General features: G+C 45.0%; 6 protein-coding genes across 13 annotated transcripts; 1 reads left to right on the plus strand and 5 right to left on the minus strand.

Moving 5' to 3' along the window:
• Window positions 1-1659: 1659 nt before the first annotated feature.
• Window positions 1660-13493, plus strand: TACR2 (tachykinin receptor 2). Of its 2 annotated transcripts, XM_056353101.1 has the most exons (6): window positions 1675-2078; window positions 5413-5607; window positions 8734-8890; window positions 9524-9720; window positions 10976-11043; window positions 11368-13493. In XM_056353101.1, the coding sequence occupies exons 1-6, from the start codon at window positions 1675-1677 to the stop codon at window positions 11490-11492; spliced, it is 1146 nt and encodes a 381-aa protein (XP_056209076.1). In that variant the 3' UTR covers window positions 11493-13493. The 2 variants fall into 2 exon arrangements, with proteins under 2 accessions (XP_056209078.1, XP_056209076.1); XM_056353103.1 differs by having other exon boundaries at window positions 1660-2078; window positions 10976-11472.
• Window positions 13494-13606: 113 nt separating this feature from the next.
• LOC130154886 (hexokinase-1) lies at window positions 13607-60513 on the minus strand. 2 transcript variants are annotated; one of them, XM_056351551.1, is made up of 18 exons: window positions 60405-60513; window positions 45698-45860; window positions 40758-40906; window positions 35883-36002; window positions 32519-32614; window positions 31148-31247; window positions 30873-31056; window positions 30552-30707; window positions 28281-28514; window positions 26714-27018; window positions 26047-26195; window positions 25827-25946; window positions 24446-24541; window positions 23347-23446; window positions 20769-20952; window positions 18473-18628; window positions 17529-17762; window positions 13607-16801 (listed from the first exon to the last, which is right to left on the minus strand). In XM_056351551.1, the coding sequence occupies exons 1-18, from the start codon at window positions 60468-60470 to the stop codon at window positions 16657-16659; spliced, it is 2757 nt and encodes a 918-aa protein (XP_056207526.1). In that variant the 5' UTR covers window positions 60471-60513; the 3' UTR covers window positions 13607-16656. The 2 variants fall into 2 exon arrangements, with proteins under 2 accessions (XP_056207526.1, XP_056207527.1); XM_056351552.1 differs by lacking the exon at window positions 60405-60513 and adding an exon at window positions 52611-52753.
• An 8773-nt stretch (window positions 60514-69286) lies between these two features.
• Window positions 69287-89768, minus strand: LOC130154887 (hexokinase HKDC1-like). Of its 3 annotated transcripts, none has more exons than XM_056351553.1 (18): window positions 88536-89768; window positions 84369-84531; window positions 81868-82016; window positions 81659-81778; window positions 80772-80867; window positions 79337-79436; window positions 78512-78695; window positions 77781-77936; window positions 76850-77083; window positions 75832-76136; window positions 75391-75539; window positions 75188-75307; window positions 73481-73576; window positions 73284-73383; window positions 72108-72291; window positions 71298-71453; window positions 70585-70818; window positions 69287-69938 (listed from the first exon to the last, which is right to left on the minus strand). In XM_056351553.1, exons 1-18 carry the CDS (start codon window positions 88596-88598, stop codon window positions 69794-69796), a joined length of 2754 nt encoding a protein of 917 aa, XP_056207528.1. In that variant the 5' UTR covers window positions 88599-89768; the 3' UTR covers window positions 69287-69793. The 3 variants fall into 3 exon arrangements, with proteins under 3 accessions (XP_056207528.1, XP_056207530.1, XP_056207529.1); XM_056351555.1 differs by lacking the exon at window positions 88536-89768 and adding an exon at window positions 86848-86999; XM_056351554.1 differs by lacking the exon at window positions 88536-89768 and adding an exon at window positions 86669-86759.
• Window positions 89769-94392: 4624 nt separating this feature from the next.
• On the minus strand, window positions 94393-113442 carry SUPV3L1 (Suv3 like RNA helicase). Of its 3 annotated transcripts, XM_056352244.1 has the most exons (15): window positions 113164-113442; window positions 107859-107936; window positions 107467-107574; window positions 105747-105861; window positions 105000-105168; window positions 103419-103530; window positions 103057-103134; window positions 101853-101944; window positions 100757-100937; window positions 100280-100373; window positions 99404-99623; window positions 98954-99034; window positions 97266-97442; window positions 95592-95740; window positions 94393-95204 (listed from the first exon to the last, which is right to left on the minus strand). In XM_056352244.1, the coding sequence occupies exons 1-15, from the start codon at window positions 113408-113410 to the stop codon at window positions 94709-94711; spliced, it is 2397 nt and encodes a 798-aa protein (XP_056208219.1). In that variant the 5' UTR covers window positions 113411-113442; the 3' UTR covers window positions 94393-94708. The 3 variants fall into 3 exon arrangements, with proteins under 3 accessions (XP_056208219.1, XP_056208220.1, XP_056208221.1); XM_056352245.1 differs by lacking the exons at window positions 107859-107936; window positions 113164-113442 and having other exon boundaries at window positions 107516-107574; XM_056352246.1 differs by lacking the exons at window positions 105747-105861; window positions 107467-107574; window positions 107859-107936; window positions 113164-113442 and having other exon boundaries at window positions 104996-105132.
• Window positions 113443-113750: 308 nt separating this feature from the next.
• On the minus strand, window positions 113751-126865 carry VPS26A (VPS26 retromer complex component A). 2 transcript variants are annotated; one of them, XM_056352297.1, is made up of 9 exons: window positions 126746-126865; window positions 123419-123568; window positions 121651-121723; window positions 119281-119437; window positions 118641-118805; window positions 118066-118172; window positions 116944-117012; window positions 116238-116380; window positions 113751-115356 (listed from the first exon to the last, which is right to left on the minus strand). In XM_056352297.1, exons 1-9 carry the CDS (start codon window positions 126746-126748, stop codon window positions 115243-115245), a joined length of 981 nt encoding a protein of 326 aa, XP_056208272.1. In that variant the 5' UTR covers window positions 126749-126865; the 3' UTR covers window positions 113751-115242. The 2 variants fall into 2 exon arrangements, with proteins under 2 accessions (XP_056208272.1, XP_056208273.1); XM_056352298.1 differs by lacking the exon at window positions 126746-126865 and adding an exon at window positions 124307-124328.
• A 417-nt stretch (window positions 126866-127282) lies between these two features.
• SRGN (serglycin) lies at window positions 127283-129931 on the minus strand. The gene is made up of 3 exons (XM_056352884.1): window positions 129774-129931; window positions 127796-127943; window positions 127283-127616 (listed from the first exon to the last, which is right to left on the minus strand). The coding sequence occupies exons 1-3, from the start codon at window positions 129862-129864 to the stop codon at window positions 127403-127405; spliced, it is 453 nt and encodes a 150-aa protein (XP_056208859.1). The 5' UTR covers window positions 129865-129931; the 3' UTR covers window positions 127283-127402.
• Window positions 129932-137732: the final 7801 nt, after the last annotated feature.

The following is a 137732-nucleotide window of genomic DNA, read 5'->3' on the forward strand; positions in this document are numbered from 1 at the left end:
TTACAGGGGAGACTGGCACAGCTGCAGCTCCAGCAACTTTGGGAGCTGGAAAATTACTGCTATCCCAGTGCTGTGTGCACAGGGAGAGTTTTTTCCTTTATGTTACTTTCTGAATCCTGAAAAGAGGTTTTCGTGTCCAAAACCAGGTTTTAATACCTGAAACACTTTCGGCTTCTAGCACAGCAGGCATAGCCAGTGCCAAGTACCCTTTGAAATCTCAGCCTTGACATGTTGCTTATGTTTGTGTCCTTTGCTGCAAACCTGACAGCGAGCAAGAGCGCTGTGCTCTCAGCAGAGATGGGAGTCAGGGTTCCCCTTTCCTGCGAGGACCAGGTACTCCTTCTAGCACGCGTGAGGTCAGCAAGTTTCCACAGCACATGCTGGGAAAGTGGATGCAGTGGTGCAAAGGGGGAATGCCCCTTGTTCAGCCCCTTAGCATCACAGAGTACAGAGCATCATGAAGCAGAGGCTCCTCTGGATGTTTTCATGCTAGACAGCAGCCAGAGAAGGATTTCTGGACTTCCAGATGAGATCCTGGGTGCCAGCTTTCCACTGAAGCCTTATTTAAAGTCTCAGCTCAGGTCTGGCCTTCACAAATGCCTCTCTCCTGGCGTTATTCAGTCGACCCTTCAAGCATCAACAGGACATGTTGCTGGAATTTAAGTAAGTTAAATCATACCAAATCTACTAAATATAGCTGCTCGAGTCATGTTATATAGAGCAGTTACCATTAAGTAATATGTATTAAAAATGCAGATAAGCCTCCAAATAGCTGCAGAGAGCAAGACCACCTTGCTAAAATTGTGCTGAATATATTTTGTTTCTCTCTTGCTATGAAAGCTTGGAGGAAGCCAGGGAGGGTCCTGGAAATGCAAGCACTGCAGTGCTGGTAAACCTGGCAAAGTGGCTACCCTTGCATTTAAGCCTGTAAAACCTGGATATAGCAGCAGGTCCATTTCAGAGGTTATTTCAAAACAAATGGAGGGGAGGCGAAATTTCAAGTACCACTCTGCCATGTTTCATTTGATGTCAAATTGGTTGTTTAGTTTTTGCCTGCAAGAGACTCCACCTCCTTTCAACATCCCCTTAAACCCTGTAGAGAATTTATCCCAGCACAGCTCCTGCCTTGCACTTAACAGTTACGCAGGCAAAGAAAACCAAATTACCTCAGTCCCGCTGCAGAAGACTGAGATACCTGATGCCTTGGAAAACCGCTCCCCTGAAAAAGAAGGATTTCCACTTGGATTAAGGTGTTTGCTGGCTTGATGTTCCATTTGTATTTTCTTGTCCTTAAAAATAATCTAAAGGAAGACATTGCCTGTCACTGACCTGGAAAACACCTCTTCCTCCCCTCCTTTTTTTTTTTTCCTTTCTCTTTTTCTTTCTTTTTTAGAGGAAAAAGAAACTCAAGGGAGAGAGTTGTTCTTTAGTTTTTGCTCTTCAAGTGTAGGTTAAAATGCCAGGCAAGGAGGCGGCCCTCAGTATCGCTCATCTCCTCCTGGAACTGCATTGCATCACTTGGAAAACAGGATGAGAGGACATGAAGCATCTCATCCCGATGTCTTTTTAACGGCACTTAGTCATATGCAGGGGGATTCATAACACCAGCATCTACTGCAGGAAAATGAGCAGATGCCAGAAGATTTTATTTTACACTTAGCCAAAGAAAAAACCATGGGCATATTTTCCATTTCAAATGCTAGCAACATTTCACAGGCTGAATCTCTTAAGGACAGTAGCAATTGGACGGCGGTAACCCAGTTTACCCAGCCGGGATGGCGAATTGCTTTGTGGGCTATCACCTATTCCTTCATTGTTATCACATCCATCATTGGCAACATCACCATCATCTGGATTATTCTTGCACACAGGAGAATGAGGACTGCTACCAATTACTTTATCGTTAATTTGGCTCTTTCGGATTTGCTGATGTCTGCTTTCAATACCATCTTCAATTTTATTTACGCTAGTCACAACGTCTGGTATTTTGGTGAAGAATTCTGCAGGTTTCAGAACTGGTTCCCCATCACTGCAGTGTTTGTGAGCATTTACTCCATGACAGCTGTGGCTGCAGAAAGGTAAGAGGTGAATGGAGAAGATAAGGTCTAAAAAATCCACTGTAAGTTAAAAAAGATTGTTGCAATACTTTGTGCAATTGGCCTCCACCTACTGTGTCGGGTGCCTTATCAGCAAAGTGGGAAGAGTGCCAGGCAAATAGACTGCAGGGTTAGATGCTAGTTATGGCATGAAAGGAAGGTTCTTTTGTTCTATCCCTGGTCTGAATCACATTCAAATCTGTAACGAGTGGAAGTGGCTGGTATTTTATTGTTCCCACATTACTGATCATAAAGTTTCCCAGTCATCCTGCAAACTCATTTGTTTTTTTAAACCATGAGAAGGACCCACCATTTGGATAGAGCAGGAGTGGTACGAATATGCTGTGGGATGCAGAAAGTATCAGCATCCACAACCCTGCTTGTGAGTCCAGCAAACCACCAGAAATAATGGGAAATGGATCAGAAAGGGCAGAGTCTGCTCCAATAGTTCACAAGAATTACTTATTCCAAGAGACAGGAAAGTAATTACAGTGATTTTGTTTGACTTCTGAGCTAATTTGGTATTTTCATAATACTCTCTTCCATCTTTTACTTGATTTTAAATTTGTGGAGTCTGAATGTGTTTACAGCTCATTGTTGAGTAGCATGACACTGTTTTTCTTTTTACTAGAAAGTGGACAAAAGTCCATGGGAATTTCCTCTCTTAAAGACAGTGGTATGTAAAAAAAGTAGAGGAGGTTAAGCTCCCTTCTAGGCTTTCTGTGCTCCTTCCCTCCATTCTTCCCGTCTTCCCTCTGTTACTTCCACTCTCTGCCTGGTCCTGGGAACATCTGTATCTTTTCCATCCTATGTCCCTGCCACATCCCCATGGTGAACGTCTTTCCTGGGGCAGCCAGACCTACCATCCAGAAATACCTGGCAGTCCCTCTGGAGCCATCTGAAAAGCATTACCCTGTGAGTCATTGGGGTCGCTTCCGTAACTCCTACCCTTGCTTGCAGCACGGTTCACACTGGCACACCCAGCTCCAGGAAGCAATCGATAGACAAACCAAACCAGATAAACCAGCAGGAGAAAGAAGGCTTCGCCCCTTGCATGTGTAACGCCTGCTGAAACCTGCGTGGAGCCGGGACATGGCTCCGTAGCGGGCAGTGGCCCCTGTGGTCTCTGGAAGGATGGCTCATGGACACCGGGATGAGTGATGTGCTTATCAGCCCACAGTTGTCCAGATGAAAGCATGAAGCCATGGCAGCTGTTTTAGACTTGAATACCCTTCTGCTGTTCCTGGCTTTAAATCAAGGGTGGTTGGTAACCGCTATTTTACATGTGGTCTGCAAAAGTATATTATCTGGGGAAAAACAAACAAACAAACAAAAAAATATCCATTTCAGCCTGTTCTCATATCTCCCTACTCTCCTCAGGGACTTTTGGTGAAAGTACCTATACACCCACATCTCTTTAGTTACATGGCATGGATCAGAAAGAAGACTTGGCATCTCGCTGCAAACCATATTTAGCTATTCTTTGCTTCGCCTTAAAATAGATCCTGACACTGTCTCCTGGAAACTCACAGCTTCCATTTATTGTTATGAGAACTTGTGTCCACTTGGGCTCCATTGTTTAACTTTGATAAAACAATGTCTTTTGAAGTGGTTTATTATAAGGAAGGAGGCTAAGAAGTGGCAGCTATGTAAGTCATCTTTGTCTGCCATAGAAAAGGCTCTGGCAAAGTTGCTCGCCATTAGGTTTCGGACCACTCTGTTCCCTGATTTCCCCAGGCACAGCTGTTCCCACTACACACTTTCCACAGCACTATGGGCAGAAATGTGCTCTATCAGCTCAAGTTTCCGAGTCCAGTTAGCAAAGTCACCCAGGCCCTCTTCAAAAAGTGTACAAGAGTGTCCGAAATGCGGCTTGTTTTGTCTGCATGGGATGAGGACCAGAGGAAGAGTGCTGGGAGCACCTGTTCCAGCACCCTGGGCTGTCCCTGGGAGCGGAGCATGGACGGAGGGCACAGGCAGCATGAGCAGCAGGGGGACAAAGCCAGCCCTGCCACACAGCAAGAGCAGCCAGAAGATCTCAGCAGATTTGGTAAATCTCCCAGCTTGCAGGAGCTTGCCTAAAAGCGCGGCTTGCCGTGGGGGTGCACGGCTGGCTGAGTGTGAAAGCCCCCCCCCAGCAGCCTTGTCACACCTTCGCTTTCCGCAACAGGGGCTGCGGCGGCAGCACACGGGGGGCATCGCTTACAGCCAGAACTCGCCCTTCACCCAGGGCCACAGACGGCCAGTGTGGGCGCATCTGCAGGCAAACACTCTGGAGAATATCCACCCACCGCTTGATTCCTCCCTGACCAGATTCAAGCATTGTATAACACTGCCTACGAGCAGCTAAAGAAAAGCAAGGTGACATGAAAATTTTATAGCTAAATAAGGCTGTGCTGCCGCACGGCTCTTGCCCTGCCTGGCTGGCCAGCCCCCTCTGTCCTGCAGCGGCAGCCGGGCAGAACCCCTTCCCAACGGCCTGGCCAAAGACAGCACGGAGTCTGTCACATGTTTGCCATGAAAACTAAGAGGCAATTGGCATTTTCCGCTCTATTTTGCCTTTTGAACAACCATAGCAAAGAGTACGGAAAGCATGACAAGAAATGCATAATTGATTACGTACTCATTATGATACCATGGGTTTCTACACAGGGAACTTAAAACCAAAGAGTGCTCTGGGCTTGCACGTAATCTAATAGTCAGATGTGCCGTGAGGGCTCTGAGCAGGTGTGGGACAAAAGGGTCAGCCTCTCCCTTCCACTGCAAGCACAAGTGCTCCAGCGTTTACAGGCAGAGGTGGACAGCACAAGAGTTTTCCACAGCTAAAAAATCAGAGGGGAAAAATTCAGGGCAAAGGATACTCAAGACACCACTCTGCTGTTGTCAGAGGAGATTGGCGTGATTAGGGGGAAATAGAGTGTTCAGAGGTTTTTTGGTAGAGGCATAATTCCAAACTAATGCAAACAGTTCACCACCTGAAATTTCAGACCAAGTGTATAATGCATTTGAAAAAAGTAATTAAAGAGGAAAAAAAGAAAAATTCAAAGGGGAATACTTGCAAAGACCATATGCAGAAGGCCTAGATGTCTGCTTCCTCCTCACACCAGAAGCATCCATCCACATATTCTGCCCTAAAACTTGCAATTGCTCTCTTCAGAAAGGATTTAGCACCTTCTAATTATTTACAGCCTGGAACCTATCAAAATGTCGCTATAAATAAAGGCCGCTATACCATCCTGGTGAGTTTTTACACTCGCTGTATTTGTTGTATAGTTTACCATTGCAACTGTAAAAGCATTACCTATTTTTCTCGCAGGTATGTGGCAATAATTCATCCCTTCAAGCCCAGGCTCTCTGCTGGGAGCACCAGAGTCATCATAGGGATGATCTGGCTGGTGGCATTTGGGCTCGCCTTCCCGCAGTGCTTCTATGCTGAGATCATGACAGACAACGGAACAACGAAATGCATCGTCGTCTGGCCCGATGACGTCGGATCCAAACACCAGCTCACGTAAGAGAAACAAGAAAAACTCCTAATTTGTGCAGTAGGAAATTCATTTCACCTCCCCACTGTTGGCTACAGGAAGCACGGGCAGAGGGCAGGGGGAAGCACGGGTCGGGGGGGCCCACCTGAGCTCGGTTTAACCAGCTGTGGGGAAAGCTGGCAGGTGATCACGGCTCCAGGTGAGGAAGGGTGAGGTGCCATCTTCCCCTGCTTTGAAAACTGGTTCTAAGATCTAAAAACCTTAGATACAGGGCTCAGTGAATTGAAGAGAAACCAGCACAAAGTCTCTAAACAAGCAATAAATCCTGGTTCCAAAGATTCTGGATCTTCTCCATCTGTCAGGCAGGAAGAAACTGGGTATCTGTAATGCTGAGAAGCCACATAATTAGCTAAAAATTATGGTGCTCTCTGGGGGGAAAGAATTAAAAAAAAAAAAAAAAAGAAAAAAAAAGGGAAAAAAAAAAAAAGAGGAGCATGTTTCAGACATCTTATGGTTTTATAGACTGACTTATCTGGGCACACATCTGCGCTCCTAAAAGCTTCTAACCCTCACAGCAATTTCCTCCTGCTTTAAAGCAAGATTGTTCAGACAGATGAAACAAGCCATACCCCACATTTACGGGATCTGCTGCGATTAATTATTATTCAAAGCACACGATACACAGAGCAGTTTGAAAAGTTTATCAAGCAAAACATATTTATATGAAGTAGTAACAGAAGAACTGTGGAAAAGGAACAAATCAATTAACAACACGGAAATAATTTTTCAAACTAAAACCAAGTGCTAAACTCCCTGTGTCTGTTCTTCACTGTGAACGCTTCTGCCCAGCTCCGTGCACCAGGAACATTTTTCCCTTCTCAGTCTTCATCTCTGGCAGACAGCTGGATGACTCCTACAGTTAGTTATTACCAAAGTAACTGGGTTTCACACTAATCCGTGCCAAGTTCCAGGAGCCTCATGTAAGTTTGGCCAAGCTGCCAAGCATACTCAGCCACTGGTGGTCAGTTGTCCCCAGAGTCACAGAAGAGCAAAGAGTAAAATTAGGCTTACATCGTGTTGGGTGATGTTCCTCCCAGGGCTCCTTGGTTGGTACCCCATGGCTCATGCTGGGAACACAGCGTGCCAGGCAGGCTCCCGGCAATGGAGAGGAAGGGATAGTAGATAAGCACTTACGTATAAGTCTGATGACTATTTCATTCAGATAAAAAGCGTGAGGTTTATTTCTCCCGCATCCACAGTTTAGGAAGGATTGAAACAGGTTTCTCATCATGCTGACAAAACCTCTGTGGGCTGGAAAGGCTGGTCCTGAACTCAGCAAATAACGGGGCAGGTTCTTTCTGGGATACCCAGCTGAAAAGCAGCCGCAGCTCCCAAACACAACACATCATTCACCAGCTCACTCTCCCTGAACAGCCTGATTTGCAAGGTTCAGTAGTGCTCCTAGCAAGGAAGTTGGAAGCAGCGCTCCCCAGAAATCATCTGGAGTAATGGATCACCTGGGACAGATGGTGAATATGGAGAAAATGCATGGAGAAAAAGCCACATGCAGCCATTCATGTGCTAGTCCAAATACCAAGGAAAAGAAATACTAAGACACCCAAAGAAAAATAAAGAAAGGGAGAACCAGGTTCCCCTGTTGACTGTGGGTTCTCCAAATCCTTTATAGCTGAGTAAAACCAGCCTTCAAGATTTCTAGACTTCAGAACAAAGGAAAATCCTTTTCTGCAGGAAAATTGTGTATAATTACGATACAAACAAGTGGGGAAAACCTCCAAACCAACAATACACTACCATGACTACTAGAGCCTGAGAAATACTGGATATGAAGGGACTGAATTTGTAGTTCAACCAAAATAAAGAACCTTAACCACAGAGGATTTTTTTTCCTGGTGACAGGTTAACTTTGCAGCAAAGTAGGAAAACTATAAGACTAGAAGTTTCTTTTTGCCATGTGCTCAGGCTTAGGCTCCTGTCCTCCCCTCCTCTTCCCAGGATGGGAACTGTAAAGGGGCTTTGCTGTGCTCCACACACAGTGTTAGACCTTCAAAAGAGGTACCGCTCTGAGGACAATTGGGGAAGCTGGAAAACAGGCAGGGACAAGCTTGCCACATTTCACAAATACAGTATTTTTCTATTTGCAGCCACCCCAAGGAGCCAACACCACTGAGCGCCCCGACACCCATTTAGACGGCGCCCTGCAGAGCAGTCGGTCACTGCAGAGCATTGTCATACTGAGAAAGACCATTTGCACCCAGCCTTTCATGGCTGCCAGCAGCGTGTGCCAGAGCCCTCCTGCCTTAATCCTCAGTTTTACACTGTTTATGTTAATTTGACAGCTGCTGTAACCGAGTGAGCAGGTTGTTCCCTCCCCATAAATGGTGGTTGCTTAAAATAATCATACTCCAGCACGAGGGAACCAGCAGAAGCTTGTGGGGTAACACGGAAAGTTAGGAAGGGGCAAGCTAAAATACAGCTTTCGGCTGGAGCAGTAACTGAGTAGCCTCTTGGCGATACGTAACTGTGTGTGCACAAATAAAACCAGCCAGCAACGCAAATGTAGCAATGACTGCCGTTCGCTTTCTCTGTGCTATAAACAGGCAGTATTCCTTCCTTGCGATCTGCGGAGTCTTCCCTGCCAACTTTGTGCACCCTATTAGCAGCCAGCTACATTTTGCAGTCCCTGATCCAGGTTTCTTCACCGTAGCCCGATCAGGCTGTTGACACTATTGCATTTGTCAAGTTACTCTGTCGTTTTTGGAATATTCGTTTTCCATATCTGTGATTTAAAGGTTTATATTTTTACAGCCACAAGTCTCAGATGCTTCTCTCTCCTGACTGCAGTGGGATAGCGCAGGTAGCTGCTGACTGTAACCCTCTGGTAAAAGACAAGTGGTATTTGTCTTGAAAAAGCAGTGAAACCAATCCAAGGACTAATCATCACAACACAAGAGAGAGGAGCTTTTGTTGTTTACAGAAGTCCCTGTAACAATGTTGTAGGCAAAATTTCTGCTTCTTTATGCTCTGAGGTTGAAGTTAATGGGAGCCAGACACACATATCCGAAAGACAGTTTCTGAAAGAGCCCTTCAAGAGACATACTGACTACAAAAACACGCTTCTTGTTCTTTTTCAGGTATCACATTGCAGTGATCGTGTTGATTTACTTACTGCCTTTGATGGTGATGTTTGTTGCATACAGCATTATAGGAATTACTCTGTGGAGCAGTGCGGTTCCAGGCAACCACCTTAATAGCGTCCGCTACGAACACCAACTTAATGCCAAAAAAAAGGTCAGAAGTGAAACTTAAAAATAATTACCCTCAGCATACCAGCCAGGCTGGCTCCAATTCCAAAACGGAGCTTGCACTTAATACAAAATCTTGTGGGATTGGCCATGAAAAGTTGACAAAATACATCGGGCCAGGGGTAAAGGGCATCACTTAGCAAGTATGAAAAAAAACATGGTGATCTACATGCACCAGCCAGCCTCCAGGGAAGAAAGGCTCACATTGGCAGGCAGCAGACCAGTTCCCAGTAGTCCTTAAGAGAATAAAGCTCAGCTTCCAGTGAACCTGCGCATCGCAGGATAAACCAGGGAAAACCTCTGGACAGGGGGGAGAGGTTTCGGTGAAACAGCAGCTCTTGCATTTCCCTACCACATCTCTCCAATGTAGCTGCCAGCAGTTCCCCTGCAGAAAGTGCGCTTTGTGCACCAGGAAACACTCGCTTTAACTCTCTCTCTGCTCCCAGTTTCCATCATCAGGACTGGTTTCTTTGCCATAGCAGCCCAGGTCTACATATCATACAAGGTGCCTCTGGAGGGCAAACCAGACCCAAAATAAAAGCAGCACCTCCCATTCCCCCAGCAAGCTCAGGTGATCACCCAGAGACACAGGAATAACACACTGGTTTTGTTTTCCTAGTTCGTGAAGACCATGGTGGTAGTTGTGATTATTTTTGCTGTCTGCTGGCTGCCCTACCACATATACTTCATCCTCGGGAGCTTCAAGGAAGACATCTACCAGCAGAAGTACATTCAGCAGGTTTATCTCGCAGTCTTTCTTCTTGCCATGAGTTCAACAATGTACAACCCCATCATATACTGCTGCCTTAACCAAAGGTGAGTAGCGTGCACATGTGTGCACAGAGGAAACGCGAATCTCAGTCTGGGAAAGCATAAATCTCTGGAGGTGAGAACAACTGTGATTTTCAACCACAGTCCACAGGCTGTAGTAGACAATTTATACTCTGCTAATAATGTAAGACAAGCCACACTCTGCGAGTGAGATTTTAACTCAACCCTTTCAACCCTTTAGATTTTCTGCCTCGGAATAAAGTGCAGGCAGCAGGTTTATGACAAGCACAGCCACATGTGCGCCCGTTTCCACACGCAAACTACCTTATTTCCAAGGAAGGAGGGAGGAAACTGTAATCCCTGCAACACATCTGCTGACCTAATGCTGGTCTGGCTTGGCCACCCGCTCCTCCCGGGCCACCACCCCCCAGCACAGCCCTGAGCCCCCCACGCAGGCACTGGGCTCACCTCCCTGGGGAGCAGAAGCAACCACGGGCGGCCTGCCCAAAGTCCCGTCAGGGCGCGCAGCTGGGAGAGCACAGCCCTGCCATGCCAAGAGATGTCCCTCTTGCTCCGCACTGCGAACGGGCTCTGGGGAGCTGCTCTAGCTGCCCTGCGGATCTCCGTGCCAAATCCTGCCTGCGCATCCCACTGGCAGACCTCTCCCTGACCCGCACCTCTCTTCAGCCTGCCTGGGTGCGCAGTGAGCTTTAAGGGTAATAAAAGGTTACGGGCACACCGCCGGTGCGGCTTCACTGGGCTCCACCAGCCAAACCTAACTCCGGGCACGGCCATCTAGGAGGCTCGCAACTCCAGAACGTTTCAAACAGCATCCTGCTTGTAAGCTCGCAAAAAGAGGCAGTTTTGCAGCCTATTCTGCCAGTCTGCATTTAATGTGAAACACCCAAACACGTCAGCCTCCTCTCTCAGAAAGCAGGCGTCTTCCTCATTTAATTTTTCGTGTTTTCTAAAAAAGCTTCCAGTGGGTAAACACACGTATTTCCCTCAGATGCTCTGCTTCTCACAAATGCTGTTACCAGCACAGTCAGCACCATCTACTGAGCACGTCAAACATCCTGCCATTTCACTGATCTTATACATTTATTTAAAATACAAGGAAGTCTGATCATAAACTCCTATTGCACCGCCCTCCATGGTTTTATACATTTAGCTCGTCACCTCACTCACTCCTTGGATTTCAACATAAACGTTTTATTTCCATGATCGTTCAGAGGTATAACCAAGTCGCACACTTGTTCTTTCTCTGTGCAATTAATTTTAATCATTTCTTTTCTTACAGGTTTCGTTCTGGCTTCAAATTGGCCTTCCGGTGGTGTCCGTGCATAAAAGCAACCGAAAAAGACAAACGTAAATTTATGTCCCCATCTCCTTACCAGACAACCCGCAGGAAGTCAAGAGCAACAAGCTTCAACACAGAAACTCAATTGAATGAGAAAGAGAAGACATCATTTACTCTCACCCAGCTAACGCTCTGATTTTCTCCTCCCGGTTCTGGCTCTACCCTAATACACCATTTCAAGGCAGCAGATTTGTAGAAGCCTGAGGCATGTCTTGTTTTCTAGAGCAACTTTTTCCCACGGGACTTTTTCAGATGCCATCAGCATTGAAAGCAGTCTGCTGATAATACTTACATTCATTTAGGTCCAAATATCACCCAGCTATGGATGCAAGTTCAGCCCTCCCTTACACCAACAACTGCAACACAGAACAGAGGGGTTTTGCCCATGAGGTCAAAAAACCAGTGCAGCAGACCTGAGGCAGTGCTGGTCAGTAGAATACCAGTTACTCTTTTCTAGGTGGCGATCTGCTCTCTGTTCCACCAAGACACTTAAATCTGGAAAGGAGATTATGGAGCAGAAAGGCTGGGGTGCACACCTGGCCCAGTTTGGATGGACCCTTGGGGCTGCGTGGGCAGCTAAGTCCCATGGCTCAGCAGCCCCAAGGTGAACAAGACTGTGGAGCCAAGTTTGTTTACAACAAAGGCAAATAGTAACACATCCAGACTGAAAAGCCTGCCCTGAAAATTTTCTGAATTCCAGGATTCTCATGCCTGCAATTTCACCAGCACCAGCTCTCATCAGTTACAAGTGAGAAACAGTTCCTCAAGATGTTGTCATTTCATGGATTTCTATAACCTTGTACCAAAATATGATGTCATTTTCCTATTAAACTGTGCTCAAGCGATTCCTTCAACTTCACATGGTTAATTGTGGTGCCAGATTTGGAGAGTGAGGCTCTCTGAAGTGTCAGTAGCCAGGTGTGGGATGGTCACTGGCTTGACTAGCGCTCATGGATCCAATCTGAATCCACCTCCTCTAACTCCTCTTAGTACTAACTGCAGTCTGACCCATTGCTGTCTTTTCCCAGATAGTCCCTTCATCTTCCCTTTCCAGCTTACCCCGTATTTACCATCACTGTTCTTCTCAGAGATGAAAATAAAGGCTGAAATATGTCATCTTCAAAGCCCAAGGCATTATGTGCAGGCATGCAAAACAGGAAAAGCTAAAATATAAACATTCTGTGAAAGTAATATAGTATTTAACACTGCTGTGCTAAGTAGCACCTCACCATCACCTTCATCTTTCATGACAGCTTTGTATATATCAAAGAGCCATACCTTAGCATAAAGCTTCTACAATGTCAACAAGATCGAATTATTACAAATATTCCCCTTCCCTCTGTGAAAGCAAAACTACAAAGTGTTGCCAGGCTTAAATTCTGCAGTAAATTCAGAGGAGAGATTTGTGGCTTGAACCGAAAGAGTGCTCAGGGATATGATTTTCCCCAGTCTGTTTTAATACAGGAACCAGCAGCTATTTCTTCTTTCTCCACTTAAACTTTGTCACCTCCCTGGCTGCTGTGGAGAATGGTTACTTTACACAGAGGCCCAACAACTTTGTCTTGTTAATGGGACAACAGAGCGCAGGGCTGTATGCCCTTCTTTAAAAGTTTATTATTTTAAATCATTCTGGCAGGTAGTTTCTACTCTAGATGTTACCTGTCCAGCCTGCTCTTCCTGGGGCTGCGCGGCTGGGGTGCCTGCAGGGCAGAGGGAGAGCCGTAAGGGGCATTTACAGACAGCCACCACCAAGGCTTTTTTCTGAAGGGTTCCAAAACAATTTGGGAGGGATGCCCTGCAAGGCACACACCTCTGGGATCAGACTAGAAGGTGCAAAGACTTGCTCCAAGGAACTGAAGGACACCTATGCACAGAGTTCACTATTTCATATATATAAAAGCTGTACCTCTCCCGTGCCCAGCCAATGTGATTGTAAGGCCTTTAGACCCTTTAAATCCCGCAGCTTTCCAATGCAGATCTTTTTAGACCGAAGAGCCTGTCTTGAGCATCCCATCTTCCCATCACACTGTAACAGCCAGGCAGAGCCTATTTCAAATACCCTGAGTGTCACACGTGTGCTGGCAGCGTCTCCCCTGGGCGGTCCCTGACAGGCACCAACATTTTCTGACAGCTCAAGGCATCTCTCTCTTGCTCGGGTACAGAAAGCAGCGGATGATTTCTTCAGTTTGCAAGTGAAACTCCCCATGCCCTGAAGGACTCACACTGCAGATCTTGAGAAGTTTGTCCGCTAGAAACAGCGACAGTTCAGAAAGCAGAGATGCTCTAAGCCCTTGTGAGATACTGGAAGAAAGGGCACGCCAAGGCAGGCTGCATTATGTCCTGTGATACACAAGGTAAAAGGAACACCGTGCTCCATAGTAAATACATGCAATTCTTCATATAAATATACACATGATTAAATACCACACAGCAGTAAAACACCTCTAGGTCAGCAATAAATCCCTCCTCTGCAGTTACTTGTGCTCTAAGCAGCAACAGAATCAGTAAAGAAAAACATTTGAAGAATCTCATTTTTATGGCAAAGGAACGAACAAAAAGCACAGAACGGGGTTCAGAAGTTCAGAAACACTTTATTTTGCCTTCTGCTATTTTCTTAAGAAAACAAAACAAAACAAAGTCTGCTTGTTTTAAAACCCATTCAAAAGGCTTCTGAGAGAACCCCCAGAGGAGCAAGGAGCAGATGACATTACAACAGTGGTATGCAAATGGTCTTTTCCCCAGGAAATATAAGATTTTTGTGTTCATATTGCAGTAATTACAGCTTAACAATTAAGAGGACTATGATTTTATTCACCAAGCCTAAAAGCTTTAAGTAAGACATTCAGTCATTGCTTGGATAACATTGGAGACATTTCTTCGGACAGTTATAGCTTGTGATTCACTTGGAACAGTTTCCTAGGGGTAAGAAGTAATCTGAAAATGGAAATCCCACCAGGTCTCCCGTCAGAAAAGAACTGCTGTGTCTTATCGAGTACATCACCTATGGTCCACAGTAGGAAAAGTTGCACTGTTAGAAACACAAACTCACTCCCTATTTGTTAAGAGCTGGATCCAATAAACAAAACGACCTATGCCAGCACCTCCAAAATTCACAGTCACCCTGAGACCAAGTTTAACTTCCACTTCTCATTCATCCTCTATCCTGCACTGAGCCTAGCCCTCAGATGCTGAAGAGCTCCAAACCCAGGTCCCCAGGCACAGCTCACACCACCCCTACAGCACTGCCGATGGGCAGGCATAAGAATTGCAAATCTTCAAGCAATTAAAATGCAATGTGTCCCCTGTGCCCAAAAAGTTTCTCACCTTCTTCTACTTGGGGTCATAGCTGCACATCAAGGATGTCAGAGACTATTCAAGCTGTAACGTAACATGGGTTATTGGAGAACTACAACTTTAATGCAAGCAAAAGGGGCTTTCGTATACAACTCCAACACAGGACTTGCAAACCAGTGGGGTGTGAGCACCTGATACTGTGATTCTGCAAACGTTAACCCTGTGCACACAGGGAGCTTACAGGCTCTGACATGCATCAGACTTCTGTGGGGAGACAGCGACTGTAACGTATCCATCACTGTGTATCTGGCAAAGCCTAATAGAATCACATCGGCTGTGGTGCAGTGGGCTGAGGTACTCCTGCACTGCAGATACCCCTGCATTAGGCAGGGCATGAGATGCACCCAAACAAGCTACAGGCCCCCTAAGATTTGGGCGTTGTCAGCTCTGTGCCTCTGCTGAACTACGAGGCATGGGGACCTGGGTGAAATCCACCCTGTTTGAATCTGACCCCGAATGCCCGGGAATAAAAACACACACACAAAACGCAGGCACCACTGGGATTAGGTTGCAGCTCTCCCTACACAATAGCTCTTCCCAAAGCACTAAGCCACCAGTCAACAGAACCTCTTCCAGAAAGAACCACTAAACACCAGTTAACGCACATCAAAAAAGTTTAATATTTTCACAAGTATCACGTAACACTAGTATCGGAGCTACTAGTGTGCAAAGTAAAAAGACTCTCTACCTTTGCAAAACCAGTCAGGCATGCAATTTTTCAGGTAGACACACACTTAAAGCTGTAATGACTGTTTGTGACTCACGTTACTTTACAACATTCACTCACAGTGCACCATAATGCATATTGAAATGTTATTGATAGGTAGGGCAATCCAAATCTTAGGGAGTGGAACGAAGACAAAGAGGAATAGCCTGCAAATTTCCATCTACTTTCTGCAGGAAAAGGCAGCAGGGAAAATCATGCAGACATCTCAAACTCATTTTTGGTAGAAGAGCGGGAATTAAGGACTATTGTGTGGTCTCCCTCTTTGCAGAAAGTAGCACGACTTGCAAATGTCATTCAACATTTGCTTTCCTAACTGCTTCTCAATTTAAGTAATGCAACTGGTATGCAAATATAATAATGGCATCGACTCGACAGAGGACAGGATACACCAAGTGTATATGATCTTCATTGTTGCTTTAGTCCTTGGAATAAGCTGAGTCCGATTTTGGCTTTGTGGTTTGTTTAGTTTATGCACCCGGGTCCTCAAAGGCAAGATGAAAACCAAACCCTCCTATACCTTTCTGTTCACTAACTGTAGCTGAGTGTTTGTGTTTTGAGTGGCTGCTTAACAGTATTAAAGGTTAAAGCTTTGTGTGGAAGCAAATACCCATTTAAGGCAAGAGACAGAAGTATACACACCCGAGTGACGCTGCCTAGCTGCGGATTCAGTAGAAGGGCAGCTGCAGCGCCCTGATCTACACTAACAAGATAGAAAATACTTTTTATAAGAACTCTTAAACAGAAGAATACAGCACAGCCCGTGTAGGGACCATAGATCTACTGATTTCCCAGGACTGGAGATTTGGATTACCCCAATCACCAATGACTTTGTTTTATTTTTTAGGGATTTCTTGCCAAAACGTGACAGATTTCGCCCAGTAACACAACACTATTCACAGAAGCGATGGGAAATACCAGTGGAACCAGATCTGTGGGACAAGGGCGTTTTACTATGACAAAACAAGCGTCAAAGAAGCAAGTCAGTCGCATTGTCAAGTCCCACTATAGAGTTACGTGCGTGCACAGTGCTGACACACCATAATGTTTTCACAACCTCTTTAGACGGAACAACAGCAGGTAGATATGCAGGAGGGAACTGTTGCTTCCCCTTCACTAAAAGCATCAACACCCAGGTCTGGTGGTCAGTGTGCTGGCGGTGTGCTTAACAGGGATGCTGCAAAGAACATATTTGGTACGATGCAACGGTAGCTCTCAACGCACATCACTTGGGGGCAATTTCATGTCAGACAACAACCAATTTTTGACAGCTGCAGAAATTATAGACTGATTTTTCCATGACCTACAGATGGGGAAGGTACCAACATGGTGAATAAGAAACATGCAGATTGGGGTCCAGAAAACAGGAGATATTATTAACAGCACACATTCTATCTTGTATCCTATTTTTTATGTCATTAGTTGTATTTTTTTTTTTCCCCGATAAAGCAGTGAGTTCTGGGTTTTTACCAGTTCTGACTATGCAGTCGCTGCTTTATGAGAAAGTGCTCACAAGACAGAATCGGGGCCAGGACTGTGGAGTTCAGTTCTGCTCGGCATCGCGAAGCCTGCATCCCACAGCTGTGATGAGCGCTGCCCCTTTCCCGCTGCCGTCCTCTGACAGCAGGAAGGTCACGTCGCAGTTGGGTGCCAGATCTTTGACTGTTTGGTGCATGATCCTTGAAAAGCTGCAAAAGGGAACAATGGCAGTGGGTGAGGGAGGTCCCGCAGCACCTGCAGAGTGCAGCACTGCCATGGGCCTTTGCGGTGCTCCCTGTTTCACCGGGGTAATAACTAAAATGCTGGAAACCTGGATGGATTTGAAGGCCGGGAGCAGTGGGAGTTAAAGGCAAAAAGCACTTGCAGCCCACCTCTGCCTCTCTGCTGCCGAGGAGGTAACCCAGATTGCTGGTACCACAGCAAAGGGGAAAGAAGAGGCCACGTACAGATGTCTCCTTCCCACCCATCTCCCCCCATGCACACCAGAAATGGGCACTAGTCATCTCCTCCTGCTGCTGCCAGTTCTTTTAGACTCCTGCCCTTGCCTGCCATGGCTTCGCAGCAGCTGATCTTCTCTGCACACAGAACAGAAACATCCTCTAAAGAGGCACCAGGCACTTCAGCACTGCCCTGTCATTGCATAGTCGAGAGATCCTTCCCTTGCTGTGCAGTCTCCAACTTGTTTGGCAAGCTGCTTTCCCTTCAGTCTGTCACTGCCCCAAGAATCCTTCACAAGTCCTTCTTGATCCTCTCGTTGCCCTTTAGAAAGCCCTGACCACCCCTGATTAAGACTTCTTTTCCCTGGCTCTTATCCTAGCAAGTAAGAGACACCAGTTTGGTGTGTCAAGAGAAAGGATGTACAAGGAAGGCGTTACAGATCGCAGGCAAACAAATGCTGAGAAGGTGAATACTCACTGTGGATGTAGTTTGTACAGAGTCCCATCCACACCAACCGTTATCTCCAGGTGCTCTAATCCTCTGTTCTCCCTAATTTTATCTACAACTGCAGCCATTCCGGCACCGCACAACTGAGCTGCTCGCCTTGACACCGCTCCGCACACAGTCTTGACAATGATACTGTCATCACAGGTGCTGTTGAGCCCCAGCTGCTGGAGGATGGCTCGCACCTGCAGCAAGGCTAACCTGTCACTGCAGAAGCAGAAGAGCATGGCATTCAATTAAAGGTTTCTCTCAGTCACGCCACTGCCACAAACCCCACTGCGCTGACGGCTGCCCTATGCACCCCACACCAGGCAGCAGCCTTTCCTGCCAGCACAAGAGACCTTGGGGAATGCAAATTCGTTCACTCCAGCACCATGCCACAGTGCAGGAGAGGGGGCACAGGCAGCAAGGGAGGCTCTGAGCCCAGCTTTGCATTGCCTCCCCTTTTCTTACCAAAGGGCATGTGAGGAAAGTATTTTTAATCACCAGCTTGAGGGTTTCACCCCCATAAAGACTCAACAGGCATTGAGATTGCTTTGAAATACAGAGTCTGAGCAATAAAGACAGAAAAACATCCACTAAATAATGCTCATTCAGCTAGTGTTCATTCAGTTCAACAATTACAGCTAGACACACAAGGGGGACAGGAAAATGGCTTGATTTCCAAGCAGGCAAATACAATGATACAGCAGGGGAATCCTTGCTGGCCTTTTCCATGACTTAGCAGTGAGCATTGCTAGAAATTTAGATGATGCTGCAAAGAGTCCTTCTGCACATGCACAGGCTCTTACTGAAACCCAAATTATCTCTGAAGAACCAAGGGATGTTCTCCAGCTGTCCCTCCCCTCTGGCAGTGTCACCCGATGAGTGTTACCACATGATTTCACCCTAAACAGCCTCTCATGTGGTGCTCTTACCTCTCAATCTGAGAAAGGAACTTGGTTTCAAAGATATGTCTGGTCTTCAGTGTCTCTGAAATCTGGCCTCTGAACAGGAACCCCCGCTTGGTGAAGTCGATCAAAATATTGCGGACTATTTCCCCCAGGTACATCCCGCTGATCATTTTCTCATACCTGCAGCGGAAGACAGCAGCACAGCTCAGAGGGACACTGCTCATGTTTGCAAAGGCAGCATCACAGGTACATTATCAGCCAGGTGTCCAGCCTGTGCACACCGGGGACCTGAAATATGGAACCCCATTTTCACAGAATGGCCATTTACTAGAAAAACCGGGCAAGAAAAAGCATAAAAAACTCAGTGGGAAGGCTTGTGAGCCCATCTACAAACACTTCCATCTATTCCTCACTACCATGTTCCCGCAGACAGGCTGTTATTAATGACAGCTGGTATTTCTCCCAGATGGAAGAAATGAAAACCTGTCTCCCCAGAGCAGAACAGTGCCCAGATGAAAGCCAAATTTGCTGTGCATCCCGCAGTGACAGCCCTGAGTGGACCCCAGAGAAAACTTGTCTTCACTGCACAACATCTGGGAGCCCTCCTGAAGCATGGCTGAGACCTTCAACAGAAAAGCTCAGTGGCTCCATGCAGCAAAATTACAGGAAACCCACAAAGTACGGCCACTGTGAGCACAGCATTTTTAAGGGAGTCCTGTGCTGCAAAAAACCCTGTGAAAGATAAAATACGTGAAAAGGTATGTCCAGCCCATTTGCAGGATCTGTAAAATTACTGACCTAAAACCTAAAAAAAAACTAGCAAGCTGGGGGTCCAAGGCTGGTTTATGCTTTTCAGTTAATTCCAGCAGCTGGTTTCCAGCAGGGAACCAGTCATCCAAAAAACACATGGACAAACCAAGCTGTCTTGAACCCTTCTTGACCCCGCTCTGCTGCACACAGGACCCAGGTTTCCCACTTGCAGGCCTGCCCCCAGGCTAGAGAGAGGGAATCTCTTCCACCTGCAGACCTCCTCCTGGCACATGACAAGGAGTGGTCCACAAGTGATGCTTGGCACAGAGCAACCATGTGCTGAGGAGGGCAGGAGTCTGCTTTGCACTCCTTCACTTCCAGCATCATTCTGGTCTGAAGGGATCATTTTGGCGTCTGCGAGCTGTGCCCTTACCAATGAGAACTGAACACTTTTCCATTCCATGAAAAGTGCATTCAGCGATGCATCCTTTATTTCACCTCCTGAAGCTCTAAAACAGAGTTTCCGCCCTGGATTGAGCAGAGCGCAGCATGCCATCCTGCTGGAAGCAGGCCACACAGTCCATTTAATACTATGAGCTCTCTCAGGCTTGTACCCAGCAAGTGTTCCCCCTCTTGAGTGCCTAACTCTCTCTCTGGAGTAAATCATTCCCACTGGCAGTCTCCGCTACTGCCTCTGGCTGCGTACTCCATGCCAACTCTGCTGCTGCGTCAGGCTCGCTCAGCATCTGCCTCTCCGTATCCATTTGAGCTGTAACTTCTAAAGAGCTTCCCAGGGGACCTGCCAACTTGTCTGCATCCCCCAGGTTTTCAGGCAGATTTACTGTAGTCACAAAATCTTTTTAAAAGCTCCTGGCATCAAAGCATAGCTGCAGAGAAATTATGAAAAATTGTAGCCTGGGCACGCAAGCAGTTTCAGCCCAGTTTTATCGGTACTGGGTACACCTCCTTGTCCGCCCTTTCTTGAAGGGGTCGGGGAAGCCCTTGCCCAGACAAGTGCTGGACCCTCAAAAGGGGACCAACCTCCAAGGCCAAGAAAGGGAGGTCCTCTAACATGACATATTTCATCCAGAAAATTGCCTGAAGTAAGAACTGGCTGCAACTGCTAGAAAGCTCCTGACCACTCTCCAGTGAGCAGCTCCAAGCTCCAGCCATGCCATGCCAGCTGGTCTAGGCTGATGATTTCTAGAGACAGAGCCCTCTACACAGACAGTACAGCTAAAAGAAATTAAATTGAGACCAAGGGCAAAAGAATGACAATCCATCTTAATCCCCTTCAGTACAACACAGGATGAGAAAAAGGATGTCTCGGTAATTTTCAAGACTCTCAAGTTCTCACCAAAAAGCCTGCTGCAGTCCCACGGCAGCAAATAAGCTGCAAAATAGCAGCAATCAGGAAAAGCACAGGAGAGGGAGATCCCACAGGATAGCAGGTCTGCAGTCAGTTTCCACTCTCAACCTCTCCCTTCTCCAACTGGGAGAATCCAATTCTCTCTCAAAAACATTTAAGGCAGCCTGGCTTATACTTAGCACACCATTTATCGCACAGTACCTTTGCTTTCCAGCATTTAGTGAATAGTCATCAACTGCTTTGTCATATATTGTCCTGATATCATCCAGGCATCCATTATCCCCGAACGCTCCCCACTCTGTGTTCACGCACATCCGTCCTTGCTCACCGTCCACCATCTCTATGTTTCTCATCTCCTCCATGTAACAGGCATTGCTGCCAGTTCCTGAAAGAAGAAAATACTGAAATTACTCTTTGTCTGGAACAAAACAACCTAGAACAAGCATGACAGCCCTGACAAACCTTCTGGGGGATCTTGAATGTGCTTTTTCTGAATCATGAAGTCAACCCATCATTTGAAACATCACAAAAACCCCCACTATTCAATAATATTACTGCTGCGGTGGCTCAGAGAAGAGGCTCAGCCAGGTCAGCTGGGCTGGGAGTCCCATGCTACAGGGAGGAGCAGCAGCGTGGCACTTGTGGCACACCAACACTCATGTGTTCTGAACACAAAACCCCAGCAAGCAACTAGCTAGATTTTGAAGTTAGGAACCACCTTCCACAAAGCCCACAGACCCACAAAATTTAGGAGAAAAATTGCCCTAACTGAAAACCTCAGCAAGTTCTGAGGCATCAGGCAAATAAAACCCCAGGGGTTTTAACAGCTAATTGCAGGGTAATTTTTAGCTCTTGCTAGGTTTTTTTCTGATTCAAATTGCTTGAATAGTTTCTCTGGCAGGAAGGTTACTTCCATGTTGAAATGATGCCATATCTGATTCTGCTTAAAGGGGATCCAAAGTAGCATGGAAATTACAGAGTGCTCTATGTATCCAGAGGCATTAGGGAGCAAAGCTTCATTAGCTTTGTTTCAGAGGCAGCTTTTGCTGCTACCCAGGGCAAAAGTTTTCTTGAAGTTGCCTACCAAACTTTTATGTAACCCTGCACCACAGGTTCTGCATCAATTACATCAGCAAGTCTGTTTTCCTTTGCAATTTTTTTAGGGTACTATAACAATAAAGTCTGAGCAAAAATAGATCCTCCCACAGTATTCCCCTGCTGCACGAAAGCGGAGCCACAGCACAGGGTCTGGGGGGAAAGTCTGGGCTGGCAGACCAAGACCCGGTCTGCAGGACCAAACCTAACCCAACCCAGTTGTGGACCATCAGTGCTGGCCCACATCCCGACACGAAGCCTCATCATCCAGAACAAGCTAAGTAAGGGCTGCCTGAATATGTGGATACCTGTTAAATACAGGCTGTTGGACTGACAGGCTTTTAGATGATCTCCTGTTGCCAGCAGATGAAAAGCAGAGACCTGGTTTCATCGGTGGCAGTTTCCAAAGTATTCAGCAACGGAGACAAAGCCTCTGCTCTTCTGGGCAGGAGAGGTGGCACTGGGCAGAGACAGGGCGCCAGCATGACATGAACTTGCCCTTGCAAGAATATTTTTCCCTGCCAAGCAACAGCGGGAAAGTTCATCCAGCTCCCTGCACTGGCAAGAGCAGGATGACTGCTGGCTGTGCAGGCTCCTTGGCAAGCACCGTCAACCCAGCCAAGGCAACTCAGGCAGGGCAGAGGGAGCTGTTGGAGCCCCGGGGCTTTTGCTTTCATTATCCCAGACCTTTCACTCTCATTATCCCAGACGTACCCAGGCCACCGCCGACCCCCTGCTCTGCACACAGACAGGCTGGCAGGGAGCATATCTGGCAGGGATGCAGCAGACGGTCCTCAGAGGGTGCTCTTGGCACCCCAAGGACATGCTGTCCTTCCCGCAGGGAACTCTGTCCCTGAAAACACGCCACTGACACTGATGGAGCTGCGCAGACAAGCTTCCTACCCACACCGCACTGTGCTGACTCATCCTGGACATCTTCCAACTGTCTGGAGGAGAAATTGGTGGCATTTTATTTTCCTACAAGCCACCTCGCAACTGAATGCGTTCTTACAGCTTGCAGGTGCCTCATCCCCTTTTCTCCCAAGGAAAACTCATTTCTCTGGAGAGCTTTGGGAACTCACACTGCCTGGTGCCTCAGGCACCCCAAGCGTGACATTTGCAAAGGCATCGGCAGTCGCCTGTGGAATTATTTCAGCTGTCTCGCTGCTGGGAAGGGAGCTGTCAGTCACAGCACTTTGTCTATCAGAGCTTTCCATCACGTGCCATTTGGGAATTGTGGCTGTGCTTCACAAGTTTATTCTGAGAGACCACATGCTCCAGGGAAGCTGTGGGCTACCTGAACCAGGGTGTTCAGGGAAACTCTTACAGGCTAAACTACAGACACTCCAGGAGTTGGTGAGGCTACCTGAGCCCATGTTTGCTCACTTCACAAGCAGCACAGTGCCCTTCTCTAGATAAAACAGGCGGGATTTGTTCAGCGTTACAGCCTGTGCTTATCTCAGCTGATCATAAACAGAACTAAGCTGACTGCTGAATTTTGCTCTGAACTCCTTCACGCAGCTTACTTGTGAAGAGACAGCTGTGAATCTCAAAACCTTTCATGCCTGGACACCCTAGCTGTATTTTCAGTTCACCACAGGGATGTCTCCACCAAAATACAGACAGATGTCTCGACGTGCTGTTTAATAAAAACATCCCCCCAAAAAGCAGCTCTAACACATACCCACAATGAGTCCGATTTCACAGTTTGGGTCTTCGTAAGCACAAGTCATCATTGTGCCCACCGTATCATTCACCACAGCCACCACATCCAAGTCAAACTCCTTTGGAAGAGAGCAATACAACCGTGAGAACTCTGGGTTTGGGGCAACCCCTCATACCAAAGGGAACACAACAGAAGCACACCAAAAGGGGTGCTGTCAGAACACACTGGAAACAAACAACTGAAAGTGCCAGCCCGATTTTACACATACAAAAATAGGAACTTAATCTACCAGCAGGTAACTAAGCTAAGACTCCTCGCACTGTCTACCTACAATAAACTGTCTTCAGAAAAAAGTATATTTCTGGCTGTTCTCTTTGATTTAGGCATGTTTAGGTACAGATCTTGTATATAGGCACATGGTAGAAGGCTATCGCCATTCTGTGTTACAGCAGCACAGTAACAAATCCAGTAGCAAAAGTTTTTATAGCCTTTTTTTCACTTACTGATAAAAAACTTCAAAATTAATGCTCTCCTCGGGCTATTTTTTCCCCTTCCTAGAAAGTTTTGGTGAAGTTGCTTGAGGCTTTTTCAAGATCAAGGGTTGGGAGGGGGAAGAACTGTCATTTAGGGTGCACTGAGGTGCATTCCTACAATCATTGTATTGAGAACTCTGGTTTTCTCCATGCTCTGATGCAGTGAGAATTGCCACAGGGTTTGAAAGGAGCCTTGAAAAGTTCTGCCAAATTTAGCAAGTTAGAAGCCTCCAGGTAAAACGAAAACAAACAAAAACCAAGCAATGAAACAAAATCCCTATGTAGCTCATTTTGAGTAGCAGTCTTGGTTTGGTGGCTGAACTCTCCCATTTCCACTGTGCACCCTCTAGAGCATTCTACATGGTGGTCAGGCTACATGTCACAGCCACACGGCAGCAGGGGTTGCTATACCTGGACCTGCTGCAAGGCACATACTTTCTGTGCACGACAGGAGGCACAGCCCGTGCCCTCAATGCACACACATGCTGTGAGAGGGAACCAGCCTGACCTATGAGGTCTGTCAAGCCTGGAGGGGATGGAGAAGCAGGAGGAGAAAAAGAAAACAAAACCAGAGGAAACATCACCTCTCTTCTTTTAATTCCTTCTCTAAGCAAATACACCACATCTTCTCCCTCGCAGTCTGTAGCTTTGAAGCCTTTTGTCCAATTGAGAAGGATACCCTAAAAAGAAAGAAAACACGTTTTCAAGTTTCCTGGTACACTACAGATTGCCCCCAAAATCCAAAATACTCTAAGGGATGAGGACGGAGCATTTCTGTCTGATAACTTCCCTGCATTTTCCCACCCCCACAGCGTGTAAAAGTGTAATATCACAACGCTTCACAGAGGTGACTACAGGTTACTGTACACCACAGCTCTGACCCAACAGTCCCAGCAAACAGCCACGAATAATTATGGCCAGTTGTGCACAGACTCAAAGGGGCCCTGAGCTCAAAGAGGAGGCTCTCCAGGATTCACCTACATGGTGCTATGTTTTGCTGAGCAATCTGTCCTCTCTCTCAGTCACACTCCAAAGCCTCCCTGGCTTGGCCAAGCCTCCTATCACCAGCAAGATGACAGCACTTTAGAGCTGGACATTTGAACGCTGCTCCTAACATCACTGCCTAATTCCTTCTTCCTTATATATGAATATTAAACTTATTTTCGCTAAAACTCAAATGTTACTCTGTACACTTGGCATTTCAAATGTTTTAGTGTGAGGTTATACAAAAGTCTCTATGAAAAGGAGTATCTCCTTATATATATGTGGAATATGCACCTAAAACTACTAATCATGCTTGGTCTCCAAATTTCCAGAGCAATGCAACAAATAAACAAAAAGAAAAAAAGAAAAGTGTAACAGAAACAACAAACTTAAAAAAAAAATAGTGTGACAAAAAGTAAGTCTTTCTTCAAAAAAAGTGCTACATAGACAGGAAACTTAACAGCTGCACAGGTGGAGTTGGTGGAAGTATGTGGTAGTGAAGGAAAACACAAAAGTGAAAAGAAAAAGGGTACACTTGACAGGGACATGCTCAGGCTACACTGTCACCCTTAGGGTAACACAGCCGAGCAGGCCCTGGTCTACCCACTCCATCCAGTGAGATGAGATCAGCTGGGGAAGGGGCACTGGCAGCAGCGATGGACTCGTGCTTTACTGCTCACAAAACCAGGGAAGTATCACACTCCAGCAGGTTTATATGATTGGTAAAAACATTATAAAAAAGGGAAATCACATCCATGGAAAATTTAAATGCTATTACCTGTCACAGCCATGTGCTGAGCATCATTTGCATTACTACCTTTAAAGGAACTATTTATAGGAGCAGCTGTACTGGTCAGGGTCAGAGCATGAACCCTCCCCTTGTACAACCTCCTTGTAAGTGTCACGTCGATGATAAGGAGACAGAGAAATCTGGTCTAGCATAAGTACAAAAGCCGATTCAAAAGATACTAATGAACTTACAGCATCCAGACTGGTCTGCTTGCAAGGGAAGGAAAATGTGAAGCCAAGAGGGAGACGTGCGCCTTTTATCCCCATATAATCCAGGAAGTCAGAAATGCAGGTAACAATATGATCAAACAGCTTTAAAAGAGAAAAGTCACGCATTTGAAGTTGTACATGTCACATGCTCTTATGAAGGTATTTAAAAAGCAGCAGTGCTGCAAAAGAGAAACACACTCACCTCTTCTCCTGTTCCCTGCATCACCTCTATAGGAATGGCATAGATCTTGTTGTGCATCTCAACTGTTCTCCTTTTACCGCTGCGGATTTTCACCAGCAAAACTCTAAAGTTCGTTCCTCCAAGGTCAAGTGCCAGAAAATCTCCGTTCTCTGTAAAAGAATATGTGTGTATATTTAAAGAACCGTAAGCAAAATCTAAAGAAGACATAAAATCTCTTAGAAACTCAGCTGGGAAGATCATCATTTCAGATGCTGCTCAGATTATTCCAGCCCTTTTTTGTGTGGTTTTTGGTTTTGTTTTGTTTTATTTTAAACCAAGAAGGGAAAGAGGACCCACGCAACTGTTCCCTAAGAGAAAGCAGTGCAGACAGGGTTCAGGGGGGTTTGGGTTATGAGCTCAGCTGTGGTTTTCTCCCCTGTGGCTTGCTGCTTGCACCCTGGGACAAGGACACAGGGCCACGCTGCCAACACCCAGCACAAGGGCAGTGCAGGCTGCCCTTCCCGGAACTGAGATTTCCTCCCTTGCACGGCTTGGGAGGCTCCTCTTTCTTCGCACCAGATCTGCTCCCCCTCCACCAGACCCAAACCCAAACTACACCACTAGGAGCCCATTTAGGGCATCCTGCAGCTCAGCCGGTGCCCTCACTCTCACAAGGGCAAGCCTTTACCTGTCCCATCCGGTGTGCTGCGGACGAAGGTGGGCAGCATTTTGACTTTGGCAGTCTCATGAGTCTTCTTCTTCAGTCCCGCTTCCATCTCCGCCCTCATCCTCCTCTTCACCTGCAGCAGCTGCTCATGGGTGAGCTTGAACTCAGCCAGCGTCTCATCGATGAGCCGGTGCTGTTCTGACAGCCGGTACGCCACCGCTGTCACCATCGCTGCTCCCTTCCCACTGCCGCTCTCTGACAGCAGGAACCGCACTTCCGAGTCCGGCACCAAGCGCCGGGTGGTTTTATGCAAGCGCCGGGCATACCTGCAGGGAGGGGACCCGGCTGCCAACCCGCCATCTGCGCTGCCTCCCCCGCAGCCCCCAAAATCTACGCTGCCACACGGACCAACTGCAAGGGGAGCAGGGAGCCTCGTCACATCTAAACTAGCTACGGCCCCCCAAGTAGGAAAACTGACAAGAGCAGCTCTCCTCCATGGCCTCTTTCCTCCTGAATTTCTAAGAAAAGCCAGCAAAAAGCAGAGGAAAGCATCAAGTCCCATCCCCTGAACCTAAGCCCAGACAGAAGAAACCCTCTGACTCCAATGCTGCTCCAGTCCCCTCTCCTGGGGTCATCATCAAGCTGTCCTGAACTCACCCATTTAGATACTGTGGGGAAACAGTTCAGAAACAAAAATTGCCCACATATCTTATCTTAACACATCCTAGACCTGCCCATCGGGAAAAGCTACTCAAAATAGTGTTCTTGGAAATTCTTTTGTTTGTGAAAATGTTATGGTTTTCTTTAAATAAGGAAAATATCTTTTTTTCAATAAAAGAATGAGAAACTGAAAATGAAACATTAAATATATTTCTCCTTTCAAAAGTTTCCTCATAAATGACACTCAGCCCTTCCAGCCAGCTCTAATGCCCAAGGTATGTCCCGTAGGCTGCACTTCTGCTCCCCTTTGGTACCCGCAGCTAAATCCTACAGCTGAAACTAGAAACTGACTTGTTACCACCAGTTATAATTTACTAAATAAAAGCCTTTCAGCACTTGTGCATAAGCAACACCTGCACACTGCATATTTCTTCCATTTCTTTATTCTAAACTTGAAAACTGCAAAAAATCAGGTTCAGCACAGTCATTTTCAAAACAATGGAGTTTAAATGAAAAATGGAGATCAAGGTGCATTAATGCAGGTCTCCTCACAGCCCAATCCAGGGACACAAAGTAATATTTTGTACAAAGAAACTCTCCTTCCAAGAGGTCTACGGAGATCCCCTAAGGTATGTATTCAAACCACCAATTTTCACTGATATTGCAGTATCCCATTACTCAGGGGGTTGGCTCTTCTCTTTATGGTGTCACTGCTTTTTTAAAATCTCATCTTACTTCACTTAAAGACATCTCTCCCTTCCACTAAGCTCCCCACCTCAGACCAAACCCCCACACCCACGTTTCGGGCTCCTCATCTCACACCCAAACCGCATGCCTGGGTGATGTCTTGGGGTTACATGCTCGACCCTTTGCAAACCAGAGGCTGTGGCAGGTGAAGAGTGTTAGCGGCAAGAGCAGACAGACTCACTGTGGATGCATCTTGTAGAGGGAGCCGTCGACCCCCACGGTGGTCCGGAGGCGGCCGACCCCTTTGTTGTCCCGCAGCTGGTTGAGGATGGCACCCAGCGTAGAGGCAACCAGATTGGCCGAGCGGAAGGACACGATGGTGCAGACGTGCTGGACGGCAATGCAGTCCTCGTGGGACGGCTCCACCCCCAGGCGGGTTAAAATTTCTTTGGCTTTGTTCAAACCTTCTTTGCTCCTACAAAAAGAGAGCAGTAAAGCACACTCCTTAGTGGGGGAGCTATCAAATGCAGGACTGAGGGGCAGCCAGCCGTGGGTATCCCTACCGGGGATTTCCAAAGGGGGTTAGAAAGAAAATTTCTTAAGAGTTCTGGACTAGGATGTTCCATGGTGCTTGAAATAAAAATGTTCTAAATATGCATCCATCCACAGACAGAAACAGCTTTCCATTAAAGCATGGTGCAAACACGCAACCTACAAACCATTCAACTTCAGGTACTATAGCAGCCACCCTATGGGCAGGATGACTCCCATATGTACCCAAGCACCTGCCCTCCTTCAAGTTCACTTCCCACAAGGCAAGAGGTACATCATGTCACTGGAAACCCATCCAATGACAGTTATGTGCAAGTTTCTCTCTAACACACGCCACATTTTCATTGTGCCACATGATCAGACCAAACCTTGTACTGAGCGAGTTTCCTGTACTCCAAAAGCGAACGCACGAAGCATGGGACTAGGACCAGCCCTGTCCTGCAGAGCCAGAGCACCCGCCAGGACCACAGCACGTGCAATAGCTTGGGCTGCAGGTGGTCCAACAATGCCAGACCCAAAGCAGAGCAGCACCCTCATATGGCAGCTCCTTCAGCACACCCACAGGAAAATTAGCAACTTCCACGCGCTTTTACAGACCTGGAGGAACTACATGCTTTTTCATCACACCGATGCTTTAAACTTCAAACAGCTTCTCCCTGGAGTGGGGAGCACCAGCCCCACAGTTCTGCACAGGCCTGAGCATACACCTAATCCCATGCTTGCTCATATGTCTCAATAAATTAAGCCCAGTGTGAAAAACAAAACCCTGAGCAAAGGTTGCCTAAGTTATTTCATCCTAATGGGTCTCTCTTCAGGCTTTTATAACCTCCCTGAATTTCTGCCTCTTGCACTGCATTTTCCCTTATTAGCAACCAGTCTGAAAGCAAAGTTTCTGGCAAAACTTAGCCACTTTCATCTCTGTCATTTCCCAGACAAAAGCATCAGGAGTATATCTTGTCATTACTAACTGCATGCCATACATCTTTTTAAGGACTCCTGTACCTTGCTAGGATCAGCTAGAAATCTGAAGCTGCACAGGGATGTGCCCCTTACTTATAGCCAAAGTGCTCTTCAGGAAGTGAGGTGGGATTTCAGGGCAAATTTTGTTCTTCATAACTGAATTTCCCAGTAACTGCACTTTTCTCATTGTTGCTCAACATTACATTGGTCCATTACACAGACCTCTGCGGTTAAGACAAATGAACGCAGACATTTTATGGAAAGCTGTTCAGATAAGACAGTCTGTGGGGACAGGAATAAAATGGGGCAGGGGGCAACAGGTATTGTGGCAGTTCCTGGGTGTTCTTTTGGTGTTGCGCTCGCAATCAACAGTACCTCTATACATATGCACCCTAGTCAGCAGCGTTTCGAAAAGTAAAGCCAGCCCATGGACTATAGTACAAACCATCCCAGTGACGTGAATTTTAAAATCACATGGGAAAGAGTCAGTAAGCACTGACCAAAGTGGCGATGACACCATATGAAACCAACTGGCGCATTGCTCAGAGGTCACCATGTAGCACCCGGCACTCCCTACAAGACTGAATGCTCTGCCTTGTCACGCTTGTTTTCTTTCTGCCCAGCGATCCCGTGGATACAGCAAGGAGCAACACAAGTATTTGCTAGGAGGCACTAAGCCAATTCACTCCCATGTTTAGCTTCAGGGTAGCAACTTCTGAGTTCTTGCGGGCAGAGTGAGAGGCAGCACAGCGCATACCCTGTAGCTGCATGGAGCGGCAGGCTTTCATAGTTCCTCCCAACACAGAAAAAGGGAGAAATCTCAGGGAGGAGGGCACAGACCGTCTGCTGAGCGTCCCCACTTGCCAGCTCTGTACCTATGCTGGAGGATGGCAGCCACCCCCAAAGTAGCACATCTCCCCACAAAGCAAAAAGGGATGCTGGAAAATTAACATTCAGAGTTGCTGTGAAACCCAGGGGGCGAAAAGGGATAGATACTCACTTTTCTATGGCAGAAACGTGCTTTGTCTCAAACTTCCCTTTGGTGAGAAGCTCAGGGGTGATTCTCCCCTCAAAGAGCAGCCCCTCCTTGGCCATCTTCACCAGGATAAGCCTTACCAGCTCCCCCATGTACAGCCCACTGACCATCTTCTCAAACCTGCAGGAGAGGACAGCAGCAGTCACCCACCTGCCCATGGGCAGCACTGGGAGGCAGAGCCCAGCTGTGGCATGCCACCACACCGCCCAGCCCAGCCTGTGGTGTGCCTCACCAGGGGCAAAGTCAAGCTTTCTTGCAAAGCTCACAAATAACTGCCTCACTCACAGCTGCTTCCCAGGGTTAAGGGATCCACGGTCGATCTCTCGATCAAACTCGGTCCTGATGTCTTCTAGCGAGCCATCATCTCCAAAAGCTCCCCACTCCGTGTTAATGCACATCCTGCCCTCGTCCCCTTCCACCAGGTCAATGTGCCGCATCTCCTCCATGTAACAGGCGTTGGTGCCAGTGCCTTTAGGGAAAGGACATCAGAAGGTGCTAACCAAACAGGCCAGGCAAAGGGAGAAAAGCCACATGCATGCTGCAGCAGCAATGTGCGTTACCAATGATCAAGCCAACTTCACAACGCTGGTCATCAAAACCACAGGTCATCATCGTCCCGACGGTGTCATTCACAACAGCCATGATATCTGCGTCATAGTCCTGATGGAGGAACAAAACGTTACTCGGACCATATGGCTTCTCTGGAAAACGGTTTTGTGTTTATCACCAGTTTGCTTATATCAACTAATTTCACGAGGAATAGGAGACAAATAATTTGTCTGAATACCACAGCTTATCTTTTTAAATATCACCTGTTCTGTCTGCCAGTTCCCTATCCCACGTACCCAAGAAGACAATGACAGCAGACTAATGCACCAGGCAGACAATAAAAGAGCAGCGGTGTAGTTCTAGAGAGCAAAGACCTGCTCTCACATAAGCACCCTTAGGCAGGAAAGAAAAGGGACGGAGGGAGGGAGGAACTCTGGAGTTAAACATCATGGAGTAATTTGATGTAGTTGTTTGAGAAGTCAATCTGGAAAATATCCCCAAGTTACTTATTTCTGATAGAATTCACTTAAAACATCTAGTTTTATTTCAAGTGAAGGTTTCAATACAAAAATATAAGCAAATAATGCAATTAAATAGGCTGTTCAAATGACATGTACTCATTCCTTTCCAGCTTCTTCAGCGTGTTATTCTACCTGATACCAATTCTCATGACAGTAACTGACTACAGTAACATTGTTCAGCGACAGTAAAACTCAGGTTTGCTTAAGAGTCCACAACTGCCCAAATACTGCCCTGTTTCCGATGAATTTGGATGCCGAGTAATCAGCATATCTCCTGGCTGCAAGCATTACAGAAACGCAAATTAATTCTATTTCACACTCCGTGCCTTTTTATTTGTTTAAATCAGCAACCTGGTCACCTTCACCCTCTATAAAAATCAGCAGTGAGAAACTGCAGGGAGCAACACAGCTCACCAAGCCTGAAATCCCCCTCTCTCCTACTCTGCTTCTCTCCTGCTCCCAAGCAAGGCGGCTGCAAAACCCAGCTGAGCCCAGACCACGAGAGGCAGTTTCTCAGGAACAGGATGCGTCAGTATCCCTGAAAAACTGTGGCACTGACACACAGCGCCTTCTCAGTTTTTGGAGAGCAATAAAATTGCTGAAGGACACCGGCAACAAACCACAACATAGTAACTCAGTTCTGTGCTATGAGGAAAATCACAGCTTCCACACAGCGGCTCGGACATCACTCCATTTTCCCAGCCAGCGGCCAAACTGCACATCTTCACGCAAGAAAGCAGAACCGCACCATCACTCAGATCGCGTGCTCTGCTCAAGTCAGTGACGCGAAGGGTGGTCCCTGGCAAAGAAATGCCAGTTTGCTGCGATACAGAGTTGAAAAAAGGATGAAGTACAATTTACCCCACGTTTCTTGATGGCCCTGTTAAGCAGCTTCACGACATCTGCTCCCTCCACTCCGCTTGCTTTGAAACGCTTCGTCCAGGTTATCAGAATACCCTGACAAAACAAGAGAGCAACATTCAACACGATGCCACCATAAAACACAAATGGATGAGGTTTTTTTCCTTAAAACCAAGATTTTCTACTTCAAAAGATCTTCAGGTCTCTTTTCTTACATGACCTAACAACCCAGCCTGAGACAACTGGCGGTCTTTGATTCTCGTGACAGTAAGCTGAGAGATGGGAAATTGTTTTCCCTTCCCTTGCTAGAAAATGGTTTGTTTGCGGTTTGTATTTTCAGCCCACTCTTCTCCCTGTTACTCCTCGACAGTTTTTCTTGGAAAACCATTTAATCCTTTTGGGCCATGGAAATCGACTGCTTTCAGAAAAAGCTGACTGTGCAGGACTGACTATAGAGAAGGGAGGTGATGTTTTTATGTCCAGGACTCAGCTGCAGCAGGGATCAGACTGCTGCACATTTGCTGTCTAGAGTCCCAGTTATCTGGGCTTGTTTCACTGTGGGATCACATCTATGGGTTGAGGCAAACAGAAATACTGGAATGTAGCAATGTATGTCCCTAACTTACAGCATGGATCACAAAGGGAAACCTGGGATCAAATTCCTTTTCTGCAAACTGTCATAAAAAGCCTGCAAATCTCCTAAGGTAATGACTACATCTGATTTTTTTCTATTTAGATAACACCTAGCTGATTCAGAGCAATCAGTATACAAGTAAATAATAATAAAAGAAAAAAAAAGAGACCATTGACAGTAGTCAACAGGAAAGATGACTCAAATCAGCTCAGCTTTTCATACCCACCACAATATTCACATCTGTCCTGGTTTCAGCTGGGATAGAGCTAATTTTCTTCTTGGTAGCTGGTGCAGTGTTGTTTTTTGGACTTGGTTCAGCGGACTTGGAAAACAATGTTGATGGCATGCTGATGGTTTCGCTGTTGCTAAGTAATGTTTATACTAAGTCAAGGACAAGCTTCTCAGGCCCTGCCAGCGAGAGGGCTGGAGGGGCACAGGAAACTGGGAGGGGACACAGCCAGGACAGCTCACCCGAACTGGCCAAAGGGATATTCCATACCACGGAATGTCATGCTGAGTGTATAAGCTGGGGGAAGAAGGAAGGGGGGGACGTTCAGAGTTACGGCATTTGTCTTCCCAAGGCACTGTTACACGTGATGGAGCCCGGCTTCCCTGGGGATGGCTGAGCACCTCCCTGCCCATGGGCAGTGGTGAATGAATTCCTTGCTCTGCTTTGCTTGCGTGTGCAGCTTTTGCTTTACCTGTTAAACTGTCTTTATCTCAACCCACCAGTTTTCTCACTTTTACTCTTCCCATCCCACTGTGGGGGAGTGAGCGAGCTGCTGCGTGGTGCATGGTTGACAGCCAGGGTTAAACCATGACAACATCTATCACAACTAAGGTCCAAAGAAGCTAAAACACAGAAAAGCTGAAGCCTATAGGCACAAGCAGACATTGCCCAGGTGTACATTTGCCCATACCTCAGCTTAAAAGAAGTCAACCACATTTTGTGTACATTCACACTCCCAGCTGGGATAGCTACAGGGGACAGAGGGGTCAGGGCTGCTCTTTCCAGACCAGGAGCTATCTTCCACCACTAAACCACAAACTCAGTTTGCCTATGTTTTCCCACTGTGCTGCCCTCAGCATCACTTAGAAACCCAGCAAAGCTGTGGGCAAAGCCCACCTTGCGGGCACAGCTTTAATGGGCAAAGGGGCCCCTTGTTCCTTTTATCATTCAGGAATCTGGTCAAACCACACCGGCAAGGAGCAGCTCCTCTCAGTGCGACTGACTGCTGTGCTTCCCTAGCAAGGCCCTGGCAGCAGGGAGGAGCCCTTGGAGTACAGCAGGGTTGAGTGGGACCCAACCGTGTGGTGCTACCTTGTCACCCTCGGAGAAACCAGGGACCACACTGCTTCCTTCTGCTCACCAAGCACAAGAAAACAGCACTCAGGCAAGCACAGCCTCACAGAAGCAGCAATGCAGGAACAAATCTGGCCCCCAGAATCAAGAAAAACGTATTTTTCAAACACCCCAAATATCACAAAACCTCTCAGTTTGGTTTTTGGTTTTGGTCGTTGGTTATTTTTTATTAAAAGACACACTCCCTTGTCTCTTACTGTCCTCCTCCACCCTGCCACTGCTCATCTCCAAGTCTCTACAGGTGTCTCCAAGCCATCCCACATGCTAGCTGCCTGCCCCTGCCCCACACAAGCATGACTTCACCCCAGATGGCTTGAGCAAACCAGCCCACAAACAAATGCTTTTCATCATGCAGCTAAACAAATTTTCTCAAGGGCAACCAACTTCACAGCCACATCCCCAGCACGACTCTGCTGCGGTCAGGAGCCTGAACCTTACCATGCACCACGGCCAGACTGGAGAGCTGCACCAAAATCAGCTCCTCTCTTCCGAACTGAGGCAGGAGCAGGCAGCTCGCTGTTTTAACTACATGCAGGCCCTGAGCTAGTAAGCACCCTTGGTTTGAACTCGCAGCATCGCTCAAGGAGTATGAAATGTAATAAAAATCGTGCCTCACCCGGTCCTCCTCAGCACCAACATCTGGGGAGCTGTTGCACCAGGCTAACCTAGAGACCTGCAAGCTAGAAAAGCAGGTCATGCTTTAACAGTGCAACCTCTTAGCGTTTTGTGCGGATTTCATTTTCCTGCATTAATTTGCTACACTGTTGCCATAGCAATGCTGTACCAGGAGGCTGCTGAGTCATTTGTGACATAACGTGCAAAAGGAGGAAAATACGTAGCATCCTTGTCATGGGAATCTCATCAGTCACTTCCTACAATGCTGGTTATTCCCATCCCTTTTCCAAGCACGTTGCTGCCAGGTGGCCTGCCCGACTGCCCTTCAGTGCTGAGCACCCAGTCGGTGGCAAGGCTCAGCACTGCAGCTCAAGAGGGAGACCCTGATCTGGATTGGTGTGTGCACTTGCCAAGTTCAGCAAAATCTGAGCAAACACTGCTGGGCTGGGTCCTTCCCAGTTACACCCCATGGAGAGGCGAAAACGGCTGCACAGGAGACAGGAAAAGCTGCTGCTGTGTTTACACAGTGAACCAGGAATACTAAGGAGCTCATGCAGAGGCAGTACATCTCTTCATCATCTGTTAACCAGCTCTTCCAGACAGAAACAAAAACACAAACATGAAGCCTGACAGTGAAATGTAACACTCCCTTATCCCGAAAATGAGACCTGTCTGGGATACTGCTTTCATAGCAGTGTTTTAATAACATGGTAGCTCTTCTGCGTATTAAGAAAATTGGGAAATCTTCTTACCTCATCTAGCTTAGATTGTCGACAAGGGAAAGAAAATGTAAACCCAACTGGTAATTTCTTGTCCTTGATTTGTTGTTTCTCCATGAAGTCTCCCAAGCATTCAGCAACATGATCAAAAAGCTATAAGAAAAGTATAAAACCACCGTGACTAGAGATACAGTTTCAGGGAGAAAATATTTCAGACTGCATATGAAAACCGTACTGGGTGAGGGGAAAGGGGAAAACATCTACTCCAATTTTTTAAAGATGTATAAATGACATAGCTATGAAAATAACTGTCAGGCAGTGTATATTAACACCTTAATAATTAATAAATTATGAAATACATTGTCCTTTTATGCACCTAATTCTGCATGGCATCTCTTACCCCCATACAAAAATGCGTTTCCTGAAACAAGGGGCACGTGGCTTTTGAGCCTGCTGTTACCCTTTCAATAACAGGAAAAAGCATCTCAAAAGAACATTTGGGATCCAGTCCCACAGGAGGTTGAGCAATTTTACATCTGCTTCACTCCAGTATTGCTGAGACCAGAGAACCCAGCACTTTGCAGGAGCCACCCAAAAGGCCACCATCTCTCAAATCCATTCCTAAAGCACACAGCAAACAAACAAAAAGGAAACACTGGGGATTTGTCTGAATTTTTTACGTGCTCTGAGAAACAACCTGAAATGGGAACATTTTCTGCATTTTTTTAAATGCTGAACTATGTAAGCAGCCTGCACTGGGCTTGCAGGTACCAATTCCCACCCAGATGCCTCGATGGCACCCTGTGACAATAGCACTATGGGTCCCTATCAGCCAGACGTGCCAGGGAGCATGTAGGCGTAAAGGTGAGGGATGTCTCTCACACCAAGCTATTTGGAAAGCCCCTCAGGTGGATTGCAACACTCAAAGCTGAAATCAAGCCCTAGCAACTGAAGCAACTACAATGCACATCTGTATCTACCAGTACCAAAAAGCCAGACATGCCTTGAACTGACCCTTACCACAAATGGATGTCAAACTGCTAACAAGTCACCGTCTGCCCCAGAAGATAACTGTGCTTCACGTTTAAATTCCCTGGAAAAAAAACCCTAAACCCAACCCTATCTGCAGCACTGGTGGGACAAGGCCAGGTAAACTGTCCAGAGGATCGGGGATAATTGGAACGGAGTACAAAAAGATAGCTGCTGGTTGCAATTAGCCTGTGCAGCTTTATTCAGTACAATTTACAGAATCTCAGAGAGATGGGAAAGCACTACAACAGGCTGCAGCAAATACAAAAACCGAAGAGGAATATTTTGCCATTTGAAGCGGGTCAAGAAGCGGTCTGTGTAATGTTACAATTTAACAGAGCACCTTAAACACATTCCTAAAATGAGGTCAGATTTGATTAAGCAGAAGCACAGTAGTTTTCCAGGGAAAAAATTGTCCTGAGAAAATCAAGGACATTTCACCCAGTAGATGCAGTGAAATGGTACGGGAAAAGCAATGTATGGTGTTGCACTTCTGTAAGACTATTTTCAGCTGTCCATACGAGTGAGAGAAAGAGGAGTTATGAAAAGAACTATAGTTAAATAATAAAATATGACAACTTCTCCAGGAGAAACACAGACATAGCAGGAGTGTATGTTTTTATTATGCTTTGCATCTAAAAGTATCTTGCTAAATACTCAATCCTACTAAACTTTCAGATGCTCCCAGGATTACAAATGATAACCAGGGGCCAACCGCAAACCCACCAGGAATTCAGAGAGCAGGAAGCAAAAATATCGACTGTGGATTTTGCTACAAAAATTCCTCTCATGCAATGAGCCACGACTGCACAGAGAAGAGACAGGACCTGCTTTGTAAGTCCAACTGCAAAAGATCCCTGGGCATTCCCAATGCACTCAGGGAAGTCCATGCACCTGCCAGTGTCCGGTGCACAACCCGCTGAAGCTCGCCTCCATGGGTTAGCGCGCACGCTTGTGGCAAGCGATGCACCGCGAGTCATCAGGGCTCGGGGCTGGCGGCAGGGCACGCGAGCATAACCCATGCTGCAGCCTGCACGGGCAGATGTGGTTAACTATTAGCCACATTCCCGACACTACAGAGCACTGTCTAGTCAGTAATGCACGGTCTGGCTGTGCTACTGTTTTCAATAAAGCACAGAGGGAAGGCGCTGCTCAAAAGGAGAAAGAAAGAGGCAGGCATTTGTTAATTTTGATACCATTGACTGTCATAAGATTTTTTCCTAAGGTGACTTGAGTAAGCATCTGTATGAGTCCGTGCTCATATCAACATCCAAACCTTACGAATGCCAAATAACTCTGACAGGACAGTAGAGGCAACATTACAAAGTTCCTGTTGGTTTATTTAAAGTAAGGCAGACTGAGGAAAAATCCAAATTCCCATCCATCCACAGGTATGCAGTAGGGAACAGCGTAAGCCCAGTATTTTATCAAATGTCAAAGAGATTGACAGAGCGAATGCCACAGCCAAGAGGAAAGGACCAGTCAGATTTTACACCTGTATTGACCCGAAGCAACAAAACCACGAGATGCTGAGCAATGTGGTATCAGGCTTCATTACTTCCTTTGGCCATGAAGTTGCCTGCTCAGGTTGGGCTCCAAGAAGTCTCCACAAGGATGCATTTGGCTGGCAGCCAGTAAACTTTGGCAAACGGCTGAAGATCCGAGCTCAAGCTCAAGCCCCTGAATGGGGAAGACTTAAGGAGCAAGGAAACCACAGTTTCAAATCAGGAGAACAGTCATAAATCCACAACCTACCTCCAGCAGCGACGGAACACAAAAAGCAACACCAAAGTCAAGCCTCAGGCACGCTCCCGTTTGCTGAGTTCACACAGGAGACAGGTTTCTTACAAATTTTAGACCTGCTATTACACTGCTGAAGTCAATGAGAGTTTTGTCCTTGACTTTGACAGGGAACTGTCTCTGACTGGCAAAGCTGTCAGCCCATGCCTGACAGATGGGCAAAAAATAGAAGTTTGAATGCAATGAAGTAGAAAATATCACAACGAACTGTGCTAGTGAGGCATGAAGCCATAAATTGCAATCCTTTCAATAAGCTGATTATATATTAGGCCTTAAGACTATAACTCACTGATGTTAATGACACAGCTTGCTGAAAAACACGTTAGTAGCCTACCCCTCACGGGCAGTTCCGTCCAAGTATTCCACTAATCTGGCTCAGAGATTTCAGAGAACCTCTGCCTTACAGGTCACTCGTAAGCACCAAATCATCACCTGCCTGTGTGCCTCCTGGGCATCTGCCACGCTGCTCTGCGAAGCTCACAGCAAGCGTTTTAGTCATGGCTGGTTATAGTCACGGGACAACTTCAAGCCTGGATGCAATTCTAATGATGCTTCCAGTTCCCCTTTTCCTGGTACTGGAAGCAACTGTCCTCCCAGGGTCAGCGGAAGCCTTGCTCGCCTCTCTTTCAGCTTAAAAGCCATGACAAAACCTATCTGTCTGAGCTCCACGTTGCTGGTTCCCAACAGCCAAATGACCTCAGGATTTGTAAAAATTAAAATGTAAGCATGACAAAGCCATGGAAAGAATGCAGACCTGGCACCTCCTTTTCTGGCTTCTCCTTACCACCCTTACTGCATCTCTACCAAGTCTCACTGTAGTCGGCCCGCCTTGCCCCCCTGGGACAGACACTTGCCCCCAGGTGTGCAGGCAGCCCTGCTGCTTGTCCATCTCCAGCTCCCAACACCTCTTGATGGACAAGCAACCCCGCACGCCAAACCTGCCTCCAGGCAGCCCACCTGAATTCCCTGCCTCCACCAGCGACAGGCATCTCAGCCCAGCCCCTCCCCCCCCCCCCAAACTGGTCTGTGGGAAAGCCACTGCATGACCTTTTAGTCACGTAACAAAGTAATAACATTAGGAAAAGTCTTTAGAATAAAAAAAGTTATTGCTGTGGTTCAGACAGCACAGCAATGCCTATATCAGTGTCACTTACAAGCCATAATTGCTGTCTTGCAATCACTATTGCATAAGACTGCAGGAGCAGTTATTAGACACATACATCAAGGTGACTTCAGAAAATATATTAAGGATAGAAATGCTGTTTGCATGATTTTTCTTCTTTTCCCTCTGCTGTTTGTTCTTCTGAAACAAGCTATAAGTTTTCTGCAGGTCTCATGCTCCTGAATAGCACCTCATTCTAGTAAGACTTGTTTCCAACAATGAAAATTACCTGTTCCGTCTTACACTGACAGGGAGACAAATCTGTCAGTAAAACATTCATTGTAATCCACTTCCTGATCATAAAAAGAAAATAAATTCTTCCAAAGAACCCCATCTGAAATCCAAGTAAATGAATCCAAACATTTTCTACTCTTGCAACATGGGGGACTAAAAAAAATCCCAACATTTATTCAGCAAAAATTAAGTTGAAGTTGTGCCAAAACATTCTATCAGCTTCCTCTAATTTTTCTAATGTACTTTTCACCAATGGCGAGTTGCTCAGACTGCCAGGACAGATACGTGGCTGTCATGGGTATTTCTATCCTTCATCTAACATTACAGCTGCAGGGTTGGTCACGCTCATTGCTTATAAAGATGAAGTTGTTTTCCTGCTCTCCATTCCTACCTGTGTAAAGTAACTTTATTATAAAATCAGAATTTTTATTTCTAAACTATTTTTTACCTAACTCAGCCAAAGGTCTCCCACACAATGACAGCAGATTTGCAGCACCCATGCACGCCCCATTAAACTAACTACTGCTTATTTATTTTCATGTATCAACAAAGAGCTGTAGTCAAGTCTGTACACTGTAGGTGCAACTGTTAAGATGCTAAGGTCATTCTTGTGGCGTTTTTCTAAAATGGCAGTGTGAAAGCAGCTAATATTTAAGGAGACGTCCTAAGGAAGAGGTTCTTACCCGTGTTCCGCTGCCATGCATGATATCTTCAGGTGTATTATAAATTTCACTTTCCATTTGTACCGTCTGCTTTTTTTCATGCGATACCTTCACCCGCAGAATTCGGAAATAAGAACCACCGAGATCCAGTGCAATGAAATCTCCTTTCTCTATGTGGAAAATAAGACATAAGTGATTAAAAATTGTATGCAACACAAATCTGGGAAACATCAAGTCTGGCTAAGTATAACACACAGGCAAATAAATGTCCAGTGCCTACAGCAAGGAAGTTTTAGCTGCAGGGTGTCCACTTGAAGCATCAACCCAGTTCCCTACAATTTAACATGAAGTTGGTACAATGGCAATGCCAATCACCATTGATACACAGGCAACTGCAATGAGGGTTTCCCCAAAAGGAATGGACTAACACTGGAGAGTCTGCATCCAGATCTCATGATGAATCTGGCAAGAGCAAAGATCTCAGCAGAAAGCCAAAAAGATGTTGAAAACAGAGACAGTAAAATGAAGGGATGCCAGGGGATGCCAGATCACTGATGAGAGTCTTTTGCTGTAAACGTATGTGTGACATTTTGGAAAGTAACAGTAAATGGTGGCTGGATTCTGCACTACTCTAAAATCAATCAACAGACTACACAGAGAAGTGGTTAAAGCAGGAACCCCTTATTTCATGCTTGGAAGCTGAGATTCACTGCAAACTGCAGTCAGATAACAGAAGTCAGAAAAATGTCAGTTTGAAAAATGATGGGGCAGCCCTGCACTGCTGCAAGAGTTATTCAGAAGTTGTGATTGCGTGCACAGAGCTCCCAAATACCTCCCCAGGAGCCAGGGAAAGAGTTAGGATACCTCCATCTCCCTCTGTGGTGGAGAGGGATTTGGATTTCAAAGGTGTGAAGCCAAATTCATCATCCCCCCCACCTCCACAGACCTCAGGGTGTAATTCAGGCAACAGAGATGCATGGTCTGGCTGTCTGAAGAATGACACTTTCAGCACCCCTTGGAGAGCAAGGCAAACACATCTGACTGAACCGCTTGTGCTATCTTGGCTTATCAAAGAGGGAGCAAACAAAGACAGCAATTGTTAAAGCCTGCAAAAAAGATAGTATTTAGGTAAGTAGTGTGCACAACTTATCACACAGGAGTGTGTGTCCAGGCTGCAGTTAATCACTGAGGCTCTTTGCAAGCATTTGAATCTGTGCATAGCATCCCTGGGCTCACCGAGGCTGCTCAGAGGGTGAGGAAACTGAGCACAGTGCTCTTTCATCCTGGTTTCCTCATCAGTTTGTACTTTTCTGCAGCGTCAGAAGTGCCCCATGCTGTGGCAGGATGAGTTGCCTCCCCCACATCCTGCACCACTGATGCGTATTGCCAGTCCCGCCCTGCAGCACTCTTTGGCCTCATTCTGCCTTCCAACTTTAACCTATGACTTTGGGAAATGCCATTCCCAACCATCACTGTTTTTCCATTTCTACCTAAATTCAACGTGGAAAGACTTCCTAGCAGGTGGGAAGACCAGTACATTTTGATGCACTACCTCAGACTTTGACTCAGCTCTCAGAGCCTTCTGACCCCACACGGTCACCAAAATATCAGATATGCAACTTATCCATGAGGATTTCCAGACCAGACTGCCTCTGAGATTACTCTGCCCTATCTCAGATCAAAACCTCTGAAGCCTGGCTTAGTGAGCTGCTCCTCACCATCACCTCATGCACCTCCAGGAGCCCCATTCCACTGAGCAAAGCCAATGAGCTGGAAGAGGCATCCCTGAGGGCAAGACCTCTACCAAGAACAGCCAAAGAGAGGCAAAGACACTGCAAAACCCCTTACCATTTTCCAAGGTTGCAGTGTAATACAGAAACAAAACACTGTCATGCAAGAAACCACAAAGAACAGTAAGCTCAGTACACAAAAACATAGCAAATCGAGAGCAGGAGCCCACAGCCCCTAGTAATCCTCCTAATTTTGCCACATCGCAATGTAACTTTTCCTTCTTGCTGCTTTAGACAATGGGCAAACTCAAGAGTTTGCCAAAATACAGGTCTTGCAGGACTTCCCTATCTGTTCCTGAACAGCGTGGCTTTAAACATCACTTTGCTCCAATATGAATGTCATTTAAAATGTAAACACATCCAAACTGTAGATGCAGTTCCCTTTAACGGGTTCAGCGAAACAAATTCAGTAACTCAGAACCACCACCACCCAGCAAGACCAGAACTCAAACATTTACCACAAGTGTCTCATTAGGTCAAATACCCAAATAAGCTTTATCATATGAGTATCATTTGTTGAATGCAAGCCATTACCTCCAATAAATAACGGAAAAATCAACACTGGACCAGATGGCCCTTTTTCAAGCCTAAATGCACCTTAGTATGTACCTCAAACAAATACTGCACTTCAGAAATATCTTCCCTGGCAGTAAATGAACAGATCAGCCTTGGAACACCAAGGTGCAATCAAACCTGTTGTAAATTTCTTTAGGAAGATTCTTTGGAAGTATTTTGAATTAGCTTGAGATACTGTTCTGGGCACTCAGGGCAAAAAACCCCTTCTGGGTTTTGTAGATTAAGCAACTCAGAATGAAGCAAAAAACACTGTTAACACCAACATCTCCAGAGTCTCCAAAATTACTATTCAAAAGCTCCTTGTTAATGAAGTACACAAGCATAGATCTGAAACTAAACAGCAGTATTTTTCTGAATAGTCAGCTCTCATAATAATAATCAGACTCAGAGGAAAGAGCTTACAAGGCAGTAATTAGAGACGGGCCAGAGAAAAGGGCAGGCTTTCAGCCTCTGGCTTTTACGGAGGGACAGCTGAAGGTAGAAATTGCCATCGGCTGGGAGCCGAACCCATGCTTTGGGCACAGCGACACGGATACATCCGCGAGGGCCCCGCAGAGCCTGCTGGAGGAGGAGGGCTCCGTGCCTGCCCTGCCTGCCCATGTGCGATGGCTGAGCCAGGCGTGACAGGCACATGCAGGTGAGTCAGGGAAAGAGATGCCATGACACCCACCCACCGCAAATACTGCTCATAGCTGGGGTCAGAGCATGTCTGTTCTGGGAAATAATGGAACCGTTTCGCCTGCATTTCTAACAGCTATCCGAAGACACGCTTGCAACCTGCATATACAGGTTTCTATCATGTTATACAGAAATTGTCTGGAGCAAAGCACTGCCTTGCTCTAATCCATGCTGCAAAGACACTGCCCACAGCACGCCTGTCCCGGAGAGGCTGGCAGGAGCCAAACGGACATAGGATCAAGAACTGAGCACCCTGTACACAACACATGAGGTTGCTTTTTTAAGTAGGTGTGTAATACATGATCTGCAATGAATGAATGCCTCGACATACAGATACACTTAGGCTCAGTCAGGGCTACCCACTGCTCTGGCTCATGCTTGGTCTCAGCAGCACTCAGCTATCTCCTGCACCTCTCCCGGCCAGGCACAGATCCCCTTTTCCCTGTCCCATATGGCATCTCAAGATCTCCCTGGTTTGTGCCATGGAACAATTTGCAAAACTATCTGACTCACCACAAGCAGCTTAGATTCACTAACGCGCAGTGCCTGACGGAGCAGGGCACTGGGGACATGCCTGTATCCAACTGAACTCAAGTGCACACGAAGGAAAAAACAGGGATTTCAGAGTTGGTAAACATGCTGGGATTCCACGCAAAAGCCTTCAAGTCACCTCAGCTGCAAATCTTTAGAGCAACCCCTGTCTGTCACCCAGCTCTGTGTGGCAGCTTCTGGCTTTCTCAACAGGCTGCGAATTTCAACGCAGCATTTCAGCCTAACAGCCAGCAGCGCTAAATTAAAGGAAATGCAGGGTTCGAGTTTGTTGAACCCTTTGGGATTTTTTTAGAGAGAGAATCACGTTTCAACTAAAAAGCTTAAGGTGGCAGAAAGCAACAGCGAAGCAGAACTATCAAAGATTTCCACCTGTCAGACAGTGTCAAGTAACACAAAGCACCAGGCTTCGTGTTCTTTCATCCAATAAATTCTTGATTTAAACTTCTAAAAAAGCCTCAAAACAGGTAACCGTGTTATACAGTTCTTGCAGCTGTGCAATTTCTGCACACAGGGACATAATTTGTGGTAGGCACCAAACTACAGTTAACCAACTCACGCTACATGAGAAGGAAATCCAGTGTTACCGCTAAATAATAAACACTACTATATACTGTTTACAAATAGATTTATAGACTCTATGTATAGTGTTCTTTTTTTTTGTAAACACTGAAATAAGGAATAGGGGCAACCTTGGTCTCAAATACCAACACAACATTTTTGGTTTCTGATCGTAATTTGTGCCACTTTCATTAGGTACAGTGAGCACAGAAAACCCAGGTCCTGTATCTGGATGGAAGAAGCTCAGTACACCAGAGCAGCAGCTTTGGAGCCGCACACTGCAGCCTCCTTGAGTTCTGCAAGTTTTCCCCTAAGACAGTCTCCAAGAGGTAGCTACAGAAAGTAAAATGAATGCCAGGAAACTCTAATTCAGCATATAAGGGTTCACACTTCCACTGGGGAAAAAACAAGATGAGACGTTGAGTCAAATAGCAAATGACTAAAAGCCACTGTCTTTGTTAAGACCCTAGATCACATGAGTGCGAACTGCATAAATCAAAAATCTTCCTATGTGAAGTATTGATTGTTGGCAGACAAAAATCAGTGTAAATGTACTGGCTATTAGTGGATTGATTGCTAAGAAGGGCTCTTCTATTGGCATAAAAATGGGTTTGATGCAGGAATCACAAAAACCTCCAGCATCTGTGGGAACAGACCTGCACAGAGGGGAAGCTGTCTTCAAAACGTTGTCTGAACTTGCCAGACAGCAAATTGCTTTTGTTCTTGGTAGCATATTGGTGTATTTCTAGCACGTTTCCCATGAAGCACACTGTGTTTAATATGGAAAACAAATGCTCAACTCCTTACCTGAACCATCAGGAATGGACCTCACAAACGTAGGAAGCATCTTCACTGCAGCCGTTGGATTAAAATCTCTGGAGAGGCCATTTTTCATCTCTCTCCTGAAGCGAGCCATAACGTCTATCAGCGTTTCGTCAGAGAGCCGCATGGCGTAAAGGTATTTATCAATCTGGGGAAAAAAGACAAACACCACCACAGAGTGAAAGACCCACCCTGAGGTGCCCAGGTGGGGCTATACCTCTCTTTGATTGCAAGAACAGCGTATAGCCCCAGCTTGGCCCTGGGATTCTGGCCAAGCTGACAACACAGCCACGCACCGCGCTTTGTCTTTTGACTCAAAATCAAGGAAATGTGCAAGCGCTAGGGAACAACATGAGCTGAAGCCCACCCCATCCTACTGCTTTTCAAAGGCAAGACCCAGTCCCACATCACTCCATCTCCTCTTTTCCACCGTTCACCCACAGCCTCAACCCCACTATCTCCAGCCCTCACCCCACTACTCAGCTCTCCTGACTGTCCATGAGCTGAACAGCTGAAGCTAAAAATCCCGCTTTTAGCGCCTTGTCCCAGCTGGGGTGATGTGGGTGTCACGGCAGTCCACAGACGCACCTTGTATTTAAAGCTTTTCATTGCAAAGGACTTGCCACAGCAGTTTCAGGGCTACGTCCCAGGCTGAGAAATTACTTCTGTGTAGTAGACCATTTTCCCTATCCCACTCCAAAGATATCACAGCCAGAGGTAGGAGAGGCAGGACTCGGCTGTGGGCAGGTAGTGTCTTCCTCCTCAAGACAAAACATCAAATTAAAAGTTGTTGACTTCTCCTGTGTGGCTACCCAAGACAGGAACTTTCCTTACCTCCCTGGAAAAAGGAGGTGGTTCCAGTTTTCCAATAATACTGCTTTCCATAATAGTATACCTGTCTTCAGCATGAGGAAGATTAAGAGATGCTTTGATGTCTCAAGAATACAGCTTGGCCTTGGGGGGTTCTTGCTAAGCGCTAAACCCACCCCTTTTACCTCAGCCGCCAGTCTGTTCTTGCCTTGTTTCATTATGTGCCTTGGAAATTCGGTTCTGCAAACAGCTCAGACTGAAGCCACACCTTGGGGATCACTTTTGCTTGCAGGTTAGCAGGACCATCAAAACAAAACCCTGCCCATGTTTTCCGTCTTCAGCAAAACTGGAAAAGCCACTTCATTTTAAACCCCAGGCCATCTCTGTGTCAAGACTCTCTACGTCTCCTTCACTGCTCTGGAAGCCTTGAGAGCAACTCGTCCTCTCAGCTGGCATCAGGTCTTACAGTACCAACGCCACAATAAAACACCCCACCTGAAACGTATATATGCAAGTGCTCCATGTTTTGGGGACTTTGAGACAGTAAGCGATGAATAATGCCATTTGCAAAGGAAAAGCAGATAATCAAAATGTAATTAAACCCTGAACTGACTGTAAACGCAGCGCCCATTTAATTGCTCCTGCAGAAAGTACTTCTGCTCCACGTAGTCAAGGTCTGCACCAAAGATAGCGTAATTCCCCAAGCCAGACACCCTCCCACCGTGACCAAGCATTTACACAGATGAGGGAGGAAGGCACAGACAGTGCTGCTAGGCGCAGCGAGCTGGCCTGATCCTGAACCACAGGGCTGGGGGCCAGGCAAGCCTGAATCACAGGGGGTCACAGCCAAAGGCTGCACGAACTGTTAAGTGTTCAGTGCCACTGCTTGCAGAGGAAGAGCAAACCAGTCATCAAATAGATGCTAAGGGGAAGTTCCAGTGCAACATGAAATAATACCATGCATTTGCTCCACAAACTGGTGAAGTGATAGTGCAGGCATATTTCTCTACAACAGAGGCCAAACACAAGACCCCAGGCAACACCCCCACACCCCAGCTGTGTCCTGTCCTGTGCCGCTCTGATGGGCTGACAGCCTCCTCACAGCGACAACCACAGCCAGCCACTGGTGTTTTCACTCCAGGAACAAACACCTGGACAAGATTCACCCTGTCTGCAGCCCCAAATGCTGGGGGGATGGATGCAGAAACTGGCATCAGGTTCAGCAGGAAGGTCTCTCCTCCACAGCAAACCCTGCCGCAGTTGTGGGGTTTCTTTGAGCAGAGTGTCAAATCATGATGCCAGAGCATGAGGTTATTCCCTTTTAAAGGTCGGGGTCGGAGGCAGGGGCAGGGGGAAACACCCTTTTATTAAAGCTGAGCTTTCAGCAGCCCGCGCTGCCACGCAGAGGCCCGGTTCCCCCTATCTCACAGTGAAAGCTACACTAACACACCATTCACAGTCAGACTTCACTATGCAATTAAAATACCCCTCTAGAAAGCCCCACCGCTGCTCTCTTCTCCCAGAAACAGGGCTGAAGGATCCCTCCCCCCCTCCAAATGCCCCGTTGTGAACGCAGGGTTGGCGTTTGCACAGTCAGGACCAACCAGACAAGCCCTTTCTCCCCCCCGCTGCCCCTATGCTGCCCTCAGCAGCTAGGGAAAACGGGAGGGAGGGCTTTTTTTCCTCCTGTGAAAAAAACAATGAGCGCTGTCAGCGCCCTTACATAATTGGGCTGGACCCTCCTGCGTGCAGGGCGCATCGCATCCCATCGCATCCCATCGCGTTGCGTCGCATCGCATCGAGGCCATCTTCAGCGCTGAGACTCACGGGGCAGGGAGGCGGGGGAGATGGGGACTAAACCTCGGTCTGAAACAAAATCACTCCCGTGCGTTACAGTTTCCAAAACTGGGGGGGGGGGGGGGTGGTGGGGAAAGTGGTCTTTTTTTCCTCCCAAGCAGGAAAAGGGTTAGTCATTCCGGCAGCAAAGGCAGCCGTACAAGGGATGAGGGGACGAGGGATGGCAGCCCTCTAAGCGAAAACCCTCAGCAAATAGCCATAAATAACTGGGGGGATGGGGGGGGTAGCTGGAGGCTGGATTATGGGATAGAGGTTTAATAACTCCCTGCTCTGTCTGCAATAAAAGCCGATCAGAAAGCAAATCTCAGACTTATCCGAAAGCAAGCTGTGGAGGGGCTGCTAGGGACAGAGGCAGGAGCTGCCGGCAGCAGCCAGCTGGACCCACAACGCCACTGAGGCTCCTGCGGCTGCGGCCCCCGTGGGACATGGATGCCAGCCCTTCCTGGGGACGGCGGAGAGCAGGAGCAATTTCAGGCAGGCAGTTGTGTGGGCAAGGAGCAGAAAACACTCCTTTATTTAGCTGCCATCTCAGAGCCACCACCCCAGGAAGGGCACCTTCCCACAGTGCCACTATGGGAGCCCTCCGAGAGCTCAATCACTTTTTTTTTTTTCTTAATAAAAATAAAAAGCCAGACAGAATCTGTGAGCAATTTTTTTAAAAATAGGACTTCATAATTTTGAACATATGCACACAGTTATGCCTGGTCACATAAGAAAGACACTTTTTGTACTTGGGTAAAAAAAGTTTCTGAAAATCCAGCCACCACGGCAGCCTTCACGGGAAGTTGTGAATAATTGTAAGTGCATAATGAAACAGGCAGCACTAAAGGCCATTCCTTAAATGCATGCCTCATTCCCCAGACACTGACAACAGTCAATGGTATCCAAGAGGAGAGCACTCCCACAACAATTTCAGAAATCATTAGCACCTATTTTACTGACACAGCCTTTGCACAAAAACCCTTCGCCATGTAAACATTTTTCTGCAGAGCTAATCATACTCCATGCTCCTTTCAGCATCAGGAAGATTCACCAGGAGCCAAGGCATGTTAAAACAAGTAGTTTAGACATCCTGAAACTGTTTGTGCTTACTTATGATTTATCAGATTGGTTCCTAAAAAGCCTTTATACTGGCAGGTCATCGCTATGGGGCCTTTTTTGATGCCAGTTGCTGCCTTTTACACCCCATTCCATCACATTCTTTTCAGCGTTGAAGGATATTTAAATGTCAGTCTTGGATTGCAAGATTTTTTTGTTCTCTCATCAGGTAATATGACAAAAAGGTACTGCTCCCCTAACAGAGAGAAACCAGGAAGACCAAGAGGCTCCCTTTGCTGGGGCCAGCTACTGCAGGTACAAACCTGCTGGAAACAAAAGGCACTCCAAGGCAGTTTTCCAAAAGCTCTCTTGCACACAGGCCAGAGGCACAGATGCCAGGGACACTCCATGATGCCTGTATCCCTGAGGATAAGAGCCAGCCTTTTAGAGAAATCTGCACAACCCAAACCAAAGTCCTAAGTCCTCTGTCACAGCCAGGATGCTGAGCTCCTGTTGCTGCCCCTGGAGGATCACAAACATTCAGGGAACAGATGTTTTCAAAAACATCTAGTTAATTTATCCCGCTTGGAGTAAAACCACCACATGTGTATTTATATGGTACAGGGCATCACACACTGCCTGCTTGCTCCTGCGCAGCAGGGTTACGTGCAAGTGCCCATACACGTGCTCTCATCAGAAAATGGCCCCTTGCAGGGGCTGCAGGGCCACAGGGCTGCCAGCATGCGATGGACAACCCACACCTTCGACACTACACATTCGCCCTGCCCATTCCTCCCTGCTTGCCACAACTCATCTTGAAAAATGTTCCAGAAAATGCAAATTTCAAAAAAATTACTCTCAGACTTAAAGGGTATATAAAATCCAGCAAAACCAGTACAGAAGCACTAGTTCTTAGAGCCAGGGTATCCCGAGGGCCCGAAACCACCAGCACCATCTGTGCCCCTAGGCAGGGTTCCCACCTGGAAAGGCAGCACTGAGCATTAGTGCCATGCAGGGGTGGGAACCCAAAAAACAGAAGGAAACAGGGTCACAAGGGAAGAAGAACGTTCAGCCCTGGTGCAGCGGAGACCGGGTAACAAATCCATTCCCAAATTCACCACCTTGGTACTTCTAACCCTTTGACACCCGCAGCATCTTCAAGGTGATCTGCCACCTGTGCCACCAAATGCCGAGGCAACTGCTGCCATGGACCTGCGAGGCAGAGGAGCAGCCGCCGTGGCCAGGAGCCCCGCAGGGCAGCGTGGCGAGCGGGGGCAACGCGTGGCCGGCAGCCCCCAGCCACAGGCACGTACCAGCAGAAAGTGCTGCTCTTCCGGAAGCAGGGAGAAGAGGGAGGGACCTGAACCAAAGCCATGTAGGCACGTATTCCCGTAAGCGGCACGCTGAGATGGAGCACAAACCTCGCAAGCAGCACGCTGAGATGGAGCAAAAATCCCTTTGCCCCACGGGAAACCAGGGAGCGGAGCCCACCGGCTGCCAGCAGCCACGGGGCTGAGCCTCCCACTGCTGCAGAAACCCTCCCCGCGGGACAGGCGAAAGTGAGGGGGCTCAATATCCGCTCCAAAAGGATATCAACAGGAAAAGATGTCTCACATCCTCCAAAACCAGTAGCCTGCTTTTTTTTTTTATTAATTAAATGTTTGGTCTTTTACTTTTACAGACAAAACCAGGTTGATCCATAAGAATGCTTTACGGCTCCCTGGCCAAACAATTTTCCATGCCGTCAGACAATAGCCACCTCATGGTGCCAAACCAGCCTGCAATAAATAACCACCAGCAACACCACAGAGTTCCCCCCATGCCTGTATGCTTCCACCACGCCTGCCTTCCCCCCACAGCTCTTCTGCTGCTCCTTGGCCAGCGCACACCCTTGTACTTATCTTGGGTTTCTAAATATAACAGGCACAGCGAGGCAGAGAAGGCCTTACCCAGGCATGCACGCCTGGCACCAGCAGCAGCACTTACGAATCCCCTGGGAAAGGAAAATCGGGGCCTGCGGAAAAGAGTGAGCCACATAAAAGGGGCCAAAGGTGCGGAGGGCTGCAGGCTGCGTGCAGCCTTCAGCTCCTCATCAGAAAAGCTGGGTGGCAAAGCAAAAGTCCTAAACCATGGAAGGAGATGTGGAAAATGCGGGGTGCCGTCTCAGGTTTTATCCAACGAAGGAGTGGGCACAGGTGAGCAAGCCTTGAGTGGGGCAGGTTGTGTCACCCAGGCAGAGGAGCTGAGGTCTCCCCAGGCACAGCCAGAAACCCAAAGGGAAGAGGTGCTCTCCTCCCATCAGGACAAGCCCCGAGATCAATACAAATCAGCCCTGCTAACACTGTCACTGAGGCTTTCCCAAAATATTTTAGGGATGCCTTCAGCAGGCACCCAGCCATGCACCTAGGTGGGTCACGCAGCACCACCGGAGGAGGTGGCAGAGGGGAAGCCTGTGCTTCCTGACGTCAGCCTGGCTCTGTGACAGGACTCGGAGATATTCGCAATTATTTTCCCAATGTGTGGCCCCACATCCCTAGCCCCAGGCCCTCCGCTCCCTACAGCTCTGCAATATGCTCAGCCAGAACCTAACTGCCATGTTTGTATTTACCCTGCGCTCTGCACCCGTTCCCTTGTGGCAGTGCTAAATCACAGGGCTGTACCATGCATATAGCAGCAGTCGCCTGGTGCCAAAGGAAGAGAAGCCCATAAAAATACTACTTCTTTTTAAGCACAACTGACAACCACTTCCTGTAAATTCAGAACCTCCAGTGACACATAATTCAAAAACTACCTGCTCTTCGCCTTCGTCACCCCGGTGCTGGCGTGACAGATGCCCACAGGCACCCTGGGGAAGAAGGGCAGGTCCCCCCCTCTCCAGGGATGCTGGTGCCTACTGGATGCCTGAAAAACCATCACCACCACCCCCGCCATCGCCGAAGCCCCCCAGCTCCTGCCTGGCTTTGTCAAGGCCGGTTTCCACGGGCGGCGTGCATCACCCGCGACCCCACTCCACTCTCCACCGGGGATGCCTGGGGGATGGGGGCGGGGGGGGGAGGCGCCCGGCTAGGCGTAAAACCGGGCTTATTCCCCTTTCCCCCACGGCAGGGTGGCTATGGGGACAAAACGACAAAACCAACGGGGGGGGCGGGGAATAAAAAGCCATCTGGCGTGGGGGCGAGGGATTTCGATCTACCTTTTTGACCTGATCCTCCTTCAGCTCCGTGAAGTAGTAGGCCAGGAGCTGGGCGGCGATCATCCTGCCGGCTGCAGCGGGCGGCTCCGCGCACGCAGCGATGCGGCGCCCGGGGATGGCCGCGCCGCCGCAGCGCCTCCCCTTCCTCCTCCTCCTCCTCCTCCTCTGCGGGCCGGCCCCGCCCGCCGCCCCGCTCCCACCGCCGGGCGGGGACGTGCCGGCTCCGCGGGATCCCTGCTCGGCACAGCGGGCAGCAGCAGCAGCACCAGCGGCAGCAGGGCCGGCCCCCAAAGAGTCTTTTAGGGCAGCCTTGGGGGCAGAGCGCTGAAGGTTTCTCACTGTTCCTTGAACTCTGCTGCGGTATGGGAAAAGCAAACGGCAAGAAACCCCCAAAAATCCTAAACTAAAGGTGTTTGCAGAAGAGCGTCTGCACTCAGAAGTCTTTGAGAAAATAGCAAAACTGCGGGACCCTCCACTACCACCAAGCCTCCCCTGCCCGGCTGCGATGCCACCTCCAAAGCGAGCGGGACCCAGCCTGGACCCCCTGGGCTGCAGGCTGAGCTGCTGGGACACTTGCAGGTGGGCCCCAAATACCGTAATCGCTTTGACAGTTTTACTTTTGGGAACCCCGCACTCACATTCCATCAGCAAAATCCCCACATCAAATACACTGACAGACAGACGGGACCTCTCCTCCCCCTGTGCGCTTGCCCACATTTTTGCACCGTTGGAGCGCAGTCCCCAGCACCCCCAGGAGGCATTCGCCGCTGCGAAGGCTCCGCAGGCCCCGCGTGCACCCAAGCGAAGCAATGCAATGCCCCTCCGAAAGCTGAAGGCCACATGCTGATGCCAAGGCGACACATGTCAGCAGCTCATGGGACTTTTGCCTGCCTCCCGTCCATCCATGGGGACAGGAACACACACCCACGCAAATGGCAGCGATGCTGGAAGCGTGATTAGCACAGATATTGTCTACCAAAGTCCAAGTGATTAAAAACCTGTTTCTTGAGTTTCCGGCTTCCTTTTCAGTGCTACTTTAATTAAATGGTTGCACTGGGCAAAACCAAGAGCTACTTTGGCAGATACATCCTCCCTTAGACTGCCTTAGTCGCTGCAGGCAGGGTGGGCAGCATTTCCTTCTCCACCTCACCACGCCAGCTTTAAGCTCATTCTCAGACAGATTTTCATCAAGCGTTTCGCCGATCTGCATGTGTTACCCCTTCGTGTTTGTTTGGCAAGCTAATAAGCAGCCATGCCAGTGCCCCCCAGCACGGCCAGGCTACCTGGCCGCAGGCACAGCAGCATCGCCGTGTGACCAGGCGCCGTTGGAGCTTGCACCGGCAATGTCACCCAGGCTGACCAAGTTCTCACTCAGATGTAATTCACTGTTCAGCCACACTCCTCTCCTCTTCTGTCAGTTGGATACTATAATTCCCAGACCAAGCTCGCGCCTGTTTTCAATCTCTCTGTCATCTGCTAAACCTGTCTTTCAGCTGAAATTGCTCTCCTCGCTCTCAGGCGTTTGCTTTCTATAAATACAGAGGCAAGTAGCCGTGTATGTCCTCCGCTTTGCTTCACTAGCTAAGACAGACCGAGCTCTTCTTTCGTCTCCTTTCCCTGAAAAGCCCAGGCTGGTTTAGAAGCCTTTTTCCACACTTGCTCCAGCCTGAACTCACCTCTATCAAACACAGTAGCTGAAGTCAGGTAAGAAAAGGCCAAAACCCCTGCACTGACGTTCACCGTTCTCCTACCAGAAATACGTCACCAAATGCCTTCCCATTAACAAGCACAAACCCTGACGCTCCCAAGCTGCACCAGGACACCAAGATCTCTCCATGCCATAAGCCCCCGCTCCCAGGAGACAGCAGATCTTTCATCCCATGACAAAAAACATTCCTGTTCCTGCTCCTCCAGCACGGCCAATGGCATCCTGGCTGCCAGAGATGTCCTCACTGAAAAAGCTGCCCTACAGCAGCTCAGATCAAAATTTAGAAGCAAAAAGTCACTTTCAGCGCATGTGTGTTTACATTTGCCTTTTGTTGCTTTATGAACACCGCCTGGCACTGCCCAGTTGCCACAGGTTCTATATTGGTGGAGCTGTCTCTGCACGAGGTTTACAAGCCCTGCTCTCTATCCTCTCCAGCTCAGACACCTAACCACCACCTAAAACCATAATACTCTCATCAGTTACCTCGCTGCAGGAATGCTTAACTGCTCAGTTAAAACACTTGGACACAAGCTCAATTTGTTTTCAACTAATCTTTGACCAAATGAAAGCAATTCAAACCATCCCCTCTGGCTCTCAAGGAATTCAAATCAGCCAACTAAGAGTTTGGGAAGTCCACAATATTCAAAGTGGTCATGGATAAGAATGGTCTTCTCTTTAACATGACACCTGCTTTAAGAAAGTGCAAGAGGAGGAGAAGTTTTCTTCATCTGCCGAAACTGTGACTTAGAAGTGAATTCAAAATGTCACAGATCATTAAGGTTGTGGTTCCACTGACCATTTGTATTACAGTGTATTTCAAAACCACCAGAAACAACTGCCTCAGGTTTCCTTTAAGCTATAAAAACAAGAAGCAAGTTCAAAGCATCAGTACTGTGAAGCTCTCTTGGTTCTGTGCAATGAAAATAACACACACATATTACAAACCCCCAAATACATTAAAGAATAAAGTATACTCTTACACAGGAGGTGGTTCATGTGATAAAGTCAAAAGCAATTACAGTATGGTTAAAAAAGTATTGCAAATAATTTGGTTTGTCCCCAGTTGCTGACTAGGCATGCAGGAAAAATGAACTCTACAACCTAAAAGCCATTAGAAAAAAAGTCACAGTCTATCCAAGGCAAAACAGCTGCAGTGTTTAAACATTTAGTATTTTCAAACTGCTCCTTGCAAGGATGAGTAAAAGTGCATGACGAGCTTTGATGCTGTAACCGTCACTGGGTTGCATGAGCTTTCCTCCTATCAGAGAGCTAGAAGGGCAGTGAAATATCCCTATGGACACCCAAACCATTTGCAAGCCATCTTTGCATATTTCTGGGGGGCCTGGGAGGAGCTGTGCACTGGCTGCCCAGCACATCCCTCATACCTCCTTACCAGCTGCTCCTGGGTTTTCCCTTCTGCTTTACTGGAAGAGATCAATTCAGCAGCCAATTAATTAGCAGCACCTAATGTACACTGCCAGGCATCCAGCAGGCTATTTTGAAAACCACCGTCCTCTAAGACAAATTACTGGAGGCTGAACGCGACACCTGATGACTTGCAGCTATTTTGACTGTGCTCTAATCTCATTGCCAGGTTTAACTGCACTCAAGTGTTTCAACTGAGTGAAGTAATTCAGTGCATCAGGTCTTCTGGGCGCGGGGCAGGGTTTTTTCTGCTTTGCCTATTCCTTCATTAAATGTTTACTGCTCTAATAGCTATCTGCATTCAGATTTGACTCCTATACAATGAGGGGATTTGGGTTTTAATCATGTCCACCACGTAGTTCTGATGTACACAGTTGCTAGAGGCTTTCTGCTTTCATAAGGGAACAATGAAGTTGTAGTTGTGTTTGTTGTTCTTTTTTTAAGCATCTGAAAAATGATCGATCCACTTTTCCCAACACTGCATTTTCCTTTCACAATACTTAAAGCTAAGTGAAAAAAAGCACCATCTCTAAGAAACAGTAAGTTCCCAGCTTGTGACAGCACCTCTGAGCAACAAGGGAATTTTTTAATAGTCTGTGAAGCTCCGGTTCCAGGGGTAGAAAACATGTTTGCACAGAAGAAATGATCACTCATTTGTGCTGAACTTGGTTCAGAAGCTACTAAGAAAATCTAAAAGCAGCACAGATATTGATTTAATGAGCAATTCAGCTGAACAAGGTTAAATGTGTTACACAATTTCACCTTGCTAGGAGTCACAGCAAGCAGGCACTACCACATCAGATCAATCATCACGGCTGGCTATGTTTCCCCTATTAAGGAAGAAGATCAGCTTGGAATGCCTTGAGGGAAGCTCATTCCACACACAGGAAAGGCCACGCAACACGCGGAAAGAGCAGCATGCACTTATAAAGTGGGTTTTATGCTCCTGGTAGAGCACACCAGCAGTATGTTTCCAAAACATGAAACATGGAGCCAGGCACTGGATAACCAAAGGGCCGGGACAGGCTCGGTGTGCCTCACCGAGCTCGGCGCCACAGGTTGTGCCTGCACCCGAACACTGGCAGGGCTGAAAGCCAGGGGCTGCGTGAGATGCCAGGCTCTGCTCCAGCAGCTGCGGTCAGAGAGAGGATGCCCACCTCCAGCCCCAGGAAAGCAGGATCTCCCTTCCCAGCCTTCTGGCAACAAAAGCCAAGGATTGCCAGTGCTACGACTGGCTGACAGCTGTTTTCTCTTTTTAATTTATAACAGCTTTATATTTTACACGTCATACACAAATAAATCTATTTTTATATATTATCAAAATTATAACTCATAATTAAATTCAGGTAATTCAATTAGAAAGCTAACAGCATTTTCTGTGCCTGGCAGCATATCCAGACTGTCAGGCAGTGCCACCGCATGCCGCAGCAGCTGGCAGGGGCACAGCACCCACAGGTCTGTGCCCAGCCCCAATGCTGTCCTCATCAGGTCCCCCAGGGAGGGTACGGAGCACAGTGTCCATGCCATGTTGGGGATAACACAAGAAAACATCCCACATACTTATACACACATGCAATACCCAGCCGTGTTTTAGGCACAAGGGATACTGCCCGGTTTTGTTAGAGTTGCTCCAAGGAGATGGCAAACTAATTTTTAATAAAATCCCTTTGGAAGGATCTCCATTCACTGACCTGAGCATTTGAGGGCCAAATGACACTACGGAGGGCTATGGCTTTCAAGACTTAAATCCCAGTGACCTCCAAAGACAAGGCGGTATTTCTGTAAGCTGTGTACTATACAGCTAAGGAACGCAAACAGCCGTGTCTAGGCTGCAGCCATGATGAGTGGAGAAGGAAGCAAATCCAGCAAAGGAGAAGCGCTGTCTACTGGTTCACATGGGAACAGAGACTCCTGGGGCAGACGGAGATGTTCTGTGTCTTAACCCCCTACATCTGAGCATCTGGCAGCTGTGTTTGCTTTTATTTCTTTTAAAGTAGTTGTCATTCTTCAGCATCAGAGGGATGCAGAGGACACAACCCCCACAAAACCAAGAGATGCAAACCAGAAATCAGATAAATGCAAGCCCAAAACTCATGGCTTACAATAAAGCCCCGCTATCTGGGAGGCTTGGCTGACAATTTCTTTTTAAACCTCTCAGTGATGGCAAGCTTCATTAAATCTGGGACCATCTCAATTATTCCATCTTTAATTGATACTTCCAAAACCTATGGGCTGCACAAACTACACTGCAAAGGACTTCACTACCCAAATTGTCACATAGGTGGGGAAAAGAGGAAACAGCTCCCTGGAGTCACACCACCACAAAACTTAACCTCTAGCTCCTCCACTGCACAGCAGAGCTGCTCTATGCAGCTGAGGAAGTTGCTAAAAATTCTACATTCTTTAGTGGTTTCTTGTGCATTTTTTTCAAGAGAGAAAAACCCCCCAGTGCACATGACAGGGCACTGAAGGCAGCACAGCTGAAGGATCATGACTTATGGGGAGGATAAGCAACACTGTGTCCAAACCTGCCCTGCTGGGAGGTGAAGTGGGGTAAGGAGAGGTGTTTCCCTATGGTACAGAGAGAAACCTATTCTCTGGTATTTTATAATGTTTAAAAGCAACTTGAAACCCTAAATACTCTCCCATGACAGATACCTTTCCCATAGCAGTGTACTCAATAGCTCCAACAGCAGCAGCTATGGCAAAGGGGCACCTTTCTCACAGCATGGTCTCCCTTGTGCTGCAGGTATCCCCAAAAGCAGCGCAGGGACTAAGTGGAAGGGAGAGCCCCTTTTGCTGTGGGGCTGACGGATAAACCAGAGAACCGTTTCCCTAAAAGCTTTCATTCCCTGGCAGAGAAAGTGAAGTCACTGCTGTGCTAAAATGCTCTGCGGTTGAGTAGAGGCATCTCCCCGCACCAGAGAAGAGTCCCCAGCCATGACAACGCATCTGGCTCAGTGACACCTCTAGGGAGTGCACACACCACCCACACTGCCGACAGCCATGCTGCAGTTACCCATCAATCCTGGCCAAGGAAGTGTGTGGTTAAAACACAAATGTCATGTTAACAGTAAGCAGCCAACACAGAATTCAAGGCACTCCTGTCCACGCAAGATGCTGAGCCTTCTATTAAGCTGAGCTACAATGAATTAAGTCAAGAGGTTTCCCAACCCATTGTTGTTTTCCAACATAGATCCAGCCTGCTCACATCCTTGGGCACTTTGCATGCAAGTCCACTTGCTTTGCTCTTCCCTTACACACTAAAAATTAAATACAAGTATAATCCATCCAAACTCATCTCTCTCTTCTTTCTCCTCCTGCCCTGGGTATTCTCCACTGTAACTTCTCTCTCCCCAGTGCCAGACTTACAACTCATTTTACATCTGTGCAAAGGAAAGCAACAACCACCCCTGTTTTCTGACTCAGCTTGTGGCCCTGCACTAGTTTAACATTTTTTCCACTGAGGTGAGAACTTCTGCATCAAGCAACCACTTTTTCTAGTGTATTGGTAGCAAGTCATTATTGCAGATCACATTACATACAAAGCAGACCATACACACACACACACGCGCATTTATATGTACACAGAAGCATATCAGCAAACTCAGTTTACAAGCCAATAGAAGGCTGGTGGTGCTATGGTGATGAACCTAATGTCAATGAGTTGCCTTTCCTAACCAGGAGGTGAAGCATTTGTTTCATTTCATGAAACATCTCTTGACTCCAGCAAACTGAAATGAGCACAAATGCAGATTTCTGATGCTCTACTAAATCTCCAACATTAGTAAAAACTGTTAAAAGAAATGTCACTGAAAAAAGGGCAAAATACAGAGTGGAAGCTGGTTTGCAATTTCAGAAGTCAAAGAAATAAGTTTAAAGTATTAGCAGTTGTTTGATTCAAATCTTGTATCTTAAGAAGAGGCAGTTCAGTACCAGTTAAAGGATATCTGCATAACCAGCAATTCACTGAAGTGATGAGGCAGTTAAAATTACTCAAATAAAGGAAAATATAACTTAATTTATTGTACTATATAGAGACAGCTTTTCAAAATCTGCTTGCAGTTCCCCACAGATCACAGAGCTCATTTGTCAAAGTTTAGCTCTAGCACACCCACTGTGTGGGAAGACTTACAAAAACAAAGCCAATCCTTCACCCTTGCCAAAAGTCGTTAACCCCCAGCAAACAGCTGGCTTCTGTGCACTGATATGCACTGTCCCAAGGCTGGAACGGCAGGGTCCAGATCGGTGCCTTTTAACTATAGCGCATCTTTGCCATGTGAGCAGTAAAACTAATGAAGAGCTTGCACTTCCAGCATAGAGAACAGGACCTGCCCCTCTCTTTTGGCTATCTGCTAATACAAAACAAGGCAGTATGTCCCAACCCAGGCTGAGAGGCCAGTTTCCACTGAGCATACACCTTTCTCCTTGATCCAGCATTTGATGCTACTGAAAATCAGTTTGCACCACAAGTCCCAAACGCCCAGGGGTGCACGCAATAATTGCGGAGGCTTTAGTTTTGTGCTCCTTTTCCAGCAAGACCGTGATAGAGACTCTCCTCCCAGGCCAGGTTAATAGCCCCACAACACAGAGCTCCCCCCAGGACTAAGTTAACGACCCCCACCCTTTCGCCCAGAAGGGGTGCAAAAGCAGGCACTTACTTTGCACAACGGGAAGCAGCAGTAGCCAGGCATGTCCAGGGTGTCCGGCTCCTTCCGTGTGGCCATAGCAGAAGCACCTCTTGCCACATCACATTGTCATCACAGGGGGCTGTCAACAACAAAGGAGGCAGAATTGCAGGTTTTCACATCTCCTTCCCCAACCTCAGGATGCCTTTGAAAGCCACACACCCCACAGACAGCTGCTCTCTTAAAAACCCATCCAGCAGCTGGATTACGGCAGACGCAGACCCATAGTTAGCATCACTCCCAAGATAGAGGGAAAACTGGGAACACTGGGGCTATGCACTGCAAGTGTGACCCAAAACAATGATGGAAATGGGGAATGTGTTGGCAAAGCACTGGCCCTCGCATGGCTCGAAGATACGGTGGTGCCATGGGATTCCTGCCACACACAGGGAAGGAGGGCTTAGCAAGCAAATGTGCAATAAACCACGTGAGTCCCGCAAACAGTTCGTTGTCCTAATTAGAAGAACCCACCAAGCCTCGAAAATACAAAGTATTCACATTAAAAGCCAGTGCAGGAAGATGGTCACAGATGTTGGACTTGCAGCTGAGCATCGTCCAGGAGCAACTGCAGATTTTTAGCTGCTCTGCAATAATTTGGTGATACTTTTTTTTTGGCCAAAGTCCAAATCCTTCTTAACAGAGACTACAGGCAGATGCAAACGGCATCTCTGAGCAAAAATTTGGCTTCTGCAGTTTTACAGGCTGTCATCACAAAACATTTTAGGGTAGGGTCAGAAACCCAATGGGGCCAGCCCTGGACAGGACCTGGAGTATCTACATGGCCTGTTCAGGGTCCTCTTCTCTCCCCACCCCAATGTTTGCTCCCTCAAGCCATTCTAGCTCTCTTACGTCCTTCCATGTGCCTGTGCCCAGGGGCAGCAGTGGGACTGAGGGGTCTCTGTGAGGAGAGGTGGGAGCTGCCCTGAGCTGGACTCCCCTGCAGCCCATGAGGAGACTGCAGTGGAGCAGGCATCCATACTGGTGGATACTGGTGCACACTGATAACCCTTCCACACTGGGGAAGGTGTTGTCTTAATCTTGTCTTTGTTTCTCACCATCCAAATCTATTTTAATTAATTTTCCCCAAGTGGAGTCAGTTTTTGCCCACGATGGTGATCGGTGAGCCGTCTCCCATCCCTGTGTCCACCTCTGAGCTGCTTCTTCCTATTTTCTCCCCTGCCCGGCTGAGGAGAAGATGGAGAGCAGGCTGCACGGGTATCAGGCAAACACAGCCAATCTGCTACACCAGGTCAAATACAAACCTAGATGAGATTCTGGACCCCTATTTTCATTCTCAGATTTTCACATGCAAAAAAAGTAAAGGGGGAATAAACAATTTTTTAAAATTCACGTATGTGTTGGAAAGAAAGCTCTTATTTTAATTAAATAGGTTTTTCCATCCCTCTGACCCATTCCTGGTAGTAAACCTGAGATTCTGGTTTCACAGCATAGCTACAAGAGATGGGTGATGGAGAATCACTTTTTTTAAAACCTAAACCAAGAAGTTTTTGTCATTTCAGTGCTTTAAATGCGTGAGACAGCTCTGTGGGCTTCCTGGTCAGCACCTCTGGCCCCAGATTTCAGCAGTTGTCCCCAGTACTTGCTGCACCACACATAACCCCATCCTGCTTGTCTCGCCCTTCCTTCCCCGAGGAAGACAGAATTTTTGGCAAAGCAAAAGCATCCTCTCAAAAGACCCAATATCTTAGGCCACTACAATTCATTCATTGCTAGCTCCTTTGACAGCTGCCATGAGTTCACCAGTCCCGTCTGGAATGTGGCCCAGCATCGACAGACCCGTGTCTCACTCAGGGTATCTCTGTCTTTCAGCAGGGTTACAGATACTTCTGCTCTGACATTTGACATCGATACAAACAAATGTTTTAATCACAACTTTCATCTATAACCACATTTTGGAGAGATAATGGTGACAGCAGTCTGTGACTATCAGTCAACATCTGAGACCGAGAAAATACCCTCAGCTGTTTGATGACCTGCCTGTATTATCAGATGGTACTAACTCAGGTTGCCAGCATGAAGCTGCAGGGATGCAAGGATGGTGCAGAAGAGGAGGTCTCATGCTGTCCAGTATCAGCCTGGTCAAGCCCTTTCCTCCCCCTGCACAGCAGTGCCATTGCACGTGGTTTAACAGATGCTCTCCTGGGTGGTGGGACTAGCACCCTTCTTACAGAGCTTTGTCAGCACCCCAAGTACCCCAAGTGGATTTTTGCCTCTCTCTGCAGCACTGCATATCCAGAACAACAGGGTTCAACTTGGACTCCTTAATCTTTGACCAGAGCTGGGACAACAAATCCAAACGATTTCCAACTGCAAAAGAGGAATTCGCTTAAAAATAAAACTGAATTTTTCACATACCCTTGGCTTTATCTGGAGAGCAGTCTGGATAGTAAGACACAACCACCAGCACAAACAGGATCCCAAATACATTTAAAGAGCAAAAGAGCCTTTCTGCAGTCGGGTGACAATGGTGCTTCATTTGGATCTGCTTTTCAAACACTTACACAGCACGCCCTTCCAATCACAACATGCCACTTTGAAATGCCAGTACCACTTAGCTCCTGAGTCTATTAGACCATGAAGCAATAAACCCAGAGAAATAAAAATAACCCAGATACCTACTTTAGCACCCAGTTGAGTTGACAGGTGTTATCCAGAGGGCTCCATGGAAAAAGCATCCTCAGAAATGCCATACCTTGACCTTCGCACAACAGGTGGCATGAAGGTGATCTCCAAAAACTGTAGCGTCTTCCCGAAAGGTGCTAATATTAACTATAGCCCTTTGTTTCTTTGCACTCAAGGTTTCTCCCTGTCAGCTTTCTGGCATTTGCCAGCGTGGTACACGCTTTACTGGGCAGATATTGAGCTGCAAATTCCTTCATACTTCTCTATCCACAGCATTCTGCAGCTAAAGCGCTAGCCGGCCAGCAGATGAAAATGCCACTTACTGCTTATTCCTGCTGCAGTTTGTTGAATTAAAACCTCTTTTGTTTGCAAGCTGTAAACAAATTCTTCTTAATCTTTCAATAAAAAATGTCAATTATGCTCTCTAACAATGTAACTTCATTGTGATGAAAGAAGGCATTGCTATTGCTCTAATCATGATAACATATCAGCTGCTTTTAGAGTCAATTCCTTTTTGTGCAAAATTTAATGACCATGCAATTATTCACATTTCAGACTAACAGACTGGGCTTTAGACCTACAGCGCTGCTCCCTTGCTCTGAAAACATACACTTGAAAGCAACAGAAAAGTCTCTAGAGCAGAATTTCCAAGTTCAGAACACAAAACACCTTTACAATTCATTCAGCACAGCCGGACTCGGGCCCATGTTAAACACAGCTACTTCATTAGGGAGCCAAGGAAAGAAAGCCAAATTATCAGCACGCTATCGCGGGCGCTTCTCAGGCCCATGGCTTTCATTTGGCTTCACTGGGAACTGTGTTTATGACCAGCTTCCTCGTCTCTCTCTGGTTTCAGTGCATTTCCTGCAGAATCGCTGGCCACAGCAGATGTGCCCTTCAGGCATTTCAACTTTTTTTTTTTTTTTTTTTTTCCTCATGCCAGTATTTATCCCATTTGTTTCCAGAATCAGCTGCAGCTCCCAAAACAGCGTCCGTAACTTTCCACTTTGAAGTATTCAGGACATGCCTGCTGGGAAAGCATCTTCTTTGTTTACCTGCTCAGATCCTCACAGCCTTTCCCTCCATGCCCTCCCACCATCCATTTTCTCCTCCTGCAGAGAGCTCCCCTCTACAACCAAGTTGTCCATCACCAGCTAATCTGCTCCATTAACCACTTACATTCCAATAACCGCTTTCAGCATCCCAACCGTGCTTTATTTATGCTTTCATGCAGCTGCAGCCAGAGATGGCTGCTGCTCCAGGATCTCACCCCATAAGGCGCCTTGGCCCCCACCACTGAGGGACTGCCTGTGCCAAACTCAGCCCGAGGGTCGCATCCCCTCCACATCTCCCTGCTCTTCAACTCCCTGTGGCAGCAGAGGACAGCCTTTTTCTGCTCCCAGGAGGAGACACAGCCTGAGATGATGAGGTCAGTCCTCCACAATGGCCTCACAGGCAGTGGTCCCAGTCCCATCGCTAAACAGATGACCCAGCACCACTGTACGATTTGGCACTGGCCAAGACAGCCCTATAGGAACAGGGACTTTCTAGGTACACAGAAACCTTTGGCAAGCTGAACATCCAAATAGCAAGCAGCAAAATAAGAACAACAAAACCATCCCTCCAGAAAACTACATTGAAACTACACTGGTGGTTTTGAGAACCGATCCCTGGTATTTCTGAAATATCTGAGGCTGGGAGCTACATCTCACCTCCAAGTCCAAAGAAAATGGATGCCAGTAAGGCAGCAACCCCATTGCCTCCCTCCCTTTTATCCTGCCCACAGAATAATAAACAATGAACCAGTTAACTCAGTTACATCCTTAAATAGTCCTTGCAATTAGCTGCTTTTAACGTATCAAACCTTGCATTGCTGTCATTCCTTTTCCTCATTATTATGACTTAAAGTTGTTCTGATATGTAGTAACAAATTTATGGGGAAGCTTTGACTGTTGTTGTCCCGTATTCTTCACACATCTCTCACCTCTTCTCCAAACAGCCTTTATCCTTCCCATCAAAAGGAGAAAAGAAAACATAGTGGCAGTAAAATGTCCCAGTCTTCCCCCATCTCTTTTTTGTTTGTTTGTTTTTCTTTTTTTAAATATAGCTTTTGTTTCTTTTTAACTTATGCTTTTCTAGGTGAAAATAAGAATTTGGGGTTCGGGGGCTTTTGAGGTTTGGGCTGTTTGTTTGTTTGGGTTTTTTTTACAACCAGTCAGGAAAGATCAAGGGTGAAAGGACCTTCTTTTCCTCCTTCCAGCAAGATCCTGCTTGCTGAGGTTCCCCAGCATTTGCATCTTCAACTCCCACACAGGAGACCTCCAGCCTGGAGCCTTTTGTCCATTTTCCTGTAGCCAATTCCTTGTGCCAATGGCATGGGTCTTCTGGAGAAACCCATGTTTACCAGGTTTCTTACCAAATCTGCTCTCTCTTCACAGCACGCAGCTTTTACTATCTGTAGAGGTGCCTGGGCTGCGCAAGGCCCTTGGACGCAGGGTGCAGATGAAGCGTAAGGCTGCGTAGGGAAGGGGCTGGCATCTGGGGGACATTAAAAAGCACACAACAAGATCAAAATCATTTTGGAATTCCTCTCTCAGATAGACATGACCCATCACGTTTACAGCACCTGCAGTGTGCACCTGCAGTGTGATATTATCAATGAGAGAGGGGATAACATTAATTAAACTTTTGGTGGTTTTACATCTTGCTTTACATCAACTTCACAGGGTGGATGCAGTGCTGGGACAAAGCAGGCCTCTCATTTTCCTTCCCACTCTCACCCCAACAGGCCATCCATACATACAGGAATAGGTCTATTTTAATATTTAAAAATACACATATATAAATATATCTCACTTGGCAAGCCACTCACTTGGACAAGTCTGAGAAATGCTCTGGACAAGCCCTCAATGACAGTCCAAGGCAGTGGAGGTCCTTTCTAGAGGAACTGTAAGCTTACGGATAGCTGGACGACATTCGCCAAGCCTCCCCTGCTCCCTGCCTCCCTCCCTCCCTCCCTCTCCACCTGTTGCTACAGGGACATTGTATCTGAGACCCCCAAAACAAAAGCCAGCTCATTTCACCAAATGTAAAGAAACAAATCACAACAATACTTTCATTTTGGTATTGCCTACATTTCAGCCTCAAACTCCTTTACGCTAATCTGCTAATCCTATATTATATTGATTTCCCAAGAAAGGAGATTATGCTAATCAGGATTTCTGAAGGATTTACACATGATCCTATATTTACTTTTGAACTTTGTCAAAGTGACAAAGGGAATATGTCACCACCGAGCTGTAACTGCATCTTCTCTGAATTACAAGTCAAGCACCAGCGCTGTCCAAATCTGTAACCACCAAAATGTCTCTCTAGCAGACAAACATCTTTAGGATCATCTTTTCCCCACAGATGAAAGGGTAACTGCAACCTTCTACTGGGAGTTTCTGAAAAGCACAAACCTTAGTACATCCACCCAGTAATACTTCTATCACACCTGTGACGTAAGATCTTTTAACCTTCCAAATCAAATGTATGACCTAGATCCGAAAAAGGATGCTCACATCTTCAAGCAGCATCAAAACAAAATCAGTAAATTCAACAAGTACTAAACATATTAATTGGAGAGAAGACCCACAAAACACATGGAAATGAAGCACCACAAAGCTATCCAAAAAGCTGTAGAAAAGCCCATCTTAAACATGAAACAGGAAGAATCCCATTTTATTTTAAATTGACTAACAACTTCATGCCACGAATTGTACTACATATTCTTCAGCATTCGGTATGCTGTGTTACATTTAATGGAAGGCCTCTACTTTTATTTTAAGCTAGGGTTTGAAAATGAATCACCACATATGATGTGCAGAGAAGGGTTTTGGTTCAGCGGCTTAAAATCTATACAAGGGAGACTGCAAGTTTGCAACAGTCCTTGAGTTTCCACATGTCAACATAATCAGGAACATGATGCTGCATCATTACCCAGATGGAGAACATTCTGTTTCAGAGTCAGCCAAAGCGTCAGTGTGTTTATGGGATCCCTGGGAAACCACAAGTGACTTTTGTATGCCTGGTAAAATCCTGCAGTAGCCAATCCTTCTCTTCTCCAGGCTTGCCCAGCAAATCTTTGCTCATTCCCTTCCAGAAAGCAGCAGCCTTCCCAGCTTGGATGCCATCTCCCTGCCCAGCAGATGTGTTTCAGAGCTGCGTGGGAGCTGCCTGACTTCAGAGCAAGCCAGCAGCCTGTGGAAAAGGCAAGCGCATGCGTGTCCCGGGCCTTAGGGACCTCAGCAAGAGCCACAGGTTGCCAAGCACTTTGTGAGCAGTTTCAGGTTCATGTGATCGGATTCCACGACACCCACAGACTCAGTGGAAAAAAACTGCAGATGCAAAAAATATTATTGTGTGGGCCTAATTACTGCAGAAAACAAACAACTGCAGCTGAGGTGTAAACTGACGCTGTGCAAATATTTGATTTCCAAAAAAGACTAAAAATAAAAATCAGAGCAATATAGGATTCCTTTCTAAGTGTAAAGCAAGGATCCATGCAAGGGATTTACCTTGTTTTGTTACTAATTTGCATTCTGATAATGCAGAACAGACTTAAGAATAAAAGTGCAAAAGATACCGTGCACCATACTCACGTGGCCATCCTGGGGCAAGTCCGCATCACCTCACTCCAAATATACGGGGACATCCTTCATCCACAGATGCACTTTTGCAGATTAGCACAATCCACTCCCCCAAAAGGGCCCAAAACTACAGACAGCACAAGATTTCAGACTGCGAGGGGAGAAACAGCCAATGCAGAAGAGCTATTCTAGGCTATTTCTAGGCCCCACATAGCCCCAAGACCTGTTGTGGTTTTTTTTCTTCCACACCCAGCCCCTCAAAATTTAACCTGCTCATCACCAGGAAAAAAACTTTGTTTCCAAATAACTCTGCCCCCATTACATAGCAAGCTTTGATTTCTGTAGCTCTGTGGATTCTGAAATATAAAGAAAAACTCAAATACTGCTTCTTGACAAAAGAAGGAAAACATTAAATGTAATATGAATTCACAACTTGTCTCTTCCCAATTCCTCAGTATAGTGAGCTCAGCACCACGAGCAACTCCTTCAGAAGTGAGAACTATTTCCAGGTACTATTTTTTTATCCATGCAGTGACTCCAACAGACACAGAGCTGTTGACATGTCTCTTTTAGAAACTACAAAACAGGAAAGGTCTGTAGCTTCAAATTTTGAATTTGCCATTGCTAAATTTAAACCCATCAGCCTTGTACAGACTATTACATAAACACAACCGCTTATCTCTCTGCACAACAGTTACTTTTCACCTAACCAGACTTAAAGCACATTTCTTGGACCCACTTTCTGCTGCCAGCCTGAGAGGAAGCAAATACCCAAGAAGAGAGGATTAAAGGAGATACAGGAATACTTGAGAACAGAGAACAGCAGGCTACAGATTTGCTGCTTCTCTGTACCATATTATTATTTCAGTTTATTCTGAGATAGGTGAATCAGGCAAGGGACATTTGGTCACACAAGTGCATGGGCTCTATCTGGAAGCCAACTTCGTAACAACTGCAGCGCTGTTGAGTACTGTTATAGACAGGCTTAAAGAAAGCTCCCACTTGCCTGCACGTTTTTCTCACAACTCAGAAGAGGCACTAGACAGAGAAGCAAAGGCTCACAGCACCACAGATTTATTTACAGCAGACTACACACAGGCAGAGCAGCAGGCAAGAGAAAATGAAAAACAAGGATGAAGTCCTTTCTTTATGGAATGGAATGGAAACTATCCTCTCATAAACAGGCAAGGAGATAACTAAGGGAAAACAAAGAAGAGAATTTAAAAAATTCAGGTGATTTTTTTTTCTTTCGACACAGCTATTTTGGTGGCCCAATGAGTAATAGATTTCATACTCACTATGTAGCCTTGTCATAGACACGTTAGACCCTGTAACTGCTTCTAAATTCCTTCTCCCAGTATCAAAAGAATCAGTCACAGTCAGAATCCACCCAGCATCAGATTTATGTGCACTCAGATACACTAAAGTATTTTGATACAACTGGTATTTTGTGGAATCATATTTTTTTCCTTTACATTCATCTATTAAACATGTCTCCTGTACTCAAGGGAAGTATTACATTATAATACACTTGCAACCAATGTAGTAGAGGGGAGAGCATCACTGACCAAAGTCCATTAATTTATTTTACCTGCAGATTTATTGTAAAACCTGTGAAGCATTGAGCAAATATGTCCACTAGGTAGACGCAACATCAGGATCTCAATATTCCTTAAGCCAGGCCAAGCCAAAACTAAAATACACACAAACCCTAAGAAACTGGTGATAAACTCAGTTGTGGTGCAGTAGCTTAATTAAGCCATTGTAAAAATGACACATTTGTGGTTGATTTCTTGTTTTGTTTTGTTTGCTTGTTTTGTTTTCACTCTCCCATGTGCATTATAGATGGATTGCAGGAAGTACAGAACTGAGTAGGTTGTGGTATGCCAAGACATAATGCCAGTGGGGAGCAGAAACACCTGATCCAAGTTATCAAAGGACAAAAGTCCACAATCCTGGTTGGTCAAAAAAACAGCTGCTCCTTGAAAACAGGTACCTGTGTACTGGTGTCTGGCAAAGCTATCTTGAATCACGGCTCAGCAAATCTCTAGTGCACACGCCTGGTAGTGCTGAAATGACCTCTCATTTTTACTTCTGTCCAATATTATGCAATCTTTTTGCTACTGCAGTGATGAGGGCAGCTCCCTTTCCACTTCCGTCTTCAGAAAGCATGAAAGTCACATCACACTGAGGTGCCAGTTTCTTCACTGTTTCCTGCAGGACCCTAGAAAAACTGGAGGGAAAGGGAGAGAAGAACAGAACATTTTAGCAGCTACTTTCTGATCTGAGATCTTTATATTTATCTGTTAGCAAGGAACCATGACCTCAAGCCATCTTCCACTGGTTCTCTACAGCATCTCTTTCTGTTTGTTTTTCCTCCTGTTCATGAGAGAGACAAGTTTCTGTATACAATCAGATTTTAATTTCTATTTCTCCACTTTAATTTTGTTCAGCATGATGCCAGACAACCCCCTTGCTTTTAAAGATCATAGAAGAGGCTCTCTTCTCCCAGCAAAAAAGCTAATGCATTACTTGTAGGCCTTGCTCACAAAATAATGACCCAACTCCAAAAACTCAACACAGCTTTCCATCTGGGAGACCAGGATATTTTGGAAATCCCCCACAACATGGGAAAATAAATATTAGAAGAGTAAGTTCACTCAACACCCCACAGAAAAGAGCCTCCCAGTGGTAACCGGACTTGGCTTCGCAATTTTTGATCCTTTAGGTAGGCAAGGGAAATGACAGGATGCAGGGAAATATGTTAGAATTTTATCCTCTCTTTCATTTATCATCTTGGCAGAAAGCTGGTACAGCTCGGTATGTTTTCAAACTGCAAACAAGCCAACAGCAAAGGGAAGTGGTACCAAGGTACTCACTGTGGATGGAGCTTGTACAAGGTCCCATCTACTCCAACGGTGATTTGCAAGTGCTCCACACCTTGATTTTCTCTCTTCTTCTCTACAACAGCTGCCAGCCCTGCCCCGCAGAGCTGAGCAGCTCTTTTTGAAACAGCTCCGCACACCTCTTTCACAATGATGCTGTCTTCACATGTGCTGTCCAGGCCAAGCTGCTGCAGAATTCGCCGGACTTGGAGGAGGGCAAGCCGGTCACTGCGCAGAGGGAAACACACACAACAGCAAGGCATTAGGGGAAGCTTCAGCAGGCACGCAAGTCTTTCAGCTGAGACTTTGCCATGATCCAAAGGAAATGCAACCACTTCTCCAACTGTAACACTCTCCAACTGTTCTAAGGCAGATGCCAGTCTGAATTCAGATGGAAAACTTGCTCCTGGCATGCCCTTTGCTATGTTAGACTGTATTTCCAGAAGGCACAACTAGCAGTTATTCATCTAACTCCCAAAGTCATGAGGGAGCTGAGCCAGATCAGCCACTTGTGTTATTTTTGATCTCAAGGCTGAGACACTAACCTTCCAAGGTTTTCAACAGAAGAAAGGGCTTCAAATAGAAGGAAAGAAGAAAATTATAATTGACTTCTTGAAGAAAACAGCTCCACACACTTGCAGAAGACTATTTGCTAGAGGTCCCAGAAGACCTTAAGGATTTAAACCTTGTAAATCTAAGAACTTTACCTCTCAATCTGAGACAGGAATTTTGTTTCAAATATGCCTCTTTTCTTGAGTGATTCCAAAATCTGTCCTCTGAACAGCAGTCCTTGCTTGGTTAGGTCGATCAAAATTTGCCTTACTATTTCACCTAGGTACATTCCACTGGTCATTTTTTCATACCTGTTATGTAATAGAAGAAAAATATGTGCTTTTAAAGAGATGGCATGTTAGTTCTGTTTAACATGAGTGGTATGTAAACACCCTATCCACTCAAAAAAGTCTAAGCTTGCAGAGAAATAGCCATTGAACTCCATCTTTCAACCATCAAAAATCTGTTTTTAAATGTTTTAAATAAACATATTTACCTATGTTAAAAGGTAACAGAACTAGAAAAAAACCTTGCAATATTAAACAGAACATAGCGTTAAAGCCAGAGTCCACACTGAAAAGACAGTTCCCTGTTGCCCCCATGCATTCACCAGTGTGTCATATGTAATCAATGCCATCTTCATCAAATTAAGAACATTCGAGTTCCGTCTATCCTCTTGCACAAGTTGTATTTTACCCTCAAAAAAACACTCCAAGAGGAGGAACACAGCAAGAGCCGCATTGTTTGGTAACTGCCCTAAGGTGAAAACAGTGCTGTGGTAACAGAAACAACGTACGTCTTTGGTTTTTTTCTGAATATCTGCATTATTTACCATGCAATAAATGAAATGTAATACTAAAATTTCCTTTCTGATTATTCATTCACTAAGCACATTTTAAAAAGCAGCCAGTGTGTCTTAAAGACTGACTTTATCAGGCTTTTAGCATCAGGACCATCACGTTTACCTCTGTTTCCCTGGGTTTAGTGAGCCTTCATCTACTTCTTTATCATATTTTGTTCTGATGTTGTCAATGCAGCCGTTGTCACCAAATGCTCCCCATTCTGTATTAATGCACATTTTTCCTTCATTCCCTTCCACTATTTCTATGTTTTTCATGTCCTCCATGTAGCACACATTGCTGCCTGTTCCTAGGAGGAAAGAAGTGACAAGGCTTCAGCCACAAGAGTGAAGTAGCAGCTGAAACACATGAAAGATGATCGGAGCAATCATTTTAAAAGCTCTCTTCTCCATATCTGAAATTTCAAAGATGTCTCCATATCTTACAGAAGCAAGTGCTAGCCAGTAAGGTTAATAGTGCTGTAATTTATCACAACAGAATGTTACCAAGTAAAATGGGTCCTTCACAGAAAATTTGCAGCACAGAGGAATGAAGACTCTCTGTTACAGATCAGAAATCGATTTGGCAGTCGTTGGCAAGCACTGATCAGTCATTGCTGCCAGTCTGGTTGTAACACACCACAAATCATCTTGCATGACAGCATGCAAACACTGTCAAGAGCCTAGCAGCCAGTCAAGCAGCTGCCAAGTCCAAAATGATTTGGTGAACAGGGCCTCACTGCTTGCAACATGGGTTACATTTAACTAACATAAGGAACAGTACTCCAAACAAAATGAGACAGCTACTGCACTTCGCCAGAAGAGTCTGTTTTCCAACTGAGGCTTCAGGTCTTACATGCTTAGATGTATTTCTGGCTGAAAACTTCGAGCAACCTACTGGGGGAATCATCTAGAAGCCCAAAAAGAATCCATTCAGATTTTTAAAGATATTTGTTTGTTCCAAGGCCTATGACCTGGCTACACAGTAAATATCCATATACTAGTCAAAACAAAGATTCATGCTCAGTCTTGCTGTTCTCATATTCTTTTACCATGCACACACTTGCTAGGCCACCATCAGAGATATGACCAAAAGTCCAACAGATTCAGGATTCTATCTGCTACAGGTGTTAATATGTTCTCTGTCGAATACCATGCATTTCTGCTGAGAACCCCGTGTGAGTAGTAACACCATATATCAAATTCAAATAAAAGACGTCATACAAATTCCAAAATAGGGTGTGAAGCTTAGCACCTGTATACATGCTTTCTTCTTGCAACTGTCACTTCAATATCACTGTACCTGCGATAAGGCCAATCTCACAGTTTGGATCCTCATATCCGCATGTCATCATTGTCCCAACAGTATCATTCACCACTGCTACAATGTCCAAGTCAAACTCCTAAAACACAAGTGACAATCAGTAGTGGGGTCCTGGAGGAAGAGGAGGGGTGCATTAAATACACCAAAAAGAATAGCAGAAGAGAGTAGTAGCTCACATTTCTTCTCCTGATGGCCTCTCTCAGCATATCAACAACATCTTCCCCCTCACAGTCTGTTGCCTTGAAACCTTTTGTCCATCCCACAAGCGTCCCCTGAAACAGAAGAGAAAGAAAATCATAAGTGAAGATAGAGAGGACTGTATGTTCCAAGCATCAGCCTTTTCTTGTCTCCACTCTTTCTTGTTTTGTTTGGTGTTTTTTTTTAACTAATATCTTTCCCTGGACAGGTTACTGCGAGGGTCTATTGCAGAGTGTGTGCACATGTATCTTTGTTACTCGTCTGCTGTTGGTAGTGACTCCAGGTTCACTCAGCTGTTTATCAAGACACTGCCAACTCAGTGCCTTCTAACACTCTCATTTGGAAAACCTCACCTCACCTCCTGCGCACATAGCTATTGCATTATATGTAGGGGAAAGACCATAAAAAATACTTTTGCTGTGAATAATTAAACACCCAAAAAACATCAATGAACATCTGCTGTTAACTTTTGGCCTGTTTACTGAAGGACATTTGGTATGATCCCACTACTCCAGGCAACACTAATCTGTTTCTTTTTGGACAGCAACCTGGCCTAACAGAAGTAGATTTGACTCTGGATTGTCTGCCCAAATAAGAAAAAAAAAAAGAGGGCAACTGGGAGAAAAGGCTGCTCTTCAAAAAATCCTCAAGTTCTAGCAACACTAAAAGACCAAACACAGAAGGCAACATACTATGGGACACTGACACAAGTGTGTGTCACTTGTTTTGCCACCACTGCTGTGGAATTTGTTTCCTCATCTTTTGCCAAGACCTAAATACTATGCTGTAGGTCTGGAAGGCATATTGAGTGGTCTCCCCACAACCAACCAAGTCTTATTGCTATACTGCCAACTGTGATCTGGACATTGAGACAGAGCAAACTAGCTTCTAAACTTAGAACTATTTTGAAACCCCCCAGGGCATAAAAACATTCAATAAAATAGAAGTCTCTCATTTCCCCAATATCCTACATATTTGTCTAGAATTAAGCAATTAAACAACCTTCCCTGCCCCTCTGTGGAAATGCATCAGAATAATCTCTTACATCAGATCTGGAAAGATGAAGATATGATATCTGTCAAAAAGCCAACCCTTCCAAGCTGAACAAGCAAGTTCTGCCCAGTGACGCTCAACAGGAAGAAACTAATGTAGTGCAGACATTATACAGTCAGACCTGTGCAGCACAGTTAGGAAAACACCCTGGGATTGTAGCTGATCAAGTAAAAGGAGACATTTGTTACCACTTGCCATCGCAGCGATAAGGCAGCATGAGAGATTCCTGGGCTATTACAAATATGTAGTCATTTTGCTGTCATAAGGACTTAACCTTTATAGAATAAGAGCAAGTAACATCCACCTCTTACCAGATACAAGAGATGAAAGTTCTACCTCCCATATCCATGTAGAATAACTTTCTCACGAAACACAACTAACTTGCACAGTAGAGTAATAAAATTCCTGTAAAACAGGTGAAATATTCTCTCCAAAGTCTAATTTGCACGCATCTATCTATCTATCTTTTCAACATTGGGAAGTCCTACTTGAAAGAAAACATTTAGAAGAATAGCTTTTTGCTTGCAATTTCCAAACCAGCAGATCACCCTCACCCAAAATGATGTCATTTACCAAGCAGATGCACTGTTGCCATTTGAACCATTTGACCTGTTCTGTGTTGCAGTTCTTACCTTGTCAATGCTGGCTTGCCTGCATGGGAAAGAGAAGGTGAAGCCCAGAGGCAATCGAGCACCTTTAATCCCCATATACTCCAGAAATTCTGCTATGCACTGGACAATATGGTCAAAGAGCTGGAAGGAAAGAAAAAGCATATAAATATAACAGTAATCCCATGCAGTGGGCCTGGATCAGTTAAACATTCATTAGAGGTTACCTCTTCCCCCGTCCCTTGCATGATCTCCAAAGGAATGGCAAAGATTTTGTTATACATTTGCACTGATCTTCTTCTCCCACTTCTGATTTTGACCAGCAGAACCCTGAAATTTGTCCCACCAAGATCAAGGGCAAGGAACTTTCCTTTCTCTGCAAGAGAAGAAAGGTATTTCATTTTGGTGTTTCTCATCACATGTTTGCCAGTCAGCACAGCATACTCTGCCACATATCCCCAAGAATGATAGCACACTGCTTCCTATGGCATTTATCCCATTGATCTGCTCACATGGGGCTAAAGGGCCAGCCAGATAACGTCGCAGGAAGCACCAGTTTGCCAACATATATCACCCTGGCATCTGCCAGAATAATTGGCGTATTCTTCCCAGAAAACAGACAAGCAGCTTTCCTGAACCACTTCCAGGTGATCAGGAAGTGACTTCACCTGTTCCATCTGGTGTCCCACAGACATATGTGGGTAACATCTTCACTGTGGCACTAGCTTGCGTCTCTCGCTTTAGCCCATATTCCAGCTCAGTCCTCATTTTGTTCTTAACTTCTCTGAGGGTCTCCAGGGACAGCAGAAATGGTGCAAGAGTGGCATCAATTTGCTTGCGCTGAGCGGCCAGCCTGTACGCCACCGCTGTGACCATGGCAGCCCCCTTCCCACTGCCGCTCACAGAAAGGAGGAACCGAACATCACAGTTCGGGACCAGTCTTCTCACCACCTTGTGCAGGCGTTTGGCGTATCTACAGGAACAGAGTTTCTTTAGACTCTCACAAGCACTTCATGCATGGTTTACTTCACATCACATACATTTCCAATATATGCACACAGCCAACAACACAAGTGCTGAAGCACAGTCAAGAGGAGCACAAGGTCAGAGACAGATCTGGGAAATGGGTACGATGATGCTGATTTCTGGCTATTCTGCAGAACCTGTACACTTACAGGAATGTGAAGATACCTCTACACAAGCACCAGTGCCAAGGGAGAGCGACACTGGAGAAAAGCCAGGCAACAGTAGAGAGGCACAAGCACAGAGAGTGAGTCTCCATCTGGAATCAGACTTCCATCCTGTTTGGGAGAAATGTTTGGGCAAGTTTCCAGTTGGAGAAAGCATAGGTTCAAAAACAGGGCAGGGGGAAGAAAGAAGGAAAAGAAAAAAAACAGTGAACTGCAAGTGCCCTGGAGGCCCAGGAGTCACCTTGAGGAATCAAATGCTCTTCCCCAGACACCATTATCCCATGTGTCATGTTGGTCCCACCCCATCCTCAGGTTCTAAAGTTCCTGAGACACCTTTGCAATGACCAAGCCAGTCTGATCCTTCACACTCCACCAGATCTCACCCCAACCCCAAAACCAGCAGTTTTCTGAAAAGCCACATATAATACGCAAGATGGAGACTCTTTGCAACATCAACATGTGGCCAACAATTACCAAATCCTCTGTAGTTACTTACTGGGGGTGGGTTTTATAGAGTCCCCCATCAATTCCAACAGTGGTTCGCATCCTTAATAGTTTCTTATTCTCTCTCAGTCGGGTCAGTATGCCTGCTAAGGCAGCAGCACAGAGGTTGGCCGAGCGAAAGGAAACGATGGTGCAGACGTGCTGAACAGCAATGCAGTCCTCTTCAGAGGGAATCAAGTTCAGCTCCGTAAGGATCTCTTTTGTGTTGCTCAGACCTTCCTTATATCTACAGCAAAACAAAAGAATACATCATCTAACACAGGGATATTGAGGCAACACATAAATCAGTATTCCGCATGTTGGCCTAAGAAGAAACGAGAGAAGACCAGGGCACAACCCATCAGGCAGCATCATAATTGGTTCCCATAAACCAGTAATGCCTTTCCTGCACTTTTCCCAAAAGTACCTGGGGGAGATACCAAACTTCTAATTAGTCCATAGAAGGAGAGCACAGGAACAGACGTACAGCTTCACTCAATACAACAAAGAAAATTATTCCTGGAGTAACGACGAGACCAGGATTCACCTTCAAAACACCAGAATCTGTCAGTTTTCCATGTAGTCATCCATTACCGGATCCAGAGTCTGTACTACAACTCCACAACCCCAGTATTCCCACACCACAGAAGCTGAAAACTGTCACAATCATCCCATGCACTCAGGTCTCCAAAGAGGTTATTTAACCAACCTGCACCTGTGATGGTTAACAATACATTTGCTGCTGTGGTACTTTGCTAAAACTTTAGCTTCCACCAACTCCTACATACAGAAAGATCAACCTTTCTCCTAGGCAAAAGCAAAATCAAGTTGAGCAGTTCAGGATTGTTCCCACTACTCACAGATTGTAATTACACATTCATTATCATTATTGTGCTTGTGAAAGACTAACAGCCACTCTCAAACAGCACATTGCAGGTTCTTACTTTTCCATTGCAGACACATGTTTCATTTCAATCTTGCCCTTAGTAAGCAGAGCTGTTGATGCCTTCCCATTGAAGAGTAGACCTTCCTTTGTCATTTTTAGGAGAATGAGTCTTACAAGTTCTCCCAAATACAGGCTGCTGATCATCTTCTCAAACCTGGAATGAGACACAGGAAGGCTTACAGGTGTTCACCAGCTACCCGGAGCTATGAAAAGTTCAAATATAAGCATCCTCTGTTCTAATGCAGGTTGGTCACATTTAAGCATGTATAAAAGGGGTTTGGGAGCTAGGTTGTAGATGGAATGCCATCCAGAGGTCCTGGGACCCAACAACAGCCCCTCAAGATAAGTGAGTGATAAAAGAGAATTTTCAAAAAACTTGCCAGCAGCTCAGCCAGCAGAAGCAGTTTTGATAAGCCAGGCTTTAAAACACCCTTTGTTTACCTTCCTTCTCTCTCTCCTTACCCCTCCACAGCATCGTACCAGAGCAACCACCTATTTTTAACAACACACCAGCAACTGCAGCAGCAATTCCTTGGGCCTGTGAGGCAGGGAGGTGTGAAAGGTACCCACCCTTCCCATAAGGAAAAGGTCTGAACAGGACAGGACCAGGATCAAGCCAGCTCAGCTTCACTTAACTGGATTCCTGTTCCAAAGGGGCTCCCGGCATACGCTGGAAACGCAGTCAGTTAATTCAGACTGCTGAGGCAAATCAGCCAGGAAATCACTTACAATTGTTTTCCAGGATTGAGAGATCCCAGATCAAGCTCGCGATCAAACTCTGTACGGAGGTCGTCCAAAGCACCGTCATCTCCAAAGGCACCCCACTCTGTGTTAATGCACATCCTCCCTTCATCACCTTCCACCAGATCGATGTGCCTCATTTCCTCCATGTAGCATGCGTTGGTGCCAGTCCCTGTGCGTGGTCGAGACAGTGCAGATAAATTACCTGTTTGTTCCAGGTTTGCTTTTTGTTTGTTTTAAGTCCACATGTTTGGGAATAAGTCAGTATATTGTCTTTGGAAGAAAATATAAATACATAGCCCTGTGGTACAGGATATTAATATCAAGCCACCTGCAGTTGTTAAATAATCATTTCAAAGTGAGTGAAAAAAAATTTGAAATTATTCTAAGGCTTGACTTGTTTAAAATCATTTTTTCTTTTTCAAATTTATGTCTATGTGCCTTAAAAAAGCCACCACAGTGCACAAAGAGGAGACATTGTGGAAAGTGTAGCTGATACTAACTACCAGACGTGAGAGGAATTCAGCTTTCTCTGGACAGACAGACAGTAATTTTCTCTACAGTCAGCAGAAAATTTTAGTATGCTGGTCACAACTGAACCCAGACAAAATGGGGACTGTGGTATTCGATGGCAATGTGATCAGCATAAAAACAGCTGCTTTACAGAAGGCAGCCAGGCTTGAAAATCCGACCATTGTTTTTTCCATTTTCTTCCTGCTCTTTCCTGTACTGGGACACTCTCTTCTACTCCACATTTGTTAGAATTAAAAATAAGGGGGGAATAAAACCTGCTTAGTGAACAGGAAAAATTACCAATTATGAGCCCAACTTCACAACGCTGGTCATCATATCCACAAGTCATCATGGTTCCCACAGTGTCATTGACCAGTGCCAAAACATCAACATCTATGTCCTAATAGCATAAAGATGTGTGATTAACAGAAAAAAAGTGCTTAGAAAGCATCCTGTGTGTTAAAGCAACATCATGCAGACATACTCCCCTGGTCATACTTTGAAGGCCTAGTTCAGGAAAGCTCTTCAGCTGAAAGACACACGATTTCCCTTTGTAACACTATCCCCCCCACAACCCTGCAAAGCAACATCTCTGAATTTTCAAGTGCTTGGCCAGCCAGGATCTTTGCTTGCAGGACTTGTTTTTCCCCAATCTATCCTCACTTGTCAGATAAGCAACATGTCGTTGGTTTGAATTTAGTGATATGCTAGCACCCATGTATCTGTCTTTATGGGCTGCACGACACGATAACGTCCAACTGCCTGAGCAGACGCCACCAAATGGGACAGAAAATATACACACATAAATGCAGCTATTCAACACAAGGCCATGCGCCAATATCACACTCAAGTAAAAAGTCTTTCCATCAAAGCTATGCAGTTTTCCTTTCACACTGAGGTAACTTGATAACATAAAACCGAAGTTATCAAAGGATTCTTGTAACTCAGATGCCAACACTAGCGGGGGCTGGACTTCACCCAGGAAGTTTCAGATGCTTTGTTCATGCTAACTACAGCAAGACTGATGCAGAGAAAGAAGTGAACCAAAACCAGGGCTAGATTTTTACCATGCAAGAAACCAGTAGAATAACTTCCTGTTTACTACAAAGTTGCCAAGGTATGGAAAGATGCTTTGTATTTCTTAGGTGGTGTTACCAATAGCACTGAACATGAAAAACAAGGTTTTCCAAAATATTAAAACATAATGTTATTCAAAGTTATACACTAGTTCAAGGGCAGATTTAATAATGTCTTACAGCTGACCTTAACAATTAACCACTCATTCACAGAATGAAGTGGATGGGCAAGCCCTGGTAGAGTTAGGCGTGCTGATCCCAGGTGATAGCTTCCCCTTCCCAACCTTCATCTCAGAAGCCAGGCTGCAAAACACAGCGTGCATCCGCATCTGATCAAACAGGCTCACAACAGGTTCCCTTTAGCTCAGACAGACAGCGGGGCCATGCTGCTCCACGGTCACAGTCAGACCCATTTACAGCGTGCAGCTGCCATCACTGTTAGACCACCCTGGGGCAGCCCGAGTCCCCTTCCAGGGCTTCAGCTCCAAGGGACATCCAAGACAGTTCTACTAGCTATACAGCCACATTGGACATCTGTTACTGGTTGACCTTGAAGGATGTCTGACAACTCCCAAAGCAACCCACACGCCAAGAGCTGATCTCCCAAGGAGGAAAATCTGGAGCCACTCAGGTTCGCCTCCTGCAGGTATGAAACTTGCCTTATGCTTACTGAGGGCCTTGCGCAGAGAGCTGACCACATCTGTGTCCTGAACTCCTCGGACCTTGAAGTGTTTCGTCCAGGCAAGAAGAACACCCTGCAAAGTAACAGTCAGCTCCAACAAAAGCTCCAATTTTAGCATACAAACCTGCCACAAAGACAGCCAAGACCAGTCTATGGAGAATCCCACTATATCTCTCCACAAATTAAAATGCAGGTCAAAACAAGTGACAGTAGAACATCTCACCTTGGGGTGCCTGTCAGTACAAACACAACTGAACAGGTACAGCAATAAAGTCCCAATCCTGCAAATGCTTCTCCCCATGCTTTGTTTTAAGCATGTGCAGCTTTACTGATGCTCATCACAAACTAATAGCATTAAGCACAAACCATCTGTAGGACCGGGACCCAAAGCACAAATCCATAGAAATAAGAGAGAGACCAGAATAAAAGACCACAAAGTAATTGCAACCAGCCCTTCATTTCCCCATGAGGCCTCTCAAACAGCTCAGCTACAGCTCTTTCCTATTTAGCATCAACTGTAAAAAAGAAACTGAATGAGAATGATTTAAAAAAAGAAACTTCAGAACACAAAAGTATGTTTTACAGTCTAAGTCTTCATACAAGGGCACATAGTTACTGTGAAATTGAGTACTGATCAAGTAAAAGAATAGCTTTAGCTTCAAAATCATGTTACCTTGAGATCAGAAAAGAGTGTCTGAATGGTAGTCAAATCTAGTTAAATGCTAATGGTCATCCGTGCCTTCTTCAGAGAGCTATGTCAACATGACCCCACAAAAAGGCCACAGGGTAACACTCCCATGCAATAGCTTCTCTGGGGTCTGCAAGGAGCTAGGCTTGCCAATAACATTTCTTTTTGCATCTTACCTCTTCCAATTTGGCCTGTTTGCATGGAAAAGAAAATGTAAAGCCAAGAGGTAACTTCTTATGCTTCAGGTTTTTGGTCTCCATGAAGTCTAACAGACAGTCAGCAACGTAGTCGAAGAGCTGCACAAGAAAGGAGAGGACAGTCAGGCTGTGTCCGGCAGGCATGCACCCAAGCAGAGCACCACTACAGAAGACCCTGCGTGCCCTACCTCGGCTCCATTCCCCTGTATGACCTCCTTGGGTGTGGGGTAAAACTTGCTCTCCAGCTGGCTGCTCTGCTTCCCATCATCGAACACCTTCACCTGGTGGGCACGAAACTGGGAGCCACCCAGGTCAACAGCAAGGAAGTCACCCTTCTCTGCAACACAAGTGGGCAACTGTCACCAGTGATGGCTGAGAAGCATGGCCCAGATGCCATGCTGAAGGCCACAGCCCAGGGCCCCTCCCCCACCATGGCCACAGGCTCTCCTGCCCCATCACGGCAGGTCCTTATCCCATGGGCCTGGGAGCATCACCAGGAAGGCTAAGAGCTGGCAACCCTAAGCAAGGGTTATCAGGTCCTTCCTGTTAGCTTGAAATGTGGGGAAATGGGAGTTTGAGATCATTACCCACATCCAGTAAAGGATGCAGGATTTGCAGTCACGTGTTAAGACTTGGCCCCACTGCAGAAGTCAACTTCCAAGTGGGGCAAGACTAATTTTCCACCCAAAGTCAAGCAATACAATCATTTCCAAATGCCTTTAGGTGTTTCTGCACAAGTACCATTCTTGTTTCTCAGTCAGCAGCTCTTAGCTCAAACACATTCGTCTCTAGCAGGAGACCTCAGGTGGAAGGACAGTTCGGCCTGACTCTACAATACAACAATTATCTATCCCGTGCACAGAGGAAGGCCTTTCCCTAAATGCAGTGGTATGGGCATAGCCTTGCATGATCTTTGTTCCACAGTCCAAACGCCTGACTAAATTTTATCCCATCTGGCCCCAAAAGGGAAGGAAACAGGAAGTTCTACCTGTTAACACCATGGTTAGATATCACAAAGGTGAGGAGGCAAACTGGGTTACTCAGTAAACTGTGACATTAGTCAGACCATTAATACCTAAATGATTTGATGCTCCATGTGGGTCATTTCAGGTAGCAACACTGAGGGCACTGAAAAATCTGAAAGTTCATTGCTATGGCAAACGGGAAAATCCTGTCACATTCGAGGTGTTTACACCTGCTGGAAGTGTTGTCTGGAAGTAAGACAACCAGTAAGGATTTTGCAAGAGAGCAAAAATAGAAAAATCAATGTGATGCTTAAAATAGTTAGTATGTCAATAAGACACAGCCCAGCTTGACTCAGCAGCATGTCCTTGACACAGCAGAAAGGTCACACAAGCCAAGAGAGCGTTGTCCAAAGTCGGCCTTCAGGAACATGAAGTCTTGCGACAGTGATGACATTATATGCAGTTTTCCAAGTCTCCTGACCTCAGGGGCTCCCTGCTATCTCAAGGCAGGGTCAGTGCCATATGAGACCTCAGGACCAGTGATAGTCACTGAGATAGCAAGGATTAAGCTAAAATTTCTTTTTCTTTGATGAAGGTAGTAGCAAAAGGAGGAGTGCCCAGATACAGCCAGACAGTTGGAGTCAATTATACATAATTTCTCTCAGACATCCCTCATTTCAGGGAACTAGCCTCCAAATGTTCCCTGTATGCCACTAAAGCCACTATTTCTCATTTGACTGTAGGAAAATTACCTTCAGAAGGAATACAGTCCTGTGGAAATGAAGTACAAAGCAAACATTTAAGTTTTCTGAACAATTGTTATACACCAGGTCCTGACCTAGGCTAGACACAGTGCCCTGCACAAATTCATAGACTTGGATAAACCTAGGATAAACATACTTTTCTGTCAACCTGCACTGCCAGGAGCCAGCTGAGCCAGGAGTTATTCTGAATGCCCATATTTCTCCAAACAAGACAGGCTTTTAGACACTGCCTCACCTCATATCCTCCCAGAGGACACCACTTTCTCCCTCTCTAAGTCTCAGGGGCAACTGGAAACAAGGATACAGCTGCAGGAGAGCTGGCTGTTCCCTGGTAGACCCCACACAGAAGCGGATTTCCCCAGTGCAGAAGGCAAGGAAGGCAAGGAGGGGATCACTTTTGGAGGCAACAGAGAAAGCAGTGCAGAATTTGCTCTCGGAAGCTGAGAGGGGAACATAGCTCAAAGAATGCCACGTTGCTGCCACTTTGCAATTTGAGGGATCTCACTGCAGTGCCCTGCCTTCCCTGTAGCTCCATGAATGCCAGGGCCACAGCAGTGCCCACATCTCCACACCTGCAGCACGCTGCACTGCAGGGTCTGAGCTGTAGAGGCTGCCCTTGCCGTGTCCAACCACAGCTCCTGCAGCAAGGCCTGCACTAGGTACAGCCACATTTGCAGACAAAAGAGGCTGTTTTCTGAGCACTTACTAGGTCCTTTCCTCAAACGAGCAGCACTACATCAAAATCTACCTGGTGCAGGGAAAAAAATCCTCTTCAAGCACTCCCCCAAGCTGTTGTCTCCTCAGCACACACCTGCTTTCTCAACATGAGATAGGCTGTAACCCGGTCCTGGTTTCAGCCGCTGCCTGCCCTGTGCCTTTGCCATGCCTATCATTGAGTACTGGCAGCAACCCATCATCTTCCTAAACCAGCACTGCTGGGATGGAGCAGGGGGAACTCACCTGAGCCATCGGGAAGCGAGCGCACAAATGACGGCAGCATCTTTACTGTTGCCGTGGGGTTTGTGTCCCTCCCCAGGCCCTTCACCATCTCGGCCTGGAAGCGAGCCATCACATCCAGCAAGACATCATCGGAGAGACGCATGTGATACAGGTACCTGTCAACCTGGAAAGATGAAAGGCGTTACTCGGGAGGCATGCAAGCTCCTCAGCACTCAGCAGCTGCCTGGGATGAGCACTGCTTTTACACTGTAGAAGGACTCTCCTCTGTGTACTGGGGGGGGGGCTTCCTTTAACTCTGCAAGCAAAGAAAATGCAGGAACTCCCTAGCCACCTGCACTATTTTCTAACCAAGAGGGGCGTAGTCTGGCATGAAGGATCTCAAAATCCTGAACTCCAGTTCTAGCAGCACCCTTGCATTATGCTGGACAAGTATTATTATGCTCATTCCCACCTGCTTGATGGGCATGAGGCTAAACAGATCCTAAGGAAACAAAATAATTCCTTTCACATATGTAACAAATTGAAGGTGAGCATACCACCTACACAAACCCCACCTTTCTGATTCTAAAACTCCATTTCATTTTTGACCTCAGCACCTAAATTCTCATGATTATCAGTGCAAGCAAGCTCCAGAACATCATCAGAACATCTACTCTTCTGAAAACTTTATTTTGAAAACGTTTAATGCAGCCTTGGTGAATTACTGTCAAAAACTTAGTCATCTTTTCTGATGGCTCAGTAACTTGCGAATATACATAAGCTCATGAGACTTGCTTGAGACCCTGACAAGCTGTTTTTACACCATCGTCTCCTCCAATACATGTAATGAACTAGAACTGCAAAGCATCTTGACCTGGTGAGAATGTGACCTCTCTGAGTCAGGTCCAGAAAATGCCATCAGTACCCAAGCGTGTCAGCCACAACCTGAAAACATCTATTCAGCTACTGCTTCACTCCACAGACAATTAACTTTGTTGGCATGCCAGGCTGAAGCTTAAAGCCTTTTTCTCACTCCAACTCTACGCTTCATTCTCTTGTGATTCTAGGATTACACCTAAAACATATTTTTGGGTGCAATCAATATCCTAATACTGCAATGTAACTTGCAGCACACATCAAAATAAAAGCCAGTTGAATTTAAAGGAAATCAAAAATATCTAAGAACTAGCAGACACTCATTCAGATAAACTGGTAGAGAAGCTAATCAGTGTTTCTGTACAGCTTCATCAGAGCAAAACTTAAGATTTTCCTCTTCAGGACCACACACTGCTTGGACTGACATTTGCCTGCAGGGCTGGATACACTGCTGTAGGTAAGGTGGCCTAGAAACCACATAGCTGGGTACAACAAAGGATTAACACAGCAACGTAAGAATCTGTCAACATCCAAATGCTTTTCCACTGGGGAGTCAGACTTCGGTGCTGTATGAACAAACACGATGCAGGCATAATAATTCTGTGCTCCACACAGCTGGATGTTCCCTGAAAGGTAATCTGTGTTAACATCCTACTCCCCACAACATAAGATGCAGGGCCAGAGAGCAGTAGGTAGGGCAGAGGCGGGACAGCTTCCGATGCTTTGCTAGTACAGACACTCAGCTCTTGCACCACGGGCTACATTATTAAGCTGCTTTATCGGTTCAGAGCATTTCATCAGTCCTATTTACATATGGAAGCCTAGAGGGTTGTGGGAGAACACGCACAAAACAAGTTCCACCGGCAATAAGGCAGGATTTAAAAAGTAGCATTGTTTAAACAGAGGAGAACGCAGGATGTAGATAAATCATCCTCTTCTTCAAATTTGGACTGGCCACCTGTATTAGTGAGGCACAAACTAATTACCTATTCACATTCTCATTTTAAACTGATGTTCAGCAATGACCTACCTGAAAGAGCCAGGACCCTGAAAGTAACTCCAGCACTTGACTAACAGCAAAACATATACACACAGAGGAGAAAGTCTTAAACTACAAGATGCAACTAGCAATGAGCAGCAGCTACCTTTGGATACAGGTGTGCCTTGAAAAGGCCATTATTTAGATCTTTCTTTGTAGCTCTCATTTGCACAAGCGCTTGATTTCTTCCAAGGCTTTTTTGAGTCCCCATCACTGTGTAGGATCCACCACCCCAAGCACCAGTGCTGCTTTTTTGGGCATACTATAATTCAAATTTAAAAAAAATAATAATAATAAAAGACTGGAAACATACCACACTCATGCACTCTCACACAGACCCAGACAACCTTGTGCCAGAAGTCCCTGTGGAAAAAAGAAACCTAAACAGTAATAAAAGTGATCATACCTGTCTGCAGAGAACACGCACTGGCTCCCTGTTCCCCATAGAAATTGCATTCCCACCCTGTTCACCTAAAACCGCCAGAGGATACAATCCTCTCTGAGGAACCAGATAAGTCAGAGCCCAGGAGAACCTGCTGACTATCTAGCCTGATTTACAACCAGAGCAAGGGCCTGTTCACATACCATTTGCTTGTAAACACAGGAACGGCCAGGCTGTGCAACGCTCTGTCTCGCTGCCTCCCTCCCACCGCGCAAGGACAGTCCTTGTTTTCAAGTGTCTTGCCTCAATTATGGGAACAGCATTGTCTTCATGGCAGGGAGGCTCTTGTTATCGCCACCAGAGAGCAAATAAGCCTGGGGAGGGAGAGGTGGGAAGGCATTCCTTCTTACTAATTAGGGAGAAATCAACTCTGCTCCATACAACCTACCCTGGGCTTCTTAAAAGAGAATTCTAAAGAGCATGTGGTTCCTTACCTTCAGGCAGGGCCAGTTTGTATCTAGCAGAAAAACTTAATTTTTTTTAAATGGCTTTGCCAGAACACCTCTGCCCCTTCCCCTCCACTGTCCTCACTTCAGGGAAGTCCTCCCTCAACTACACTCTGGATGCTTCTCTGAAGAGCCCACTCCACCCAAGCACTGCTCCACAAGGTCTCCCCCTTTCTTAGTAAAAAGTAAGAAGAAATACTGCTGTCTAAATGAAAGATCTTAGGTCAGATCCCCACTCAAGAAAAGGGCATTGGGGGCCCCTTCTGATCACATTAAACCCTGGGGATAAAAGGGCTATGACTGAGGGACAGAGTCACAGACATCTGATTGTTCAGATACCAGGACCTCTCCTGGAACACTTCTTTTCAAGGCAGAATTAGTTGAAAAAACCCCACCAAAGAACAAGCCACTCCATGTCTAAGCAAGGGCGCAGAGAAGGCAACCCAGTGTTGCTCGCTTTGTGGATGAGAGCTCAGCGGTGCAGGTGGATCTACCCAACAGGACTTTGGATCTCCCGCACTGCCATGCATCTGCAGACAGCCCTGCCTCCAACTGGCTGGAAAACAAACAGGACAGAGCCTGGCAGCAATGGGCACCACAAAGCACTCAAGAGAACACCAAGAGACACCAAGAGAACAGAGGACCCACTGGGGACATGTCTAGAAACCAAGAAGCTTACATGTCTGACCCAAGAAGCTTACAGGTCCCACGTGGTCTTATGATTGAAAGCCAAAAACCCATTACAGCATGGCCATGAAAGTAGATCAGGGAAGAGCAACCATTAGATCGCTCACTCCCAGTACCGGTGGCTTCAGATCTGGGCCACCTTGAGCTTTTCCTACTGTAATTAAAGGTCATGCCTACAAATATCAGAGTGATCAGCCAGATCTGAACAACCAGAGAGGAGGCATAGGCACTTCTCCCACACCAACACAAACTGGAACTGCCTCTTGAGTCCCAGAAAACCTGGCCCAAGGACCCCAGGAGTTTTCTGTACTCCTGCTACAACATGAGCGACTGATTCCTACTCAGCTTTAGAAACCCCATTCTTCACACTACACTCGCAAAGCAATTCAGCAAGAGGTTCCTTTCTGCCCTCTGGACTACACCACCCCATGCCAGACAAAGTTTAAACACCATTCTTCCCTACCGAAGATCATCTGTTCCATTACTGGAAGAGAACTTATAACTGTGCCCGGAAAAGCACTAACCAGACATATTTTCACACTCATCAGATGGTTTAGGGTCCAAATACTTCTTACCCCATTCGGCTGTATGACTTCAGTAGATAAAGCCATCATCTAGTCTGCATTATGTACTGCAGACCCCACAGTACCTGAGTAACGCAGTTCTCAAAATAGAAATCAGCTAAGGCTGCATCTTACCTTTTTTATTTGATCTTCTTTAAGCTTTGTGAAATGGAAAGCTAGCAAGTGGACAGCAAACATTTTCTTGAAGCAGATGGATGAGTCAGTAGTGACAGAGCTGCTGTGAGTAACTCCAAAGCGACAGGTCTTTTACTCACGAAGCTGGAGCTAGAGAAACTTCAGCTGAAGCATTTCCCCCAGGGTGATATAGTGGAGTTCCTGGGAAATTGAGTCCAGAAATAAATCCATCCAGTGTGATCAGTTCAACGATTAAACTTCTGTCTCTTTGTATCACCCCCCTCCATCAACCCAAAGTCCCTCCCTCCCCAGCTACACACTTCATTGTGCCAGAGCAGGCACCTGGAGAGCTGCCAAGCTGAAGGGGAGAAAAATCGATTTTGTAACTGCCCCACTTGGGAATTGTTACCACTTCGCAATGTAGTTGCTATGCAGCCTGCCCTGCTTTGCCCCGCTTCATTCCTGGGGGGCTGACCAGCTCCCACCAGCACAGAGTGCAACAAAGTGCTGCAGGGTGTCTGGAAAGTTAAAGAGGCGATTTTAGGAGGTTTCTTCCTTCTGCTCAGCACTCCCACTTGCAAGACGAGCTCTTCTGCATGAATGAACTCCACTCTGGTACTACACAGTGTACCCTTATCTGCGGCTTTTTTCCAATTAAGCTTCAGCCATGTAAAGGAGAAAAGAGACACACAGACCCCTGCCCCCAGCTGAAACACCTCTTGCACAATTTCCAGCAGAGAGGTTTTGTACAGAACATTCTCCCTTCACCTCCCGTGAAGACAAAGTTTCAGACCAATGCAGATCCTCGGTATTGCAAAACCTGGGAAGGGAACAGATTTACCTGGCAGCCAACAGTACTGACATCTGACTGCCTCGATAAACACTCTTAACAGGCAGCACAGAGTGCCTACAGCAGGAGCAGCTTCCTTACACCATCACAGCTGAATCTGACAGCCTTGTAACTATTACCCTCCAAAGTTCATTCTGAATAAACAAGCGTTTCCAGGATTTTGTTACTGTATCAAGCAATATGGACAATGAAAACATCACCCGAAGGAAACTGGGTGAAACAAAGGAGAGAAACAAAAAAGATAAGAAAGAAAAAAAAAAAAGGGGGCATTCTCATAGGGTAATTACAGAGACTCACTCTCAAACCACACAGACACTCGGTGTTTCCCCCATTATTGTTCAGTATTTCAGCTGGCACTGAGTGTACTTACTGCACTGGCAGACAATTGCCACCCAAAATTTTGCATAACAGGATTACTATTGAAAATTAGTTTGATAAATTAGAAAAACAGCCTCGGGGCAGGGGGGAAAAAGGGAGATGGGAAGCGGAGGGATTGCCAAGTAATGGGAGGAAACACAAAGAACTACTAAGCAGAAGTAGAAAATTGTCTACACAGATCGAGAGCAGGTCAGAAGCTGCCAGTTAGCAGAAAAGGATCTCAGGCTGTATCAATTCATAGCCTGAAGCGGACCCAACAATCTCCTGCTATTGTAAAAAAAGTACAGTTGATCATCATGCTGGGCTGCATGAACAGGAGTATAATCCACAGACACACAAAACACCACTCAACTCTATACTCTGCACCAATCTCAGAAAGAGGACTCTGCCCATTCCTGGCAGCTACAGCATGCCACGAAGGCATGGATCAGGAGACAGCTCTGTTGAACATCAGGAGCAGTCACAGGTTACATTTTTTCAGCCTGTGATCACCAGGAAAGACTGAAAGAGCTGAGGAGGGGAAGGGAACTCCCTCTGCAGAGACACATTATAAAGAACCTCTGCTAGGAAAGGTCGAGGTCTTTTTCTGCCCTCGCCCCCTGCCCCAACCTTGCATCAAGGATAAGCTCTGGATGCTGGGAGATCCTGCCAGCTCTATTTATTTCCACTATTCTAGAACAAGAGCAAAGCAGACAGAGTGGCTGAACAGTCCATAAATAGGGCTTGTTCTAAAATTAGGCCTTTGATCTTCAAGAGAAAGGGAGAAAAGAAAGAAGAAAAAAAGCCACACTACCAGCCAGAAAGCACGGTTCACTTGTCCTGTATTCATCTTTTAATAACTGCTGGCTCGTTAAGTCAGACACTGACTCCCAGAGGGACTGTCTCTTTCCTCATTGTTTACCCATGCCATCCGAGTCACAACCCCTCTGGCCAGCAAAATTGAAAACATCACCTTTCAAGCTCCATCCCACTTTGATCCAGAGCTTATTGTGTCTGTAATACAGTAGATTTATTTTTCATTCTCTCTTTTCTTTCTTTCTCTAACGGATGCAGCTGGAAAGGGTCTCAAAGACCTAAACGTTCCTAAACTGGCAGCAAGCTCTGTTAAATACCTGACATGTCAGAATCACTGCATAACTTGTTCGCTCATCCCTGGTGCACCCTAGCTTCAGTCAGGCTGTTGTGCAGGAAAAGACAAGACATTATCTCATTTCCACACAGACAGCAGTTCGATGCACTAAGGGCCCAATACCCAAATATGTTACAGCCATTTTGTACATATTCTGGCCAGTACAGAAGAAACAATCCAGGACCAAGTGAACAGATCAGCTCCAACTGCACGCAGCTCAGAGGCTTCAGGCAATGTTGGTTTTTCCCTTTGTTAGAGTTACACCCAACTACAGCCACAAACCATTCCCCCTTTGCAAGAGCCAACAAGACTTCAAAGTTACAATACCCCTCTCTCCACTTTCTTCTCCTGCAGTTCTCCCTCCAAACACTGTCTCAAGGCACAATGGAAAATCCTGAGGAGGCTGGTGCTCACGTAGCCCACCTGCCTCCCACAGCCTCGCAGTCAAAGGCCTGCAGAGAAAAGGAGCTCACAGATACAGTGGGAAAAGTCAAACAAATGTTGAGTACAGCAACCAAACAGACACCAGTTACCTCCTGAAAAAGGTACCATATTAATAAGCATTTTATTGCTAGAGAAATGCATCTGTGGTGAGGTATCAAAGGCAGTGGCAACACTGGTTGCTGAGTCTGGCACCCCGCTTAACAAGGAGTCAGTGGGCAAGGCTACAGGCAAGTTATCAAGAGAAATCCTTCTTTGTTATAGCTTATGCTTCCAAGACCAACTCTTAGAACACGTTTCCCCTCCCAGTAGCAGCAGCTTTGTTCCCCATTACATTCCCACAAGTTCATCAAAACTCAGAACAGAAAGGGGTCTCCACCTTTGTCCTGCATATACCCATCTTAGGGCAACATCAGGCTGAACATGAGATGAGGGGACTGACAGGAAAATCCACTCCAAGAACAGGCATTATTTAGAAGAGATGGAGACAGCACAGACAGAAAAGCATTGGCTTACGAGAAAGAAGACTTTTACCAAGTAGTGCTGTTACAATCAGCATTTTACATTTGAAGCATAACAAATAAACACAAAAAAATTAAATTGTGAAATCAATAAACTACCAAACATCTGTAACTTTAATGTTTGAAATTAGTTCGGAAATCTGAACACCTGAAATAAACAGTTTTGCAAATGTGGTTCCTAGATCAAGTGAACAATGTTGTTGAAGTTGTTTTAAATGAAAAAGTTTCAGCACAGCCCCATGAAGAGCAAGAGGCCACTCAGTCCTCCGCCAGAGGCTTGCTTGCACAGGGCACGTTAAAAACGTGCAGCTGGCATAGCTTTGCACCACACCAGTCCGGATTGTACCACATGGGACCAATTTGGCAGCCATTCTAATGGGAGTCAATGACAGCCACACCATTAGCTCAGAAGAAAAGAAAACTTTCATAAAAAGTCAGCCTGGAAACGCCTGAATAAACTTCAGAGCTCTTAAAACAGTTACTATGGAGTCACTATGGAAACAAGCAATGAGTTAAGCCAAGTGCTAATCTCAGCAAAATACAAAAAAGAACGCTTATAGTCATTTAGCTTCCTTATTGCAAGGCCTGGTGCTCAAACACAAGGCTGGCTTATACCCCAAAGTCCCAGCCACTCTCTCCTTACTCAAAAATACACACTAGTATGCAGCTTAGCATACAATGAAAGGATAAATTTATCAAAACAGACTACAGTAGCAAAGTGGGTCTCCTGCAACCCAGTCCCACACCATTGGGGGAGAGAAAACAGGAGCTGTTCTTCCACAAGCGTAGTTTTAAACAGTGGTTTGCAGATTCAGCGAGGAGCCCAGTCCAAGAGGTAAGTGGGCAAATGCATGCTGTCAATACCCGTCTGCAAGCTCGAGCAACTACGACTTCCCTTCGAGTCTGTCAAGTGCTAAAGACACAAGGAGGCAATTGATACCACTCAATCACATAATCCACATCACAAAGCCTATTTGAATAGTACTAAATGGAATACATTTGTAAGGGTTAATCGCAAGTTCACATTCTCTGCAAGTCATGTTGCTGTTAAGCAGTGGCTGTCAGGACTCTGGGAGAGCAAAGCAGAATTACTCATCTGCAAAGCAGAAAATTCACAACATTCATATGGTCATTGCTGCACATATATAGCTGCTTGGTTTTTATTGTAGGAGTAAAGAAAGATGGGGCTTTGCAGGGCAAGGACTTAAAATTTTCCCTCCCTACCAGCCTGGTACTGAAATCAGCAGGAGATCATGTGGACCAGAAACATTTACGCACTGCTTGCTTTTTAGTAAATAATGGGGAAAGAGTACATGAAATATGCTGAAAACAGCTGTTTAAAACATTATTCAAACTGCTGCAGACTTGTTTCTGAACAGCAGCTTAAAGGATTGATACTAGGAGGAAGCAAAGAGGACTCGGAACAAACTTTCAACCTGCAAAAATACGTGGTTGATCATTTTAGAAAGTCAGGTATTTGAAACAGTGAAATTCAACCTGGCTTTTACAAGTATCCCAACACTAACACAAGCAGGATCTGCAGACATGTATATAGCCAACCCCTGAAATATGGTTGCTGCAGCATTATTCTCCTCAGGCAACCCCAGGTAACACATCCTATGCTGAAACCCATTTCTGTGAATACACAGCAGTTTCGGCACCCAATTATTTCCACTCTCCAGTATCCCTAACTGGGAGCTCAAAAGCATACCTTAAAGCTGCTCACAATAAAAACTAATGACAGAGCATCTGCATGTGTATGAAAGAGGCATAGCCTGGTGGTGCACTGCCTTCAACATTATTCAGTGACACTGCATCAGGAAAAAAACTCCTGTTCCTGAGAGCTTAGTTCCAACAAATTAAACCTTCCGCCAGGTGGTAAACACCTACCTTTTCCAGCTGATGATAGCCACAATAAAATAGGTATGTGGAAATATTACTGGCACAAATATCAACCCACAAGCTGCTACTTAAACTATAAGCTGTTATATGAACTTAAGTAACATATTGTATGTCTCCTCTCAAAATTCAGGTATCAGAAACAAACTGGCATGTGAAGCAAAAAAAAAAAATCTATGAAGTGCAACAGAATAAAATTATTTGTATGAAACAAATTAGAAAAAGTCAAGGAGAAACAGATATTTGAAGTTCTCAAAAGTAAATTGATTACACCTATGCCCCTAACACCTCCTCCCCATGCCTCCCCCCTCCACTTTGCCTGAATCAGTGTGACGAGCTTTTCCTGGAGAAAGAATACAAGTTAAAGAGCAAAGACAGATTTTGCTTTGTTTCAGTAATTATCCCCCAGATGACAGGATTGGAATTTACTCAAAAATTCCTGTGGCCAGAATTTCATCGTTCCACAACACATTAACACAAATGCTTTTCCGCCTCCTTCTACATTTTCACAGGACACAGGTTAGAGGTGCATGACTCCTATCACCACTCTGACCCAATTTCCTGCCAGGTTGTTCATTACTTGCTCATTATCTGTTAAAGTCTGCCCTTTGGGAAGGGATCAAATGAGTAGCTAATTCATTACTAGTGAAATATCTGATGTTTATTAACAATGTGAGGGTATCTTGCAAGAAGACATCAAGTTCAAATTGTCACATAGCAGTGGATCATAGACTTATGCTGGACACATGATTGAACCAGTGTACAGCTGACTGGTAAAAGCAAATTTATGGCCTCTGAGCTTTTAAGAGTCCATTTCTCCAAGTGCTTCACGTAACATCACAGGAGAAGGAGAAACATCAAGGCGCTGCAGCATTGTAGACATGAAATGCCAAAGAAGTTATTAAAATAGTATTTTATTTCATGAATAAAAACTAAAGAGAATTAGGACATGGCTCTATTTTTTCTTTTTCCCCATTTCCTTTGAACTATTCTGATCACCTCTTTTTGAACGAAGGCCATATCTACCATTCCTGTGCTGATCCTGCCACTCACTCTCCAGCTGTCTTAGCATTTCTTGTGTTAGAAGTCCTTCACGCAGCAATCTGTTGGCAAGAGATCCATGTCCATAGCTTTTCAGATCCTCCTGCCTTGTAGCAGACTGATAGGCTTTCAAGTTCTTTGCACTTCTTTCTCCTGGAACCTCCACTGCAACAGAGTGTGCCTCTGTGGATTTTGCACCATGATGGTCTGAAATCGCCCTGGTATTCCTCTTAGTCCTTGAAAGGGGAAAGTCTTCTGACGCAACGTATGCTGTGCCAGGAGCAGCGGCAGATTGTGATGCTCGGATCAGCTTTGTGATGTTGCAGACACCAACTTGTATAATGTCATCTAGTTTTTTCTGAACTTCCCTTACAAGGACAGCATCAGGGAACATATCCATGAAGCGGTAACTGAAGAGAGGCAAAACAACACACAATTAAACCTTTTCATTAAAAGACTGCTGACTGGGACAAAAATGAGATATGTACTATGTAAAGTAAAAAAAAAAAAAATATTATATGTTGCATGGGAAGGCCACTGTATTTTAAGTGGCATTTCAGCTGCTCCAGTCCAGGACCACCTTGTTTCTAACTTTCTCTCTCTGTCAGTCACAAAATGTTCTCTGCAGAACCCATGACTGCTCCCACAACATAGCTACATTTGCATTTGTCAGGATCCTCTAAAGGGCTAAAGGAGCCCACCACATGCACACGGGCTAGAAGATGCTGTTTTTCTAGGACTGTAAGTCACAAATATTAGGAAAAAATAACAATAATTTTCAAGCACAAAGACAATACCTTAACCACAGATAGAGGTCAAAAACATCATGAACAGCTTCAAGGTGTACAAGTTCTTTGATGTTCTTTGGAGCAGCTAATGGCCATCTGGTGTGCCGACAGAGCCAGTCAAACGTCAGAGGCTCATTTCTACTGAACTGTCTTGCAAACTGAAAAACAAAGATTCAGCAAAGTCCTCAATTAGGAAGGAAGAAATCCTAAATTAGTTAAATTCCCTTGGGTCTGTACACACAATACTCCAGAAAAATATCTGCTTTGTTTTACACAGCCCAAATACCACACATTCCTTTACTTAATTACCCAACATAGGAATCACCTCTCCTTTTCAGGGCCTCATTAACACTGTTTGTCCATGGGCCATGCACAGAGTTAAGCAACAGAAGTATAGAGCTATCCAGAAAAGAGTAACACTGAAGACATATGATTTCACTCAGCAAAGCAGATGGACTTTGTCTTTTTTTCTTCTTGCGCACCTATTCTGTTCATTATCTTGTTTCAAAATCTCCAGGGTTGAGAAAATGTTACATGTGTTCCCTGACTTAGGAAACACACTGTTCACAATGCAAACAGATTAATCTGCACTAGAAATCAGCCCTTCTGAAAACTAGACATCTCAGCTCTTTTACTAACAGATAAACAAACCAAATAAGATTTACATTTAAAATTTTCAGAGGCATTGGATGACTTAAGTGCTTCTTAACTGGCTGATACCAGAGTTTTTCTGACAAGGAACGGGGCTTAAATTCACAGGCATTCACAACATCCCTCTGACATGACATTATGCTCCTCTGCACCTTCATTACTTGGGATCTGAATGATAAGCATTTTTTTAATGAAGCACATCTTTTTTCAACTCCAATCACTCAATTTCTAAAGAACATTATTAGCCATTTCTGAAAAGCAAGTCTAATGTCTGTGACACAAGGGCACATATCAGTTCTATTTTTATTCTGCTTTATTAAAAATGTTTAATGCATTCTCTAAAAGGGGACAAAGGCAACACTGTCTAACAAAGTAACAGTCTCAAACAAAATTATTAATCCTGAAAAACTTAAATCGGCTGACTACAAATTCCTCAAAATAATCACTCCAGGGGCACAGCGGAAAACAGTTCATCCAGGTCTGAAAAGTGAAACGACATAATTCTGAGAGCAACTTACAGCACTCAGGTTTTAATTCTATGTAACTGTATTATAACATCAGCAACCACATTTAACCCCACATTCTTTTCTTTTGTTGACAAGCAATAAGCAGTGGTATCTTAGTTTTTAAGGATAACTTTTAAACACACTGTAGTGTAAAGCTTAACAGTGCACATGTCTACGTAACACAATTCTGATCTCTTTCAGTTCAAAGATCACCTGCAAAGCAAGCAGGTAAGGTTCTCTGAGGCAAACAGCAGAAAAAGTATCCAAACTTTACATCACAAAATGAGAACTGGTTCGCAGAGGTTATAAGCTTTGGCCAATAAAAACAGTGAAAAATGCAATAAAAAACCCCAAAACATCTCCAGCTATTTTATATTACTACCTGTGAGCACTTTAAGAATCCTCTCAAGTTATCTAATGGCAAAACCCACAATAAATATAGCACCTCGATACAGTCTCAATGCATCAAGACCCACTTTCTCTCTCATATAAATACCACATCTTTTGGATGAAAAAAGTGACTGACCTTCAACAACATGGTACACACAAAAGGCTCTTTTCTGTTCAAGGGTGCAGTGCAGAAGACATATCGTGATCGCAAGTTTAGTGGAATGTGCTGAATCATATCTGCTAGAAATTTAAAGTCATCAATATTGCAGACAAAATAAAGCCCATCGACTTGTGAGAGACTCACAAAAATATCCTGTGAAAATATAACCAAATGAAGAGGATGTTATTACAGCAGAGGGCTGTTAAACTTGGTATTACCAAACAAAAAAATTATTTATTGTTTCAAAGGCTAATTACACTGAAAGAACAGCTAAAAATATCAAATTTGACCACAGTAACAGGGCAGGAGAGTTCCCTCTCCTCTTTTAACAGGATTGTCATTAAATTCTCTACGACAGAGTCAGAGAAGAAGACATAACACACTGCTTTATTTAAGCATTTTCAATTAGCCTTCTAAGTAATAAATACAGTGTTCTGGAAGTGTACATTTTAGTTACAAAGAACACCACCACAGGAACCACTTACTACTATGTTTAGAACTTGTTCCAGGTTTGGCACTTACCTGACCCAAAAAGCTAACTTTACAACATAAAATGCAATAATTGAGGTACTTTTAGCTCAATGTCAAGAACAGATCTATTTTAGGAAGAAAGAAATCACAAGATAAATACAGTATTGCAATAGAAGGCTTCAAATAATACCTGAAACCTATCCAAGGTTTGGAGAAACAAGAGCTGCCACTGCACATCGCAGGGGAAATTTTTTTGGCACCCAAAATTATTTCTCTAGTGTAAATCTTGGAAAGATTTTTCAAAAGATATTTAAAGAAACCCTGAGCTTCTTAATTAAATATGTGACTGAATACTTAAGAGATCAATACTAACACCGGGTTTTTATATTCACATTTCCATGCTAGTCCAGAAATTCTCAACAGTGAAATTTTAAAGATGTGCTGTTACCCTACCAGCCTAAGTCTTCCAGGAGATCTCCAAGTATAATCTTTTACCTTGAGGTCAGAAACCCTACACTGTGCTACATAACAGCACATCAGCAGAGAACAATAATACACATTTAAATTAATGAAAGCTGCTAAGAATTTCTCAGTGTACTAAAAAACGTGACACTATTTTTTAAATACAGCATTGGAAGATTAACTTCTACTTTAAAAGGTTTAGGCACTTCTAAAAACTCTCCTATTCAGCTAATGATGAGATCAAGTAGATTCCACAAAATCTGTTCCCTCAAAGTAAAGCATGCACTGGTTTATCATAAAGTCCATAGAAACAGGGAAAAAAAAATCAAGTAGCTCTCAGATGTAGAGAAATCTGATATAACTAGCACAGTTTCCCAGGAATTTTCAAATAAATTTATCAAAATTTCAACCTCTAGTATTTTCAGCCTCAGACCAAGAAGTCTGCATTTAAAATACAGGAAAGGTGAAATGAGAAAGGTTGTTGCACATTCTTCAACACACATAAGCATATTTACATGCTTCGACAGCTTTCAAGTTTATTATAACACAGAAGAGTTAAGCATTCTAATGGTATTTGCAGTCACTGCTGTAGTAGATAGAAGAATCCAACTGATAAAAGATACACACAAGGCCGACTGTTAGGTTCCCAAAGTGCATGTTCATACAAAAGCAGTGACTATAAGCGATGCTTAAGTTTTTAAAGAAGAAGATAATATTTTGATAATTCTTACAATTAGATTGGATAGAGTGGCATCAGGGAGGTGGTAAGCAAACATTTCTATCTGCTCAGGAGTAGGATGTAGGCCAGCTGCCTAAAGGGAAAATAAAGAAAAAAATTTCCATTAATTCTCAATATTGTTATAGTTAGTGCATCAGAAACAACATGCAGAAAGACAAAATGCAAGAAACCAAAGCACCCCACAGAGTCCAATTTATTTACCACATCTACCTAGAACTTAAGAACTTTTGTGTTTGAGCTTTTAACCCTTAAAAGCACAGCTTCAACATAAATGACATATCGCAAGCCTCCAAATGGGACAGATATTCAAGTCACTTCTGCATGACACAACCCATTTTTATTACTTACTGGTAAACGGACACAAGGAAAAATAATTTGGGATCAGACCATAGTAAAACAGCTCCAGAGCACATCTGTCCAAACTAGGTACTAGGGCTCTCACCTTCACAGGGCGCACAGGCTCATTCAAAATTTCCTTCAGCTGCACAAGGTCATCACGATGCATTGTAGTGACTTCTCCTTGTTTGAAGGATGAGCCGTAACGCCCAGCTCTCCCAGCAATTTGTAGAGCCTGAGAAGTTGTAATGGAGTCTATTTCCTTTTCTCCCTTCTCATTGATAGTTGGCTTTACTATAGAGTTAAAAATTATTCTTCTTATACACCTGAAATATTTTAACAAAACCAAAGAGGAATCCTTTTTTGCAGATTGTTTCCAATATACAACCTACTACAGAAGAATGAAAAAAATTTTTGAGCTTTTTGTCCCTCTGTACATTAAGGGACCACAAACACTACTTATGGACACAGCATATTCAAAAGGGAAGCGTAAGTTTTCCGGTTAATTGCAGGAGAATCATTACCCACACACACAACAACTGTGTTCTAATAGGGTCCCAATCCACTCCTCATCTGCCTCAGCAGTTTACAGCAATGTGACTGCATCATCTTCAGCAACAAAATACATCTGAAACTGGACTGAAGTTACCCTGTGTTTCAGAAATGCAAGAGACTAATACTCTGACAACCTAGCATATCCAACTCCAGTGAATCAAAAGGATCTTAACAGTGCCTACTATCACACAGAATTAGGCCAAGTGAGCCATTTAATTCTTAGAATCGGTTTTTAAATTAATGCTTAGTTCTACCCAATCAAATTGAACAGTACTTCAAAATTAAAAACTTTTATGTATGTGTTATCTAGACATAGCCGATATCTAGCCATATTAGTCAAACTGGGGAGAAGCAAGTGAGGATATTAATGCAGGTATCACACCCAAAGAAAAAAATAATTGTACCATAACCTGCTCCAAGTACTTACAAATTGAGTCCCATTCCAATTGCATCTGTAGCAACTAAAATTTTGCATGGATCATCAGGATCATTGAATTTCTTTGCCTGTTCAAGTTTTGTTCCTAAAACAGAACGACAAAACACTTCACATAGCAAACTCTTCTTACAAAACAAAGACAATGTATCACTAAGCCCCATGCCTTTATAATAGGCTGAGGGAAAAAAAAATAATTGGTATTTGGCTGTTGCTGGGGGAAGGGGGCAGGAGGGATTTACATCATTCCCAGAGCTGTGGATGGACCTCATTTAATTACATCTATCTGAAAATCAATATTAAGTACATAATAAAGGTCTAATCCCAAGATTAAAGCACTAGTCTATGAAAGTTGATTAACTATACAGAGACGCAAAAATAGGAAAACTTGTATTGCTTAATTCTAAGTTTTTTTAAGAAAGTGGCAAGAAGCAGAACGTTCCCTTTAAAATAAACAGAACAGTGCTTTACCTGGTGGCAGACTACCATATATGACAGCACATTCTAATCCTCTGGCTTCAATCTGTCGACTGATAGAATAAATGTCATTCTTACTGAAACAGACAATGCAGTCCCCAGGACGGAGGTTATCTAAAGATTCTAAGGCATAATCCAGGACAGTAAGAGGAGTCAGTCTCTTGTAGTTTCGGACCTAGAATCAAAGGAGTTTTCAAAGATAGTATGTTTTTAAAAGAAAAATCCCTGTGGAATATCAGCCAGCATGGTTATCATCACAATTGATTGTAACACTGAGGGACCTCTCACAGTCCTGAAGGGATAATTATTGGGGAGAAGCTGACATACACCTTAAGCATTTGCATAACTGCAGCACTTCCCAAGCTGCAAACTATATGGCCTTTTCAAGAAACAGAAGAACTATACATTTTTACATGTAAACTAGATTCAAGAAAAGAAGTATACAGTCTGCGTAGCAATTCTATCAAGACATTATTCCTGTTTTCAATCATCTGAATGCTATAACTGGTCCCCCTTCAGAACTACACACCCCACCACGCACAGATATACAAAGCTACAGTTAATTCACCATGAAATCATGCAGGCTGGACTTCCTTAGCACTAAATTTTATGTTTTTAAATACCCTTCACAAAGGAGTCTTCCCAAGGAAAAAAAAAAATATTTATGACAGTAAAGTTTGGTTTCAGAGATCTTTCAACTTTCTTCTGGAGGTGTTACCTTTATGTCCCTTCCTCACCATATGGAGAATAACTATCAACAGATCCAGCAACCTCAGCAAACATGAGGGTACTGTGCCCTCCAAGAAGAACAGAACTGTAAAGAAAGATCCTGAACATCTGTAGCATTCCCTGAGGGGACTCAGCAAAGCACTTACCTTCTTTAAGCAAAATAACAGCACTAAAAAAAAAATAAAAAAAGAAGAAACAACTTTGTAATGTCTCCTTCGGTTTAGAGGAATTGAGAAGCATTTTAACAAGAATGCCTGCAAGAACAACTTGGATCAACCCACTAAAGACCCTAAATTTTTGCCTGTTTTCCAGCAAGAGGAACCTGATCTGTTCAGAACTTTACAGAATTAAAAAAGCTTACTTCAACTTCTTCCCCTGTCGTGTACATGAGCTCTGTCACCAAGTCAATAGCAGCAGCTTCCCCACAAACGTGGATTTCTTCTGCACACAGTCCTGAACAAGATCCAGTGAAATAAAATGCAAAATGTTACATATTTATAGACAACAGTAGCTTTAGCTGACTTCTGTGACCCAAGAATCATACTTTGCTCGCTAAACACATCAACAAGGACCGTATTTCACCTCCCACAATACACTACTTCCTTAGAGCTGCTCTTGCTCTCATACCAGCAAGTGATGCTTGGAAATCTACCAGTATAACAATCAGAGCAGTTAATATCTTCTTGCACCATCTCAGCCAAAGCAAGAGGTACCCTCAACCACTGAACAAATGGAGCAAAGCTTTGAGTATGTTTTCTTTACTATTAATGTATTACTAACTACCAAAACAAACCATAGCAGAACTGAAGAGCTTTGTTTTCTGCGTGACCTTCTAAAATTATGAATGTGGAGCCAGAATAGAAAAAGGGAAAAAAATAGGATATAGGAGAACAGTGAAAATTACCCTGTTAAACTTAGCATCCAAAGCAGTGAAGGGAAGGGTGGGGGAAACAGGGGGGCGGGTCAATAAAATTTCAAACTTCTGTTCAAAATCTCAGGAAAAAAGTTTAAAAAATTCCCCTTGAAAAAATGCTAAAATTATTGAAAGAAGCATTCTTCTAAGAATTTACAGATCAATGGATCTCTATAAAATGAGCTATAATTTGAAATTAACACTATAAAATATTTATTGTTTATCATGTTGCCATACATTTAACAGTATCTCTTCATAACAAAATCTGTGAAAAACTGTGTTGTTTTAATTGAACAGAAAAAAGCAAGGTTTCTAGAAAACAATCAATGCAAAAGGACAGCACAGTGTAACAACAGAAAGATTCCATATCATCCAAGGAAGCATAACTAAAAGAGGCATCTGTGTAACTCAAAGAGCATAAAATTTTACAAAAATAGTAAGTAAAATATGAGAGGTATATTGCTGCCATACAGACAAATCCTTTGAGGCAGAGTATCTCTAACTTGCTGTGAGAAGACATATGAAGAAAAAACACTTTTATTTTGCATTATATATTGTAACCACTCATGAATATAGTGACTGCTAAGCTTGAATGTAGTGTGCCATTCATAGTCACATTAAATTAGTTCATTGTCAACACAAACAAACTTACCTAGAAGGGCTCTTGTCCAAGCCCACCCTCTGGCAGGATCTCTGATCATCTGAATTTCATCAATCACAGCAACCTCATCTTAAAACAAAAAAGCAAAATATGATGCACTAAGGAAGAGCATCTATAACAGCAATACAACACAGGAAGGAACTTGAAGGCTTTCTAAAACAGATTACTCAAATCAAGTGAATCCTCTATCACCAAAAAGCTATTCTGAGATGATTCAAGTTTTATTAACTGCTCTAACATAGTTCAGAAATTGTTCAAATAAGTGAAAAGGAATAGTTCAGCCACTTCAGAGTCCAAGCAATAATACACATAAAGATACCATAGATATGACTGAAACAATTATGTATACATACAAGGCGTATTAGTGCTGCACATTTCAATGGTACAAGCAATATGAGGAGCTTGTCTGGCATCTTCATTGGCATACACACGCTCTTCTCCTGTCACCAAGTCACATGGCACATTCTAAATGAATTCAGAAAACTCATGTTAAGTTTCTTCAATATAACAGAATCCCCTTTTCAAAGGAGAAAAAAAAATCAGTTTCTTAAACTGGCTCTAAAACAGTATAATGGAAGCTATCCCGAAAATAACTACTCAGCCTTCTGAGACTTGTGCTTTGTATTTAAGTCCTATCAGACTGAAGGGTACAATGAAGAGGTAGTATCTGTAATTAGATACTCTCTCCTATGCCTGGCAAGGAGATTATGCAACCTCTGAGCACTTCAGAGCTGTCACATCTGCAACAGAAGAACTGTCACAAGAGCTGCAGCACAAGAGGCTCATAAAGCAAGGCCCAGCAGTGAAGGAGCCTTGCAAGCTCCAGCCTTTTGCAGTTCATTTGGGGATTGCCCTGTTCAGTGTGTTACCTGCTGCCTTACACTCACACAGCAAGAGTTCATGAAGACTACCTGTGCAAGACAGCAGGGGCCACCACACTCTGTCAGCTCTACACTTGCCAAATCTCAGGCAGATGGCTGCTCCTTCCATACCTAAGCCACCTGCAGAGCCACGCAGGAAGCCCCGTTTAAGCCTCAAGGGCTGCATATGATCCATGAGCTGCCAAGTGAAAAGTCCTCACACTCACTGAATACATGGGGAAAAAAAATGCGGTAACTACTAAGAAGGAACATGCCTACATGGTATCCACATTCACTACATGGTACACATTACAGGTATCTCCTAGGACAAGCTAATCTTTCTGACATATTACTTTGATAAACCAATAATAGGAACTACAAACGCGCTAAATCAAAGACTTAAAAAAAAAGGAAATCACAAGATCATTTGGTAAACACTACTGTACATACACACTATGCTGCATTAATGTGGTATGTTACTGTACAGCTTCAGAACTGGCGTGGTTCTGTGCAGCTGGAAACACACTGGTGAGGAGCTCTCAGAAAGATGCTAGAAGCTATAAAAGGAAATACTAATGAAAGCTTCCTCTAGGGACCTGATACAGGACACTGCTCTTCAACTCAACACATCTGAACCTGCAGAACTTTTTATTAGATAGTTGAGTGAAATATATTTAAACATTAAAGCAGAAGGTTGAGGGGAGTTAAGCAAGGGTAACTCCTTGATTACAAGCTAAAATAAAGGTCATGGGCAAAAGAAGCCATGGTTTCCACACTGAAAAAGCTAATACTAGAACCTGGCTCAACCCAGGGAGCAAAACATTACAGGAAAATGGAGGCAGGTTACAGGGCTGATTGCATAGCACATACTTCGGGGAGAGTGATGTTCCATTCTGCACACCTAAAGCACAAATGCACAACTGGTATTCAATGAGCTGACACTACTGCAAAGCAAAGGCACCCATTCAAGCACACTGCTTCATCGACTACCTTAAGCAACTACAGTACTTCACAAACATGCATTCATGAGTGTTCCAGTACTAAGGATGTAGGTAATTAATATAACATACTGACAGCATCATTACTCTTTTGGAAGATCTCATGAGCCAGCAGTTTTAGTGGACCACAGTATATTGCAGATTTTGCTGACAAAAATCTCTGGATAGCATGGTAAGTTTTTCCACTGTTTGTAGGACCAGCATGGAATATTATCTTTCGCTGAATAGCCCTGGCATCTGGATACCTAAAACATACACAAAAAAAGCAGATCTGTTGAACATTTATCTAGTGTTCCTGGTACTCGAGGGAAATTGCAAATTAGCTTAAACTTTTACATATTAATAGACTTTTTAATGTGTGGTGAAAGCAGAAAGACCAAGTGCTTAAATAGAGACAATATAAAGAGGTTACAATGTCTTATAGATTCATCTTCTAAATCATACAATGCTTTCAAAGATTTAGAGTGGAACTCATACAGTGCGCTTAAAATAATTCTCATTACTGTGGTCTCTCTCCTTGGGTATATTACCATTTTAACGCTCTGGCATGCTACCTCCCAAACAGATACAGCCAGAAGACAACTTTCTGGAAAGACAATACCAACTCAGCGACTTTCATAGCTGATATAATCTTACTTTCCTTTTAATTGATTGCTACATATCTTATAACAAAGATAAGAGTTCCTGACACAAATTATTGTAAAAACAGAGAAATGGAACTGAAAATACAGTGCAATTATACATCATAAAGCTTAAGTCCACAGAGTATGAAATTCTATGACACTAAGAAAAGAAAATACTGCAACAACTTAAACACACTGACCAGTTGGGTGGCAATCTTAAATCACTAATCTTGCGCAGATCATCCATACAGTCCAGCATTGGAAAGATCTGCTTTGCATGCCTCAGGAAAAATGGAAAGAGATCATCCACGTGACCTAGAAGACAAAGCCTTTTAAGAAAGTTTGAAGGTGTGTATCTTCACAATAAACTTTAAAAAAAAAAATCTGCTACTTCCACCACACACTTACGCAATTCTTTTGACTTCTGGCTCTCTACAAAGTTCAATAATTATCTCAATGGCAGAAAAGTAAACTAACATGAGTACATGGACTCATTAAGCAATGCAATACAAACACAATAGTATATATTTAAATTTTTTTTAAAGTCTCATTTAAGTATATTCACCCTGGTTAGCCTACATGTCTACAGAACTTCTAAACAAGATGAGAAGCTATGGAAAAAATGGATGAGAAATTGCTTTTCTGTCCCAAGAAGATTTTAGCCTTTTCTTCCTAAATTCATATGCTGCCTTGGAATAAAATAAAATAAAAGCTTCTAAAATGCTTTTACAAATAGAGAAAAACAGAATAGTCTGCAGCTTCCCTAAGCTACTAAGACTTGGGATGCTGATTCAAAATTGTCAGTCTCCAATACCTAGGTGAGAAAAGAAAAATCAGCTCAGAAAAGACATCCATATTCACTCGTCTGAATGTTTGCAGAGTAGACACGTGGCTTTAAAGATCTCATTTTAGGTCACACGCCAATGGCCCAGCACTCACAGTACTTCAAAGACCCATCTGGATCTAAAAAACTGTTATTATCAAGCACACAAACACAAAACCGAAAGCAGTGTTGTTGGTTTGTTGTTGGTGGTGTTTTTTTCAATAGCGATTTAGTATTCAATGAATCAAAATTATTGTGAAAAATCTGAAGAACTTAAAAACTGTAGTATTTTCATTTATCATCTTTGGACAAGAAAAACTCAACTAAAAAATCTTCAAAACCACCACAATAAATGACCCTTTACACTCCTACATATGTGAGCTTTAAGGCATACATAAACAATGTTCATATATAAAGTAAATAAGGAGTGGAAGTGAGGAAATCGCATAGGAGATTTTATGCACAATCATATAAAAAGACATTTTAAATATCCTAAGACAGTAAACATTTAAAATCTAGATATTTACATTTTATGGCAAAACTAATGGCCACTGGAACCTTTAAATTGCCATCATTAAAAACACACACAGTATGCCAAAGTTCTGCAGCCCAAATTGTGGAGAAGGCCGTTTCTGCTGTTATCAGCTAGCAACACCTCTTTAGTAAAGTGTTGTTAGTTACAACACATGATGCACTAAGCAAGCAAACAACACTGACTTCTATTAGTGCCACAGGGAAACAAAGCATAGTCACAGAGCTGTACTCCCAAGTACTTAAAGCCACCTGCCAGGAGAAAGCTCTCAAAGTGCCCCCTAGTGACTACTGAATTTTTAAGAGAGGAATAAATGGAACAGTACTGTTTTCATTTCAGCAATGAATAAATGCTATAAAACAACAGACTGCTTCTTGCTAAGACCTCCACCTCTCTTGTTTCCACTTCAGAAGACTTAATGACAGAACACTCCATAGGATAGGCACAAATTTTTAACCTCTTTTACAGCATAGCAGGGGGGTCCACAGGTACCTAGGTAAGCATTCAGGTCAAAAACACAAAAAAAATTTGCTTATTTTATATTACAAGCACTCCAGATACTTGCCTGCACCACAGCATATATCATTGAGAATAATATGCAAATCAGCACTCACAGAACTGGATTCCATGATATACTTCCTAAAGCTTATAAATGCTTGGTGAAACAGGCGAGCTAGAGAAAAAAAAAAAAAGAATAAAGTGAATGTCACTGGGAACACAAACTCATATGTGTAAACACACAAAAAACCACTGAAGTAGTCCATGGAAAACCTACACATTAATATGAGATTTTACAAGAAAATATAAAGGTTATTTGAACCGAGTGGCAGAGAAAACCTAAACAAGCAGTGTTGTGAGACCCAGAAAAGATCAGATCTACTTAACATCATATCTGAATAAAAACACATTCCACATTTTAAAAAAAAAAAAAATTAAGATCTGTGAACATTTTCTTACCATCTAATCCATTTTCCACTCCCAGTCTTTGGATTTCTTTTCTTTTGTAGAACTTATTTAAGTTTTTTAGAACTTCACCTGTAGAAAAAGAGTAACATTTTATTTTAGTTTGCTCAAAATTAAATCACATTCTCCTGGCCCAAAAATCATGGCTCATAGCCCCCTTGCTCTGGAGAGAGGGAATCTATGCCATACTGAACAAACTCAAATGATCTTTCCCTAAATTAAACACAATCAGCGACTGAGTCTACTGGGGAAAAGGATAATCTTAAACTGCAGCAGTGTAAGAACTGCCATGAAGATGAGGTCAGTATTTGAGACACTCTCCCTGGTACTTGATAGAAAAGCATAAAGGTGGTAACCCATAGCCAAGATGTTATGCAACAACATAATTAAGGGTTTGGGGAGGTTTTTGTTTGATTTTTATCAGGACCTATCAGAAAACAGCACATTTTAATGCGAAAAGTAAATCTGCTTAAACTACTCGGTGACAGCTTTTACTAAACACCCTGAGAGATCTTCTTGTCACCACACTGCTACCAAGACACACTCTCCAGAAAGATCAGGCAAACCAGATGCAGTATTCTTCCTATTTCTCAGGTTAAATGAAGGAGAGAAGAAGAAAACTCACCAAAGTTTCTCAATATATATCACAAGTTTGTTTGTATAAAATCTCTAATTCTAAAATTATTAATAAATCCTTTCTCTCCCTTAAAAGGCAAGTTCAGTGTTGCAACAGAACTGTATTTACTAATGTACACTCTGAATTTAGTTGTTATTTAAATCACAATGCCAAAAACATGTCCCCTCTCCATCCACAGCAGATCAGAAAATCACAAAAATCTAGCAAATATCATGAGCATCTACTCATAAATTTACGCTATTCATAAAACTCAAGTCTACAAACCCTATATTATATAATGCTAGGATAGATACATAATGCAATACTCCCCTGGTTTGCCAGCACAAGTCACTGCACACAACACTGCCAAGCTCTGCTCTCTGCAACTAGCTCTGAAACTCTGAATTCTCTGCCATGACATGGAAAGCTTTCCACAAGAACAACCTTAAATTATTGAAAGATTGCCTCTCTTTCTAAAAAAACCTGTACTCTAGAACACAGCCCACTTCGCACAATGAAAATCACCAGGTGACAAGAATATGGCAAAGTTCAACTGCAGGCAAAGCCAGAAGCACAAGAGCAGTAGCTACATCCCATATCGCATGTATGATTGCGGTAGTCTATTAATGGATTAACTTACAGTTTGAAATGTTCAGAAAGGTAACTAAGCAAGATTGTCAGCAGGCTTTAGGCTTACTACACAGGCATCCACACTCTCATCAGAAAATGTTTAAGAGCCCAGAAATTAACGACAGATTGGAAAACACCACTAAAAGAAAGTACAGGGAAGTTACAACAGCTAACACATCATCAGCCATATAGCTAAATTCACAGCCTACTGGCCTTACTACACGATGAAAAGGTCAATGCCAGAATATTTGTTACTATCCAAGGCAACGTGACATTCAGATCATGGCAGCCCTCAATGTTCAAGGTCATGAACCTTCCTAAGCACAATACTTGTCTTAACAGTAAGGTGTATCAAAACAAAACAAAGCTGGCATTGCAGTCCGACAAGACAGGCCCACATTAGTTTAATCTAACTGCACATAGTAATAACTATTCCTATAGCAACAGCTAGCAATCAGGATACATGCTCAGGAGATCTGTCTCCTGCCTCTATCATTACCCTTTTATTACCTTTCACTCCTAAGATTTCCCTTTCTTTTCCATTTCCTCATTCTAGAATAGTATTTTAGCTCTTAGTCCTCAATCACTCTGACTTCTCAGCAGCATTTGTTAAGGTTCTGTGCAAAAAGACGTCCTGACTCTATGGTTAAGTTCAGAAAATATGCAGTTAGCCTCCGATGTATTAAATTCATTTAGAGGTTTCAGCCCTATTTGCAGGAAGACTTTTCAACCATCTTCCTGCACCTGAGATGACAGCAGTCCATTTCAGTAAGGCTGTATGCTACCACTGGGGAAGCTGAATAGCTTTATTTAAAAATTTCTCCATGACTATTAGATCTCTATTGTCCAGTCCAAGTGACCTTGTGCATCTAACTAATCCACTCGTTCAGGCACCTCCTGTTTCTGACACATGAATTGCTGACAGTATCTCATCTTTTCTAGCTTACGTTTCTTGCCAGTAAGCACAGCCCTATGGTCTGACAACCGAAGCCACAGAATTGACATTCAATGACAACTGAGCATTAGGGCTCCAAATCAACAACCATTTCAAGGATTCTGTGAAGCCACATGGCACAAAGTGCTGACCTTCCATACAGTAGATTTCTGTTTGCATTTACTTCAAAATGGATAATGGATCATCTCCATACCAGGGGGCCCACAGTCAAACCAAACCTAATCTGTGCTGCCCAGTGACTTGGCAACATTCAGGCCCAGCACTAAAGATCATGAAGCCAGGTACCAATCTTCCTCTCCCTGTACTGATAGCAGATCACCTACCTTTACTACATTCCTATCTTCTCTCATTGCTCTTTACGCTTCTTTCTTTTGATACTACATGCATGAGCGGACCTTTTGTTCCTTTTCACTCTCCTAAGTTTAACGCCTATTCTTTTTTCCTTCGGTTTTTTTCATAACTGCTCCTTAGATATTTCACTAAAATGTGTTAGTGTTACCTTGTCACTCAACAATTATCTTGTTCAATAAGGCAATCATACAAGGGGTTTTTAGTAAACCCCTATTTACTTACATCTTAAATCATTCCATCATACGGTAATTTCATACTGTTCTATTGTTTCCCATAACATCGTGCGTTTGGCCCTTTCACAACAAGGACATCATCATCACACAAATGTACCAGGAACATTACTAATGTAAAAGCAATGAAAGGCTAGAGAAAGACAAATTCTGCCACAATCTCTGTAAGAAAAGCTCCAAAGCAAAGCTCCTGCTAACTGTGACCTACTTGATATACCAAAATTGAAAGCATACATCACCACTCTTAAGGACTTCCTATGAAGTCCTAGAAAACATGCAGCAGTGAATGAACTGCACCACAGGCCATTAAGCAGCAGGTTTGTGATAAAGGTTTTGCAAAACTGGCTTTGCAAAAGTAAGCTTCTGAAAGGGCTTCTATTGTACTGTTTGACTAGGGTGAAAAATATGATCACTGTCTCACTTCAGCAAGTAACAAGCTAAGAAGATGATGCACACTGTAAGTAACAAAGTTTCTTCATAAGCTGTAATCAAAAAGCCTGTAAATAGAATTTTTTCTTTATTGAATCTGGTTCAATATTTGACAGCAGAATCTGACAGAGCATCTTCAAAATATTGAAAAAACATGTATAATACTGTGTGTGCTCACAATCTGAGGTGGGAAAGCAGAGGAAGACTTTATTTCATAAACATAAAAAGAAATGGATGACATTTGCTAAGGAAGGTTTCATCCAGTTTCCTCTTTATTAATGGGTTTCAAAATACAAAATTACTGACAGCATAACAGAGAGCACACTACAGGCCAACAAGCCAGAGGAGCACTATGTTGGAGCACCTGGCTGGTATTCCTTGCAAGTCTCACATGAAAGAACTTGAGGCTGAGATAGTTAATTTTCACCTGTGGGAACATGAATAATTTTAGCCAATCTGTTCTCTCTCAACAAGTTAGCAGAGACCAAGCGGAATCTATATTTATTTTCCCAGAGCATTTTAGCTGTACCTTTGAAGACATCCAACATAACCACTCACCTGAGAAATTACACAAGTATTGTACAAGTAAAATGCCACCATTCACATTTATTGGCACCCGAGAAATGCACTAATAACATAAGCCAACACTCAAAGACAAGTCTGAAAACACCACCATTATTTGCATTACAGCAGTCTAAAATTTTTCCTCCCAGCTAGGCTTTTTATGTCAGGACCAGGTGTTCTTTTCTTGAGGGCTCTGAAGAAATTAGGATCATTTTCCCATGCTTCCTATACCTGGAGTTCATACAAATAATATGCCATCAGAACACTTAATTAGGAGACCATATGAAGAAAAAGTTTCCATTTACACCCTCTATGCTTTGGGATCACCAAATATCAAAACAATCAAGAACTTGTTTATCAAGTCTTTAAAGATGGCATGCTGGCACAGCTAGGTAAAGTAAGACCTTTCCTGAGCAGAAGACTGAACGCAGATGAAGAATGAACAGGATGTATGGTTCATAATTAAAGAAAAGGAAATGCTGAAAAAGCAGTTACAACTCACTCAGTGGTTCTTGGGATATAATTACAAGGAAAGCCATCAAAGAGCACAAGTGTAGAGCATCTAAAGGTAAACCACAGAGTTTCTTCTCCGTTTCCACTTAAATGTCAAAACACTAATGTGCCAAGTAAAATGGCAGGATATATACCCAGCAGACAGGTAAGAGAGAAAGACATTGAGAGACACTGAGAAAGATGTTATTTTACTTAAAGGCTGAAGTTCAAACTCCTATTCTGCCTCCAACATACTCTGCAGCTCTCGTAACTCAGAGGGCACTGAAGCAGACAGCTCAGCAGATCTTTCCCAATTGATACACAGACATCTACACTTAGCATTTACTTGCTCGTACTTTAAGACGGGCAAACCCGAGAATACACAAACAGACTTGCACTGTTCTAACTGGAAATTAAACTTCAGTTTCTAACACCGATGGCCAATAACTAGAAATACTAAACGCTTTGCCCGATTCTGATGTAGCCACACACCCATGCAGACAACGCGCTTCTGTTGGTAACATCAGTATTTGAGAAAACTTCTCAGAGAAGACTTCTAAGTTCAGATGCAGTTACGGTGTTGGAATGCAACAAGATTTCAGCTTAGCTCTGGGCCCTGCTCCCACATCAAGCACTGCGTTAAAACAGGGAGCGGAGGAACCAGGCCAAGAGATCTTTCCCCCGCACAGGGGACGCCTAACGGCCGGCCTTGGTCAACACCTCGCTACGGTGGCGCTACCGCACCCGACAGCTTTCATCCCGCCTTCGCCTCGGCGGACACGAGCAGCTACCCGGCTCGGACACGCCGCACGGGAAGACCCCCGCTCTCAAGGGAGGCATCCCCCGCACCCAGCCCGGCGGAGCGGCGGCCCGGGGCTCAGGAGGCCGCCCGGCAGGGCCCGCCGCTGCCCCTCAGCATTTGAGAGGCCCCGGCCCCGGCGGGGGGCCGCGCACCCGGGCCCTGGCGGGACGAGGGCGGGAGGCCCCACCGCCCCTTCCCGCCGCCGCCGCCTCACGGGCGCCCGCGCTCACCCTTGTCGAGGGGCCGCGTGAGCTCGGCGCCCACGTCTTCCTCGGCCGCGTCGCTAACGGGCTTCAGCGGCACGGGCACGAAGAGGGAGGTGTCGGGGGCCCGGGAGGCGCCGTCCCCGCCGTTCGAGGAGGCGGAGGAGGATGCGGCGGCGGCGGGGCGCAGCCGGGGGGCGGCGGCCCCCCCATGGCGGAGGAGGAGCCCCGCGCGCGCCGGGAGCCGCAGCAGCGGCCACGCGCACCGCCTCATCGGCAGCGAAGGGCAGCGGCGCGCGGCTCCCGCGTCACGGCGCCGCGACCGCCCGGGCACCGCGCGCATGCGCGGCCCCGCCCCCAACCGGCGGCTGCGGAGCCGGAAGTGGCGTCACAGGTCCCGCGCCGCCGTCCCGTCACCGCAACACGCTGCGACGGGCCGAGCTCATCAACAAAGAGGACGCAGGTGTTAGTGAGAATACAGCTGGTTTAATAATTCCCAGAGCAGCTCGGTATGTTTCCCGTTTATTATACATGGTTGCACAATCTGAGGCTGGTTAAATACAATCACGTTTTCAAAACCTCTTGGAATCACAACATGCAAGTGACCATGAAAATATTTGGCTTTTTTCACTTTATTCTTTGAATTTCTGAACAGGCACTTACATGAGGAAGTTAAATTTGCTCTCATTCAAAGATAGCCGCGTTAGAAGTATACCAGCATAAAGTACAGAGTCTTGGTCTGCTTTATCAAAGTGCCACAGTAATAAAACAGTTCTTACAGAAATGTAATTCAATTATTTACTTACTCATAAAGTAAGGTTACCAATGACACTTGCACCAGAGTTGAGAAGTCTTGGTTTAAAGGCCAAGTGAACTACAAGTGCAAGTAGCCTTCCACACAGCAGGCCTCGCCTCACACCCAAGCCACACACCAGGTAACAGAGGACACGCTCAGTTGCGAGCGGGTGAAGGCTAACCCCTTTAAGCTATTTCTTCATACACTAAATGCATACGAGATGATTAAGACAAACGATCTGCTGCGCCTGACAAGCTTCTAGCAGTTTTAAGGCCTGCCTGGCTTCAAAATATCTTTCCAGCAGACCACAAAAAGCTTGTTTGCCCTTGTAGCAGGCCCAGGTGGAGTAGGCAGAGGGTGTCCTTTGAGGACGCTGTGCCTCTCCTGCCAGGACAGTGAAGAGACAGACTGTGAAGACAGCGGAAGCATGAAGCCAGGAGGAACCACATAGTTTCATGTATTTGCAAAATAATCGATGTTACCAGCATTTATTTCATCAATAAGGGATAATTATGTTCAAATGCTTTACCCACTCACCACCTGAAAGTGAAATCATGACAACATCTCTACAGTCACTAGTTACAGGGCAACAAACCCCCAAAAGTCAGGAGTGACTCGCATGAAAGGCTTGGAGAAGTATGGCAGAGAAAACTGGGGGAGGGAGGGCAAAGATGCTTCCTAACATTCTTTGCTACTGACAGATTCAAAGCTTCTTAGAAACCTTGGTAAGGTGTCTGAAGGCTCCACAGTTACCATATTCACAGTGCATATACATGCAGTTTGTTAAACCCTGTCTAATGTAGTAATTAGAAGTCTTTAGGACCAGTTCACCATAAACCTCGATTTTTAGTGTGATTTAGTCAGTTGTGTCTTACTGTAGTTTCAAAACAAAACAAATGCAAATAAGCAACATTGGAAAGAAACATGCAATAAACAACATGAGAGAAGGGAAATGCTTTAGTCTACACTGTACAGGTGATCAGCAAAATCAAATATGCCAGCCTACCATGCATGGAAATAACCAGATTTAAGCTTATGCATACCCAAGTGCATATAACATTATCAAATAAAAGTAAATGTGCAGTATAAAATAGTAGCTTAAGAAAGTTCCAGTGTTTGAGAAAGCACTTTATTTTAAATGTATATACATACTTGAATGTTTAACTGAAGAACGCTTTAGTAGTATGGTAAATGCAGCACTGCAAGATGAAGGAAGACAGTCGTAATGGGAATTTTGGCCTTCTTTTCCCACAGGCTGCTGCCACCTTTAACCTGCTGAAGCATTGCAAAGTTTTTCACCTTGTACCAGTTCACATTTCAGGTTGCTCAGCAGATGCTTGTGATTCCGGAGATTCAAATCGCTGGTGAAAGTTTGTCCGTTGTTTCCTCAGCTTCTCAGGAGCTTTTCTCCATAAAATTATTTCCTGTTTGAGGAATAAAACACTTTTGAAACCACCATGTACCATTAAACCAGCAGCATCAAGTATCTGAAGTTCCTGATAGACAAAGACTTTTGGAAAAAGAAGGAAAAAAAAACCCCACACCACAAAAAACTCTGCACCTCCTCCCATTACTTACAGAACAATGCAGTACACATGCAAAGTAACAGAAAGATGAAAATTAAGTCTACGCTTAAAGTCTAATTTAGTTACCTTTATCAACCTTGACCAGTCACCTCTTCCTAAACAACTCTACTCCCAACTTTGATAGTATTAAAGGGTTCAAGAACAACTTCTTCCTCCTTTTCTCAAAATCCAAAGCCCATCATAGCCACTGTATGTTCCATTTGCCTTTTGTTTTCCTTAATTATACTGCCTTGTCTATTCTTCAAAGGGAAGATTCTCATCTAATCCACACAGCTTGATTTCAGTGAGCCTTTTTGCTATTCCTTTCCTCAGCATGACCTCAACTTTTGTTTTTGGCCAAACACCTTAGACCTTATTACAGTTCTGCAATTCTGAACCTAACTGAACCTGGGCTAATGCTGGGAGGGGAAATTATCTGCAAAAGAAAGCAAGCAAGCAAATGCACCTGTAGCTCATTTTACACACAAAGCATTTTGCCTGGATATTCACAATGCAAGGTTGTTTATGGCACTGAGGTCCTATCCTTGCTGAAACAGTATCCATCAAATCCCTTGGCTCCTTTTTGCAAGCTAACATTTTCTATACAGCTTCCAATACACTTGCCAGCAGAAATGCTTATGCCATACATGAAGCACAGGTGGCTTCTAACATGCCTAACATTCAAAGCAGCATGTACAAGAGCCTAGGTAATTCTGCAACAAGATTCCTATAAACCATACCTGCTGTTTGAAGTATCGTCTGTCTTCTTCATCCACAAGCACTAGATTTAAGAAGTACCTCACGGAAAATTTTTTGTTCACATCCCTCATTGTTGGAGTTGGGTCATAGCCTGCTAAGAACAGTCTTATAGGAATTGATTCACCTTAAGAAAAGAAAGTTTCAATTAGTTCCTTAAAACTGAATGGCATTAATGTAGGTTCAGAAGACATGCAAAATAAAGGCAATTTCCCAAGCAGTGTCTGCGTCCTTTCCTTGGTTAAAGGAAAAAAAAACCAACAAAAATACACCAAACAAAACACCACCACCACCACAAAACATCACCAACACAACACTGAGCTCACAGGCAAGTGTGATACCGAGAGTGGGAACACTTCCTCAGTGGAAGCATGGTAGCCAGGCAAGACAAAAGGATCTTGAAATCTCTAGAGCTAGTCTACACCATGGAGTCAGGTTTGAGGCAAAGACATAAAAGCATTGGCTGTAACATTTCCAGTGGTAAATAAGGGTAAGATTTACCAAGTGAAATTCCCCAAGTCAATAAAAATGCCTGCTTCAAATAGGAAAATCCACTATCATTTCAGCCACCTAAGGCTAAGTGGTTTCGCCAAGAAAAATTTATACATGTAATCTCTTCTCCTCCAGACTTTTTTTTAATACAATTTTAACTCAAAGTGCTTACCCTTTAAAACAAGCACAGTTATTTACCTTTAACTGGTGCACCATCCATGATTTCATACTTTGCAATGGTTTCAGTCTCTGTTGTGGTACTGGGTCCTGGTGAAACAAGTTTTCACTGTGAGAACACACGCTGCAATTTTAAACATTTACAAAGCTTTATCATAGCAATTCCTACTCTGCAGAATTTAAATTACGCAACACTGAAATTTCTGCCTTTGTCTTGCATACGAGTTACACACAGCTAAAGCAAGAAAAACCCTCTCTGAGGCAGACCATCTATTTCTTAGTCTCTCCTTCCCATGCTGACACAGAAGAGTCAGCAGCCAGTGCTTCAAAGGAGCCCTGGGTATGCAGGCTTTAAATAAGGGACAAGCATGGCAGGGTAGGACTTGTGAAACCCTTCTATTTGGTGGGCTGTGCCAGCAATTCATACTGCTACGCCATGATCAGACTAGAAACCTAAAGGGTTATCACCCAACCCAAGGGTCACCTTTCTCCGGGGCCTAGGATGAAGAAACCAGAGTGCCTAAATTAGGCACAAAAGCCAATAATAAAGCAGAGCTTTCTGCCATTCCTCTATTGCTACGGCAGCTTTCTCATTACCCACACAAGCAACTCACTAGGGGCCCAGCCACTGGGGAATGAAGTCACAAGCCACACACAGCCTCTTACTGCCTTCCTAGTTCCAGGCTGTTTCTGCTTCAAAGCCTCTTGATATTTCCATCTTATCAGTTTGAGGCTGACTGAAAACGCCACATTTCTAGAACACGAGACATTCATGCTAACCTTTACCAAGCCCATTTTACCAGCTAATCTCTGCTGAGACAAGAGGATCTTCAGGATGCATTTTACACCTTTTCCTTTGTTCATTATCAAGGCTGATTAAGCTGCTGCATATTTATGCCCAAGTTCCATTTACAAGGGTTTGCATTTGTGAAGCTAGCCTAACAGTTACAATCCCAGAACAATGCTACAGACCAACAATGTTGCTAAGTATGATTACCAAAGCATGAAATTTAAACAGCAGTCAAACACCAGTGAGAAAGAAGCACATGGAACACTAGTTTAGCCAAAGCTGCACTCTCTGGGTTTGCAAAAGGCTCAACCAGCACACAAGCTGCCATTTCTCTTAGACTTTGCTTCTCTTACCAATTCCAGTAATCTCCTTTTTGATCAGCTGCAACTCCATATGCTGAATTTTTATTCTCACTAAGAGGAAATAAATTTTTCCAACAATCACATCCTTTAAGTGATACCTTTAAAGGAACAGAACAGGTGTTTTCATTAAAGAAACACAGCTTTTACACCTTCTTGAGTACAAATTATACAGGCAGTTACCTTATCTGCCTGTTGACTACTTGGAGGTTACTTCCCCACTAAGCTAAGCACATCAGCCAGACCTGTACAATTAGCACCCTTCCATCATCACAGTATTAGTAAAGTAAGTACTATAGTTATAATAAAAAAGCTTAAATGCAGAAATCAAGCCTTAGATATTTGCTAGTGCCTTTCCTATTAGTACTAAAGGCAGAATAGATAAGTATTCCTCAAAAAAGGCCACCCACTGTATAATTAGTAACCAAACAGCCCAACACAATACTCATTGAACATGTTGCTTTACATTTTAAGACTCCAGATGCCAAGGTTGTTCATCAAATATTATGTACTCTGCCCTTTTTCCTGATATATTTACCAGAATATGGTTTATTCTAAGTGACACTTACTTTGACTTATTGTATTCAAACTCTATATGAAGACAGTCTTCAATGCCTACTTCCATTTTAATGGAGTTGTTTACATCTGGGTACGTAGCAAGCTGGTGAACAATCAGATCATATTCTTTCACCAAGTCTGACAGCCGTCTCACTATTGTCACTTTCAGAAAATACCTAGGAAGGAAGCCACCAAGTTAGCCCTAATTATTCAGAATAGCCTAAGTAAAAGCCCTTATGTTCTGAAGTACAGGTATTCTTTGAAAGACAAGAGTACATTCTCATAAGATGAAGCAGAAAAGAATAAGACACCAAAATACAAGACAAAACACACAGATAGAAGTGTGGGGGCGTTTTGTTTGGTTGTGGTTTGTTTTGGGGTTTTCTTTTTTAGAGGAGAGACATGGACTATCTTCCCTTGATTGAACTAAAAGAATTTTAGCTACACAAACAACACTGAGCAATTCCAAACAAAGTAGAAAATCCTGATCTCTAAATAATACAATCTCAACAACTCAAATCAAGGCACGCTAGCTACCAGCTGTTACATGTCTGATTTGAATTCCAAAAGGAGGAAGATGGGGGAGCAGGCAGCAAAATTGCTAAATTATGTATTTTCTGCAGGGGAGGAGAAGGCTTCACAGTTACAAACCTCAGTCTGACGTTGGCACCAATGTAGGATTCATATGGCTTTTCAACCTGCATGAATTCAAAGTCATAGCTTCTGCTTTGGGTCAGTTCTCCAGGTAAGGCCAGTTCTTTCACCAAGTTTACGAATTCATGGGTGTTGCTTTTGTCATTGAAGAGTTCTAAAGTTGAAGAAAGGAAAACATATTTCAGTGTTTATTTTTAGCAAACAAAACTGCCTCTAATTCAGCAGGAGCAGGTGGGAGAGGACAACAGAAGCAAATAATTTGATTTAAGTTACATCTATTTGACCAATTGTTTTATCCAGTCTGTCAAAGTTATCTTCAGTTTCAGTAACATAGTAATTCCTAAAGAGCTAACCGCAACAAACAGGACACATATTTGAAGCTTCACTAGTGCAGCATCTTTTTTTAATGACAGTTTAGTTAGCCTTAATAAGTACTTCTTGCCTTGCATTTTCCGTAATTACCATTGCCTGATTTTGGCTTCCAGCATTTATTGCTGAAGGGACAAAATCCTTTAAGCAACATCAAGACTGGCTCATTCAGAACAGGCCAGTGATCCCAGCTGGTCTCCCACAAATTAACAACACATATCAAATGGCTTATTATTACTACTCGTCTACAATCGAATGGCTTATTACAATCACTGGTCTAAGTCAGTGATTTGGAAACAAGTCCTCAACACATAAGCATAGACACAGCAGTTTCACAGCAACAGCATCTCCTGTCCCCAGACCAGTGTCACTATTATTCATCCCTAAATACATGTCATGCAATTCTCACCAAGATAAAAACTTAGGAAGTCAGGAAAAATTAACATTACCATAAAAAAATTCGAACACTTCTGTACATAAAACCAAGCTTCTCTACAATTCACAACTGAAAATATCAGTGATAGTTGATTTTACACAGACTGAAGCTTTTCAGAAGAGAACAGAACAACTAAACACACCAACTCCACAGTTTATCATTGCCAGTTTGGTAGAAACTGATGCTAACTAGTAATTGCTTGTTTTCTAATACGACTACAAAAATACAGAAGTACTTTGTTTGTTATGACAAGCATTTATACAATACAAAATTTATTTACTGTTGCATATCCAATACTTTTTGTGCCAGTCAGAAAAGTTGGAGTCTGAAGGGTCGGTTTAGAATGCAGCTGGAACTAGTTTCCAAGCACAGAGACAGATGGCACTACTGGAATGCTTTTTGTATTACAATATTAAAACCTGAAAGAATACAAGAAAACATGGACAAGTGCAAAAAGCAGCAACTTAAAGCACTTCTGCTTAACTCTGAAGACTTCTAAACAGTAGCACAACAGAAAAAGCCCCAGAAACACTATATCAAATTAAAGTCATTCAGAGAATAAAATTTATACATCAGAGTAGGCGAAGAACAGCCTGTACAGCTATTAAAAGACAACAGACTAAATTAAACTGACATACCTGAGCTCTATTTTTTTCTCCCCATCTCTAAATGCCTCAAATGCATCACACTGCTGTTTTATTCTGGAGGTTTGCTTTTACAACCCCACTGATCAAAACCTCAAAGAATAAAGCCGCAGGTGTCAGTACTCAGCCATATCTGCTCATAACATTTCAGACACAGGGTAGCCGAGCCTACTGACTGATCAGAAACAGAGAATTTGTGAAATTCCAATCAAGGTTGATTGTACGAGGCTGAAACTTGAAGAACTACTTCCAAGGGGGACAATAATGCAAACAGCCCTCTAACAGACAGGGAAGAAATTTTAGCATCAGCCTAAGGATGCAGAGAGATTACCTTGACAGGTAAGAAGTTAGATGTGATCAAGACTCTTCACAGTTCAAATCTGACCAGCCTTAGATACAGTTATAAGAAAATTACATTTTTAATGTCAATACCATATTATCTTGCTAAAAAGCACAGAAAACCTCTGAAGCACCAATACTGGTTTATTTTAACAGCTTAAAGCTAGGTTTTAGAAAACCAACCAACATAGAATTTTTAGAAGTATTTTGCTATAGGCTGCCCCATCATTTCTTTTCTATGCCTCTTTTCTTTCAGAGCCAGAATTAAAGACCACAAGTTCAGTTTTCAGAAATCTCTAGTGATTCAAGCTTTTAACAGGTCTGAGGCAGACTAAATACTCACCATCCCAGTTCTCCTTTATATGTACACAACTTCCCTCCCAATGACCTCTGACTAGCACAAATTAGTACATCACTTGCATTAAAATAAGGAGGATACAATCTTCCTTTGGCACTTACCATCCACTAATCCAATCAGGTAGCAATGTTTGAGCCAAAATGCTGACAGTCACAAGCGCCAGGTTCCATAAACCACAGGCACCTAACTTTATAGCTTTAACTTAAATAGCTTAAACTCACCAATTTGTCCTACAAATTCAATTCTAATTCCTTGGTGCTCTAGTCTCTTCCCATGTTTAAAGGAGATGTTCACCTATCAAGGCAAAAAAAAAAATTAATTTTTTCAACACTTTCACTCTAATACATGATCTCAGTAAAAAAGAAAACATATTACTACATGCCTATGAAAACTGAGACCTCTTCTCAAAAGCACTACCCGAGCTTGAAAGCAACCAAATCAAACAGCTGATTACAAAATTAAGCATTACCAAAGCACCACTAAAGCATTTAAGAAAAATCTAATAATCTGTGAGGCTGAATTTAATAACTAAGTTGGAAACTTTTGAGTCCCAAAATTAAGAATCCAAGCCAGAGCTTAAGCAGAGTTCACATAAGCCAGTCGCGACCCTCTCACCATCTCTGAAGGCAGAGAGCTTCAAAGCATCTTCTGACAGTCCAAAAAAGGACTGCCATGAGAGGTGTTCCTTTGGAATCAACCAAACTTAAGTCCCTTCCTCAGCAGATAGCTAAGTACTGCTGTTAGAGAAGTCAATGCAAAGTAACAGATAATGAAACCTACTATCAAGACCTTCATTTGTGAATTTGATTCTCACAAACAGACCTCACCTCACAAGAAGAGATTCCATAAGGTTACTTCCTATGAAAATATGTAAATATTAAGCATATGTAATGCTTTCTTATGAGGCAGTGATGACAGGAGCAATTCCTGTACCTTAAAATCCAGTACATCATTGACATCAGAATAGGAAGTAAACCACTTGAACAATCCATCTTTGTGGTGAAAAGAAGAGAGGTAGAGGGAAGTTGTCCAATAAATTACTGGTCTTCCAGACCTCCTCATCCCACTGTGCATCCCACCAAAACTCCTCAGGTACCTCTCAGATGTTGCCGATACAAGTGAGAAGCACTCAGGCCAGTGAGCATACAAAAGCTAGTTCTCACAGTTTCCTGAGTTTGAGGCTCACCTTCTGGTATTTTCATGTCACTGACAGGATCTTTCTAGAGGACCAAGATCTTAGCATGAGAAGATATCTTAAGAACAGGAAGATGTCCAGTAACAACAGGACCGTGAAGATCAAAGCAGGTATTTAGAAGTCAATCTCAGAACCCAATACCTGGCTCAAGTGTTTTGGAAGAAAAGTGAATCATAACAGAAGTAGTCAGAGAGGAAGAATAGCTCTAGTAAAATCAGACAGCAGGGAGTTCCTAGGTGCAATATAGATAGTATAGAAATCCTTCTGGTAGTAAGAATTTTATTCCCCCCCCCCCCCCCAAGAAAAACTCTTGTTGACTCAGCAGCCAGCTGAACTTCCTATGTTGCTCCTCTGACGCAATCCCAGAAACCACTTCAGGGCATAAAACACAAGGCTTAGCTTCAGGCATGCAAAGCAGGTCACCAGCCAACAATTACTGTTACACATGCTGGGCTGTGGATTTTGGAGTTCAAGAAGGGAAAGCTGGGGGATCCAGTTTGGAACAGTTTTCTTGTCGGAAACAAGAACAGGATTGCACGTGGTTGCACAAAAAGCCTATTCATAAATACAAGATGACCAGAAACAAGCAGCTACTAATCAAAACATTCAGGTTTATCAGTTGCCTGAATGACTAAGGTTAAGACAACCATATATAGGAAAAGCATTTCCTTTGAATAACAACACAAGCTGAAATCGCAGCTCTTCTTATATCAGTTTTTTATTCAGCTTCCTACACACATCTGCATGCCAGAATCAGTGCAGTAATTAATAGTCACTTGAAATAAAAGCATTACCTTTCCCGAAACGGATTCTCCATCATAGAAGAGAAAATGCTTTTCTACTTTACCATCTTCTGTTTTGATTTCTGCTGGTTTTCGTGTTTCAGCATCATTAAGAATAACATCAATCTCGCAAACAGGAACAAAAAGGCCTCCAAGAAAACTCTGGAATAACAAAATTAACATAAATTACTACACAGTGGACACACCATTTTATATGTGGTATCTACTTGCAGCTGTACACTATACACTGGGGAAAAACACCTGTACTGCCATGAAGTTATAAAGCCATTATGTATTAGAGACCAAAGAAAGAGCAAAGAAAAAAGACAGCTGTTCATCTAGCAAATAATTGAAATCAGGTCAGTAAGAAGCAGCAACAGCTCTTAAAAATATGATGTTTATTAAAAAGTACACAGCATAATTACCATTATTACTGCTACACTACAATACAATACTACCAAGTATTTAGAACATTAGCTTTGCAAGCACAACTTTGGTTTCTATCACTGCAAAGTTTCCAATCCCTGGTTTCACTTAAACAATATTTCTGACAAATTTATTCCATCTAGGTTAGGATTCAAGATATTACACATACCAAAGAATTGCTTATTATTGCTTACACCCACTATAACTTACCCCATAAACAGCAGTAACAAGGATGATCAGAAGTAAAAGGAGTAACAAAGCAGGGTGAAAAGAAACAACAGGGGATATAATACAAGGCATCCTCATGGTTGGTGAAGGGGAACAGGGACTTTTATTTGCTCTCTACTCCTGCACCTCATAGTCCTCTTAGCAAACAAAGAGAGCTCTAGCAGGTTCAAGAGGCAGCAGTTCTTCATACAATCTACCTTAGCTACACAACTCTACCATCAGATAGAGTGGATGTTACAAGTTTACCTGTAATACTGCTCCAGGCACCAATCCTTATGAGCATCAAATGCCTGTCCTCACCTTACAACATTCCCTAGGCACGAACTTTTGACTGGCACCAAACACAAGAAACTAGGAGAGATCATCCTTTGACCTTCCACAAACATTCTTACAAGAATCTGCAAAACATATTAGTGGCTCTGTAGGAAACCCTACAGGGTTAGCACAAAAGCCAATGTTTCCTCCTAAGACTTAGGCACTAACCTGCTTTGATGTACCAAAGCAGAAACCACTAATTCAATGCGATTTTTGGTTCTTTTGGAGAAATTACACTGTGTTCGCAACGACAGCATCCATTCAACTACATTAATGTGGTACACATGAAACACATTCTCACTTTACCAATTTAGTATCAAAACCTGAGTAAGAACACATTGCAAGACATTCTGGGGACCTGAAGTTTGAAATGTAGCATTAATCACAGAAGGTCTGGAAGAAAGTTTGATCTGAACGCTACTGCTTCACAGTAGCAACTCTTGAGTGACTTTTTGCTTACCTCTACAAGGCAAGCACAGTGTGAGCCTGAGCCATAAAACAGCAATTCACACAAGACTAAACTGACTTTGTACTTACCCAGATAGCAAGCAGCCCTAGTCCAATCCACAAAGATGCATATAACTAACTGAAACCTAGTTATACCTGCTTCACATTCTCAGAGGAAAACAGAAGCAGATGACTAACAAGGCAGTCAAATATAAGATTGAAGTCTCTGCCAAGCATATATTCACATTAACTGCTGAAACAAGAATTTGTTTGTTTGGTTTTTAGTGACTGTACACTACAACCATTCTTGATTTTCGGCTCCTGGGGAGTGGGGAAGAGAGAAAGAAGAAAGTCTAAAGACTTGGAATTCTTGTTGAAACTATTTAAAACTGTTACAGAAGTTACTTTCGAGCATGCCTGTATTTTTTCCTTAGAAACTGTACTTGTTTTCCAGAATGGCGTTATACTTTCCCCACCACCCCCCAAACTAGGAAGCACGTTTCCTTTAAGCAAACATTATACAAGATGCTCTCACAGCGCCTTCCAAATTATGAAACTGTACCATCATTTAAAAGTCAGCCAGACCTAACATTGGTAACACGTGGCTTCTTAAGACACTGCATGAGTATTTCAACTGTACCCCTTAGAGACTAGCCATGAGCTCATCCAAAGACGACAAGAACATATGGAATAAAGAAATAAACAGCTGGTATGTCCTCCAGTTGCTACTGAAGACACTGCTGCGGGGAAGCTATGCAAAACAAGAAGTATTTTAAGAAACCATCATATGGCTTACATTACAGCTTAAAAAATTAAGACAGAGAACTAGGGCCTTCAGAAGCTGGCCAAACGCTAGGCTACATTCCTGATTTCATGCAAAAGACAGACGCTGAAGATTTTGCTACATCAGGATGAAAATCAATCTGCATTCCATCCTTATGTGTTATAGCCGTACTAAAGGACTTGCAGGACTCCCAGCAGCTGATAAATGGTGCAGAAATCCCAGCCTCAGCTTCAGACAGAGCCTTGAAAAGCTTCTTCGTATCCAACAGAGATAGAGACACATTAAGGAATCCACACGCTTCAGAAACCTGAAGTGCATTGATCTAGCTGATCCTTTAAAAGACTTGTTTTGGGGTTTTTTTAACCTACCCAGGACAGCACACCGAGCACTGTGCTTAGGCCGAGGCTGCTGAGCACGAAGCGGCCGCTGTCCCACAGCCCCGAAGGGCTGGTTACCCCTCACCGCAAGCCTCACCCGCGTGCCCGGGATTGTCACACGCACTGTCCCCAACGCCTCCCCGGCGGCAGCTGTGTAGGAAATCATGGACGCAGAGTTTCGTGACAAAACCGCGTACTGGGGAAGGCAGGCGCGGAGGGGGAGCAGCAGGGCACATCCCCAGCCTCCATCCGTAAATTATACCAACCGCTCACCCACCCCGGGCATTCGTTTATCGCCATCTCGGCCCCTGGGGCTTTGCCCGCGGCCCGCCCCCCCAGGCCCGCACCGCCTCGCCGTCCTCCCCGGGGACCCTCCGGCGGGGGGCGGCCCCGGCCCGGCGCGACTCGGGGCGAGGCGGGCGGCGGCGGCAGCGCGGCCGCATGACGCAGGCCGGGCAGGGGGCGGCCAGGCCGGCGGGCGGGGTGGGGGGCGGGCAGCGGGCGCTCGGCGGCCGGGCCGGGGGCGAGGGGAGGGACTACCGGGGGGCGAACCGCGCCGGGCGGGGCGGCTCTCCTCAGGCACGGCACGGCGCCACAGGTGGGGAGGGAGGGAAGGAGGGAGGCAGGCACAGCCCAGCCCGGCCCGGAGCGGCCCGAGCCGCCGCCTCAAGCGGGGGGTGCGCGGAGCGGCGGTTGGCGGGTAACGGCCCGCGTAACGGCGCGGGTAACGGCCCGCGTAAGGGCCGCCCCGGCCGCACTCACCATGGTGCGTGCCCCTCCGCGGCCGACTCCCGCCCCGCGCGCCACCAGCACCAGCCGCCCCGGCCCGCGCCCTTGTCATGTGACCTTACAGCCCGCCACGCCACGCCCCCCGCCGCACGTGACCGCCCCCCCCTCCACCTTCCCGTCGCCGCCGCCGACCGCTTCGTGCCCGCCGAGGGCCGGCCGGGGGGCGGGCGGGGTCGAAGCGGGGGGGAGGGGGCGGGCAGCGCATGCGCGACGCGGCGGGAGGGCGCCGCCTAGCGGGCGGGAGGCGGCAGCGCCGCGGGGGGGCGGGCGCGGTGCCGCCCGGCGAGCGCCTTTGCGAGATTCAGGCGCTCGGGCGGGGTTTGCGTGACCCGCCGGGGCTCCCGCCACGCAGCGGTTTGTAACTTACTACCCCCGGTACCATCCACAAAGGTCGGGCAGGGCCCCAAAACCCACGCTCCCCGCGGTGGGATGGCCGCCCCACCTGCTGAAACCAAAGAGCGCGTTCGGCCCGAACAAAGATTTTTGGGGCGAGTAGAAGCAACAGAGATCTCAAGGCAAAGTTTTTTATTGATTTGGAGCTGCTGTAAAACCGCTCCGTGGCCGTTGCGCCGGGTGAGGCAGCGGGGCAGGGGCGCGGGGGGGCGGCACGGGGGGCCGATGCCTCCAACCCTACAGCAGCAAATCCTCCTCCGTCAGCTTCTGCTGCAGCTCGCTGCCTCGCGGGCCCGCTGGGAACACCGGCAGCTTCCTCGTGGAGACACTGTCACCGTCCCCGAGCCCCGACCCAGAGGCTGGCTCCGGTTCCCTCATGTCATCGGACCCAGAGCCGGACTCCGGCCCCGACAAAGGGAACATGTCCTGCAGGTCCTGGTATCGCGCCATCCTGAAACACAGAGCGGCAGCCCGTTTATTCCAAATGTATTACTTTGTTTGTTCTCTCTTAGCACACCGAAGCCTCATGTTGCCCTGTGCGGGTGAGCCGCGCTGTGGCAGGGCTGTCACGGCAGGGATACTGCGTGGTTTGGGTGCCAACATTCAGTGCGCGTTCTGTAACGAACTTACAGGGACATGTCTGCCATGGGAGGAAGGATCCTGTTGGCTCCACCGGTGGGCACGTAGAACCAGGGGCCCTCCTCCTCGATGCAGTTAGCAGACCAGGCGTCGGGGCGGCATCTCACCCTCTTGTACCGTGCCTTCTGCAGCGGAGCACCTGGTTGAATCAGCTGTGCGTTATTCACTGGGAACAGGACGTTATTCACCAGGACCTATTAACTTTATGAGCACCTAGTAAAGCTTAAAGGAGTGGAAGAAAGTCATTGGCGTCACCCTGACTTCTCAACTGCCTTAAGCTAAATTAACCCTGAAAACTTGTTTTAAATGGCTACTGATACCCTAAGTGACATCTTTGCTATCAGAGGCATCTGGTGCTTCTCACACATGGCACCAGGAAGTCCACAGGAATTAGAAATGGAAGCCCCATGGGAAACCAGTGCCTCACACCAATGTCACAGCAGGGCTCATCCCTGGCTCAAGGCATGGCACGTCCGTGGGAGACCTGTGGGCTCTGCCACCTGCAGCTGTCCCCAAAGCTGGTGGAGGTATCTCAAGATCTCCTGGGGACAAGCCACCCCATGGAGAGCTGTCTCCAGCGCCCTCCCTTCCTCTGTTGGCCTCAGCAAGGGTCAGAACCAGCTCCGCTTTGGCTTTGTGTGCCTCAGCACAGCCCCTCTGAGTCCAATGGGATGAGTTTTGGGGGGGAGGTCAGAAACCGAAGGTGTGCCAGGAGCCACCTGCCACAGGAGCAGATCTGGGGACTACGCAGGCTCTCGGAGCGTGTCACCGTAGCAAAGACAGTTCAGGCATCTAGACACGACTCGGGGTTTTGCACACCCACGGTTTCAGTGCTGGTGCCCCCCAGGTGCCTGATCAGAGCTGCCGCTGAAAAGCAGGTATTCAAAAAACACCAAAAGGACAAAATAATGATCATGTAGTAAAGATAAAACCAGTGGCGTTTTGTCCTTCCTCTTGGTCTCATGTAATTAATTTGTTCTGAAGCCTCCTGGCTCATTCTCTCCCTGATGGCATTTCATCTATTTTTTTTCTCAGTTGCTTGGGAATATCTTTCTGTAATTACACTTCTCTATTGGCCTATATATTTCCATAATGTACTAGATGACTTTCAGATACCTCCTACACTCTTCTATAAGAGAAAAAAGATCTCATGGGTATCATTTCCTGATTCTTTTTCAGCATATTCCTTTTTCATACATATTTTCTTCTCTTAGCATATTCTTAAGAAGGTTTTTAATAATAAGTGGCAAAAAAATAAACAACTGCAGCTGAATAATTTACAAATAAACAATGTACAAGAAGCAGGCCATAATCCCTCAAGATCAGCCTCCGAGTGGTAGATACATAACAAAAGCCCATCACTATCACAGCCTTGGGTTGGGGACAAATTATACTCTACTTGCCTGAAAAGCACTTCTCTCTTGCAAGAAACAAATCCACAGAGTAAGTAATCATGAATCAATGTTTTCTTTTAACTGTTTTAGTGCTGCGTGTTGCAATGTTCTACCAAAAAAACCGTTCAATTTCCTCATACTTACAACTAGTTTCCTTTCCTGTCCCCTCAAGAAAGTAGACCAACAGAAGTTATGACATGGGAACTGTTACATACTTCATCAGTAGCTACATAACTGAATAACAGTAGTAACTGGACCACTGTGAAAGGGCTGGTTAAAAATATATATATATTGAAATCTATGAATTGAAAAATGTACACACATACAGCCATGTATTTGATGAAGTATTTTTCTCAGAGGAGCTGGGAAAGGGACACAGAAATGCTCCACTTGCAGAAAGCAACTTTTCTTTTCACTCCCCTTCCAGAAAATGAAATGTTAGAAAAACAGGTTTTCTGAGTACATCTCATTACCCCTAGAAGAAGGTCAGTTTGAAAAATTTGGAGGCTGCCTACTTGGCCTACACCGCATAGCCCAGAAAGAGGATTACCAAGAGAACAACCACCCCGTTTTACCTTGTGCTGTGTATCCCACAAAGAGGATTAAACAAATAGCCAGGAAAATCCTCCCGTTACATCTGATAAGGAGCTGCATTTTGGCCGGCATCCCCCCGCTCGCCACCAGCCTTCACCACAGCTTCGCGCTTCAGAAATACGACGGGGCAAGGGGATCAACTTTTAGAAAAGGTTTCCAAAACCTCAAACCCAACCCATAACCTGCGTCACTACTTCCTGATTGACGGGGGTGAGACATGTACAGAAAAGCCCAGCACTCTGACCTCCCAGCCTTCATCACTCAAAAAAAAAAAAAAAATCCCCACTGCCTTCATCTCCAGTTTTGCCTGAGGAGAAAAGCAAACCCAGGACCAAGCAGCCCGACTGAAGGTGTGTGCTGCCGGCAGCGCGTCGTCCAGGCGTGCATCCCACCCGGTGCCTGCCTGATGCTCAGAGGGCTCCAGGGCATTTGCTGTTTCCTCCAGAGAGAAAAAGCTGCTTTTCATGTCTCCGACTTTCAGGCTGCTGCATTTTTGCATTGGCACTGGCAGTGATTTTCCCTGCCTCGAGCCCTCAGTCCATCAGGAAGGTTGAGAACCAGTTGCTTGCAGTCAGTGCAAGTTTCACCAACTGGGAAATAATCTTTTTCCACAAAAGGAACTTGCCTCTGGAATCTCATGCCAGGGTTGTGTGTTCTTTTTCAAAGTGGGATCTCAAATATTCACGGTAGAAGTGAAAAAATATATTAATTTAGAGAACATATTCTGGTAGAAACGTGTCAGCTCTTTTCTGAAAGGGCACGGAGGATCCACTCAGCCAGATCAGCACCGTGTGGTGCGAGTGTCCCGGGGAGTGTAGCAAAGCATTCGGACAGCGTGTGGCTCTGGGAAGAGCCTGTCTGAAAGCCATGAAAGTCCTTACGTAGATAGACACATGGAAGCTGCCTTCCAGCTAGCTCATACCTTTTCTTGCCTTTCAGTTGTGATTAAGCCAGGCTTGAGTTCACTTAATAAATTACAAACAACAAGGTTATCGAAGCGGTGGAGGTTTTCCTTAGTCATACCATTAGCTGCTGGATTAACTGAGGCACCGATGTGCGGGCCTAACGTGCTGCCAGCACCTTTGGCAGTGCTGCAGCTGATAGTGTAAGTTCTCTGTAGTAAATCTATTTTTACGCAGTGGAAAGTCCATGGAGGCCGCCGGTGGGGATCTGGGCTGAGCGGTGACTTTCTGTGGGGCACGGTGCTCCACCAAACCCCACAACTAGTGGAAGAGACCCCTGCAGCAGCTCCCCTTTCTGGGCTGGGATTTACCGACGGGCCGATGGACCCAGCTGCACGTTCAGCATCAGTGAGATTTATTATGAACCTCTGCACACAGAGTTTTTTTCTGGCACATAAAGAAAAGGCGCCTCAAACCTTTTGCAGGCACAGAAGGACTCACGTGCAGTGGTTATTCCTATCAGCCTCATTTCTGCTTTGTATTTTTAGCATCAACTCTTTTTTCTTTTGTTTTGTTTTTCAAGGTGACGCTCAGCATCAATAGGAAGCTGGGTGAATGCGTGTACGGAGGTGATCAGCTTCCACCTGCTGAGGGCTGCAGAAAACGTTCCGGCAATAACACCTCTCATTTTCCACGGGTCATGGTCACGCGCTGACCCCCTCCCACACCCATCCAGTGTGGGCAAACAACACCCCATGTGAGAAAGCACCCCTCCACTGGCTATTTCTGCCTTTCCCACCGGCCTGGGGCTCTTTCCAACCCAACACTGGAAGCCCTGTGGGATGCAGCTGGAGAGTTGCCCACCAGCAGGCATGGTCATGGGAGGCCAGGGATCCTGCAGGGGCAGGGGGAGCTGCTGGGGGTAGGTGGGAGCTGTAAACCCCCTGTATCTGGAGGGGGATCTCGCAGAGCCGAGTTATCTGTCTTGCATCATCAGCCAATGAGGGAACTTGTAGCGCTGGCAGTTTTGCCACACGGTTTTGTTATTTTCTTCTGTGTCAGCGGCACGCCTCAGGAAATGAGATTGCTTTACAATTGGTAACCATAGGAAGACCAAAGCAAATTTTCCACTCTCCCATCTCACGATGACCTGCGTAATGGGGGCCAGAAGCCTGCGGGGAGCATCAGCCTGGGCCCATCTCCTTCTGTCCTGCTGCGCTTTGCAGGTGCCTACACCCCACCATGCTGGGCAAGCAAAGAGCTTTCCACCTTCCCGCAGACATGGAAGTGATACTGGATAACTGGATCTGAAGCCATCTGGGATGTGCAAGTCTTAAGAATAAAGTGTGCCCTTTGTAGTGTCATGGGATGCCCAAGAAACACTGACTGTGCCATTATTTACTTCTCTATAAACCAGTCAGGACATAAAATGCAAATAATCAGCACAAATTTAAAAAGTCTCATCTTGAGCTAGAGGCCACAGATTGCTGAAAGTTAACACACTTTTTTTAAAACACAGAACAGCACACAAGCTATACGAAACTGGAACACTAACCTTGAAATGTGCTGTGGCGTGACTAACAGTTTAAAAGAAAGAAGGTTTTTTTAAGTCAAATATTTTCAATCCAAGAGGAGATTGGATACCTACCTAGGTCACCATACCTAGGTCAGCTACCTCAATTCTACATCCTGTAAACTGCAAGGAAGATTCAGAGGATAATACTCCTCTTGCATAGATCCTGTGTATACAGACTAGAAAGTTAAATGCCCCAACAGTATAATCCTGTAAAAAGAAGAAATAAATGAGGAGCAGGTATTTGAGAACGCAGCTCGCTCCTGCCTGGGGTATTTCTTACAACTACCACACTGAAGCGCTGCCGTTATTTTCAGATCACATGCAAATCTGATTAAGAGCTTTGCATTTTTCTAAGGCATTAATTGGGGGAGCAGTGGGCAGGTGGAGGGAGGGGGCTGCCTCAGCATTGTGCATCCAGCCCCTTGACCAGACACCGAGGACTCTTCAGTACGTGCCTGAAAAATCTGGGAGCAGCCCCTCCTAAACTATAACAAACACTTCAAAATCTAAAGTGATGAACTGCTCCTTAGTCATAACTCTTGGGGCTATTTTATCTCCCACTTGGCTTCAGAAGTAACAACTGATTTAGTGACATCACTGCATGGGGACCACAACACAGGAATGCCGGGTGCGAGGGTATCCATCCTGCTGTTGAGGGCAGGGGATGTAGGGCAGAGAAAATTGCCCAGCGAGCCCACTTCAGTAACCCAGAGGGGCATCATGGGGGTGTTTCAGCCAATTCTTTGGTGGACACCAACCCCTGCACTGCTCTAGCCCAGATAAGTGCTGGCAGAGCAGCTCGGTCCAGAGGAGCAGTCCAGAGGAGTGGTCCAGAGGGGCAGTCTGATGTAGCCACATCAGGCCGCTCTGCTGCTTTTCCTTGCCAGGCAGTGCAGGTTTGCTTTGTAGCCTGTATTTCCTACAAGCAGCCAGCTGGACAGATGGGCTCCCGTGGGTGCACTGGCACCCACTGTGCTGGTGCTTATCAGCAAGGCAGGCAGACAAGGCGATACCCGTCCAGATGGGGGGGTCCTGATAAGAAAGTTTCTCATTCATAACTGCTCAGTAATCAGATAAGCCCTAACTGTTGCAAAGCCCCTCTGGCTCTCAGGGTCAGCTTTTCCCCTACTTCAGCCAGCAGGAACTCAGTCCTGGCTTTGGCAGGGATCCAGGATGATCCCTGCACCCCTTGAACACTCATCCCCAGCACTCATCCCCAACGGAGCAGCAAAGCCGGCAGCTGGCTGGAGCAGCCAGGGGTGCTGAAGCACTGGGCCCTGCTTGCGATGCTCAGCTCTTTATTTACTCTGCTGGGAAAGTGGAAATATGGCTTTCGTACAGGTCACTGCTCTGGGGAGCAGCCAGTACGAAAAAGGCCACATCTGTTACAAGCAGGGTGGGAAAAGGGGGTAAAAAGGGAATGATGGCAATAGATAAAAAAAGAGGTCAGACTGAGCAGAGGGGAGAGTGTCTGAACAGCAGCCGGGTTGAACACGATGAGCTTTTTTCTTGCCCATCCTGTCTTTTGGGAAGGCAGAACGGGTTTTTTTCCCCAACACTTGCTGGTGAGGTGGGACAAGACCTGTCAGACCTGGACATCCAATGGGCCCTGAGCACATTGATCCATCTCAGACAGTACCCACGAGCTGCCCCGTTAAACACCCCAGAATCACCCTGACTCCCCTCAGCAGCCTGCTCCCTTCCAGGCAGGCAGCCCAGCTAGATTTAAGGATGCTTTCTACCACCAGCTCACATTCAGCCAACGAACCTTTAGGGGCTGAAAGCAAAAATATATCCCTGCCTCCAAACAGCAAAGAGCTGGCAACCCCACGGAGGAGTTTTGGGTTGATCTGGGGGGATTTCTAAATCCAACCCTGAGCAAAGATGAATCCTTAACCTGGGTCACACCTGAACTCAGCACCTGGCCCCTGTATTCACCCGTGTACCCGGAGCATCATGGCATGTGTAGCAGGGCGGTACGTGGCATCCCTCAGCCTCTCGTGCCACCGCCTCTTGCCTCCTAGAGCAGTATCTGGACCTGGGCCATGAAGATAAGATTCTGATCTTGCAAGAAATCATTAACGCCCACGTCCATTGGGTAGAAATCAGACATTTGCTACCATCTAGATCACACAGAAGAGCAACTCTTTGTTTTTTCCCATGATGAAGGTCAACAACAAGGAGAGATCTTTGCTGGAAAGCCGCAGCTGCATCAAGATTGAATGCAGCCACTGACTGACAGGAAGCTGCCAACGGCCTTTCCCCATCAGCGATCTCCCCTCTGCCAAAAACGTTAACCAAGCAACAGGCCTGTCCTTCAGGACAAAAGAAGCAGCTTTCCTTCGTGTTGGGAGGTGCAATGCTTTCTGCTTCCATGCACCAAAGCCTGGCACAGCATACTGGCTGGCAAATGTGGGACTACAGTTTAAAATCAACAACTTGTTAAGACATGACACAGCAGCTGAGCTGCAGTTTCTGATTCAGGAGGCAATTTCAGTAGCCATCCTTCCACCTGTAAAACCTCATCCAAAAGCAGCACCATCCCCATGGTGGAAACGCCCAGCCCTCACTGGGGGCAGGACTTGCACAGTGGAGCAAGGGGGAAGGGAGTCCCTTTCATGCAGCTGTTCATTGAGAAAATGCCCCTAAAACCACAAGGAATTAACTAGGGAGAGAAGGATGGTGGGACAAAGATGTTTTAAAAGCAAAGCCTGCTGCCCTGTTCCTCTGCTGCTTCTCTGGGAGTGTCTTTTCATTGCAAACCGGTTGGTATTGATGCATATGTAGCTGGTTTGAGCTCAGTTACCTGGGTATGACACACAGCTGTTTTTCCAGAAGATGGTTTCTTCAGCACAGGACAACTTCACATGAGTAAGCTAGCTTCTCAGCAGCTTTTAGATGCTTTATGTCAACCCTGGGGCCTTCCCCCATCCGATCTCCACCCCAAGCAGCTCACCTTGCCTCCAGTCTCTGCACAAGTGCAAAGCTACTTCTAAGCACAAGCACCACCAGGGCCACAGAAAAACTTCACACTGTGTGCGAGGAGAAAAGGCATCAGTGGATTTAGGAAGACAGAGAGGAATGGGAAGCACAGATGGTCCTGTGGAGGTCTGCCCTGAACCAGAACCACTTCTCCCATCCCATGTGTAAAGTGGAGCGGAGCTGGTGTTCAGACCCCAGTTAACCAACCCTTTAATTACAGTCACAGTTTTGTGATCTTCACTGAGTTGTTGGGGAAAGAGGTGAAATTACATTTAGAGTAAAAGAGAACAGGGGGTTTGTAACTCCTATTGGCCAAAGGAGCTGGACATTTTTAAACTAGTTTTAAGCGTGTTTGTTTTAGAAGAAATATCCTTTTGTTTTTGAAATGTGACACACAGAAGAGAAAAATGAGGAAGGCATGAAAAGCAGGCCTGCCATGGGAGCCTCTCCCCAGCAGGACCGGCACACCCCAGCCCACCAAGCCCTTTCTGAAGCATCTGCTTCATGCTCTTGGGATGGACACTGCTGCAGCACAAAGCAACATGTTCCAAACTGGTGTCCCTCAGGTTCAGAAACAGCCTGCAGTGCAGACGAAGCTCTCTGCCCCTGGCAGCACAGGGGATTTCAAGATGGGTACATCCCTTTAGAAAACACAATTTGCATTCATTAGGAAAAAAAGCATTTTTTGCCTTTACCTACTTCAGAGAGATAGGCTCTGTAATAGCTCTTATTTTTTCATCTCTTTTAGTGCAGAAGAGGACTCAGACAGGGGTCAGCCAGCAGAGAAAGCCGAAGGCTGGGGCAAGATTCATCTCCTCTAACCTTTCTAGCAAACAGTGCAGCAGGGAGGCCAGGACAGGCTGACCAGGGAGGTAAGACTCATAAGACCTTGCATTTGTAATACCTTGAGCCTTTATGGTGTAGAGAGTGAAGTATGTCTTTCCATGAGCTCTATGTAATGCTGGCAGCTTGGTGGCATAAGAGAATATTAAGGCAAAGCACACGAAAAAGTTAAAAAGGATTTGCAAGTTATTTGCCACAAGTTCCAGATGTGGACAAGCAGGATGGATAGCAGCGTGTGGCACTCATAAGCCCTCAGTGTCCGCACACAAACCCTTGGTAAGTATTTGGTGTTCAGAGTATACTTCACTGGCAGGAGATTACGGGTATTCTTTATTGTCCCCTCCTTGCCTGCAGACCACATGCTGCCAATTGGATCCAGCATCACCATTTCTGTCTCCTTGTCTGTACCGGACATGGCTTCTGGGGTGTCACTACCTCCATTATTTAAAAGTTCTGCCTTTCTAGTGGAAGGAGGCTCTGTGCCCACTTGATTGCATCCTCTTGTGAATTGCTGTGAAATGGCTCTGGTGTTCGCTGAACCCACAGGCTATCCAGAAATGGGCTGCAGGAGAGCAGGAGGGACTTAATAGCCAACACTCCAAGTGGTTTGAGACCCCACCTGTGAACCACTTGCTTTTGTGTCCCTCCAAGACATACAGCATACAGGAAATCATCGTGTTAGTTTCTTCTTCTTTTGCCCCATGCATTTCACCTGTGGATCTCAGAGTAGCTCTCTGACGCAAGTGCTTGTACTCTTACAGCATTCAGTGACTAACGCCAGCTCACTCCATTACATGCCCATCGTGACCTTTCCTGCAATCACTCATCCAGTTCCTCTTTGTTTCAGCAGAAAATTGCATTAAAAACCTCAGTGAAATCCTTGAATCCTTGTTCAATTCCAACTAGTAAGTCTTTTTTATAGCAACAATGAGCACGTAAAAAGACCAAGTATTTTGTGCGTACCGAAGGCCAAAACCTCAAGCACTAAACATTCAAAACATGGCTAAAACCACTCACATTATTAAAGTCCTTGGTGTTAAGCCACCACATTATCAATCACTTTGCCCTAAACAAATGTTTGATACCACAGACAATTCCCATTCTGAAAAGAAGCAATGCGTTTGCAAAACACGTTTAGCATCCCAGCAGTCCGAGAGTCTCTCTGGCACACCATCCAGATCTTCAGCTGTAAAGACACAGTCGTACAATGGTTTTGGAAAAAAGGCAGCCAGGCAAGTAGTCTTGTCAGGAAATCTCTGTTTGTACGCCTACCCATGACACAGAAGAGCTAGAAACCACCAGCCAAACTGCAACACTAAAAAGTGCTAGCAGGCACTTTACACAGAGTTCCTGGGAAGTATGCAAAAGCAGTTTTCAAAGCAAATTTTAAACCTGCATTAATAATTTGTGGTGAACTCTGAAGCAGTCAAAGATGTTGCAATTGAGGAGGAAAGAAAGTTGACAAATGCTTCACACCACAACTTTACACACTTGATTTTAACATAACAGTCTTTAGTTCTGTAACTTCAAGACTGCAGAAGGGTTGGCCTCATCAGCTGCCAGCCTAGCTAAGTCCTCCTTCACAGAACTAATTCTGGGCATCTTACAGTGAAAAGTTCCACAGAAAACACCTAGGT

This window comes from Falco biarmicus, chromosome 9, assembly GCF_023638135.1.
Source record: "Falco biarmicus isolate bFalBia1 chromosome 9, bFalBia1.pri, whole genome shotgun sequence".
Taxonomy (NCBI): domain Eukaryota; kingdom Metazoa; phylum Chordata; class Aves; order Falconiformes; family Falconidae; genus Falco; species Falco biarmicus.

Bases quoted from the DNA above. Each gene is read 5' to 3' on its own strand.
- TACR2 (XM_056353103.1), top strand. From the start codon at position 1,675: ATGGGCATATTTTCCATTTCAAATGCTAGCAACATTTCACAGGCTGAA. The intron at 2,079-5,412 runs GTAAGAGGTGAA...TTTTTCTCGCAG, and splicing joins ACAGCTGTGGCTGCAGAAAG to GTATGTGGCAATAATTCATC. The intron at 9,721-10,975 runs GTGAGTAGCGTG...CTTTTCTTACAG, and splicing joins TACTGCTGCCTTAACCAAAG to GTTTCGTTCTGGCTTCAAAT.
- LOC130154886 (XM_056351551.1), bottom strand. From the start codon at position 60,470: ATGGCCACACGGAAGGAGCCGGACACCCTGGACATGCCTGGCTACTGC. The intron at 36,003-40,757 runs GTAAGAACCTCT...CTTTTCTTATAG, and splicing joins TGCATGGCAGCGGAACACGG to CTTTTTGATCATGTTGCTGA. The intron at 31,248-32,518 runs GTAAATTGTACT...TTCCTCCATCAG, and splicing joins GGGCCATCAAGAAACGTGGG to GACTATGACGCAGATATCAT.
- LOC130154887 (XM_056351553.1), bottom strand. From the start codon at position 88,598: ATGTTTGCTGTCCACTTGCTAGCTTTCCATTTCACAAAGCTTAAAGAA. The intron at 81,779-81,867 runs GTAGGGCACGCA...TTTCTTGTGCAG, and splicing joins TACAGGGGAATGGAGCCGAG to CTCTTCGACTACGTTGCTGA. The intron at 73,384-73,480 runs GTGAGCTACTAC...CTTGTGTTTTAG, and splicing joins AGGCCATCAGGAGAAGAAAT to GAGTTTGACTTGGACATTGT.
- SUPV3L1 (XM_056352244.1), bottom strand. From the start codon at position 113,410: ATGAGGCGGTGCGCGTGGCCGCTGCTGCGGCTCCCGGCGCGCGCGGGG. The intron at 107,575-107,858 runs GTAAGAAAATGT...TTTTTTCTCTAG, and splicing joins AGTGGAAAATGGATTAGATG to CTCGCCTGTTTCACCAAGCA. The intron at 105,169-105,746 runs GTCAGTGTGTTT...TGTATGTTTTAG, and splicing joins TTAAGATTGCCACCCAACTG to GTATCCAGATGCCAGGGCTA.
- VPS26A (XM_056352297.1), bottom strand. The intron at 121,724-123,418 runs GTAATGCTTTTA...TTGCCTTGATAG, and splicing joins GAGAATCCGTTTCGGGAAAG to GTGAACATCTCCTTTAAACA. The intron at 116,381-116,943 runs GTAAATAACTGT...TCTTTTCTTAAG, and splicing joins GGATGGTGCACCAGTTAAAG to GTGAATCAATTCCTATAAGA.
- SRGN (XM_056352884.1), bottom strand. From the start codon at position 129,864: ATGCCGGCCAAAATGCAGCTCCTTATCAGATGTAACGGGAGGATTTTC. The intron at 127,944-129,773 runs GTAAAACGGGGT...TGATTCAACCAG, and splicing joins TGTGGGATACACAGCACAAG to GTGCTCCGCTGCAGAAGGCA. The intron at 127,617-127,795 runs GTAAGTTCGTTA...TCTGTGTTTCAG, and splicing joins CCCATGGCAGACATGTCCCT to GATGGCGCGATACCAGGACC.